General features: G+C 38.3%; 14 protein-coding genes across 21 annotated transcripts in view; 5 read left to right on the plus strand and 9 right to left on the minus strand.

The window, feature by feature from the left end:
* LOC117993217 (acyl-coenzyme A oxidase 1-like) overlaps positions 1-8,926 on the minus strand; it is a 21,705-nt gene extending 12,779 nt beyond the window's left edge. The window contains exons 1-10 of one of the 2 annotated variants that reach the window (XM_034980972.2): positions 8,684-8,926; positions 7,936-8,101; positions 7,156-7,324; positions 6,442-6,565; positions 5,692-5,936; positions 4,583-4,743; positions 2,890-3,052; positions 917-1,107; positions 145-291; positions 1-65 (exon numbers count right to left, since the gene is read on the minus strand). The exon at positions 1-65 is cut by the window's left edge and continues 41 nt beyond it. In XM_034980972.2, coding sequence (XP_034836863.1) covers positions 1-65; positions 145-291; positions 917-1,107; positions 2,890-3,052; positions 4,583-4,743; positions 5,692-5,936; positions 6,442-6,565; positions 7,156-7,324; positions 7,936-8,101; positions 8,684-8,807 — 1,555 coding nt within the window. In that variant the 5' untranslated portion in view covers positions 8,808-8,926. The remainder of the gene's footprint in view (positions 66-144; positions 292-916; positions 1,108-2,889; positions 3,053-4,582; positions 4,744-5,691; positions 5,937-6,441; positions 6,566-7,155; positions 7,325-7,935; positions 8,102-8,683) is intronic. The other variant, XM_069507133.1, reaches the window with a different exon arrangement.
* A 742-nt stretch (positions 8,927-9,668) lies between these two features.
* On the minus strand, positions 9,669-22,869 carry LOC117993204 (acyl-coenzyme A oxidase 1-like). Of its 2 annotated transcripts, none has more exons than XM_034980958.2 (13): positions 22,622-22,869; positions 18,315-18,471; positions 17,806-17,974; positions 16,962-17,085; positions 15,679-15,923; positions 14,836-14,999; positions 14,073-14,235; positions 13,466-13,656; positions 12,881-13,030; positions 12,461-12,566; positions 11,560-11,712; positions 10,819-10,935; positions 9,669-10,485 (listed from the first exon to the last, which is right to left on the minus strand). In XM_034980958.2, exons 1-13 carry the CDS (start codon positions 22,755-22,757, stop codon positions 10,342-10,344), a joined length of 2,019 nt encoding a protein of 672 aa, XP_034836849.1. In that variant the 5' UTR covers positions 22,758-22,869; the 3' UTR covers positions 9,669-10,341. The 2 variants fall into 2 exon arrangements, with proteins under 2 accessions (XP_034836849.1, XP_069363219.1); XM_069507118.1 differs by lacking the exon at positions 22,622-22,869 and adding an exon at positions 21,814-21,820.
* A 2,024-nt stretch (positions 22,870-24,893) lies between these two features.
* On the minus strand, positions 24,894-35,140 carry LOC117993258 (acyl-coenzyme A oxidase 1-like). Of its 2 annotated transcripts, XM_069507160.1 has the most exons (14): positions 34,950-35,140; positions 34,490-34,649; positions 33,869-34,031; positions 33,140-33,263; positions 32,331-32,575; positions 31,435-31,595; positions 30,637-30,799; positions 29,757-29,947; positions 29,120-29,269; positions 28,488-28,593; positions 27,969-28,121; positions 26,494-26,610; positions 25,033-25,198; positions 24,945-24,979 (listed from the first exon to the last, which is right to left on the minus strand). In XM_069507160.1, exons 1-13 carry the CDS (start codon positions 35,068-35,070, stop codon positions 25,052-25,054), a joined length of 2,001 nt encoding a protein of 666 aa, XP_069363261.1. In that variant the 5' UTR covers positions 35,071-35,140; the 3' UTR covers positions 24,945-24,979; positions 25,033-25,051. The 2 variants fall into 2 exon arrangements, with proteins under 2 accessions (XP_034836907.1, XP_069363261.1); XM_034981016.2 differs by having other exon boundaries at positions 24,894-25,198.
* A 1,203-nt stretch (positions 35,141-36,343) lies between these two features.
* Positions 36,344-46,592, minus strand: LOC117993227 (acyl-coenzyme A oxidase 1-like). Its single transcript, XM_034980982.2, has 13 exons — positions 46,402-46,592; positions 44,402-44,561; positions 43,786-43,954; positions 43,218-43,341; positions 42,583-42,827; positions 41,987-42,147; positions 41,086-41,248; positions 40,289-40,479; positions 39,196-39,351; positions 38,578-38,683; positions 37,910-38,062; positions 37,449-37,565; positions 36,344-36,539 (listed from the first exon to the last, which is right to left on the minus strand). The coding sequence occupies exons 1-13, from the start codon at positions 46,517-46,519 to the stop codon at positions 36,396-36,398; spliced, it is 2,007 nt and encodes a 668-aa protein (XP_034836873.1). The 5' UTR covers positions 46,520-46,592; the 3' UTR covers positions 36,344-36,395.
* Positions 46,593-47,451: 859 nt separating this feature from the next.
* RpL19 (ribosomal protein L19) lies at positions 47,452-50,784 on the minus strand. The gene is made up of 5 exons (XM_034981248.2): positions 50,641-50,784; positions 50,338-50,444; positions 49,404-49,567; positions 48,705-48,895; positions 47,452-47,626 (listed from the first exon to the last, which is right to left on the minus strand). Exons 1-5 carry the CDS (start codon positions 50,643-50,645, stop codon positions 47,491-47,493), a joined length of 603 nt encoding a protein of 200 aa, XP_034837139.1. The 5' UTR covers positions 50,646-50,784; the 3' UTR covers positions 47,452-47,490.
* Positions 50,785-51,644: 860 nt separating this feature from the next.
* On the plus strand, positions 51,645-77,845 carry LOC117993236 (acyl-coenzyme A oxidase 1-like). Its single transcript, XM_069507924.1, has 13 exons — positions 51,645-51,796; positions 54,292-54,451; positions 56,284-56,452; positions 58,281-58,404; positions 62,588-62,832; positions 63,661-63,821; positions 66,076-66,238; positions 68,102-68,292; positions 69,119-69,271; positions 69,842-69,947; positions 71,507-71,659; positions 73,091-73,207; positions 73,457-77,845. Exons 1-13 carry the CDS (start codon positions 51,679-51,681, stop codon positions 73,598-73,600), a joined length of 2,004 nt encoding a protein of 667 aa, XP_069364025.1. The 5' UTR covers positions 51,645-51,678; the 3' UTR covers positions 73,601-77,845.
* A 545-nt stretch (positions 77,846-78,390) lies between these two features.
* On the plus strand, positions 78,391-85,245 carry LOC117990392 (oocyte zinc finger protein XlCOF6-like). Its single transcript, XM_069507453.1, has 6 exons — positions 78,391-78,571; positions 78,767-79,031; positions 79,600-79,666; positions 80,312-80,423; positions 83,468-83,701; positions 84,613-85,245. Exons 1-6 carry the CDS (start codon positions 78,458-78,460, stop codon positions 85,081-85,083), a joined length of 1,263 nt encoding a protein of 420 aa, XP_069363554.1. The 5' UTR covers positions 78,391-78,457; the 3' UTR covers positions 85,084-85,245.
* A 3,318-nt stretch (positions 85,246-88,563) lies between these two features.
* LOC117993311 (zinc finger protein 32-like) lies at positions 88,564-101,758 on the minus strand. Of its 3 annotated transcripts, none has more exons than XM_034981098.2 (8): positions 101,346-101,758; positions 99,578-99,706; positions 98,703-98,875; positions 97,945-98,107; positions 96,411-96,635; positions 94,768-94,923; positions 90,055-90,172; positions 88,564-89,562 (listed from the first exon to the last, which is right to left on the minus strand). In XM_034981098.2, the coding sequence occupies exons 1-8, from the start codon at positions 101,463-101,465 to the stop codon at positions 89,288-89,290; spliced, it is 1,359 nt and encodes a 452-aa protein (XP_034836989.1). In that variant the 5' UTR covers positions 101,466-101,758; the 3' UTR covers positions 88,564-89,287. The 3 variants fall into 3 exon arrangements, with proteins under 3 accessions (XP_034836989.1, XP_034836997.1, XP_034837002.1); XM_034981106.2 differs by having other exon boundaries at positions 96,555-96,635; positions 101,346-101,757; XM_034981111.2 differs by lacking the exon at positions 96,411-96,635 and having other exon boundaries at positions 101,346-101,754.
* Positions 91,179-93,611, minus strand: LOC117993338 (uncharacterized). Of its 2 annotated transcripts, XM_034981145.2 has the most exons (3): positions 93,091-93,611; positions 91,898-92,112; positions 91,179-91,777 (listed from the first exon to the last, which is right to left on the minus strand). In XM_034981145.2, the coding sequence occupies exons 1-3, from the start codon at positions 93,393-93,395 to the stop codon at positions 91,224-91,226; spliced, it is 1,074 nt and encodes a 357-aa protein (XP_034837036.1). In that variant the 5' UTR covers positions 93,396-93,611; the 3' UTR covers positions 91,179-91,223. The 2 variants fall into 2 exon arrangements, with proteins under 2 accessions (XP_034837036.1, XP_034837027.1); XM_034981136.2 differs by having other exon boundaries at positions 91,179-92,112.
* Positions 101,759-101,793: 35 nt separating the features above from the next.
* Galk (N-acetylgalactosamine kinase) lies at positions 101,794-107,386 on the plus strand. Of its 2 annotated transcripts, none has more exons than XM_069507339.1 (2): positions 101,794-101,851; positions 104,962-107,386. In XM_069507339.1, the coding sequence occupies exon 2, from the start codon at positions 105,029-105,031 to the stop codon at positions 106,484-106,486; it is 1,458 nt and encodes a 485-aa protein (XP_069363440.1). In that variant the 5' UTR covers positions 101,794-101,851; positions 104,962-105,028; the 3' UTR covers positions 106,487-107,386. The 2 variants fall into 2 exon arrangements, with proteins under 2 accessions (XP_069363440.1, XP_034836957.1); XM_034981066.2 differs by lacking the exon at positions 101,794-101,851 and adding an exon at positions 104,525-104,851.
* Positions 107,387-108,695: 1,309 nt separating this feature from the next.
* eIF2Bdelta (eukaryotic translation initiation factor 2B subunit delta) lies at positions 108,696-117,267 on the plus strand. Its single transcript, XM_069507024.1, has 12 exons — positions 108,696-108,847; positions 108,946-108,980; positions 109,337-110,419; positions 110,953-111,099; positions 111,600-111,733; positions 112,252-112,351; positions 112,909-113,088; positions 113,604-113,731; positions 114,551-114,728; positions 115,309-115,489; positions 116,259-116,551; positions 116,616-117,267. The coding sequence occupies exons 2-11, from the start codon at positions 108,966-108,968 to the stop codon at positions 116,462-116,464; spliced, it is 2,352 nt and encodes a 783-aa protein (XP_069363125.1). The 5' UTR covers positions 108,696-108,847; positions 108,946-108,965; the 3' UTR covers positions 116,465-116,551; positions 116,616-117,267.
* A 15-nt stretch (positions 117,268-117,282) lies between these two features.
* On the minus strand, positions 117,283-119,302 carry LOC117993303 (dolichyl-diphosphooligosaccharide--protein glycosyltransferase subunit 1). Its single transcript, XM_034981085.2, has one exon. It carries the CDS (start codon positions 119,288-119,290, stop codon positions 117,857-117,859), a length of 1,434 nt encoding a protein of 477 aa, XP_034836976.1. The 5' UTR covers positions 119,291-119,302; the 3' UTR covers positions 117,283-117,856.
* A 6,169-nt stretch (positions 119,303-125,471) lies between these two features.
* CaBP1 (Protein disulfide-isomerase A6 homolog CaBP1) lies at positions 125,472-133,548 on the minus strand. Its single transcript, XM_034981125.2, has 8 exons — positions 133,386-133,548; positions 133,099-133,292; positions 132,391-132,615; positions 129,865-130,017; positions 127,913-128,122; positions 127,450-127,604; positions 126,342-126,500; positions 125,472-125,771 (listed from the first exon to the last, which is right to left on the minus strand). The coding sequence occupies exons 1-8, from the start codon at positions 133,405-133,407 to the stop codon at positions 125,615-125,617; spliced, it is 1,275 nt and encodes a 424-aa protein (XP_034837016.1). The 5' UTR covers positions 133,408-133,548; the 3' UTR covers positions 125,472-125,614.
* A 332-nt stretch (positions 133,549-133,880) lies between these two features.
* dnk (deoxynucleoside kinase) overlaps positions 133,881-136,906 on the plus strand; it is a 5,843-nt gene continuing 2,817 nt past the window's right edge. The window contains exons 1-4 of the mRNA XM_034981193.2: positions 133,881-134,047; positions 134,177-134,355; positions 135,187-135,320; positions 135,944-136,062. Of these exons, the coding sequence (XP_034837084.1) occupies positions 134,011-134,047; positions 134,177-134,355; positions 135,187-135,320; positions 135,944-136,062 (469 nt within the window). The 5' untranslated portion in view covers positions 133,881-134,010. The remainder of the gene's footprint in view (positions 134,048-134,176; positions 134,356-135,186; positions 135,321-135,943; positions 136,063-136,906) is intronic.

The following is a 136,906-nucleotide window of genomic DNA, read 5'->3' on the forward strand; positions in this document are numbered from 1 at the left end:
CATCTTCTGGAGACAACCCTGACTCTCTGTATTTGTCGAGGCTAGAGATGCTTGTAGACACTTTCCTACGTATTTAAAAGGGCATTATAATAAATCTGCGATAAAAATGTATACAGACTAAAAGATGTAAGTAAAATAACTAACCCTTTAGCAACTCTTTCAAAACTTTTAAGCATTCCCTGAAGAGAAGTATCCCACTCTGGCAACGGTGTTCTGTTCCCGAGGTACATCATCGATGGGCTTACAGAGATGTGGCCTTTGTAGATTTGGTCCCAAGTTTTCACTAAGGATCTGTAAGATAAATACAGCGTTATAGAATAAAAATTGTTTTATAGTGCCCATAGAGAAACCAGAAGGTAAAAAAGCACGGTGGAGGAGAAATTACTAAAACGACAAAAAAATGTGGAGTTCAAGCAATTATAGGAAATGCGTGAAATAAGGTAAACGAGAGAACGATTAGGAAGTAGGTAACAAAATATAAACACTACATAAATGAAAACGAAAATTGTATCAATGAGATGGACAATTTTATGGAATTAAATCAATCTGAAGCTGTGATAGCCTAGTGGTTAGGACGTCCACCTTCTACTCGGAGGTCGGGGGTTCAATGATCAATCCCGGGCACGCACTCCTTAACTTTTCGGAGTTATGTACGTTTTAAGTAATTGAATATCACTTGCTTTAAAAGTGAAGGAAAACATCGTGTGGAAACCTGCATGCCTGAGAGTTCTTCATAATGTTCTCAAAGGTTTGTGAAATCTACCAATCCGCACATGACCAGCGTGGTAGACTATTGCCCAAACCCTTCTCACTAATGAGAGGAGACCCGTGGTATGTAGTGAGCCGGCGATGGGTCGATCATGATGATGATGATGAAATCAATCAATCAAATTACATTTTGAAGAAGAATGCTTACCTAGCAATTTGCAGAAGCAGAACTGTGTTCTCTCCCTCATAAGTAACAGTGGCGATGGATACTCCATACAGGACTGGTAGATTTGATGACATCATGTACCCATGGCCTCCGCAAGCTAAGCGACACTTTTCAATCAGTGCCGTACAGTCTGCAGAACTGGTGACTTTCATGGAGCAAGCTAGGACGTGGAGCTGGAAGACAAGGCTGACTAATTAGAAGATTTATAATTTTCTATAGGTATATACCGTTTCACTGAAACGGCTGGTCAGGTAGGGCGTGGGTTTTAGCTGTAGGAGGGTGACAGTTGACGTAAAATTTAAGGGATTCAACATCTCCCGCAAAGCGCAACCTACACCTGGGTGGAGTTAGAAGCTATAAAATAAGCATTGGTTAGAAACCTACTTACTGGAAGGTCTTTTTTTTCGGTAAACCCCCTGATATTTATATTTTAGAACCCTTGAGTGTCGGTAAATTTGATATTTCTTTAATCTTTGACAGTTTATTTATGTATTATTTTATAAGATAGCAGGTATAATTACTAGAAAATCTCAATGAAAAAATAAGTACTGATTTAACTATTACAACTAGGGTAAGCTTTGCTAATGCTTGTATGATCTGCACGCCTACGGCCTAGGGATCTTTTCTCATCCAGAAACGTCTCAGTCAAGCAGGACACTAATTGTAATTGACCAGCCTCAGCTTTGTACGAGTGAAATTTCTGAAAATCTTTTTTGATTCTGCAATATTGAGAAAACCTATAATACATATTAAATCTCAAGTTTCTAGATCCATTGGCCTAAAATTTACGGTCAATATTATGTCAGTTTGTTAATTTATCTTTTTATAATACTTTTAAATTAAAATGTTTTGCATAAATATGATGTATGTGTGTTAATATTGGCAGAATAGAATTAGCTTCGAAGGAATTCGTGATATTATTTATGATGTGTGTCTATTAAGCAGTACATTATGTTTTGTATCCTGTTGGAACGGGTTCGATTAATATAGGTACCTAACTAGCATTATAATATCTAAATTTATGATAACTGTTTGGCTTATCATCATCTATATAATATTTACGACATATTTCCGAAATAAGATGCTCTTGATCTTCATAGATAGATTGAAGTATTACTTCCACAAACGGATGTTTTAATGTTCATTCTTCAATTAACACCTACTTGTATGATTGGAAAGTTTCTGCTTTATTAGAGGATCAAATTTATTGCAAAGCGCTCAAGCGGATGCACATTGACGTTTGATAATAATATGTTCAGTCTTGACTTTTGCTTTATTTATGAATAACTAGCTGCCCCGGCGAACTTCGTACCGCAATTTTTCTCTCCGCAAGAACCATCCTCGTACTTCAAGGAATATTATAAAAATAGAATTAGCGAAATCGGTTCAGCTGTTCTTGAGATTTGCGATCAGCAACACATCTAGCGTTTCATTTTTATATATAGAGATGCTCTAGGTAGGACGTACATGGCATTATTTAGCACGATTTTGTTTTAATTTGTGTTAAGTTAGCCCTTGATTGAACTCATCTGATAGTAAGTAAGTGATAATGTAGTCTAAGATAAAAATGGGCTAATGTGTTAAGGCAGTTCAAACAAACCCACACTTCTGATTGGTTTATACACAGCATATAAGTTTGTTACTCAATATTTCCATCCATCTGTAATTTTGGAAGAAATCACCTTGACCGATTACTAAATATCTTGTTTTATATTGTACAAAAACGTCTGTTTTCAATATTTAATATCTCCGTAATCTGGAGATAAGTTACTAAGCATTGATTATTTATTTGTCAAAAATCGTATAGTGTTTTTGACAAATAACAACATTGCTAAAATTAAAAATAAATTTGCCTTCCGTCGGTCGGTCGGCTAGACACTTCCAATAACTTATCTGCAGATAACAGATAAATTGACTCTTCAAAACGGTCGTTAAAATATTCACTCTATCTTCACCTCTGGTAAGTTCTTGAATTCTCCCCGTTTGAGCTCTTGGCTGATTTTGGTAAAGCAATCCCAAAGCCAGCGGACAGTGAAGTGGTACGCGTGGCTCGTTGCTATTGCTATTAACAATTTGTGCTGCTGCGTCACGTAGTCAATGATTTGGGGTTCAGGTGCACTGCAAGAAAATATTAACAAAACTTTAATCAGTGAATAATAATTACTTAGTCTGAATATATAAAAGGAAAAGGTGACTGACTGACTGACTGACTGACTATTATGACGTAGGCGTCCGCTAAGAAAGGATTTTTGAAAATTCAATCCCTAAGGGGGTTAAAATAAATCAAATCAAATATCAAAATAAAAATAAAAATCAAATATCCTTAAGGGGGGGGGGGGGGGGGGGGGGGGGGGGGGGGGGGGGGGGGGGGGGGGGGGGGGGGGGGGGTAATAGGGGTTTGAAATTTGTGTAGTCCACGCGGACGAAATCGCGAGCAAAAGCTAGTCTTTAATAAAACAGAAAATGATGAAATATAGGAAAGAATTTACAACGTCAATCGTTAATGGTTTAGTTTAGTTTAAAATCTGGAAATACGTGAACCTTTCTTTTTGAAGTGAAAACTTTTTTATAGTTGGGCTTTTTTGGGATGCGTAAAACTTCCGTTTACTATGTCCCGCAAATTGCTAATGCGCGTGGCCGCCATTTTAGTGACGTGAATTTTGTTTCGGCTGACGTCAAAATGACGTCATTTCGATGTTAATAAGACATGGTTCCAGCGCAATAGCAATTTGTAGGACTTATAATACTTACTACTAGTTTATAACTAATTTGTAATCGGAGTACCGATAGATGTAAAAACTAAACTAGTGTTAATGGTTTTAATTTACAAGTTATGAACTTTTGATACTAGACACAATTAATTTCATAATCCAAGGAAAACTATTATTTTATAGTGTTAAGTTTTCACTTCTGACAGCAGTCCCCATTGACTGCTTAAGTCGCGGCAGCAATGTAGCGGAACATTGCTGCCTAGCTCGCGACAGCACTGTGACAGCTGGTGACAGCACTGTTGCGGCAGCGCTGCTTTTTTTTTTTTTTTTTTTTTTTCTTCGGGGGAGGAAAAAATCCCTACGGACTTCTGCCTGCTGGCAGGGTGTGTCCGACTCGCACGGACTAAAGTAACCTCCCCATGCCTACCAAGGTGAGCACGGAACTGCGTAGGCATTACTTCGTGCTGACCTCCTAAATTTCTATCATGCTCTTTTCTTCTTTTTCCCTCTCTTCCCTTCTTATCATTATAGCCCTCAGCATTTTGCTATATCGTTGCCAGGCTTCTTCGCTCGACAGCATGCGCGATATAAGGTTACGGGCGTTCACACCCTCCGCGTCGGTCAATCCTACCGCTTCTGTCCTTAGGTCGGCACAACCCGGACATTCAAAGATTGCGTGTCTCGGGGTGTCTTCCTCTCCGCAGAAGTAGCAGTCTTCGCTCGGCGCTTTTCCAATTGCGAAGAGGTAGGTGTTAAACACCCCGTGACCGCTGAGGGCCTGCGTTAGCCACCGGTCTACCTCTCCATACTTCCTCTTGTGCCACTTTTTTAGGTCTGTAACCAGTTCCCTCGTCCAGGTCCCCTTCCCTAATCCTGCGGCAGCGCTGCTGCGTGCAGCGTGGTTCGGAATCATACCTTTAGTTTCACTAATAGTTACCCGGGCTTTGGCTGCGACTGTCGTCTGATGGCGGAGTAACGCACAGCAATGGTTGTAGCTTTGGCGAGGTTTTTGCTCACTTCGTTCACGATGATCACTCTGATGTACACCATAGTTCCGTACAGCAACTTGCTATTCGGGGAGGCTTTGAATGTACCATCCTAAAATATAACTGGCAGATATATTATTGCCTTGTCAATCTATGCAAAAAACAGATTCGGCGGTGTTCCCTTTAGATTACAACATGGGGTTATTAGAGGGGCGGACAACAAATTCCTAAAAGGCCGGCAACGCATCGGCGGTTCCTCTGGTGCTGCAAATGTTCATGGATGGCGGTAATCACTTAACATCAGGTGACCCGCCTGCTCGTTTGCTCGCTATGTCTATTAAAAAAAAGATTCCAGGGATATTTTTTAGTCACGGAGCTATTCCTTGACTAAAAACGCTTGAATTTGGCACTTTTCGATTAAGAGCACTATAGTTTGTGCCCTTGGTTTAATCGCATGACATTCAGATCAAGTTGTTTCCCTGGTGTCAGTGGATAAATTTTTAGCAAAGTTTGAGTCAGATAATCTTTCAAACTGAAGAAGTTTCATGACAATCGTTTCAGTGGTTTTGTATGAAGTGCGTTCAAATTAATACACGGAAACCACTAAACCAAAAAAGGCAACATGGCTCATCGATCTTAAGTTGACCTAAGCTTTTTCTGCCAAGAGTCAAGAAAGAAAGATAATCTTTTAATCCGTATGAAGATGCTCGTTTTTAGATCAGTACGCTTAGTAGGTATAAGATTTTACGTTTCACCAACGTTGCTAGAATTCGAGATTCGAAAGTCGAAGCACAATAACGTCAAAGTAAGATGGACCTAAAGGGGCTTGAATCGAAGTCAAAAATTCAATGCCACTGATTTTAATTTCGCAACATGCCCGCTTGGAGCGCTGGCTGTAGATGTGTAGACAAACTTGAGCTTTAGAACAAGGCAGTTAAGGGCCATTTTAATTTAACGCGGAAGGGTTTCGACACTCTAATAATATCAACGTTGGTGAGACATAAAATCTCGTACTAAGCGTACAGGCATTTTAGTAAAGGCTTTTAAAAGAAATGCAAACCTTTAAGACTTGAGCATTTTTCATCAACATCCAATCCCTAGGTATCCGAACATTGTCAAAACCAAGGAATCCATTGTTAACTGTATTAAAGCCCATTTTTGGTCCAACCTCGCCCACTTTAACTCCGGGTAGAGGCATGTGGGTTTCCCCGTCTCTTATTTGCACCATGAACGGCTGGATGCCATAGTTCTTGCCTTTTATGTTGAGCTGGGCCATGACCACGCAGTGGTTTGCTGTGTGTCCCACTAAATGAACAGAACAATCCTCCTTAATTGCATCAAAACATTAGACCTGAAAAATATTAGTGGTAGTGGAAAGGGCATATTGACATCACTACCCATATTATAAGTGTGAAAGTGTGTTTGTTTGTTGGTTTATTGAATTGTTGGTTTGTTTGTTTGTGCTCCAATCACGTCGCAACGGAGCAATGGATTGACGTAATTTTATGCATGGGTAGCTGGAGATCGACGGAAATCCCGGAAAAAAAATATCCCGGAGAATCAAAGAGTTCCCACGGGATTTTTAAATACCTAAATCCACGCGTACAAAGTCACGGGCATCAGCTAGCGGCTCATATTCTTTAAAAAAATACCTACCTACTAAATCAAATTCTTTTCGGCTATAACATGCTCCAGGGATCCTCTTAAAAACTAACGGTAAACAGATGATTGATGCCTACCAAAAATGACATTGCTTTTGAATATTTGGAGTAGATCTTTTATTTTCGTGAAAGTTTTGGGTTATACTCACTTCCTCCAGGCCACCATTTGTAAGCAGTAAGAGTTGGGCTGTGCAGAACAAATTCTTCTGTGTCCTCGTCATAAGTTGCTTGTGTTTCCAAACCACGGATAAAGGTGCCGTGACCAAGTTCTGTCTGAGAATAAAAAGTAGAGAGATTAAGTATATGTCGTGAATAAACACGATCAACAACTTACTATGAAGTTAGTCTCAAAAAATAAAGTGTTTTGGATCAGAAGAAAAAAAAACACGCTGAAATTTTAGTGGTTGTCTTCCCGCGGCAGAACGATTTGCCTTCAGCAATACTATCGAAACATCGAGTTAAACTTAAATAAATAAAAATGTTTTTGTTTTGAAATAATTGAAATAAAATCATCAACTCGAAAGTGCGAGAAACAATAGTAATTCGCCAGACATACTGTGAATAGTAGGTACCTTCACTCGACCAGCACCTTGGGACCCCAACGTCTATCGGTTGTACGAACTATGTGTCCTGCCCATTGCCACTTCAGCTTCGCAACCCGTTGAGCTAGGTATGTCGGTTACTCTAGTTCTCCTACGGATCTCCTCATTTCAGATTTGATCACGTAGAGAAACTCCAAGCATAGCTCTCTCCATCGCCCGCTGAGTGACTCTGATGAGCTTTCTTATGGGGCCCATAGTTAGCGACTCGCTAACTCGCGAATCGCTTTATATCCCTTGATATTTTTGCTGGCGTGTACTTACCTGAGCATACGTGCCAATAATTTCAAAATTGGCAGCTCTTTTCGCCCAATACTCCCTTTGCTCGTCGTTTCCCTGCTCTATAATCGCGACCATAAACATTTGTAGATGTAGTAAAATCGGCGAAATGTCTTTCATAACGGCAGACCACAAAGAGTTGCGAAAATTGAACCTAAAAAAAAATTAAAAGACTACTTATTTCGACCTGCTATCTAATGTTGAGGAACAACAACAACAACAATGTTGACTTGAAATTAGGCAATTGGGTAGGTCTTATAGTAAAAATAAAGGACAAATCAGAAAACTATGAATTAGTGGTTACATCACATAAAAAAATTAAAAACTTTCAAAGTAAGATTACTATACCAAGTGGGGTATGATAATTATGAAAGGGCTTTACCTGTAGATTCTAAAACCGATTTTTATTTATTTTTATGCATAATAGTTTTTGACTTATCGTGCAAAATGTCCAAAAAATACGACTTTAGTACGGAACCCTCGGTGCGCGAGTCTGACTCGCACTTGGCCAGTTTTTTAACAGAAGGTTCATCCATCCTTGAAATGCTTTGAATATGTAGGACATTTCCAATTTTTTCATTCCTTTATTTACGTTGGAAAGCCATGAAAACTGGAAATATTCTCTGGAACTACCTATACTACTTAGAACTGTTTAAGGAACGTGCAAAGTTCGTCCACTTGACGTAAAAGATAGTGGTTCAATTCAGTAGGTACTCCATAGAAAACTCCATCCTTACAGAAGTTTAAGCTAGAAACCAAAAATACCTTATGTTCTCTTCAAAGGATCTGCCAGCGCTCTCTTTATCATACAATTTAAGCGCTTGGCGCATCATCAAACTCTTTCGTATACCATTTTCATATTTCTCCTTATGGCTTAAATACTCTTCTGGTATTACGTCTAATAATCCTTTTACGTTTAGAATGTTATGTTCTGAAACATAATTTATTTTAAGTTAATGTAGGTACAGTTCGCGGCAGAAAGTAAGATAGCAGATTTATAGAGCGTTGTCCCTGTTATTGAGACCGACAAAACGTCATATAGGTATGAGTGACAGAGACAACGCCCTACAAAGCCGAAATGTCATTCTAACGGCCGATGTACATTTTACTTTCGGCCACGTACTGTAGGTCATTAGATTTAAAATAAATTAGATCTATTATCTACTTTTTCAAAACTATTTACAGTCTCTTTACCGGTACCTAATTGCATAGACATTCAATTGCAAAAGCAACACTCGAACGCTTATTATCTACATAGTTTCATCAAAAACTCATGAGGAAATTTGAATATCAATATTATCTTTAGTAGATATTATACAATATATGTATAGATAAAAATTAAATATCTAAATTTTAATTCAATAGGTACAGTTATTTTTTTCTCTAAAATCGACACCACGGACCACGGTTTCCTTGATTAAACTAATTTTCTTGTAGTTCAGTTTTCACCTCATACCGTCCTCCAAAATCTTTTTGACCTCGAAATCTCGCACATCGACTTCATAATACGTACCCAAGGTTCTTCTCCATTTCGTATAATCCGCTCCATCGTCCAACAAATTAGTCAACTCTTCCACATCAAAATTGCACTTAGCCCTCTCTTTTAGCAAATCCTCGTTCACTTTCTTGTTCGCCATCACTTTCACTGCTCAAGAGTTCATTCAATACTATTCGTACCTTAGTATTTTGTATGATATAACAAATCGAGATACGTAATACGTTTATTTGTGTGTATTGTGATAATGCGGTAACTTCTTGATAAGGAACACTTACAGTGTTTACAACATAGGTAGGTATATAGAATTAGCACTATCTCGTCGTATCGTATCTATAATATGCAAGTCATTGTAGTGTTCATTTTGTACTGATATAATCCCACTAGGTTACATTTGAAGAAAAGTAATGCTGATCTATGTTCGCCTAAAGGACGCCTGTATGATATGACTTTAAATTTAATTTCCCTAACTTTGCTATTTTGCAATAATTGCCATAGTGCACCGCAGTTTGACGCTCTTTATAATCTCTTTACAACGTCAAGGTTGCAATCACGTGTTATACCAATGCCGTCAATGGAGCCTAGGAAGCAAAATTTTAAGATATTTCCCTGAGTTGAATAAACTTAATGTTACCAAGTCGGAGTTTTTTTGCGGTGTTTCATCATTGTCGTCTCCACCGATCAAAGTCCAATGCTGGATGCAAGTTTATTGTTGGGATTTCCACACTCCACAATTTTATGCCACTTGTGACCAGCTACTTCCTATGGCATGTTCGATATCGTCTATCCTAGTGTAGGTTAGTGCTTAGTAAGTAGAGGTTCCAACAACACTGTAGTATTTAACATTGAAAAGTATTTCAAAAGTAGTTTTTTTTATCTGTAGTTTTAAAACAATCTAATTTATAACTTAATTACGATGTTTTGCGGCATTTATAATCAATAGGTATTATATAAGTAGTTTAGCTATTAAATAAAATACCACCTACAGTTTTTTAATCACTCAATTTATTTATCATGTCAAACAATCACCATACCAAAAATATAATTTATCTTATCACAGATATAAAATTTATTTACAATAGCACTTTAAATTACGTCTAAAATATATAACTACTCAATTATCTACTAGCTGATAATAAGTCCATGGATCTACTTTCTTTACTAGGAGCAGGAGCTCACCAGTCGAGTTTTGAGTCATGTTCTTAACGTTCTTTGGTATTCGTTACAAGTATTGAAACCACATTCCACCTTACACAATCTGTTAGAATGTACTATCGACTCGTGTACACTGTACCCTTATTACAAAATCTAGAAAATGGTGCTTAATAAGTTAGAAACCTTAAGTAAGAATGTCTTTTTCGGCAAAGACCATCGTGAATTCCTTGGCCCTGTCAAAAAATTCAAAAAATTCTTACGAGATTATTAATTACGATTAATCGCATCTTTCGGTCTGGCAAATGTTTTGCGCGAGGAATTTGCCTAACTATTCGTTGCAGAAATGCAATCAGTATTTTTTGCACCATTGCAAGCGGGCATAGCACCAATAATACCAGTTTCTTTATTCAAACTGTCTAACTTACCTACATTAACTTCGATTATTTCTGTTATACAAAATTCCCCAACAACAAAGTCTACAAAGTTCTAGAATTTACATATTATGGACTAGATCATTAAAATCATAACTTTCCAAGCATGAGTGGCTTGATGTATTTATGGAAGCTTGGGTTGACTGGCTCAGCGTTCAACGGGCTTTTCTGGGCTTCTTCCATCAGACGCTCATAGACACGGCCGTCGTAGGAGCCCAGAGAGGAATGTAGGATCTGCAACAAATATAAATTATCTATACCTATGCTTAAAATCTGTACAGTGTTGAAAAAACAAAGAGATTTACAAAAAATTTGATTCTACAGAGACCAATGAAAATTTTAATTGAAGAAATGTAAGAAAATTTACTACAACCTCTTTTGGGTATCTACTTAATTGTGCCCATCTAACAAAACGAAATCTAATCTCATACTATAGATACCATCGATCATACGTTCAGGATACAATTAGTATTATAATTCCTGATTATATGAATTATTTTTTAAATACAAATGTTATAATGATGGAACTATTGTAATGTATAGCAATATTGGCTCTGAGTCTCTGACCTCATCTCTTAGGTCGAAGGAATCAACGAGTCCCACGGCATTTGGTCGTAATTCTGCTAGAAGTTCTTCGTATCGCCTTTGCAGTTCATCGAGATCTTTTTTAGACACCGAAGAATACTGTAACATGAAACAAAAATCTTTGAGTAGACACTCTATTTACTTATCTAAAATTACACTCGTATTCGTCCGAAGAGATTAGCAGTTATACACTGTAGTACCGTGCACGCACCGCCATCCACTTTCACACGTCAGTTGAGGGTAGCTGAAAAAATAAAAACAAGCTCCCCTCCTCTCGGCCGAGAGCCGGCCCACCCCACTCATAGTCTTATCGCCATGACGGACTAATGAAGGTTCCTATATTATAAAACAGTAAGTTTAGTACATTTTCAAAAATCAAATCTATATTTGCCAGGTTTTTCGGATTCATAATGCACTATCGATATCATGGACCAAAACGAATTATTAAAACAATGGTTGACAGGCACCCAGTGGATGAACAAATCTCGGTTTTATTTATTAGAATTAATTAATTTTTAAGAATTACATATTCACTAACTACGGCGTTTGGTATATTAACATGAGCGTATGCTCATTTCAATATTACTTAACAGGAGGTTGATAAACTACCTAGTCAGTCAACCTGTTGAACCTCAATGAGTGCACTTAAGTCGAACTTTGAGTTTTTGTATGAAGCAGGAGCTAAGGTGAGTCAATCACTTTCGTAAGCTTGTACCTCTATACCTTTAACAGATCACCCGTCTTCTCGAGTGCCCAGTACATGAGATACAACACTGCCAGTTGATGCAACACCTTCCTCACGTTCTCACTCGATGTTTTAGTTATCCTTTTCATTTCGTTCCAGTATGTATCAATTAAGACGGCTCGACAATGTGCCTGTGAAAGTTGTAAATGATTTTAAAATCCTTTTTCTGCAATTAAAGTATTTGAATTTAAACATCGGGTTTGTTATTAAACAACGGTCGGTATTGTACCAGATCCTTTTTTCCACGCACATGCAAATTGTGGAATCAACTCCCTTCGACGGTGTCCCTATTAGATTACAACATGGAGTTATTCAAGGGGCGGAGCAAGAAATTCCTTAAAGGCCGGCAACGCATTGGCACTTCCTCTGGTACTGCAAATGTTCATGGGCGGTGGTAATCACTTAACATCAGGTGACCCGCCTGCTCTCTTGCTCGCTATTTTTATTTAAAAAAATCTAGAAACATTACGAAAATGTACTTAAACGATCAAAAGAAGAGAAGCGAGATTATAATGTACTTAACTTTTATAGTTAACGTAACATTAAAGTTGGCGTAAATCATTTTATATGGACGGGCGAACATTACATTATTGAGGCAAACATATTTTCAAAACTCTATCTAGGTAACGGCATACGAGTATTACGTAACTTTAATGTAATTTTTTATCTTGAAAGCATCCCTTTCTGTAGGCAAACTCGGTACTGAATTAACATCTTTATCATTATCAACCGATAGACGTCCACTGCTGGACGTAGGTCTCTTGCAGGGACTTCCACACTCCACGGTCTTGCGCGCCTCCTGAATCCAGTGGCTCCTTGGGACTTGTCATTGGTATGGTATTGTTGCTTTATAATTTTTGTATTTAATAGTGTTCTTACCTCTGCTGCTCCAACTAACTGAACAGTCGTCATGAGCCACGCACCTTCATAATCCATCCCTGATTTTATTCGATCTTGTATACTTTTTACACATTGAGCTATTTTACTGAAATAAAAAAAATGTTCATCTCCATTAGATAAAGATCCCAATATTTTTAGGAGGTACCTAAACTCCGTTTAGTTGTCTTGATATCTGCCACTTATTTTTTTCTGTATAAACATCGTTAAATCATCGTCATTATAATCATCGTTTCTCTATTAATATCTCAGCGTTAAGTATTTTTTTTATTTTCCATTAATGTTCCGCAGCGTCAAAATTGTCATCCATCGCTAACAACTATCCTTACTCATCCAGGTAATGTAATAGCAACTATTCCTCGCATAACGATAGATCCAAAAAAAAATCAAAAAGCAACATACCCTGCAGCAATCGCCTGAAATGATTTAATGATGCCCTCGTGAGTATTGTCCCATTTCACTCTTTTGCTATTTGCGGACCTATTCAAGTAAGATACAGTTTGCGTCACACCTTTGCCAGCTTCCGCTTGCTCCCAGGCTTTTACTAAAAACCTGAAAATTACGGCAAGTAATAGGTCAGAAAACTTGTTTAAAGAATGGTAAGAATCGACATTTAACCCTCGGTAAGTTTGGTTGTTTTAGATGAATCCAACTCATCGGAACTTAGTTGAACCATTGTTGATAAAACTTTAGTCACGTGGGAGGCTTCAGCCGTTGCGTTGCTAGACTAACGCAAAGACCCGCCAAGGGATTTAGCGTTTCGGTACGATTCCGGTTTCTACACGGGATCGTACCGAAACCAACTGGGTTTGGGTTGATATGGGTTTGATTTCTTCCAAGCTAACTCGCTTTCATCATAGACTGCATCGTCAGATACTACAAGGTATGGATGTGCTCGTGTGATGTTAAAAAGTACCCAATGCCCAAGAGGTAACGCGTATAGAGCAGATAGAGTAGATAATTGAAATGACATATTTGTCAGATTACCTCGCAGTCTGCAGAAGCAGAACAGTATAATCGCCTTCATAGGTCCTGGTAGCTGCGACGAAGGAGTAGAGGAAGGGCAGGTTTGAAGACAACATGTACCCGTGGCCGCCGCACGCAAATCTGCATTGCTCTATATGTGACAGTGCATCTGATGTGCTCACAGCTTTTAGACAACTTGATAATGCGTGAAGCTGAAATTATGAAAAACTATATGTTATAGTGTATCTATCGCATAACCTTCAACCGTATTCGCGAATAGAGACCGCTCACCAGTATGACAGGTTATGTAAGATGACTGCCAGCCAGCCGGACTTGAACCGTTAATACCACCGACCAGAGATTACATGAGGTTAGACCAGACGTGATTTTGGCACGGTTCTCAGTAGACAGATCTTTCGAAATATTTCTTCATCTATTCAAATTTTCTAGCAAATTAGTTAGTGTACACTAATTTTGATATTTCTTCAAAAATAATATAATCAATAAAATATCCAGATTTTCAAAGACTATTTACAACGAGGTTTTACCAGTTTAAGTAAAAGCGATGTCAAGATAGTAAGAAGAATCAAAAAAGCTAGTAAAAATGAAAATAAGTAAGTAGAAATACCTCAGGCAATGCATCAACGTTTCCTTTTTTCATGTCAGCCATAACCACTTCGTAGGTGTTCCAAAGCCAGCTAGCGGTAAGCTGGAAGGCGTGTGCGGTTGCTATGCATATGAATAGCTTGTGCTGCTGGGTCGGGTAGTCCAAGATTTGAGGTTCCGGCTCACTGGAATGTAAAAATTTATAATTAAGACTAATAAGATAATATGTTGGATATGATATTCGATGGAAACCGTGAACAAGTAAGTGTAGTGTGGGACACCCTGCAGCAAGATGGACCGACAATATGAATGAACCGGAAAGTGGCTGGATGAGAAAGGTTGAAGACCAGGTGTGGTATAATAGCGCTCTTTAGAAAAGTTAAGCAATGGACGTCCGCATGCTGAGATGATGATGATAAATAAAAATAAAAGACAAATAAATTATCCAATTTAGTGGTTTTACAACAAAGTAGTTCTTCCTAGCGATTTATTGGGCCTAAGTAGGACATCCTAAAAGAGAAATATTCCCGTTTCAAAGGATCTTCTAAAAGATAACCCCTATGCGGTATGCCTTGTGCCTATTTGTGAGTTAGGATTTACTGCCACTATGAGCAGTACCTCGCCGGTCTTTATCACTAAAACCTGACGATAATGACTTCGCTGCCAAAGTTACTTTTAAGTGATTGTTTAATAAATTTGCGCGACCTTTGCGCTGGTTTTAAACATATTGGGTAAAGAAGAAGAGGTGTAAGTACTAAGTCATTATGTTAGACACAAATACATACTTAGGTCTAAGTTCAGATTGTCTCCTTACAGCAGAGTACCGAATAGCTATAGTCGCAGCCTTTGAGATGTTGAAAGACATTTCGCTTACGAGGGTCACTCTGACGAATACCATTGTCCCGTATGTTAGTTTGCCATGCCGTGCTGATTTCACGTAAGTGCCATCCTGAAATAGTAACAATTTTGGTGAATTTGACTTGATAGGCAACAACGGAAGGAGGAAGAAACGTGCGTGGGTAGAAGATAAAGATGGGTTAACAACTTTAGGTTGTTAGCGACCAATTATTAGTAATCAAAGATTCGGTGATTCGGCTACAAAAAAGTGAATGCTTAAAAATGATTTCGCATAATTACTAACTAAAATATTATTTTGGATTTCCTTGCTAAATAATTTGTGAATAAAGCAGCAATTCAATATAGCTATTAAAAGAAAATACAACCGCTTGACTGTAATGGTTCCTAGGGTTGAGTGTAAGTTGTGGGAGTTTTACCCGACTGCAATTCGCTGCTTGTTCGTTTGGGCTTCGGCTCTAAAGGAAGGTTATGTTTTTGACCTGTATGTATGTATGTCCGTTCCAATGTCCGCTCGTAATTACTACTCAACGACTCACTCGATTTTGATGAATGATACGTCATTAGATTCGTCTTGATGAAGCGATATGATACCTACTATTCTATATCAATGACTGGGTACCTAAAATTCTTAAAATAATAAAGTGGCGGCTTTTCTGCATTAAATAATTTGCGGGCTTAAAAAGATGCAGTACGAACCGCAATCAGGGCTTTTTTGAAAAGTCTCACGCGCCGTTTCAGTAAAACGGTATACCTAATTACGAAAAATTTACCTTTTCAACTTTAGCATGTTTCATCAGCATATTCTCTCTAGGTATCCTAAACTGATTAAAACCCAGGAAGCCGTTATCTGCACTGCTGAATCCCATTCTAGGTCCTATTTCGCCAACTTTTATACCAGCGAGGGGTATATGCGTTTCCAGATCTCGAATTTGAACGATGAATAAATGGGTTCCGTGGCATTCCCCTTTGGTGTATAGTTGTGCCACCACTACGCAGTGATTTGCTGTTGTACCAACTGAAATAAATTAGTTAAGATGTTTGAGTGTTTATTGATTGTGTTGTTACCAAAAAAAATTATGTATTACTGTATTCCTATGTCGATGGATGTTTCTTTGGCTGGCAAATCTGAGATGTCAATTATGGCATCTCAGATAATCAGAAATCTGAGATGTATATTATGGCATCTCAGATAATCAGAAATCTGAGATGTATATTATGGCATCTCAGATAATCAGAAATCTGAGATGTATATTATGGCATCTCAGATAATCAGAAATCTGAGTTGTATATTATGGCATCTCAGATAATCAGAAATCTGAGATGTATATTATGGCATCTCAGATAATCAGAAATCTAAGATGTATATTACGGCAGGTTGGCACTAAACTTAGGTACTTTTATTGTTATCAAATGGCCAAATGTAAAACCATTGATGTTGGAATCTCCCTCTACTTATCTTCTAAATATATAAAAGGAAAAGGTGACTGACTGACTGACTGACTGACTGACTGACTGACTGACTGACTGACTGACTGATCTATCAACGCACAGCTCAAACAACTGGACGGATTGGGCTGAAATTTGGCATGCAGATAGCTATTATGACGTAGGCGTCCGCTAAGAAAGGATTTTGGAAAATTCAACCCCTAAGGGAGTGAAATAGGGGTTTGAAATTTGTGTAGTCCACGTGGACGCAGTCGCCAGCATAAGCTAGTCTAGAATAAGAATAAAAAATCTAGGATTTATTATGCTAGGGTTAAAACTGTGCATTGGTAGATCTCAATTATCAGCACTTAGTTTCGGACAATTAGTAACTACATGAACCTGCACAGTAAAACAACTTCTGTTCCAACTTTCGTGATGCATACAAGAGTACACCTATTTTAGGGTTACACCCATGTTTAGGGTAGGAAAAAGGAACCCTTATAGGATCACTTTGTTGTCTGTCTGTCAAGAAAAAGTCTTCAAAAGTGAAGCAAAGTGATCCTATAAGAAGAGTTTCCTTTTTACTTTTGAGGCACGGCACTTCCTAAAACTTAAGGAATATACTTACGCCCTCCTGCCCACCACTTGTAGGAAGTCAGTGTGGGGCTGTGAAGTACAAACTCTTCCTTCGCGGGGTCATACGTTGCTGTGGTCTCCAGACCCCTTATGAATGTTCCATGCCCGAGTTCTGTCTGTGGCAAAATATGGTACGAGTAAGTACTTATGTACGTAAGCTGTGATAGCCTAGTGGTTAGGACGTCTACCTTCTAATCGGAGGTCGGGGCTTCGATCCCGGGCACGCACCTCAGTGCACCACCGCACCAGTTATGTGCGTTTTAGTTCATTAAATATCACTTGCTTTAACGGTGAAGGAAAACACCGTGAGGAAACTTAAATGCCTGAGAGTTCTCCATAATGTTCTCAAAGGAGTGTGAAGTCTACCAATCAGCACATGCTGGCCATGGTAGACTATGGCCAAAAACCCTTCTCACTCTGAGAGGAGACCCGTGCTCTGTAGTGAGCCGGTGATGGGTTGATCATGATGATGATGATGATGAAGTACTTATAACTTACTAGCATACTAGCTGATGCCCGCGACTTAGTCCGCGTGAATTTACATTTTTCAAAATTCCGCAGGAACTCTTTGATTTTCCGGGATAAAAAGTTTCCAAATTTCATCCAAATCCGTTCAGCCGTTTTTGCGTGAATAAGTAACAAACATCCAAACATCCACACTTTCACATTTATAATATTATTAGGATTACGTGAAATCTAGTAAAATATAATCTGCAAACGCACCAGCAGCGATGGTCTTTTTTTGGAAAAATATTATTTCTATTAAATACTTCTTAATCTATATGTTTCTTTATCTGAACCTGTCGCGTACTATAGCATGTGCTATATGTATATACCTGTGCATAGGCCCCGATGATCTGCATGTCCAGGGCTTTGGGCAACCATTCGGCTAGCTGGTCCGGGGTGCTCTGCCCCATGAGCGTCGGCACGAACATGCCCAGGTGCAGCATGAACGGCGAGATGTCCTTGAAGAATGCATCCGCGGTGCGCCTAAGGACTGGGGACCTTAAATTCAATAATTGAAACCATTAACTTACTTTTGCTTTAATTATACTTTCCACTTGAATTTTAGAAAAATCATAAAAAAATTATTTCAGTTCATCTCTGCAATGTATTGAATAATGATAAAATATTGAATTGACGTACCTAGATGAAAATTTTGATCGACCCGAAAAAATTGGACCTGAGCCAAAATCTAAAAATGACTTTGTTTGAGCTTGGGCTTTTCCGAATAACACACTAGACAAAAATGAGTATATGTAATTTTTCAACAAACATTTTTAACTTTTAATGTAGATATAAAAAAAATTCTTTGTTGGCTTCCTATTAAATATTTCGTACTTACGCAAAATTTTCGATTCCCGTAATTTCCAGCATCTCGTGTCGGACTTTGTTGGAGTAGACGCAGGACTTCCTCACGGCGTTCTCGTAACGCTCCTTGATACTGAGGCACTCGTCGGGGACTTCGTCCAGTGAGTCTCCATTGTTTAGGGCGATGTCCTCTACCATAATAAAGAGTCATTTGCATTACTATAGGTTTCAGAGTCACTTTTAAGGGTTCCGTACCTGAAGGGTGTGTGACGGGGACCGGACCCTATTAGGTACTAAGCCTCCGCTGTCGGTGCGTCTGTCCATCCGCATTCGTCCGCCCGTCCGTCTGTCTGTCTCAGCGGGAACCTTAATAAGTAGTAGAGAGTTTAAATTTTCACAGAACGTGTTCTATTGCCGCTATAATAAAAAATAATAAAAATTAAAGATGGCTGCCATGAAAACGGAAAACAATATTAAAAGCTTAGATGAATGATAAAAGTGTTATTTCTTCCACAATGCCCTTTCCCTTAGAGTCATGACATTTGGTAGGTCTTATAGCACAAGTAAAGGAAAAAATCCGAAAACCGTAAATTTTTGGTTAGGTACATTACATCACAAAAAACTAATTGAAATGTGTTCATGAACAAATAATAATTAATATTTTCAACTTTCAAAGTAAGAATAATATAAGTACCAAGTTGGGTATCATATGAAAGTACTTTCTTTGCCCGTACATTCTAAAACAGATTTCTATTTATTTTTATGCTAAATAGTTTTTGATTTTTGTACAAAATTTGGACGAAAACAACTGTAGGAACCCTCGGTGCGCGAGTCTGACTCGCACTTGGCCGGTTATTTTCCACAAGGGCTGGGCATGTAAAAAAAAAAAAACCGACTTCGTTACACAAACACTAAAAATTGAAAAATAATTTAATTTATTACCGAATATAATATTATGTATACAAGAGTTAATATAGTTCCATAATAATATTTTTTGGTTCCGGTGCCAATTAGCTTTAGCTGCGCGAATCGTCTAGACTTCATATTTTTATAGAACTCCACAATGGCACCTCATTGGCACCGACCCCAAAAAATATTATTATGGAACTATATTAACTCTTGTATACATAATATATTCGGTAATAAATTAAATTATTTTTCAATTTTTAGTGTTTGTGTAACGAAGTCGGTTTTTATTTTTTTTGAGAAAAAAATTTATTTCACAATTTTTAGTGGCTCCATGGAATTATGCTATGACTGGTTAAAAATCTACTGTTTACTAAGCTATTACACTGATCGCGAGCAATTTACTCTTATCCGTTGAGGAGTTCCAGTATCTATCTTCGAAGATGTTCATCAGATCTTCACCAAATTGAAATGGGACCAACTTTGAAGTATACCCTTTCAAACAAAAAAGAATTTTCAAAATCGGTCCAGGCGTTTTCGAGTAATCGGGGAACGTACATAAAAAAAAAATATATAAAAAAAAAAGATTCCGACGAATTGAGAACCTCCTCCTTTTTTTGAAGTCGGTTAAAAATGGAGGAATAATAAATTGATACGTACTATGTCACGAAGTATCTACCTACCTATTAATATTGATTACGTATAGGTACAACAATGCTTAAATATTAGGTAAGTAGTAGCTGTCTCATTGAATTGAATGGACATTATTCCATTTCTTGACCACTCAGAGTTCAAGTGAGTTCAGTTAAAGTGTTCTTTCGCGCCGATTCTCTTATCTTTTCTCTAAAATAAATCTTGAGTATCTGCATCTTTTCTTTTTAATATTGCTAAAAAAGGACGGAGCATGAATAGGCTAGTTGACACTTTTTTTAAGTAGGTCTTAAATGGTTGATATTTGTCCTATTAGATCAAAAAAATTAACACTATATTTTTTTGCGCCCTAAAAACCGTAAAACTTTAATTTAAAAATATATTTTTCTTAGACAGGTGAAAACACTGTCGGCCATGTTTGGCCCATAGATTATCTGTGCTCTGACGTCATGCATTTGTAAACAACAGCATAACTTCCCAAAGTTTAATAAACATGACTTCTATACTAGTTTACATAGGGATGACATTTCTTTGTTTACATATTTAATGACGTCACATTATGGCTGACAGCGTTTTCTGCGTTACAAATAAAAATAAAAACTGTATTTTTTTAAATTGGATTTATATATCCATCCTGCGTTTTTAATAATTGTTATTGATATATTTCGTTGTCTTACGCAAAATACTATAATAAATAATCATTTATTGGACGAAATTAGATATGAGTCAATTAGCCTATTTTACATTTAAAGACTGTAAATTTTATATATTTAAAGACTGTAAGCTACGAATTTAAACCATAGGCTCGCGACTGGCAGCTAGAGGTTTGACGGCTTTAAATTAAATTAAAAACTGTCAAACTGTGTCTGTCCTTTTCATGATTATATAAGTAAGAAAAGGATGCAAATACTCTAAATTTTAGGTGTGTTCAGAATCAGCACCAGTTTCAGACTATACCTACTTACTACCTACTTTAGTAATTGAGCACAATTACTAAAGTAAATGGAATTTGCTGGATTTTTACTGACCTACAAAAAACTAGCAAAGAATTTTTACCTAAATTTATATTTAACATATTCATATAAGGCAACTAATTAGCGTGCTAATCAAGACAAACATACCTCTATTTTTGAATCTGTTTTTATCATTCTTACAATAATTTTGCGTTATTCCTCCTACCTTGAGGTACCTACCTACAGTAAGAATTTAGAATTAGAATATATTTATGTATGCGGCCGAAAGCGATGTACATCGACCTTTAGAAGGAGATAGCAGATTTGTAGAACGTTGTCCCTGTCGTTGAGACCCACTAAACGCTCTACAAAGCAGAAATGTCATTCTAAAGGCCGATGTAAATTACTTTCGGCCGCGTACTGTACTTTCTGAAACAGGTAAATATATAGGTATGTATTTTTTGTTTGTTTAAGTATGTACAAATTATTTAATACCCACAATTATGCTATCTTCCTTACGTAGTCTTTACCAACGCCACTCGATCTATCTGATAGTGAGTGATAATGCAGTCGAAATTGCACGAAATCATAATATTATATGTAACTTATCATATAACTGCATCGTGCTACCAAAGTCTCAAACTTCGAAGCCAAACAGAAAGCAGGAACTGTAGTCCGCGACAGGTTGAGATGGCTATCGGGGTATGATGCATGAGGATTCCCCGCACACCCGCACGTCACATGCGCTCGCCCGCACCGGGTCAGCACGGGGGCTATGCGGGTAAACGGGGCGTCCCCACCCCGATTGCTATCTCGATCTGTAGCGTACAATACCTAGGTAGATTATACTATTTATATTATTAGATGGTATAGAGATGGTAGATATAGCTCTTCTATATATTTTCTTCTAGTTATTATTCCAATACCTAATTCGTACCTGTTTGACTTCGTTATAGAGATCAACGCGGTCATAGCAAATTTTCCATTTATGTATTAAGCGCGAAATATTTACATAATAACTACCTTTACAGCTCTTTGTTAGTTACTTGTTTACTACTCGGTGCTTAGATAGGTATTATTGACCGAGTGTCAGAGCCTTATAACTTCTGAATTATTTATTGAACGTAATTATTTAAAATTTAAATATAATATGTAAAATGATGGCCTTCAGTCGAATATTGCATAAAAATTATAAAAAGCTTTATTTCAGTGGGGCTCCCATACGAAATTTAAAAACTAAACTATCCTATGGGAATTATGGGGCCATCTTAGTTCAGAGTTCAGACGAACCACTAGTTATAATAATTATTCCATTTACTGGTATGACGGTATAAAAAGTAGCCTCCTAGTTGGGAGGTCAAGGGTTCGATGCCGGGCACGCACCTCTAACTTTCCGGATTTAATAATGTGCGTTTTAATCAATTGGATAGCAATTGATTTAACGGTGAAGGAAAACATCGTGAGGCAAACGGCATGTCTGAGAGTTCTCCATAATGTTCACAAAGATGTGTAGTCTGGAGTCTCAAAAACTTTCTAATGCACTCTATCTTTACCTAGGGATAGTATTTATTTATCAGATTAGAATTTCCTACAAGTACATTAGTACTATTATATTATTCTGTGCTACGAGTAGGTATCTATAGTACGAGCGTAAGGTGTGTAAAAATACGAGACGTTAAGGTTCGTATGATAAGTATTAGTGTTTAGTAATTTGAAAAGATGTAGAGACGAAACGAGAAGTAGGTAGGTAGTCTAGTACTTAGGCATTAGAGTTCTTTATAAATCTTACCTAGCAACTTTTTCTAAACACGCCACACAGATTAAAACATACCAATTTTTTTTCTCTGCAAAGTTTTTTCCTTCCCTCCATCAATTATGTAGGTAACTTCCTCAATGTTAAAATTGCATTTTAGCCGCTCTTTAGCTAGATCCGGGTTAACATCGTATTTGGCTTTATTCGTCTTCATGGCCACAGTTTAAAAGAAACAAGACAATATGAACAGGTGTAGGTATTGTGCGCGAAAATGCACAGTCACACCGCCCGGTGGAGCTGTTTGTACTGAGATCGCGCGAACATTTTGTGTGCTCACCACTTGACAATTATTATAAGAGCTGATGAAGATACGTTACCTGTTATTAAACACTATAATATCCTAGTCTATATTAATATTATAAAGAAGTAAAGTTTGTAAGTTTGTTTGTAGGAAGCAGGTAGGAAATAATCTCTGGAACTACAGAACCGATTTTGAAAATTCTTTCACCAATAGAAAGTGCATTATTCCCGAGTTACATAAGCTAGAAACAAGTAATCTGTGGAACAGTAGTTCATCGGTACAGTAGCTAACCGATTTTGAAAATTCTTTCACCAGTTAGTAGATAACTACACTATTCCTGAGTAACATTCACTATATTTTCCCTAAAATTCGAGATTAGAAAATTTTAATAAGCTACCCTTGCGAAGCCGGGGCGGGTCCCTAGTTAGTAATAAAGAAAAATGTTTATTCAAGGCGTAGTATATAGGGAGGTATAGTGCATTCAAAATAAACTGGCGTGTTTCCACTTAAAACCGTCATTAACAATAACAATAGGATTAAGTCGTGGCGGGTGAATTCAAAAGTATCAACACTATGAGGTTGGACCGGCTCCTTTAAAAATGAATGGGCTCTATGAGTGTTTTTTTTTTGGTTTGTAACCCCTATTTTTTACGTGGTCTCAAGTGGAAACATGCAAGTTTATTTTGTATGCATTATACCAGATGCCCCAACGATGATTTTCAGTGGCCAGAACGAAACGAAACGAAAAGCGGTTCGATCCCAGGCACGCACCTCTAACTTTTCAGAGTTACGTAAAACGTATAGGTAAGTATGCGTTTTAAGCAATTAGGTAAATAGCACTTGCTTTAACGGTGAAGGAAAACATCGTGAGGAATTGCCATGCCATTGCCATGCCTGAAGTTCTCCATAATGTTCTCAAAGATTTGAAATCTGGCAATCTGCATTTGGCCAGCGTAGTGAACTGTGGCCAAACCCTTGTCATTCTGAGACCAATACCTAAATTAAGAGTGGAAGTCAAGGTTGTCGATAATCTATTGTTTGTGTCGTGGACTGGTGTTCATATAAGTAACCATACCAGCCAGCTAGTCAGGTCTTAGACTACTTATTCAATCAAGCGAGTTGATCTTTTGGACAGCTTGTATAATGCAGTGACGTGCGGAACGGAATTGTTATATATATCTACATAATAGATAGCATATTATTAGTAGTACGCGACAGGTTGAGATGGCATTCGGTGTATGTGGCGGAGGGACGCCCCGCACACCCGTACGTCACCCGCGCTCGCCTGTACCGGGTTAGCGCGGGGATGTATGGGTGTGCGGTTGTTGATTGCCATCTTGACCTGTCGTGTACTGTACATACAGGGTGTAAACGGAACGCTGGCAAAACGAAGACAGGTGATAGTAATAATGATGATATGATACCTACCACAAAAAAAAACGCGAAAAAAATATAAAAAAATCGATAATTTTTAAAAGTGTACGATATATTGCAAATAAAACATCTGACTGACGCTGTAGGTCAACGAACGTTGCATAAGTAGGCCACTCGGAGTCACAGCCGCGTCGTAGGTGGGGCATTGACCCGAGTTTTGCGCGCTAAACATTGCGGGTTTAAAAAATATTAAAACACTAAAACTACAAAACGAGGCAAATGGTTATTGGTATTGGATTGTGTTTAGGTAGTATAACAAATAACGTGTTTGTTATTATTACTTATTCACGCCACATTGACTGAACTGATTTGGCTGTTAAGTATCTGATCACAAATTTTTGGCTTTCGAATTTTTCCTTTTCCTTATGGTATAAGACACTGCTACATGATTCTAGGTCAACGGGAAGTAGCCTATAAGTTTTGGTTCCCTTGATGGGTCTTAACAGACCGACAGACAGTCAACAAAGTGATCCTATAAAGGTTCCTTTTTTCTCTAAAGATACGGAACCATAAAAATGATAACTCAGTTATATAAATACCAGTTTATTACATTATTCAAATATTTTTTTCTTTTTTTTCTTTTAAAAGAATATTAGCCATGTTAAATGACTAATACTCCCCTTTCCTCTCCAACTAAGCGTCAAGCTTGTGCTAGGAGTAGGTACGACAATAGTGCAACGGGCGGGGTTTGAACCGTCGACCTTTCGGTTTTCAGTCCACTCCTTTACCGGTTGAGCTATTGAGGCTCTAGTAAATTATTTATAACATAGTAATTACAGTTTATTTTTCATTAACACAGGCCGCATATATTTGTGGAAGCTATCGTTGACGACTTCAGCATTGAGCGGACTCTTGGCGGCTTCCTCCATCATTCTCTCGTACACTCTGCCGTCATAGGCTCCTAACGTTGAACATAAAATCTGTAACAATTGGGTATTTCCTACTTTTGAATTTGATAAATATTATTACTTTATTATAAACTAGGATAAAAATAATGACGTACGCTGAAAAAACTATTAAAATCCAACAAAGATTTACAAAGTTACAGGCATTTTAATTTTGGAGTGGGAGAGTCTTCTATCCCTTTCTCGCAAAACGAAAATTTGTATGAAACCGCACGAAGCTACTATGGCATTAGTAAGGTGTGACGTCAAAATGCTATATCACTATCTCTGTCTAATCAGAAATATTTGAATGCTTATAACTTTTTTCTTATAGAATCACTTCGTTGTCTGTCTGTCGGTCTGTCAAGAAACCTACAGGGAACTTCCCGTTGACCTAGAATCATGAAATTTGGCAGGTAGATAGGTCTTATAGCAGACATAAGGAGGAAAATCTAAAATCCGTGAATTTGTGGTTACATCACAAGAAAAAAATTAAAATGTGTTCATGAACAAATATTGCTATTTTCAACTTTCAAAGTAAGATTACTATGCCAAGTGGGGTATCATACGAAAGGGCTTTACTTGTACATTCTAAAAATCTAAAAACCGTGAATTTGTGGTTACATCACAAAAAAATTAAAATGTGTTCATAAATAAATAATTTATATTTTTAATTTTCAAAGTAAGATAACTGTACCAAGTGGGGTATCATATGAAAGGCCTTTACCCCAAAATTCTAAAACAGATTTTTATTTATTTTTATGCATAATATTTTTTGGTTTATCGTGCAAAATGTCGACTGTAGTACGGAACCCTCGGTGCGCGAGTCTGACTCGTACTTGGCCGGCCGCCACTAATATTATAACACTAAAATGCTAAGTAACAAGGATCAATCCATAATATTACGAAGACGATAATTTTATATCAGGCATTAATAAATCTTATCATTAACATGTATTTAGATAAATAAATGAACCAGGATATTTCAAAAATTGCAATCAGTCTTTGTACAATGCAGTATGCACTATAATTACCTAAGTAGGTACCTATTCAGACAAAAACCGACTCCCAAAACCACTACAAAGGAAAACAATTATTTTGTTTCTACACGTGTGTTTTACATAATTAATTATTTTAACGTCAACAAAATATATAATAATTAATAATATATAATTAATTAAATTAAAATAATTAAAAATCATGATATTTTTTTTAATTATTATACTTTACCGCTATACAAAAAATCATCATTCACAATCATTTTATTACTACAGTCCAAGACCATATTGACCTATAAAACCCTGCTAAATTAAACTTAGTTGCATTATTACCTCATCTCTAATATCGAAAGCATCCACAAGTCCGACTGCATTGGGCCTGATCAACGCGAGCAGCTCCTCGTAGCGCTCCTGAAGTGTGTTTATATTGTTCCTCGATATTGTTGAATACTGAAACCAACTTTAATTTAAAGTACGCGTAGGTACTTACTAAATACCTATTTGGTAAGGTTACTTGGCTTGGTTGGTTTTGCCTCAGATATTGAAAAAGGTGCTTTTTAGTATTCGGAACTTCGACGTTTCAAACTGATTACCTGAACTATGCCTATATGACAAACTTAATGCCACGACTGCAAATGCGACTTTTTTTTTCTTAAAATAGAAGATTTTTACTATTAAATGGCACATATATTATTTCTATACATTTATTAAATGGCATATGTATGTATTATCATCTCTGTATATTCTGAGCACATGTCCATACAATTTTTGTCCATCTCCTTTGAAACGTCGAAGTAAGTAGTTATTTTTACTGGCCAAAGATCACTTGTAATGATCTCTACAAAACACAGTCTTGAATCGCTTGTATCCAGACTGCAGCGGCTTCCAGCCCTTCTTTTTATATTGTGAGACTAGCTTATGCTCGCGACTTTGTCCGCGTGGACTACAAAATTTCAAACCCCTATTTCACCCCCTTAGGAGTTGAATTTTCATAAATCCTTTCTTAGCGGATGCCTACGTCATAATACCTATCTGCATGCCAAATTTCAGCCCGATCCGTCCAGTAGTTTGAGCTGTGCGTTGATAGATCAGTCAGTCAGTCAGTCAGTCAGTCAGTCAGTAACCTTTTCCTTTTATATATATAGATAGGTTTGCACTTGATATTAATCATGCCTGAGAAACTGAGCTGGCGCCCTCCCTGGCGCTGTATTCTTATTAGTGGGAGGTCTCGGGTTCGATTCCTGTCGGAAGGCATCGGCCGTCGCTAGTTACCACCCTACCGGCAAAGACGTGCCGCCAAGCATTCCGTTACTATGCCGTGTAGAAACCAACCAAAGGGGCATGGGTTTATTAAAAACTGCCATACTCCTTCCCTAGTCCGCTTCTATCTTAGACTGCATCGTCACTTACCACCAGGTGAAATTGCAGTCAAGGGCTAACTTTTAATAAAAAAAAGCAATGATGAGGTGTAGGTTGGAGCACGCTTGCCTAGAACATTCCTACTTACTAATGCCATCTTGGGACCCTATACGTCTTACTGCATCGTGTGTATCTGCAACGTGTGTCGGATCTTCGAGCCAAGTCCTTATAGCTCGAACTATTCGGACAATAGCTTTGAAAAATATTTTCGAAATTAAGACATTTTATTCAGCCCTCAACGATTAAAATTCCAAAAATATTAAACTGCTATACTCCCTAAAACGTCTGTCGGTTGCTGATGATGATGATGACTCCCTAAAACACTCACCATCATCATCATCATCAACCGATAGACGTCCACTGCTGGACATAGATTCTAAAACACTCACCAATAATAAATCGCCATGTTTCTCCAACGCCCAATAAACCAAATACAGCTCAGCCAGCTGTTCTAACACCGTAGCTAAGTTAATAGATACAGTTGTGGACAATTGTTTGGTTTCTCTCCAAAATACATCGCATAAGAGTGAACGAGCGTAAGCCTGGAACAAAAAATATAGGGTAAAATGATGCTCCAAGTGTTTGACCACAAGAAAGAAAAAGAAGAGACAAAGTGAGTGTAGTGCATGCTGCATCTTCTGCTTCGACTTAGCATTTTCCTACTAGGCGGGGTCAACCAAGGGTGGCCTCTTTAGTCTTTAGCCATTGTGGAGGCTCTGGGCGCTAGATCTTTGTGAGGCTCTTATTCTATAATACGGCCTCGTGACTTTTCTAAAGGTGTTGCAGCACGAGGGAGCTATACCCCTGCAAGAGCCAGGCCTCGGGCGGTTGCCCTGCTTGCCACACCCTAAGGGCGCCATTGATGTCAACTTCAATAAAATTTGACATCAATGGCTATTTAATAATACCTCGCTAGCAATAATTAACTGCACAGACGTCAAGTTCCAGGCTTCCTCAAGTTCTCTGCCGTTTCTCAAATAACGTTGAAGAGTATCGTAGGCTGTTTTCGTTTTCCTGAATAATTAGAAAGTACTTATTATAAATTACCTTACTGGAAAGTAATAATTCAAATTAGGTTTGTTTTGGAGTTGGACAGTGAAGTAGGTGCGCTGAATAAAGTTCTAAAATGCATAATATCAAGGTTTAAATCCAACAAAAGCTGGTACTATCATATTGTCATCATCATCATCGAGTGCCTTCTTCAAAACGAAGTTTGGAGGTCATCATGCGAAAAGCTTCTCTATTTAAAGCCGACTCTTTCAACTTTGGGTAACTAAGCCCTGTCCACCCCCTTATATCGTCCAACCATTTGCGTCTTTGGCGACCTGGAGCCCTTTTGCCCTCAATCCTTCCTTCCAAAACTAATCTCGGAAATGAGAATTTTGTATTATATTGTACCTACAGTATACATAGTATGTAGTTGCAAAAGAATTAGGAGCTGGCAAAGTGAATCGTATCGTATGGTTCTCTTACATTGTTATGGCCGAAGCTACAGCTAATAATAATATGACGCATGTAATTAATAGTTCTTAGTTCTTACCCAGCAGCAACAGCTTTGAATCCATCAATGATTCCTTCCGGTGAATTTTTCCACTGTCCATATCTCCTCTCAATAAAATCGGCTAAATAAGCGACATTGGGTGGCAAAGGCTTATGTTCCGTTGCACTTTTCCAAGACTTTATCAAATACCTAAAATAAATATACTCAAATATTAAAAAAAACTATTTGACTGAAATGATATTTAAAGATGCTAGTACTGCTATCGGTATTCTACAGATGTATTTAGGAGAATGTGCCCAAGAACTTTTTGATCTGGTTCCTTCTTCAACTTTCTAGGTGCCTACTATCGTACCGCAAAGCATCGCTAAGGTCTGCACTCGTACGTACAGCAGTCGAAATTCTACGAACACGTCCGAAGCGATTTGCCTCCTCGTTTCTAATACAAACAGCAATGATATGGAACGCCCTTCCGGCATCAGTTTTCCCCTCCAAATTTAATATGGATAACTTCAAGTCAAAAAAAGTGAATAGGCATTTTCTAGGCAAGCGCCCTCTATCTTAGGCTGCATCTGGTCTGATTGCAGCCAAGCGCTAGTCTATAAATTAAAAAAAAACAGCACCATACACTCTTCCTCAGGTTTGAGGACAAGATAACTATACAAGAACAGTTAGTTACCTAGCAGTCTGCAATAGCAGCACCGTATACTCTCCCTCGTAAATGATAGCAGCTGTGGTGTTGGCATATATCTGGGGCAGGTTGGACGACATCAGATAGCCGTTCCCACCGCAAGCTAGCCTGCACTGCTCCACTAGACTAACGGCATCCCGACTGCAGATGGCTTTCAGACAGCAGGCAAGGGCGTGGAGCTGGTAAAAATTTCATATTCATGAAACCTACCCATATTATAAATGTGTTTGTTTGTTAGTTTGTCCTTCAATAACGACCAACGCGATTTTTTGCATGGAGAGTGACATGGGCTACATTTTATCCCGGGGAAAATCAAAGAGTTCCCAAGTGATTTTCAGAAACCTTTAGGATTTATCCACGCGGACGAAATAACGGGCATCATCTAGCAAATTATAATAATGATGAAAATGAACAAAAACAATCAACACCATATATTAAAAATTAGGTAAGTTAGTAATTTTATCTAAAAAAATATTACTGTTCTTATAAAATTATATGATTTTAAGTTTTTCTACCGTTTGACTTACTTATATAATATTACTTCGTATGGACAGGGTTATTGATCAAACAAAAAAAAAACATACAGTCGAATTGAGAACCTCCTCCTTTTTTTGAAGTCGGTTAAAAATGGCACCGACTCATTGGTGCGTAAATGTTAATTATGCACCAATGCAACCACAAGTGACGTCTGGATTTCAAGTGGGTAGTTCATTAGTATCTAAGAGGTGGCGCTAGTTTATTTGGTTTCTAAACCGTGAAAAATTTTGTTCGCTTGACCATATCTTGTCATTTATATCGATGACCGTTAGTATTGATTTCTACTTTCTTTACAATTTTCAGCAAAACGTATGTAGGTAACCAAACTTGCCTCAGGAAGTTCATCCATGTTTCCCTGATGGATTTGAGCGGTGACTTTCTTGTGTGTGTTCCACATCCACAGTCCGATCACCCGGAGCGCATGGCTCGACGCGATGGATATGAATAGCTTGTGTTGTTGAGTCACAAAGTCCAGTATTTGGCATTCGGCCTCACTGAAAAATAAAATATTTCCTACTGAGTACTGTACTGTAACAGCCCTTTCACATGGCGTCCAGTTTTTTGCAGGAATCCCGTTTTATGCAGGATCCCGTTTGAACTTTGATGGCGAATGTGTTTGTATGCTAGCGTTCAAACGAACACATTCTCCATCAAACGGGATCCTGCAAAAAACTGGACGCCGTGTGAAACGGCTGTTACAGTACAGTACCCAGCAGGAAATATTGTACATCAACTTTTAGAAAGAGACAGCGGTTTCGTAGAGCGTTGTCTCTGTCTTTGAGTCTGTTTAACAATGTTCTATAAGGTCGATGTACAATATTTCTTGCCGGCTACTGTACTGTAAAAAGTTGTGATAGCCTAGTGGTTAGGACGTCCGCCTTCTAATCGGAGGTCGGGGGTTCGATCCCGGGCACGCACCTATAACTTTTCGGAGTTATGTGCGTTTTAAGTAATTAAATATCACTTGCTTTAACGGTGAAGGAGTCGAGTGTGAGGTGTGTGAAGTCTACCAATCCGCACATGGCCAGCGTGGTAAACTATTTCCAAACCCCTTCTCACTCTGAGAGGAGACCCGTCCTCTGTAGTGAACCGGCGATAGGTTGATCGTGATGATGATGATGATACCTACTTGGATTTTATCTGAGACTGATGTCTAACAGCGGAGTAGCGGACTGCAATGGTGACTGCTCTGGACAACTGGAACCCCAGGTCCGTTATAAGCGTCACTCGTGTTAACACCATTGACTCATATGTGAGCTTGGAGTGCTTCGGTTTCACGTATGTGCCGTCCTGAAATTAAAATATTACCTAGCAGCTTACGCCCACGACTTCGTACGCGTGGACTACACAAATTACATACCCCTATTTTACCCCATTTTTACCCCTTTACGGCGGTTACGCACTCATCCGATCCGAGTTCGTGAAAACACGTTCCGTTATGTTTTGTGTAGGAGCTTATGACATATGTCGTAGATAATCGCTGGTATTCTCACGGATGACCGATAGAACTCGGATGACGGAAGTGCAGTGCGTAATCGCCGTTAGGGGTTGAATTTTCAAAAATCTTTTCTTAGCGGATGTCTATGTCAATAGCTAGGTATCTGCATGCCAAACAGTCGGATCCGCGTCCAGTAGTTTCAGCTGTGCGTTGATAGATTAATCAGTCGGTCAGCTTTTCCTTTTATATGTACTTACTCATAGATTTACCTTGGTAAATTTTCTGTCAATATGTTATCAAGTACCCTATCTTGCAGTACAAAATATATGTTTTGCAACCCTCAGAAGTCTAAATATATAAAAGGAAAAGGTGACTGACTGACTGATCTATCAACGCACAGCTCAAACTACTGGACGGATCGGGCTGAAATTTGGCATGCAGATAGCTTTTATGACGTAGGCATCCGCTAAGAAAAGATTTTTGAAAATTCGAGCCCTAAGGGGGTGAAATAGGGGTTTGAAATTTGTGTAGTCCACGCGGACGAAGTCGCGAGCATAAGCTAGTATGGGATAACAACGTCTGCTTACTCTTAAAACTTGCACATTTCTCATCAACAAATTCGTCCTGGGTATTCGGTAATTGTCAAAACCGAGGAATCCATTATCTGCAGTGTTAAAGCCCATTTTTGGTCCAATTTCACCCACCGTGATCCCGGGCAAAGGTTTGTGAGTGTCATAATCCCTAATCTGTACCAGGAATAAATGTAAACCATGACACGTTCCGCTTATATACAGCTGGGCCATCACCAGGCAGGAGTTCGCAGTTTTGCCCACTGAAAAATATGTAATGAATAATTTCAAGCTATTGCGAGGATATGTATAATAGTCTCATTGATATAATTTTATATATATAAAATTCAAAGTCCTGATTGACTGACTGACTTAGGTACCTATATAATTATATCAACGCACAACCTAAACCGCTGGTTCTAGAGACATGACATTTGGGTGTGTTCTTTGTAAAGAGTAGGTAGCCACTAAGAAATAATTTTTCGAAATTCTACCTCTAAGGGGAGTAAATAGGGGATGGAAGTTTGTATGAAAGTCTATCATTTTTAAAGTTACATCGATGAAAATTGATATTCAGGCTTTTTTCACGATTTTTGAAAATTCTACTACCAAGGGGGTCAAATAGGGGATGAAGGTTTGTATGAAAGTCCGTAATTTTTCAAGTTATTTCCATGAAAATTAATATTTGGGTTTTCGGTTACAAAAATAAATACGTATGTACCAATCTTACGATTTTTGAAAATTCCACCAAACCGAAGCCGGGGCGGGTCAGCTAGTTGAGCATAAATTAATGCGAAGTGATTACTTAAATAACAAATTGTACTTACAACCGCCAGGCCACCATTTATAAGAACTTATCTGAGGACTGTTCAGTATAAACTCATCTGTTTCCTGGTCGAACGTGGCTGTCGTTTCAATGCCTTTTAGATATGACCCATGGCCCAGCTCTGTCTACAATGGTATTACACAATTGTATAAAGAATCATCATCATCATTCATCAGGCGGATATAGATAAATGCTCGATCTATCCCACTGAGTTGATCAGTACCCTTATTATAAATGCGAAAGTGTGTTTGTTTGTTGGTTTCTCCTTCAATCACGTCGCAACGGAACAACGGAGTGACGTGATTTTTTGCATGGGTATAGTCAAAGACCTGGAGAGTGACATAGGCTACTTTTTATCCCGAAAAATCAAGGAGTTCCCACGGGATTTTTAAAAAACTAAATCCACGCGAACGAAGTCGCGGGCTTCAGCTAGTAACTAATAAATCCCCACTCTGTCAAAGTCTCTTTTGATAAACAGAGATAGCATATGCTCGATATTATAGCTAGCGGGAAAAACGAAAGCTGGAAGGGCATTCCATATTCCAGCAGTGCGTATTAGAAGCGAGGAAGCAAATCGCTTACGAGTCCGTGGGATTTCGACTATATCCCGTGCAGATCATGATGTCTCACGATTCGATAGTAAAATGGTGAGCGAGGAACTCGGTAGAAGGGGGGGGGGGGGGGGGGGGGGGGGGGTTACATGTCTTTGAAGGCTTTTATGTTTAAGTACCTGGGCATATGTGCCAATCATTTTGGAGTCAGGCCTCAACCACTCGGCCTGTTGCTCTGCGGAGGCCTGATTCTTGAGGGGAGTCCAAAACAGCCCGATATGTATGAGGAGCGGGTTGACATTGCGGAAAATTCCCTCCTGAATCGAGTAAATTTTCGAGGGGCTGTAGAGAAAAAAAATCGGTCAAGTGCGAGTTGGACTCACACACGAATGGTTTCGTACCATCGTGCAACGTATAACATTTTCATGTGCAACACCAACACTGCAAGTTAATGATGGACAGCGTCATCTTCATGTAATTTAAGTAAACTAATTTTATTTGTTCACCAGCGACCCACCCCGGCATCGCAAGGGTAGCTTATTACAATTTTCGCAGATATCTCTATTTTTTTGAAAATAGAATAAAGCCAATGTCACTCGGGGACAATGTAGCTCTCTACTGATGAAAGAATTTTCAAAATCGGTTCAGTAGGTAGTTCCAGAGATTACTTCCTACTAACAAACTTACAAACTTTACCTCATTATAATATTACTTAGTATAGAATTATAGATGAACAATTTTTTTTGTGATGTAACCACAAATTCATGGTTTTCGGTTTTTTTCTTAAATGTCTGACTTACGCTCTAAGATCGGAGTTTTCATTGTTGTTTCTATTGAACTCACGGAACCAATGTAAAATAAACGAGGCTTTTTTTATTGCGTTTTCATATCTCTTCTTGTGGCTCAAATATTCTTCAGGTACATCATCCCACAGTTCTTTTGTGTTTAAAACAAAATTTTCTGCAACCAAATACCTACACATATAAGTACCTACCTATAAGTACTTATTTATAAAAAACTATTATCTAAACCGGCCATTGCGTGGATTTAAATTTTAGAAAAATTCTGTGAAATCTCTTTGATTTTCTAGAATAAGTACAAAGTATCTTGTCATGTGCGTTTCCAGGATTCCAGGAAACTTTCCTGTGAGGAAACCACAACATAAGCTTAAAATAATTAGTTTGGAATCATCACAATACCCGCCTTTAATTGAATTAAAAGATCAGAAAGATGACGACGCAAAGAAAAAAAACCACTTACCGACTTGCTTTCTCTGTAAAGTATTTTCTTCACCACCATCAATAACGTGTATCAACTCTCGCACATCGAAAGTGCAATTTTTTCTTTCTTTTATCAAATCCTCATTAATTTTTGCACTCATTATTGAAAATACTTGTAAACGACACGAATAATAAAGTCATATTAAATAGGTTGCATGTTTATTTAACCTTTCTTACATGACAAACCGATGTAAGTTAATTAATTATTACTTCATTATGAATTTTATTGTTAAATAATTATTCACATTGTAATACAGGGTGCAATCAGAACGCTAGCAAAAACTTAGCGTTATAGTTATACTATCTAAACACAATCCAATACCAATTACTTTTGGCTCATTTTGTAGTTTTAGTGATTTAGTATTTTTCAAACCCGCAATGTATAGCGTGCAAAACTGGGGTCAATGCACCACCACCACACGGCATTGACTCCGATTGGCCTACTTACGCAACGTTCGTTGACCTCTAGCGTCAATCAGATGTTTTATTTGCAATATATCGTGAACTTTTAAAAAATATTGGATTTTTTTTGTGGTATCACAATATCAGTACCTACTATCACAGTGTCTTCGTTTTTGCTAGCGTTCTGGTTACACCCTGTATAAAAATTCGCTTGTCTGACTGTGCTGTGCATCTCGTTTACAGCCAAAATTAACCATCATAATAATCGTCAACTAATAGACATACCTAGGTATGTTGTAGGGACTTCCACAAGCGGCGGTCCGCCCAAATCCAGCGGCTCCCTGCTACTCGTTTGATGTCGTCTGTCCACCTATGGACTATATCCACCAGCTGCCAATGCAGCACTTTCCGGTCGGTTTTTGAACCTCCAACATTGCCATTTCAGTTTTGCAAATTGCAACCCGTTCCGTTCTGCTAACTTATAACTAACTTCGAATCTTTTTCCACGATATACTTTCCTATAAAGATGCATACTAAGATATTGACAATAAGTTTCATAATCACTAAACACGCAATTATTAATTGGTGTGTACGAGACATGATCAACCCATAGCCGGCTCACTACAGAGCACGGGTCTGCTCTCAATATGAGAACGATTTGGCCATAGTCCACCCCGCTGGCCTAGTGCGGATTGGCAGACTTCTTAAAGAACATCATGGAGAACTCTCATGCATGCAGGTTTTGCTCACGATGTTTTCCTTCACCGTTAAATCAAGTGACATTTAATTACTTGAAAAGTTAGAGGTGCGTGCCTGGGATCGATCTTCCGACCTCCGTCTAGGAGGCGGACCACTAGGCTATGACAGCTTTTTTACGAGACATACGAAACAATTTTATATTCGAATTAAACAATTGATTGATTTAGTTTTTTTATTACACTAAGTATTTATTTAATTATACCTTATGTCTACCTACAATAGCTTTACATTTTGTATTGTATTTATAAGCTATCTTAATCTTATATCACAGTTTCCCCCGCAGGAAGGGCTTCAGATACTTGTGGAAGGTGTGGTTGACTGGCTCAGCGTTGAGGGGACTCTTGAGAGCTTCTTCCATCAGCCTCTCGTAGGCCCGACCGTCATAGGAACCCAGCGTCGACTGTAGCATCTAAACAAACAACTAGTATAAGTATACTAGTTGATGACCGCGACTTCGTCTTCGCGGACTACACAGGTTTCAGATTCCTATTTTACCCCTAGGGCATAGATTAATTATTGGTCTCGCTTCGATGCCCTAGGGGTTGAATTTTCAAAAATACGTTTTTAGCGGATGCCTACGTCATAATAGCTCAGCCCGATCCGTCCTCAGTGGTTTGAGCTGTGCGTTGTTAGATCAGTCAGTCAGTCAGTCAGTTAGCTTTTCCTTATTATTTTTAACTAGCTTATGCTCGCGACGTCGTCCGCGTGGACTACACAAATTTCAAGCCGCTATTTCACCCCCTTAGGGGTTGAATTTTGAAAAATCCTTTCTTAACGGATGCATACGTTATAATAGCTATCTGCATGCCAAATTTCAGCCTTATCCGTCTAGTGGTTTGAGCTGTGCGTTGATAGAGTAGTCAGTCAGTCAGTCACCTTTTCGTTTTATATAATACTAGCTTATGCTCGCGACTTCATCCGCGTGGACTATACAAATTTCAAACCGCTATTTCACCCCCTTAGGAGTTGAATTTTGAAAAATCCTTTCTTAACGGATGCATACGTTATAATAGCTATCTGCATGCCAAATTTCAGCCTGATCCATCTAGTGGTTTGAGCTGTGCGTTGATAGAGTAGTCAGTCAGTCAGTCAGTCACCTTTTCGTTTTATATATTTAAATATTGATCGCATTAATTCCTTGTGTTACAAGACAGTGTTACCTACCTGCCAAATTTGAGGATTTTAGGTCAGTGCCCTATATAGGTTTTGATTCCATTGGCGGATCTTGACAGACAGACAGACAAAAAGTGATCCTATAAGGGTTCCTTTTTATCTCTGGAGATACGGAATTCCAAAAAAAAGCTTCTCAAACGCTCACCTCATCTTTGAGATCAAACGCATCAACCAAACCCACAGCGCTCGGCCGCAGCTGCGTCAGTAACTCTTCATACCGCACACGCAAACTATCTACGTCTTCTTGATTTATTGTCGTGTACTGAAAAAAAAATTAGACATTGGTACTGATTCTGTATCTGTATATATCTCAGTAAGCATTTTTGTTTTAGTGGGTAGGTACCTACTCTACCGCACCGCACTGTAGCGCACGACACCGCAGCGCACCGCACCACATCACACTGCACTGTACCGCAGCGCTGCGCGCCGCATCACACCGCAACCTACTGCACCGCACCACACCGCAGCACCCCGCAGCGCACCCCACCGCAGCACACCACACCGCACCGCATTGCACCACACCGCATCGCACGGCACCGCACCGCAGTGCACCGTACCGCATCGCACCCTACCGCACCGCAGCACACGTCTATAAGTCTTGCTTACCTGTAGTAAATCGCTGAGTTTCTCCAATGCCCAGTACACTGAATACAATTCCACGACTTGATTTAATACTTGTTTTAGCCCTGGTGATGTTGTTTTCGTCATTTCTTTGATTTCACTGCTGAACGTAGACAGTATTATTACTCTACAATGTGCCTAGAAAAGGAAAATTACGGTTTCAAAACTGACCAAAAATGTTGCCCGGATTCACTAAAAACTGTTTTTACCGTGGGAGATCCTGCTTGTTAGTGAAAGTCCGTCAATCAATCATTTAAAGAAGATTACAATTTTAGTATGATTTTGGAAAAGCCAGCAAAGCTTGGAATTTCAAAATCACAGTCTTCAATTCTTTACAGCTTGTTCCACTTGTCGGCTGTCGGTCCCGGATTTTAATCGGATGTTCCAGTAGCGGAACGCGTTTTATATGATTTCTTGTCGACGCTGACATAAAATCGGTTCCAGACAAGTGTGTATAGGTTCATATAAAATGTTCTGCCACTGGAGCATCCGATTTAAATCCGGCAGCCGACAAGTTGTTAACGGGCTCTTAGAAGCTTCAATTTTCAAAAATGAAAAAAACTAATTTTTTCTTGGATTATTACGGATATAATTATAGCAAACGACAAAATAAGCAAAATTAATCGAAACTGAAATATCCTGAAGTTGTTTACCTCCGCAGCAGCGACTAACTGGACAGACGATAAGTTCCATGCATCTTCGAATGTCATACCGGAGGCAACCCTCTTTTGCATGCTTTGTACGCATGTGGCAATTTTCCTGCAATTAAATGACAGTTGTTATTGAACTTGCCTCATCTCGCATTTGAAAGGTTATTTGGTTTCCAAGAATTCCACAAAATTCCTCCATATCAGAATTTGGCGTCAGGATCGTCTATAATTTTTTATCCGTAACTACAGTAACCGACATAACTCAACGGGTTGCGAAGCTGAAGTGGCAAGCAGGGCACATGGTTCGTACAACCGATAGACGTTGGGGTCCCAAGGTGCTGGAAGAGTGACCTCGCACCGGAAGACGCAGTGTTGGAATACGGGGCACTAGGTGGACGGACGACATCAGACGAGTCGCAGGGAGCCGCTGGATTCAGGCGGCGAAAGACCGTGGCATGTGGAAGTACCGTGGCATAATAAAATAAGAGTCCCGTCGCGCAGTGACCACGACTCATGCAACTGAGTCGAAATATCGGCAGATAAATATCACCATGGTAGGTGTATGTACCGTACCCGTTTCCTACAATACAATAATAGAATGAAATTGTGCAAAAAACAAACCTCATACAAACCACTTGGAATCCATAAACGATGTTTTCGACCGAGTTCACCCATTTATGAGAATAACCCTTAAGTTTAGCAGTTCTCAAGTATTCCACTGTTGGCGTTAATTTTACGCTGTCATTCTCTATTTCTTGCCACGTTTTTGCTAAGAACCTGAACGAATTGAAAAATTGGTTAAACAAGTATTTAACTATTTAGGATATGAATTACCAAATTCGAAACATAATCGAATAATTTTAACGTTTAAACTACCGTGAGTGATTTCCATTATAAATAGTATCTGTCCCGGCTGTACTCACGTGTTTAGTCGACGTTAGCCCGACTAGTTTCGAACCCATCCGGGGTCCCTTTTCAAGGGAGTCAGTTCGCGCACGCGCCACGGTTTGAGTCAAAACCGTGGCGTGTTCGAAACTAGTCGGACTAACGTCGACTAAACACGTGAGTACAGCCGGGACAGATATTATTTATAATCGAACAAGTTTCATCTTTTAGGTTACTTACTTCAATCATTATTGAAGTAAGTAACCTAAAAGATGGATTGGTCGAGCCACTAATACATGAAAATATTGAAAAACTATACAACTTTCATGCCTGGCCATGGCCAGGTTGAGTCCATTGCTATACGACATCAGTAGAACCGGATCCAAAGTGATCAGATTTGGGGCACTGGTTTTTACCGAGCGTGCGACCTTCAGAACATCCAAGATCCTTTCAAGAGGTTGGTTCAGAGGATTCTCCCTACGAACCAAAACAGGTATGTACCTGTACCGTTTGGTGACTCCAAATTGGCACTAAGAGTGGCCAGTGATAGGATTTGTGTGTAAAAACTCCCATCGGCGGTGTTCCCACTAGATTACAACATGGGGTTATTCAAGGGGCGAACCAATAAATTCCTAAAAGGCCGGTAACGCATCGGCAGTTGCTGAACATTTGTCATGTGCGGCGTTAATCACTTAACATCAGGTGACCCGCCTGCTCCCTTGCTCGCTATCTCTATTTTAAAAAACGAACCTAATCCGCTCCATGGGGTCGGGTATTTTTTAAACATTACCCTCCGAAAGCCAAGAAGGTGGTAAGTGTTTAGACGAACCTGGCAGTCTGAAGTAACAGCACAGTATTGTCTCCCTCGTAGGTGCTCGCAGCTACAGCGTTACCATACGTGGCAGGCAGGTTAGAGGAGTGCATGTACCCGTGGCCGCCACACGCCAGCCTACATGTCTCTATGAAGTTTGCTGTATCTGACGTGCTTATGGCTTTCAGACAGCAGGCCAGGGCATGGATCTGGAAAAACAAAATGGTAAGAGTATATTTAACAAACGCCAATAGTGGTTCTATTGATGCTGAAGACTAATATCCAATCGTTAATATCGTAATCGAGCACTCTGCTCCACAACTTCTAAAAAATAATCCTAAACAAGTGCAAAGACTATGTCCGAGTCTTTTATGCTATTAGCCAATGACTTATTATAAGTCATTGCTATTAGCTATCTATCTGGAAAAAGTTGCTATGTAAGTAGAATTTGAGTGTGCGTTACGCTGTGTGTGTGTGTGTGGGTATGATTTATGAATGAGTGTGATTGTGTGGAGAGAGAAGTGTGTATCATCTGTGTGGGTTCTGCTGCCTGTTCCATTTCATCCTAGAACTTCTTCCATGAAATTCATTTGCACACTTTATTTCTTTATCAAAAACTGTGGGCAAAAAACACTACGCTATACAAATTGCTATTTGAAAGAAAAGAACACTAAGGTGATCCAAAGTTCCGCTAAGAATCCCCTATTTCTGACCAATTAGTTCTTTAAATGTGATTGTGTAATAATTTTACTTCTTGGCCGTTTGTCTTGTGCATTTTCTAAAAAAAACTTTTCGAATCTTTAACTACTTTTTACCTCGGGTAGCCTCTGTAAATTCCCAGCGAGCAGTTCTTCGTTCACAGTATTGAAGGTGTCCCACAGCTTGCTCGCAGTTATCTTCATCGCGTAACAAGCAGCTAAAGCAGGGAACAGCTTGTGTTGCTGAGTTAGATAATCTAGGATTTGGCTTTCTGATTCACTGGAATAAAACAAAGAGAAGATTATTAATACTCTTTCATCTTCGTCTTAGTATTTGCTAAATCCAAGTAAAAGAAATTACAAACAAATTAAGAATGGCAGCGCCCTGCTGATACGAGTACTTGCCAATGCAATCAAATTTAGAAATGCGCTAACTGTGAAAGGTACGAATATTTCACAGAACTTTCCGTAACGGAAATCCGTCGGAGAACCAAAGTGACTGACATAGCTCAACGAATTAGCCAGCTGAAGTGGCAGTGGGCAGGCCACGTCTGCCGCAGAACCGATGGCCACTGGGGCAGACGTGTTCTGGAGTCGAGATCGCGTATCGGCAAGCGCAGGGTGGGATGATCTCCATCCCGCTGGACTAACGAACTTAAGAAGGTAGCAAGAAGTGGGTGGATGAGGAAGGCAGAGGATCGTGTGTGGTGGCGCGCTCTTGGGAAGGCCTATGTCCAGCAGTGGACGCAAACAGGCTGATTGGTTGATTGATTGAAATTTCAATAGAATTATACATACTTATTTTACATACCTACTTACCACGGGACATTGTACACGAAATTGCTTGGCGGTACGGCTTTCCTTGCATTTGTTGAAGAACAATAGTTGGTACCTAGCTAATGTTTAGTAGGTAATTTAGTTAGCTTATTGGCATAACTCTCTAAGATTCGACAGATTAGACTTTCAGTTCTAGTCTTTTAGAAAAAGTGATATTTTCTTAGCTTTAATTAAAACTCACCCAGCTTTTCTCTGGCATTGTCTGCGAACCGCAGAATATCTTACGGCTATTGTGACCGCTTTACTCAAATAATTCACCATGTCAAAAGCTATGACCACTCTGACGAACACCATAGCGCCATAGTTCAGTTTGCTATTACGTGATTTTACGTATGTGCCATCCTGAAAAAAGACGAATGAATAAAGTAGCTAACCACTTTTTGTCCTACTTACTAGGACAGAGATCATTGCTCTTAGGAATTATGATCTAGTATTTCGGTACGACGACGCCGTGTTGAAAGTTGAAACTGATATCAGATATGGTTTGAATGATAACTGCCACTTCTGGTTCTGATACCACTGCAGATTTCTTAATGAAGCGCAAAATTGTTGACGAATAAAATAACCTTGCACGAGTTGAAATAGAAGTGCAGTCGTCGTTAACCTAATTCCACTGCAGGACATACTTAGTTCTCGTGTAAGGACTTCCACGTGCCGTGGGTGTTGATGTCATCGGTTCACCTAGTGGAGGGACTATCCCGGTACGCTGCGAGCCATTCCAGCTCCATGGTACCACAATGTATAAGATAGGTATCTATTTCTTTAAGAATATCGTACCTCTAAAACCTGAGAGTGTTTCATCAGCATCTGATTCCGGGGTATCCTGTAGTGATCGAATCCTAAAAACCCGTTGTTTATTCCGTTCAGAGCGAACTTGGAGCCAATGTCACCAATCTTAATACCAGGGAGAGGCATATGGCTTTCTTCATCTCGAACTTGAACTATGAACGAGTGGATTCCGTGGCATTCCCCTTTGGTGTACAGTTGTGCCACTACAATGGTATAGTTCGCTGTTTGGCCCACTGAAAATTCATTAAGTATGTAAACAGATTCTGTTGCTGCTTCCTCGGACTCTGGACAATTATTAGTGAAGGTGTTTTCTTGCGCCAGATTGCGTCAAAGCCATCTGTCCGCGCCTTAGTAAACATAGTATAATGCACTACAGAACTGAGGTTGCCGCAACGAAATCCTGAACGCATTATTATATTGGACTCGTAGCGCATTGTAAGTAATGAAACCACAAGCTTGCCGAGTATAAGGATGTACAGTATTCTTTGAACAGCGTGACTTTCACAGCATCTGTACATCGGGCAAACCTGCGGGCCAGCATATTCGCTCGGACTGACAATTATGCCTGGGGTGTGCCCATCTGCAATACCATTTACACGTTGGTGATAAAATATAAGACTTACATCCGCCTCCCCACCACTTGTAAGAAGTGAGCGTAGGGCTGTTGAGCACGAACTCCTTGCTGGTTGGGTCGTAAGTTGCAGTCGTCTCCAAGCCGCGGATAAATGTGCCGTGACCCAACTCTGTCTGGAAAAGTGAAAAAATTTATATGGTCAGAAATGAAAGGGAGATTTTGTATTTTTTTTATTGGCAGTGGAATAGGAGTCTGGACGTTGTCATTTTCGTCGTCCATTGCTGTGCATGTAGTCTATGTGAAAGTGAGCAAATCTAGGCTGAAACTTAACACCAGACCAGGCCTGAGGCCAATTTATAATTTATAGCTAATTGCTTGCGACTTCGCGCTTGGATTTAGATTTATTTGTAAAAAAATTACTGGTCTTCGATTGTGTTTAGAATTTTAGATAGTATATTTCGCTAGCATACTAATTGCACCCTGTATATAGAGAAGCCTGTATTCCGTGACTTCGCATGGATTTAGGTTTTGCGTTGTCTGTCACGATACTATTTTCTGTATATATCGATAAATATGAAGATATTATATAGCCCGAAGCGCTTGTCTTTGGTACATACTTGAGCATAGCTGCCGATGATGTTACAGGCCCACGCCCTCGGCAGCCACTGCGCTTGCTGCTCCTCCGTGCCCTGGTTGATAATTGCTGGCATGAACATGATGTAATGCAACGCCAGCGGAAACCCGGTGGACACATCGGATGCACGGAGGAGATTTGCCAACACGTCCCTTTAACAAAAGAAGAAATTCCCATTAAAAATTACGAGCTCGCTTCGCTCACGCGTGCTAATGCTATGACGTAGCTTACTACCTAATAAAAGTACCTACTAAATACGTAGACAAAATATGAGATTTTTTATACGTATGGATGTAATGCAAAGCCAGCGGGAATCCGCTGTACACATCGTATGCACGGAAGAGATTTCACAACACGTTCCTTTAACAAAAGAGGAAATTATTGTCAAAAATTACGACCTCGCTTCGCTCGTGCGTCCTGCTATGACGTAACTACTAAATAATTGAAAGTACCTACTTCCATACTTAATTCAAGTATAAGATAAGATTTTTATGTGCGTGCCATAACACCACCACAGACTACATATCGGTCCACTGCTGGACATAGGTTTATATTTTATTTATATTTATATTTAGATTTGTTCATAGCCCAGTTATTACCTGTAATTGTGGATAGTGGTTTTGCCCTCCTCCTGCAGTCGTCGCACCAGGCCAAATACAATAACTGACTTTTTAACAGCTTGCTCATATTTTTCCTTATAGCTCAGATACTCTTCCGGGATACCCTCATATGATTTTCGTTTGCTAATCATTATATCCTCTGAAAAAAAAAAAAATTATAAGGTTAGGTAGGTAGGTTGAAGCGGCGATAGCCTAGTTAGTAGATAGTAGTAGTTAGTAGATAGTAGATTAGCCTAGATAGTTTGATGACCTCCCTGGCGCAGTGGTAAGCGCTGTGGTCTTATTAGTGGGAGGTCCCGGGTTCGATTCCTGGCAGTCATTTGGAATTTTATAATTTCTCTGGTCTGGTCTGGTGGGATGCCTCGGCCGTGGCTGCTTACCATACTACCGGCAAAGCCGTGCCGCCAAGCGATTTAGCGTTCCGGTACGATGCCGTGTAGAAACCAAAGCCTTCCAGGTTAGCCCGCTCCCACCTTAGACTGCATCGTCACTTACTATCAGGTGAGATTGCAGTCAAGGGCTAACTTGTATAAGTGGTTAAGACTTCGGCATTGTATTCGGGAGCTCAGTGGTTCGATCCCGGACACGCATATCGCACCTTTGACTTCCTCGTTTAGTTATATTGTGCGCAAATATTATAAAATGGCGGCAGTTCATTGTACTTACTTGTAAATTAATTTAATAAGCAAATAAAGTATGTTAAAGTAATTATATCAAAAACCTTTTCTATTTAATACTATTTATTATACATAATACATTTAACATATTAATAATATTATTAGTGATATTACATAATGGGCAGAACTCTAGGTACCTACTTAATTCAAGTTTCGAGCTACTTGCTACATGGTATAGGTATAGTAAGCGTCAGGTCGAGATGACAATCGGGGCATGAAGCGGGGGGACGCCCCCCGCACACGCACGTCACCCGCGCTCGCCCGCACCGGGTTAGCTCGGGGGATATGCGAGTGTGCGGGGCGTCCCCACCCCGATTGCCATCTCGACCTGTCGCGTACATGCTGGTAATAAATAGTACAGAATATAGATATGAATGTTCATGAATTTTTCATTGTTGGTAGGTTGGTAGGTCGGCAAGTTCTTTGACCTGTGTGATCTTAGCTTCCGTTTTGAATATCATCGTAGGTATTACGTAGGAACGTACCTCTACCAATAGGAATAAAAACCAGTTTTGTAATGATAATAAACGAATAATCTTAACAGTACTATTATATCTTCTGTGCTGTCGCCTAATATAGGTACCTACTTATTTTCAAATTTTCAATCGGAGGAAGCATTATTAACGATACACCAAACAGAACATTATTTTTTTATTTTTGCTTGTCTGTCTGTATGTCTTACCTAGTGTAAAAAATAATATTACTTGCGATACTTAAAGAATTCGTAAAACAGTAATTAAATTAATTGATGTTTTTTAATGTGTCATCACTCATCACAGGCTCACTACTGAGCACGGGTCTCCTCTCAGAATGAGTTGTTTGGCCAGAGTCCACCACGCTGGCTAAGTGCGGTGTTAAAGTTAGACTGTATATTTAACCTTAGGTTGGTTAAAACTTAAGTAGGCAAAATAAAATTATACTTAAGGTAAGTAATACTTAAATACCTACTTTCTCAAAATAATCGATGTGTAAAATAATAAATTCCACTTACTAAACCAATTTTGATGAATATAAATAAGCTTTACAAAATAATATCCACCTTTCAACGATTTGGCGACAATATTTATAGCGGTTATTTTAAATTTTTAAACATGAAAAAACCTTTTAGGACAGCCCCAATATAAATAAAACAGAAAGTTAATGGAAAGTTACTTTTAAATTGCCGCGGAGTCAGAGCAGACAACCTCAAAATAAGTTGTTGACACCACTGACTTCTAACACAGATAAACATCTTGAGGTTCACACAGCACAGCATCAATAATAATAGTAAAAATTAAAAATCCTAAAATGATTCCCACTTACCGCGTTCTCTCCTTTCTCTCGTCTTTTGTGGACCACCGTCCATCAGAATGGTCAGCTCTTTGATGTTGAAGCTGCATCTCTCACGTTCCCTAGTAAGATCTTCGTTTATTTTAGCCATTTATTAAAGTTTATTAGTACAAATCGCAGCGTTCACTTGACTACGCGGTTTCTTTCGCCGACCGAGATTAGATTACTACTGATTACTACCGTGACCACAACACGCGCAGACCCACTACGACTACCATCCCACTACGTAGCAACTAGCGACATCTCTTTGTACTATTGCCCCTCTCAGTGGTAATCAACATAGGTAAATAATTACAGTAGCCGGCAGGAAATATCCTTCGACCTAGAAACGTTTTAGAAGATTTCAGCTTCGTAAAGCGTTCTTTGTCGCTCATACCTACCTGTAATGTTTCGTCGCCCTCAACGGCAAAAACAACGCTCTACAAAACCGCTATCTCTTTCTAAAGGTCGATGTACAATATTTCCTGCTGTCAACAGACTATCGCATAGAGGTAGATGCATCCGACTATTCGTAAGAATTGTAAAAGTTTATACGAATAAAAAAGATTTTTATTTATTTATTTATTTATCATTATTATGATTATTGTTACTTACCCACAGATTATAGATAGACTATTGAAAAGTAAGCTATCGACAGCGGTAGTGATTTGATTATAATATACTCTTTGATCGGCAGATTAAAGATAGGATGGAGCCGATTCTGTTGTCTTTCTCTTAAACTCAATTTAGAGTATCCGCATCTTTTTCTTTTTAAAATTACTAAAAAAAGGACAGAACATGAATTTCACATTATGATTCTAATTTTGGTGCGCTCTACAAAACAATAGGCTCGCGACTGGCAGCTAAAGTCACGAGGTTTGATAGCTCTAAATTAAATTTAAAACTGTCAAACTGTCTGTCCTTTACATATTACATCAGTAGTAAAAGATGTGAATACTCAAATATTTTGTTGTGCCGTACTATTGACTAATACTATTCATTTCGTCCGGGGACCGTAAAAACTACAAAATTAAAATCAGGCGGTTGTATATAGTGTATATTTATTAGTATAATCTACGGCGATCACTTCTTGGCGGTGACGGCGGCCTCGTCCTCGCGCGCGAAGGTCTGCAGCAGCTCCTCCTTCTTGGCGGCGATGCGCTCCTCGCGCCGCTTGCGCGCCTCCTTCACGCGGTTGCGCCGCGCCTCCGCCTGGTCGCTGCACACACAGAATTAAAAATCATTAATGGATTCATAAAGACCCATTCATTCCGCACGATTGACTAGTCGCCCCGCGATTCAGTCGACATTGTGGGCCGGTTCTTTTTGCGGAATGAGCGTTTTTAATCTTTAAGTGTTACATATAATATACACACACATATATATATATAACCACATTTATGCAAATATAAAGAACATTCGTACAAGATATAGGTACGTCTAACACTTTAATGTAAAAGACTGAAAGTTAATGACGGACAGCGCCATCTATGTGATTTAGTAAACTAATTATTTGTTCATGAACACTTTTTAATTTATTTTTTGTGATATAACTACAAATTAACGGTTTTCCTTTACTTTTCCTTTAGTAGACTCGCGACTGTGCGCTAAAATCACGGGTTTTACCATCTAAAAATTAAATTTAAAACTGTCAAACTTCGTGATTTTAGCAGCCAGTCCGCAAGCCTGTTGTTTGAATTTATAGTGTGCACTAAAAATGTGAAATTCACGTTCTGTCCTTTTTAAGCAATATTAAAGAGATGTAGATACTCTAAATTTTGTTTAGAGAAAGACAAGAGAATTGGCACCAATAGACAAAGTTAAAATGGTGCTGGAGAAGTAATTTTGTACACATAATGGGGCTAATTCTGAGCACAACCTAATTTTAGGGTATTCGCATGCTCTTCTTACTAATGTAATATGAAAAGGACAGACACAGTTTGACAGTTTTAAATTTAATTTTTAGATGGTAAAACCCGTGATTTTAGCACGCACTCGCGAACCTACTGTTTAAATTTGTATTGTGCACAAAAATTTAGAGTCTTTAAATGTGAAAGTCATGTTCTGTTCCTTTTTTAGCATTAGTAAAAAGAAAAGGATGCAGATACTCTAAATTTAGTTTAGAAAGAAACTAGAGAATCGGGGCCATTATCCTAGGTTTTCTTGACAGACACGACAGACAACCAAATGATCTCATAAGTTTCTTTTTCATTTTGAGGTATGAAACCCAAAAAAGGAGAGGCCTAGCCCCAGTTATGTTGACGAAGAAAGTACTTAGATATTGTAGTACAGCTTACCTTAACATCTTAGTCCTAGCCTTCTCCGCCTTCTTCCGGTGGATGTACTCCATGAGCACGCGCTTGTTCTTGAACACATTACCCTTTGCCTTCATGTACAGGGCGTGGTAAAGATGCCGGTCTATCTTCTTGGCTGTGCGGTACTTCAGAAGCAGCTTACGGAGCACCCTTTGCCTTTGTACCCATAGTTCCTGGAAAGATACTCAAAGATTATAGATACTAGCCTGCCTTTTCACTAGCAACTTTGTTTGCGTAGATGTTGGTTTTTGAAAATCTTGTGGGAACCCCTTGATTTTCCAGGATAAAATGTAGTGTATGTCACTCTCCAAGTCTTTAACTATACCCAGACAAAAATCACGTGGATCCGTTGCTCCGTTGCGACGTGATCGAAGGACAAACCAACACACCAATAAACCAACAAACAAACACACTTTTGCATTTATAATAAGGGTAGTGATACAGTACCCAGCAGGAGAGATTACACATGGAACTTTAGAAAGAGATAATAATTGTCTGCTTTAGTTTCATAGTGTTGTCTCTGTTGTTAAAACTGACAAAACATCACACGAAGTAGTATCCCTCCAGCACAATGGTTTTCGTGACAGACACAACAGACAGAAAGACACAAAAAATGATCCAATAAGGGTTCCTTTTCTCTTTTGTGGCACAGAACCCTAAAAAGTGTGCAATTCAACTCACTTTTTGCGGCATCCGGGCATTGGCTGTACCTCTTCTTTTACCGAAGCCACAGTGACGCCCCTTTCTTCTGGCCTCAGTGTTCTTGCGCACGCGGGCGCGCGAGTGCACGGCTACTGGCTTCTTGATGACAAGACCATCCTTTATCATCTTACGGATGTTCTGTCCTAGAAAGTCATTGCAATATTTAAGGTGTGATGAAGAGAATGGTACTGATTCTGAGCACAACCTAATTTTAGAGTATTCGCATACTCTTCTTACTAATGTAATATGAAAAGGACAGACGCAGTTTGACAGTTTTAAATTTAATTTTTAGATGGTAAAACCCGTGATTTTAGTGCACAGTCGATAAACATTGAAGTCAGGCACACTGGAAAGCGCAGCATTGGAAAACCGTTCACTAGGTGGACAGGTGAAACCAAACAAGTCACAGGGAGTCACTGGATTCAGATGGCATAAGACTGTGTCATGTGGAAGTCACTACAAGAGAACTATGTCCAGCAGTGAACATCTATTGGTTGATAATGATGCGTCAAGCTGTATAGTTAATTTAACAATAACACAAATATGCAGAATGATGACAAAGGTGCAAGGTTTAAACCACACCCATTGCACTTATTATCTCTCAACTCGTAGCCGGCCCATTACAAGATAGTCTCCTCTCAGAATTGGGCTTAGGCTACAGTCCACCACGCTGGTCAAGTGCAGATTGGCAGACTGAGAACATTATGGAGAACTCTCAGGCATACAAGTTTCCTCACGTTCTCCTTCACCGTTTAAACAGGTGGCATAGCTTACAAACGCGTATACCTATGCCTGCGAAAAGTACAGGTCCAGACTCCCTTAATAGCTATCGCCTATCACTGCTTTTTTATTGCTTTATTGGCAGGCGAGTTAGCTAGTAGAAACTAGTATGAAATAGCAGGAGTATACTTACTGGAGTTGGTGTTGGCGATTTCATTGATTTCATTTGGATCTAACCACACTTTCTTTTTACCACATCGCATAACAGAGGCTGCAAGCCTCTTCTGCAGCTTTAACGAACTGAAAATCAACAATAACTTTAGAAAACCACATGGTTTACCACTATCGAATGTGTTGACCAAATTGTCGAGGATAATATACAACTTGTAGAACACAAACATATATTTATTTTAAAGCTTAACATTTGTTTAAATTAATTAAACGATATTTTATTGTTAAATCATGGTTTAAACTATTTTTATTTTAGAAAACTAACCTCATCGTGACACGGTGAGTCCAACGCACACAAGAAAGAAATATGGCGGTCTTTTGACAGAATAAAGTAACCTAAAATGACCATAGAGCAAAGATCATAAAAACACAGATAAGTAACCTGTATAGGTACTGTACGACAAGGCTCTTTTAGCGTGTAGCGAAAATTGGAACTAACGTTGCTGTCAAGTGTCCACTTTGTTCTTGTTTGATATTCCGTGAAATTTAGGAGATTTTATTTGCTGGCAGCCTTTGCTCTACAACTACGCCCTTAACCCAGAGCCGTAAAAAAAACTACGCCCTTCTGTCAGTGTCATTCAAATGCCAACCTATATGTTATTGGTCTGTGATGCCAACGCCAACTGCCAAAAAGAGCCTTGGGGAGTCTTCTTTAGATTGTTATTGTTGTAAAAAAATCTTGAAAATTATGAAATTATGATTGAAAGTGGTACTAAAATTATTATATAAAATTGTATTGAATTAATGAATAATTGTGATATAATTTTAAGTGTAATCTGTCCTAAATTAGAGAACATAAATCTCAGAAGTCTTTGTTCTTCATGACAAATTATAATATTCACTTTCTAAGGCCTAATTAAGGTATTTTTTACATAAAATAAATAGAATTAAAGTCTTTAATGTGATAAGCAAAACTACAATCGTCATAAGTTATCAAGAATTTCAATATCCATTGTGATAAAATCTTAATTAATTTGATAATCCCATAAAACTAATAGGTAAGTTTGATAAATAATTGATTTGTATTTAAGCGGCAGTCGCCGGCCTAAAATGTTCTGTGGCAATACGTAATATATACACGTCATAAAGCCTGTTTTGTTTTGAGGTAAACTTCTACTTGTATAGCAAGTTTTCTCAATCATCTTCCAAACCAGTGAATGCTTGAACACAGTGTTGTATAGTTGTGTTTTAAGTGTACTTAAAATCATATAATTCGTGTTAAATTAACGAATAATATAACTTTAATAACATTATCTATAAATATTATAGGTTTGCTTATAAAGGTCCCAATAATCTAGTAAAAATGACAAAAGTAAATGTGGATTTGCAAAGAGAAAGGGATTCGTGCAGTTTCAACATAACAGAGTTAACACATTGGATTGATGGAGGCACTGACAAAACTGAAGAGAGGAAGAAAAGAGGTAACTTATCATTATGCTAACCTATATTCAAATTGAAATTATAACTAAAGGAAACATTGGAGTTTTTGTTGGTTACTGATGTAATTTTAGCACATTGTTCTCAATTTTACATAGTTAAAAGTTTAGCGTCCAAAATAAAACTAAGAAAGTAGGTACTACAAACTTGAAATAATATTTAATGAATATTTCATAAACATTAAGAATAAGTCAATGTTCAGAGTATACATATACATTATACATAATATATAAGTACCTACTTTAATGGTTGTGTAATTCTACCTCTATTATTATTAACCTACTTTTTTACGTAATTATTTTTCCATTGCTGTAATCATGTACCTACTGATTTCTATGGACATATTATATAGGATGATTAAGTACTTTAATTATTATCTGCTTCAGAGGTTTTATATTTTTTATGTACCTACACTTATATTAAAAAGAGGTAAGGTTGAATTTAGAAGTTAATCTCTGAAACTACTCATCCAATTTAAAAAAAAAATCTCTTATAGATAGCTACATTATCCCCAAGACTGTAAAATATCATGGACAAAGTCACAGACAAATGCTTGTATTTCATAAACCAGTTTTACCACTCAACTTTTACCATGGGTTTAAAAAGATTTTTGTTTTTAAAATCTCATGGAAACCCTTTGTTCCTCAAGAAGAAAAGTAGCTTAGAACACTTCTTGCACAGTTCTCTATCTGCCTGTTGAAAGTGTTGTCTAAATCAGTTTAGTAATTTCAAAGATTAGCCTGAATAAACAGACTTAGGCCAGAAAATCTTAAATTTGGTATTTTAGGTATTTAATAAAGTCAGCTCTCTAAATCTCTATTTTGCGGATTATCTGTATATATATAAAATTTAATGTCCTGACTGACTCACTGACTTATATATCAACAGCCTAAACTGCTGGTCCTAGAGATATTAAATTTGGAGGGTGTGTTCTATGTAAAGAGAAGGTATCCACTAAGAAAGGATTTTTTGAAATTCCACCTCCAAATGGGTTAATTGGGGTTTTTAATTTATTTAGTCCACTCGGATAAATTCGCAAGCATAAGCGAGTCACAAATAAAATCCAAGATTAAATTAAGAATAGCCAACATCCTATATTTGAGTGGTTATGTACTTTCATACATAATCACGCAAAGTTCAGTTTTTATCGTGTCCTAAACTTAACATATATTTTATCAGACAATTATATTAATTGGCACAATGAAGTTGCATCACTTGCAGGTCATCTAAAACAAAATAAAATATAACTATAATATTACTTATATAACAATAAGCTATAAATGTGCAATACCTGTGAATCAGCTTGCAATAAAGTGCATTTAACTGTTTTACAGGAACAGTAGATTTCATGCATATTTTCCTCTGTAATGCATTTTCTTATTGTGCTATAAAATATCCCTGCAACAAAAACAAAGGAAAATCTACCAATACCTAATGGTACATAATATTATTATTCTCCATTGTAGACTCATACTGAGCATGTGGAGAAAGGTTTGCCCATAGTCTACCACGCTGGCCAAGTGCAGATTGGCAAATATCACACACCTTTGAGAACATTGTGAAGAACTCTCAGGCATCCAGGTTTCCTCACGATGTTTTCCTTTTTCGTTAAAGCAAATGATATTTAACTACTTAAAACGCACATAACTCCAAAAAGTTAGAGATGCATGCTCAGGATCGCACTCCAGACCCTCCAACTAGGAGCCTTTACCACTGGGCTATCACCGCTTTTGTTTTTAATATTAAGTAATAAGTTCTGGTGATTAAAGCGACCGGTAACAACAATTAAAGGAATTGATTAGGGTTATGTCATGGGATTGGGAATATGGCCTTATTAATTAATCCATATCCATTCTAAAACCAGAGTTCCCATGGGAATTTTAAAAACATAAATCCACACGGTCATAATCGCGGTTGTCAGCTAGTAGGTACAAAGGCGGGTGTAACCAGAACGCTAACAAAAACGAAAACAGGTGATGACAGTACTGATGATTACTGATATGACACCACAAAACAACGCGAAAAAATATATACAAAAAAATCCTTTAATTTTGTAAAGGTTTCCGATATATTGCAAGTAAAACAACTGACTGACGCTAGTGGTCAACGAACGTTGCGTAAGTAGGCCACTCCGAGTCAATGCCGCGTCGTAGGTAGGGCATTGACCCGAGTTTTGCGCGCTATACATTGCTGGTTTGAAAAATACTAAATCACAAATCTACAAAATGAAGCAAATAGTTATTGGTATTGGATTGTGTTTAGGTAGAATAACATGATGATGGGGATGGCCGTCTCTGCATAGGAAGCCGGTTTGCGGTCTTACCGGTCTAAGTGACCGCTCATTCAGATGACTGTATGTTTAGCTGAATAACTGACATCAGTAATAAGAGGATAAACTGCATAAAACAATAACGCTAAGTTTTTGCTAGCGTTCTGGTATACACCCTGCACTGCATATATTTTTTTCTCATTGTTCCAGAGGAAATGGCTCTCAACGAAGGCATACACTTAGAACCTGTACCGTCAGTGTATTTAAGCCACAAGGAGAAGTACGAGTTAGCCGTCAAAAAAGCATGCCTGCTGTTCAAAATGATACGTAAACTGCAGGAGGAAGAAAACGCTGGCATGGAAAATTACTTGTAAGCCTTTGCTGAATTGTTTATTACACCAACTTTTTTCAACGCTGCATCTCGATCGATCTCTAGGATCTCTTTAGAAACCAGGCTACAATCTTCTTATATGTATAAGAAAAGGAAAAGCTGACTGACTGACTGACTGATCTATCAACGCACAGCTCAAACTACTAGACTGATCTGGCTGAAATTTGGCATGCTGATAGCAATTATGACGTAGACATCCACTATAAGAAAGGAGTTTTGAAAATTCAATTCCTAAAGGGGTAAAACATGGGTTTCAAATTTGTATAGGCTACGCAGACGAAGTCGCGGGCATAAGCTAGTAGGTATATTAAAGGAAAAGTTGACTGACTGACTGACTAACTGATTGATCTGTCAATGCACAGCTCAAACTACTGGAGGGATCGGGCTGTTGGCGTGCAGATAGCTATTACGACGTAGGCATCTACTAAGAAAATTCAATCCCTAAAGGGGTCAAACAGGGGTTTGAAATTTGTGTAGTCCACGGACAAAGTCACGGGAATAAGGTAATTTTATTTAAAAAAATATCATCACTACAATAACTACATTTATATTCCATACTAATATTATCCTTATTATCTATCAAAGTGTGTCTGTCAGTCTGTTATCTTTTCACAGTCCATCCGCTTTACCAATTACGACGTTTGGCATACATCCCAGGCTGGGTATTTTGTCCCTGGAAAATCAAAGAGTTCGATGTTCTTTTTTAAATTTAAGGGGCGGACCAACAAATTCCTAAAAGGCCGGCAACGCATCGGCGGTTCCTCTGGTGCTGCAAATGTCCATGGGCGGCGGTAATCACTTAACATCAGGTGACTCGCCTGCTCGTTTGCTCGCTATCTCTATTTTTAAAAAAAGTAGGTAACCCACAGTATGACGTTATTTAAACTCATGGGTATTCAACAGCTACTACAAGGTTTTTTTTTATTTCATTGTTAAGTAGGTAGGTACTTATTAGTTTAACTAGCTTATGCTCGCGACTTCGTCCGCGTGGACTACACAAATTTCAAACCCCTATTTCACCCCCTTAGGGGTTGAATTTTCCAAAATCCTTTCTTAGCGGACGCCTACGTCATAATAGCTATCTGCATGCCAAATTTCAGCCCGATCCGTCCAGTAGTTTGAGCTGTGCGTTGATAGATCATTCAGTCAGTCAGTCAGTCACCTTTTCCTTTTATATATATAGATTAATTATTTATTCACTATTTAGTTTTGGTAACAATTGGCATTGTTCTATTACTATTTAAATAAAAAACCGAAAACGGTCAATCTAATGAGCCTGTAAGACGTAAGTAGGTCGCGTAGAGATTTTATGATACTTTTAAAGTAAGTCTGCGGCCCAGGTGGGAGCGGGTGTCCTGAGGAGCGGCCCACGTGTAGACATATTTACAGGAATTACGACGGACGGATGCGTCGTAATCGAGAGTGGGTGCCGAGCGGCATGGAGAGTATGGCATCGCGCCCACTGGCCGCCCCGTAGGATGCACCTGCTCCTAGCTGGGGCGCAGACAGAGCCGTGTCACGTACAAGGCACGGATTCAAAGCATCATGAACGTTTTATGTATATGAAGCCGTATTTGTGCACGGACGCCACACGGTGAAGTCATGATGTTTTGCCTCGTCAAGCAGATTTAATGTAGTAGGAACTGCCGATGACGTCATATCCGCTGCAACTAGGTACATCCGTAAAATAAGATGTTTAATAAAATTACCTCCATGCTATATAGTCTTTCCCATAAAAGAGCACACAAAAAACGTAATACATACACACACACGCAACATACACAATCAAAATAACATAATTTTTCCCACAGAGCTGTCCTGGGTGGTAACTTAGGAGCAGCCATCCTCGGCGATGGCAACCCTCTAACGCTGCACTATGTGATGTTCATACCCACCATCATGGGCCAGGGGGCTGTTGAGCAACAGGCGTACTGGATTGGAAGAGCGTTCAACCTTGACATTATTGGCACTTATGCTCAGGTAAGATTGCTCGTAGAATTTGCAGGATGGTAATTTAGGAGCGGCGATCCTAGCCGATGGCAAGCCACTAACACTGCACAAGTATGTGTGGACCAGGGGACTGTTGAGCAACAGGTATACTGGATTGGAAGGGCGTTCAACCTTCACATTATTGGCACTTATGCAGAGGTAAGGTTGCTCGTAGAATTTGCAGGATGGTAATTTAGGAGCGGCGATCCTAGCCGATGGCAAGCCACTAACACTGCACAAGTATGTGTGGACCAGGGGACTGTTGAGCAACAGGTATACTGGATTGGAAGGGCGTTCAACCTTCACATTATTGGCACTTATGCAGAGGTAAGGTTGCTCGTAGAATTTGCAGGATGGTAATTTAGGAGCGGCGATCCTAGCCGATGGCAAGCCACTAACACTGCACAAGTATGTGTGGACCAGGGGACTGTTGAGCAACAGGTATACTGGATTGGAAGGGCGTTCAACCTTCACATTATTGGCACTTATGCAGAGGTAAGGTTGCTCGTAGAATTTGCAGGATGGTAATTTAGGAGCGGCGATCCTAGCCGATGGCAAGCCACTAACACTGCACAAGTATGTGTGGACCAGGGGACTGTTGAGCAACAGGTATACTGGATTGGAAGGGTGTTCAACCTTGACATTATTGGCACTTATGCTCAGGTGAGATTGCGAGTAGAGTGTGAAGGGTGGTAACTTGGGAGCGGCGATCCTCGACGATGGCAACTCTCTAACACTGCACTATGTATGTTCATAGTTTCATACCCACCATCATGGGCCAGGGGACTGTTGAGCAACAGGCGTACTGGATCGGAAGGGTGTTTAACCTTGACATTATTGGCACTTATGCTCAGGTAAGATTGTATTATTTATTAATACTCGCACTTGACTGTTTTTAAGGTTCCGTACCTCAAAAGGAAAAGTGGAACCCTTATAGGATCACTTTGTTGTCTGTCTGTCTGTCTGTCTGTCTGTCTGTCGTCCGTCTATCTATCAAGAAACCTACAGGGTACTTTCCGTTGACCTAGAATCATGAAATTTGGCAGGAAGGTGGGTCTTATAGCTGGCATTAGGGGAAAAATCTGAAAACCGTGAATTTCTGGTTACATCACACAAAAAAAATTGTGTTCATAAACTAAAAATTAGTATTTTCAATTTTCGAAGTAAAGTAACTATATCAAGTGGGGTATCATATGAAAGGTCTTCACCTGTGCGTTCTAAAACTGATTATTTTTTATTTTTATGCACCATAGTTTTTGAGCTATCATGCAAAATGTCGAAAAATACGACTGAATTACGGAACCCTCGTTGCGCGAGCCTGACTCGCACTTGGTCGGGTTTTTTAACTTATTCCAGCTACTTTGCTAATTAACAAAGTTTCTGTTTCATCACTTTCGTCATTGCATATTGCATAATAATTATAAGTCATATCATTTATTGAAAGGAGATGTTTCAAATTGTGCCACATACTACATGTACGCTTTAGTTGTGATAGCCTAGCGGTTAGGACGTCCGCCTTCTAATCGGAGGTCGGGGGTTCGATCCCGGGCACGCACCTCTAACTTTTTGGAGCTGTGTGTGTTTTAAGAAATTAAATAGCAGTCGCTTTAACGGTGAAGGAAACCTGCATACCTAAGAGTTCTCCTTAATGTTCTCAAAGGTGCTTGAAGTCTGCCAATCCGCACTTGGCCAGCGTGGTGGACTATGGCCAAACCCTTCTCATACTGAGAAGACACCCGTGCTCTGTAGTGAGCCGGCGATGGGTTGTTCATAATCATGATGATGTGAGTGATAATTTATTCGTATTTATGTATACTAGACGGAGTTGGGCCACGGCACGTTCATCCGAGGGCTGGAAACCACGGCAACCTACGACCCTACTACTAAAGAGTTCGTGCTGCACAGCCCTACGCTCACGTCGTACAAGTGGTGGCCTGGAGGACGTAAGTACAATCCATACTAATATTATAAATATGAAAGTGTGTCTGTCTGTCTGTCTGTCTGTCTGCTAGCTTTTCACGGCTCAACCGTTCAATCGATTTTGACGAAATTTGGTACAGAGGTAGCTTGCAACCCGGGGAAGGACATAGGCTCCTTTTTATCCCGGAAAATTTGAGAGTTCCCACAGGATTTTTAAAAACCTGAATCCACGCAAACGAAGTCGCGGGCATCAGCTAGTTATAAATAACATTCATACATACAATCTTTGGCAACACCAATTTTCTGACTTCAAAAATCTAAATACATATATAAAACGAAAAGGTGACTGACTGACCTATCAACACACAGCTCAAACTACTGGACGAATCGGACTGAAATTTGGCATGCTGATAGTTATTATGACATAGGCATCCACTAAGAAAGATTTTTTTAAATTCAACCCCTAAGGGGGTGAAATTGGGGTTGAAATTTGTGTAGTCCACGCGGACGAAGTCGCGAACAAATAACACTCATACCTACCATCGTTGGCAACACCAATCACGATATAAATACAGCTATTAGATTAACATCCTTGTATGTTTTTAGTTATATGTTTACTTTGTGTTGTGTGCAATAAAGTATGAATAAATAAATCTATTCATTGTAAGTTACTAACAGGTCTACATAACGGCCGGTTCAAGTATGACATGACAAACAAATACATTGTTTGCAAAGTACGGCCTTTTATGTATTCGTAAATGTCCTGACTAAAAATAAATAAAAATCGTGATTTTTTCAAAATATTCTCTTTAAATAATGAATTCTAGCCACATAAGCTACTGCTATACAAAACATTACGTCATTTTATTACTACAGTCCAAGACCCTATTAAAGAAAACTTTATTTTACGACAGGCGAGATTCTCATTATTTTATAGAGGTAATTATGGTATGTATAACTATGTATTAGGTAATATGTTACTGTTATATTTAAGTACATCCATACTTGATGATGTCCGCGACTTGGTCTGCGTGCAGTTAGATTTTTAACGAAGAAATCTTTGAATCATATGGGATCAAAATGAGCCTATGTCACACTCCAGGTTTTAACTACGAGTAGAACCAAGTAAAAATCACGTGGATCCGTTTGCTCCTTGTGGCGTGATTGAAAGGCAAACTAGGGTATTTTTTCCAAATCGCATTGTTCGTGTGATTCTTCTAGCGTCAAATTTTTGTCGCTTTTGACTATGAACACGATCCCATGAAATAAGGGGTAACAAGAAACATCAAGCTTAGAGAGTTGAGTTGAGAGCACTCGATTGTATAAATCCTACCTAAAATTATACGGTACGGTATAGTTACGGCTCTTCTCAGACCTGGGCGCGCTTGGAACCCTCGTAGCTCTAGTTTTAAGTTTGCGTAATAATTATCACCACTATATCTTAGATATCCAACATCTGACCATCAAAAAGAGAAATTTATTACCTACTAGCTGATCCCCGCGGCTTCGCCCGCGTAAATTTAGGTTTTTGAAGATCCCGTATAGCCTATGTCACTCAGGAATAATGTAGCTATCTACTAGTGAAAGAATTTTTAAAATCGGTTCAGTAGTTCCAAAGATTACCCCCTACAAACAAACTTAACGACATTACCTCTTTATATAATAGTATAGATATAGATATAGATTTTGAATAAATCATTTGACTATATATATTTTAATCTTCTCCATTCTAAGAGGTTGAGCAGGTTCTTATATCAAGGTAAATAAAACTAATTTTGAGTTGTCATCAAGAAATACGCCGCGTCTCGTCTCTGTTGTCTCTTCAAGCGTTAAATATTTCACGTATATTCTATTTACTTAGTACATATACTGCCGTATAATCAATAACTAATTATAATCATTAATCAAAATAATCCTATTCGTTTAGATTACAATAATCAAAGTATAGGTAATTTAATTATCTTAGTCTCACGATAAATATACTAGGTTTAGTAACTTTAGTATAACTATACTAACATTTTGTCTAAATAATAATTATGTATCACTAGATGATGTTATCAACTTTGTCCGCATGGATTTAGGTTTTTAAAATCGCGTGGAAACTATTTGCTTTTTCGGGATGCAAGCTACCTCTGTACCAAATTTCGTAAAAATCTGTTAAACGGAAGGGTCTTTAAGAATCCCGTGGGAACTCTTTGATTTTCTGGGATAAAATGTAGCCTATGACCGTCCCCGAGATGCAAGCTATCTCTGTATCAAATTTCATCAAAATCGGTTTAACAGATGGGCCGCTATCAGATATACAGACACACTTTCGCATTTATAATATTAGTTTATGAATGGGACGCGGATATAACAAGGTCCAAGTACAATGTATTTTGCTTGCTTTGCCATTTGCACCTCACCTCATAATTATTATAAGAGAAAAAAAAACCGGCCAAGTGCGAGTCAGACTCGCGCACCGAGGCTTCCGTACTACTGTCGTATTTATCGACATTTTGCACGATAATTCAAAAACTATGATGCATAAAAATAAATAAAAATCTGTTTTAGAATGTACAGGTGAAGACCTTTCATATGATACCCCACTTGATATAGTCTCTCACTTCGAAAGTTGAAAATACTAATTATTAGTTAGACTCGCACTTGGCCGGTTTTGTTAATGACCTCATTTTAAATTTTTTGTGATGTAACCACAAATTCACGGTTTTCGGATTTTTCTCCTTACGTGTGTTATAAATCTACGTACCTGCCAAATTTCATGATTCTAGGTCAACGGGAAGTACCCTATAGGTTTCTTGAGGTTCCTTTTTCCTTTTGAGGTACGAAACGTAATAATTATTATTAAGAAACAGTTTTGTAACTTGATCTTACCTACTGCAGAAACCTTTGTTCTGAAGTAGGTCTTTGACTGATATTACCCTGAGGGACCTTTGATCTTACATATCTATGTTATTATCTCAGTCCGATTTGTAAAATGAGCACAAATATGATTAAAAACCGGCCTATGCATATTATGCTCGCGATTTCGTCCGCGTGGACTACACAAATTTTAAACCCCTTAGGACTTGAATTTTTAAAAATCCTTTCTTAGCGGATGCCTACGTCATAATAGCTATCTGCATGCCAAATTTCAGCCCGATCCGTCCAGTAGTTTGAGCTGTGCGTTGATAGATCAGTCAGTCAGTCACCTTTTCCTTTGGTGATAAAAACATGACGGTTGATAAAAACAACAATTATCTACTTAGGATTGTTATTTAGCTTTGCATATTTTTTGTGGAAAATACCTACTTCATTATCATATTTTTATATAGACGACTGTGGTTTTGTATACCTACGTTGGTTTTGTAGTGTGGAACGTAATAGGTTAGTATTATCTTACAATTAGTATTTAATTATTGTTTACCAATCCGCACTGGGCTAGCGTGGCAGACTACGGCCTAGAGATCTGTGCTCAGTAGTGGGTCGGCTATGGGGTGATGGCGATGATGATTTAGTTACTTCTAAAGAGATTTATATCACAATCGTCAGCCAATATGCACACGAAGTTGGACATAGGTAGCCCTCTTTTAAGAAAAAAAAAACCGGCCAAATGCGAGTCAGACTCACGTATCGAGGGTTCCGTACTCGGGTATTTTTTACTGTCAGCCACCTCATACCCTGGACCTTTAAATTTCGTCTTCGCAGATGCTTGGCACCTACGATTATTCTGGCTGCTTACAAAAACTAATAAAATTGTTCTCCGAGTATCATATTATTATAAAAATTAAGAATCAGACTTTAAGTAAGATTAAGATATTTTTGCGTGCTTTAAAGCGTCTGGCGGGAATAACGACCCACGGAAGATGTCTGGCAGTATTAATTATTTATTAACTATTAACACTATTCTGTAAAACATACATAAAAATCAGCACTCAGACTTTAAGAAAAGTGACTAATGTATTTACGTACCTTTAGCAACTGTTGTCCCTTGGCTCAAGCTAGCAAATATACGAACGTTAAAGGTACAAACACTACTCTATCGCACACATTTTGTTACTCAGAAGACAGGTCTGGCAATATCGGAATCTTGCTCTATAAGGGAAACACCGTCTTGCGCCTCTGGATTCAGACGGCGCAAGACAGTGCCTATAAGAGACCTATGTCCAGCAGTGTTTCAGTTGTAGCTAATGATGATGAATAAGGGAAAACTATTTTGTTTCGCAGTGGCACACACAGCCAACTATTGCATCGTCATGGCCCAACTACACACCAAGGGCAAATGCCACGGCATCCACGCCTTCATCGTCCAACTGCGCGAAGAGGAAACTCACATGCCGCTCCGTGGCATCAAGGTTGGCGAGATTGGCGCCAAGCTTGGCATGAACGGCACCAACAACGGGTTCCTAGGCTTTGACCATGTGAGAATACCTAGGGATCACATGCTGATGAAGAATTCTAAAGTTTTAGAGGTGAGCATTTTTTGAAAAGATATCGCAAACTTATGCCTAAACCCTTCTCATTCTGAGAGGAGAGCCGTGCTCAATAGTGGACCGGCAATGGGTTGACATGATGATGATGATGATCGCAAACTTTGTCCTTGCAAACTTTTAACGTCAAATTTTTCAAGTCATTTGAGAGAAATTATTTGGTCCCTTTTTTGGAGATTCTTAATAATTATGTAGGACATAATAGATGATTCCCGCGACTTCGTCCGCGTGGATTTAGGTTTTTGAAAATCCCGTGGGAACTGTTTAATTTTCCGGGATAAAAAGTAGCCTATGTCCTTCCTCGGGATGCAAGCTATCTCTGTACAAAATTTCGTCAAAATCGGTTGAACGGTTGAGCCGTGAAAAGCTAGCAGACAGACAGACACACTTTCGCATTTATAATATTAGTATGGATGTCATTGTCTTTTCTTGTAAGCAATGAAGTACTTAAATAAATACCTAATATGTAAGTACCTTTAAGGGTGTCTAGCAGGGGGTTGCCATCACTGTCTGGCAATGCATGACGTGATTTCTAATACTATTCTGAAGAAAATATAAAAGAATTAGACTTTATACTTTGACGTAAGATTTTTTACACGTTTATTACCTGTTATCTCCCAAAGCCACCATGATCCAAACAAACATCCAAACAAACGTTCCTCCCAGTGTTAGGGACAATACGCAGAGAAACTTTCACCTTTTATAAAATGTCGGAGGTCTGGCACCCGCTGACTCTTAGTCCAACACAGTGCAAATATGGCAAGCTCTTTTTCAAAAACGCACTGTACGCACGATGTCCTTTGTCCACAGGACGGCACGTACGTAAACGCGCCGAGCTCGAAGCTGGCGTACGGCACGATGATGTTCGTGCGAGTGATGCTGGTCAACGACGTGTGCAAGTACATGGCCAAGGCCGTCACCATCGCCGTGCGTTACTCCGCCGTGCGCAGGCAGTCGCAGCCCAAACCCAAGTGAGACACTACCCCCGCCCACAGGACGGCACGTATGTGGTCAACGACGTGTGCAAGTACATGGCCAAGGCCGTCACCATCGCCGTGCGTTACTCCGCCGTGCGCAGGCAGTCGCAGCCCAAACCCAAGTGAGACACTACCCCCGCCCACAGGACGGCACGTATGTGGTCAACGACGTGTGCAAGTACATGGCCAAGGCCGTCACCATCGCCGTGCGTTACTCCGCCGTGCGCAGACAGTCGCAGCCCAAACCCAAGTGAGACACTACCCCCGCCCACAGGACGGCACGTATGTGGTCAACGACGTGTGCAAGTACATGGCCAAGGCCGTCACCATCGCCGTGCGTTACTCCGCCGTGCGCAGGCAGTCGCAGCCCAAACCCAAGTGAGACACTACCCCCGCCCACAGGACGGCACGTATGTGGTCAACGACGTGTGCAAGTACATGGCCAAGGCCGTCACCATCGCCGTGCGTTACTCCGCCGTGCGCAGACAGTCGCAGCCCAAACCCAAGTGAGATACTACCCCCGCCCACAGGACGGCACGTATGTGGTCAACGACGTGTGCAAGTACATGGCCAAGGCCGTCACCATCGCCGTGCGTTACTCCGCCGTGCGCAGGCAGTCGCAGCCCAAACCCAAGTGAGACACTACCCCCGCCCACAGGACGGCACGTATGTGGTCAACGACGTGTGCAAGTACATGGCCAAGGCCGTCACCATCGCCGTGCGTTACTCCGCCGTGCGCAGACAGTCGCAGCCCAAACCCAAGTGAGACACTACCCCCGCCCACAGGACGGCACGTATGTGGTCAACGACGTGTGCAAGTACATGGCCAAGGCCGTCACCATCGCCGTGCGTTACTCCGCCGTGCGCAGACAGTCGCAGCCCAAACCCAAGTGAGACACTACCCCCGCCCACAGGACGGCACGTATGTGGTCAACGACGTGTGCAAGTACATGGCCAAGGCCGTCACCATCGCCGTGCGTTACTCCGCCGTGCGCAGACAGTCGCAGCCCAAACCCAAGTGAGACACTACCCCCGCCCACAGGACGGCACGTATGTGGTCAACGACGTGTGCAAGTACATGGCCAAGGCCGTCACCATCGCCGTGCGTTACTCCGCCGTGCGCAGACAGTCGCAGCCCAAACCCAAGTGAGACACTACCCCAGCCCACAGGACGGCACGTATGTGGTCAACGACGTGTGCAAGTACATGGCCAAGGCCGTCACCATCGCCGTGCGTTACTCCGCCGTGCGCAGGCAGTCGCAGCCCAAACCCAAGTGAGACACTACCCCCGCCCACAGGACGGCACGTATGTGGTCAACGACGTGTGCAAGTACATGGCCAAGGCCGTCACCATCGCCGTGCGTTACTCCGCCGTGCGCAGACAGTCGCAGCCCAAACCCAAGTGAGACACTACCCCCGCCCACAGGACGGCACGTATGTGGTCAACGACGTGTGCAAGTACATGGCCAAGGCCGTCACCATCGCCGTGCGTTACTCCGCCGTGCGCAGACAGTCGCAGCCCAAACCCAAGTGAGACACTACCCCCGCCCACAGGACGGCACGTATGTGGTCAACGACGTGTGCAAGTACATGGCCAAGGCCGTCACCATCGCCGTGCGTTACTCCGCCGTGCGCAGGCAGTCGCAGCCCAAACCCAAGTGAGACACTACCCCCGCCCACAGGACGGCACGTATGTGGTCAACGACGTGTGCAAGTACATGGCCAAGGCCGTCACCATCGCCGTGCGTTACTCCGCCGTGCGCAGACAGTCGCAGCCCAAACCCAAGTGAGACACTACCCCCGCCCACAGGACGGCACGTATGTGGTCAACGACGTGTGCAAGTACATGGCCAAGGCCGTCACCATCGCCGTGCGTTACTCCGCCGTGCGCAGGCAGTCGCAGCCCAAACCCAAGTGAGACACTACCCCCGCCCACAGGACGGCACGTATGTGGTCCACGACGTGGGCAAGTACATGGCCAAGGCCGTCACCATCGCCGTGCGCTACACAGAAAAGCACCCATGCTAAACTTATACTAGTTCTACTAATCTGCACTTGTTCTGAGGCTGAGATTTGAATAGTGTACTTTGATTTTCCTTACACTTAGAGTTTAAACAAGACATAGACATGTCGGAAGCATAAATCTGTCCCTATTTAACTCTGTCTTAAGTCTGAGTAAAGATAAATAAGCCCTATGGTTCCTTCCATAATAAGTAATGTACTACTTTTATGTTTTTTCTATTACCAGTGAGCCTGAACCACAAATCATCGACTACCTCACACAACAACACAAGCTCCTAGTGGGCATAGCGACGGTGCACGCGTTCCGCATGAGCGCGGACTGGCTGTGGCTCATGTACAACAACGTCACTGCGGAGTTAGAAGCCGGGGACATGGAGAGATTGCCTGAGGTAACCTTCTTCATTCTTATAAGCTCCTGGTACATTTTGGAGGTCTCCACATACAAACACCAATTAGGTCCTAAACCTCTAATTAGGCTACGTGACTAATGTAACAACTAAGTCACTTTTGGGCGACACCTCAGATTTTTACAAAAAAAATTTCGTCATTTTGAATTTAAAAATAGATGCTATTTTCATTATCAGAACCCCGAAATTACACGCTTATCTATTCTTTAAAAAGTAAGTCGGCCATCTTGGATTTTAAAATGGATGTCATTTTTTTAATAAGCATTCCAAAATACATTGCCCGGCCAATTGGCCCCGATTCTCTAGTCTCTCTCTAAACTAAATTTAGAGTATCTGCATCCTTTTCTTTTTACTAATGCTAAAAAAGGAACGGAACATGACTTTCACATTTAAAGACTCTAAATTTTAGTGCACAATACAAATTTAAACAGTAGGTTCGCGAGTGCGTGCTAAAATCATGGGTTTTACCATCTAAAAATTAAACTTAGAAATGTCAAACTGCTTCTGTCCTTTTCATATTACAACAGTAAGAAGAGGGTGCGAATACTCTAAAATTAGGTTGTGCTTAGAATCGGTGCCAATTACACTCTAATCTATTTTTCAAAAGGAAGTTGGCCATTGAAAATAGATTTCATTTTCATAATCAGCATCTCGATAAATCCTGAAAATACCATCCATATCAATTCACCTAACATAACAACACAAGCTGCTAGTAGGCATAACGACAGTACACGCGTTCCGTATGAGTGCGGACTGACTGCGACTCGTAGAACAACGGTGATTACACGTTCTTCATTCTTATGGGTTCCTGGTACTTTTTGGGGGTCTTTTCATACAAATATGTACGTTTTGCCAAAAAGTTTTTCGATATTGGATTTGAAGATGGATCTCATCATCATCATCATCATGATCAACCCATCGCCGGCTCACTACAGAGCACGGGTCGGATCTCATTTTCTTAATAAGCATTCCGAGATACAATGGCCCCAATTCTCTAGTCTCTCTCTAAACTAAATTTAGAGTATCTGCATCCTTTTCTTTTTACTAATGCTAAAAAGGAACGGAACATGACTTTCACATTTAAAGACTCTAAATTTTAGTGCACAATACAAATTTAAACAGTAGGTTCGCGAGTGCGTGCTAAAATCACGGGTTTTACCATCTAAAAATTAAATTTAGAAATGTCAAACTGCTTCTGTCCTTTTCATATTACAACAGTAAGAAGAGGGTGCGAATACTCTAAAATTAGGTTGTGCTTAGAATCGGTGCCATTACACTCTAATCTATTTTTCAAAAGGAAGTTGGCCATTGAAAATAGATTTCATTTTCATAATCAGCATCTCGATAAATCCTGAAAATACCATCCATATCAATTCACCTAACATAACAACACAAGCTGCTAGTAGGCATAGCGACAATACACGCGTTCCGTATTAGTGCGGACTGACTGTGACTCGTAGAACAACGGTGACTACACGTTCTTCATTCTTATGGGTTCCTGGTACTTTTTGGGGGTCTTTTCATACAAATATGTACGTTTTGCCAAAAAGTTTTTCGATATTGGATTAATTGAAGATGGATCTCATCATCATCATCATCATCATGATCAACCCATCGCCGGCTCACTACAGAGCACGGGTCGGATCTCATTTTCTTAATAAGCATTCCGAGATACATTGCCTCATAATCTATTTTACAAATTGTTGTCGGCCATTTTGGATTTGAAATTGGTGTTCATTTCCGTAATCCAGCATCTCGAGAAATCGCTCGAGGCGCTTACTATATATCAAAACATAAGGAATAGGTAAATAGCAACCTAACTAACACGACTGTTTCCATTGTCAGTTGCACGCGCTCTCGTGTTGCCTGAAAGCAGTGAGCACGGATGACGCGGCGCAGTGCGTGGAAAGGTGCCGGCTGGCTTGTGGGGGCCACGGCTACATGCTGTCTTCAAACCTTCCGCTCACTTACGGGCTAGTGACGGCCGCGTGCACGTACGAGGGCGAGAACACTGTCATGTTGCTGCAGACTGCCAGGTAAATGTTTTTAGGGTTCCATACCTTTTCCACGCACATGCAAACTGTGGAATCAACTCCCTTCGGCGGTGTTCCCATTAGATTACAATGCTGGAACGTCGTTCCACTACCCATATTATAAATGAGAAACCATTATAAATACTATCTGTCCCGGCTTACTCACGTGTGTAGTCGACGTTAGCCCGACTAGTTTCGAACCCATCCGGGGTCCTTTTTCAAGGGAGTCCGTCCGCGCACGCGCCGCGGTTTTGACTGCGGGACGCACGTGCCGCTGCCCGTAGAGCCCGTTGTGAGGGTGGCTGGGGTGGGGGGGGGGGGGGGGGGGGGGAGACAGCTGCCGATCCACCATGAGATGAGAAACCATGTTTGTTGGTTGGTTTGTCCTTTGAAGCAACGGAATCTCGTCGCAACGGATCGACGTGATTTTTTACGTGATTATAGATAAAAACCTGGAGAATGATATAGGCTACTTTCTATCCCGGAACATTCCGGAAGTTCCCACGGGATTTTTAAAACCGTAAATCCACGCAGACGAAGTCGAGGGCATCAGCTAGTTAAAGTACGCTCCCTATTATTATTCCGTTTCCATTCGGGTATACGGAACTGTAGAGAACCTACGTAGTCCCATACATTTCACATGTTGGGGTGATTTTACTATTTTTAAACTCTTATTTACATTAGCTATGAGTTCGGGCCTTTTTCACGTGCCACAACATATTTTAGGCACTGTTGTTATGTTAGATTTTAAGGCGCTACTTTTGTAAAAGTTTATTAGTGTTTAAATATGTGTTGGATCAGCAAATTAATCTAATTTTATTCTGACTAGGTACCTGGTAAAGGCGTGGCAGCAAGCGGCGGCGGGCAACAGCCTGCCGCCCACGGTGGCGTATCTAGGGGAGCTGCGCGCCGGGAGACGCTCCCCGCCCTGGGACAACACCATCGAGGGCATTGTTAAGGGATTCCACATGGTCGCTTCAGGGTAAGTACTCTCTTTAAAACTGATGGAAGCCAGAGCCTAAAGTGAACGCACCTTGTCTACGACAAGTGATTAAAAAGACTATTGTCTATTGTAGATCTGTCAATGTCAATGTATTGTGTCAAGTGTCATCTTAAAAAATTGTATTTTCAATACACTCCAAGTTTATTTTTAATCTAAAGTCTCTTTTATTTACTAAATCACAAAATAATAAGTAAATTTAATTCCTACAAAAACATTTAAAGCTCCCAGGATTTGACTATTAGGCCCTTTCATACATAGCGATACTCGCAAGAGACGATACCGCAGTCGCATGCCAGTAGAATACATGTTCGCTATTCGAGTTTCGTACATTATGCTACTAAAATCAAAGAATTCTTCTTGAATTTTAATGTCAAACTGCTGTTCTTTCTCAGATCTTTCAAAAATCTTTCAATTCAAACTTGTTGGAAAATTACCAATTTCAATTTTGGATTAAGAAAAACGCTTTGAGCTGAATTCTGAAGGATATATATTTTTATATTGAAGTAAACCGTGAAAAGCTTTTGGTGATTAACTTTTTTTTTTGTACAGAAAAATCGGTTTATGCGTTGCACAGATTGAGAAGCGCCAGAACAACGGCATGTCATACGAGGACGCGTGGAACATGACATCCATTCAACTCGCCTCGGCGTCTGAGGTATGCTTATTATTTGATCCATTTATTTTTGTACACGTGGAAAGTAAAAAAGACCTATAGCTGCTCCAAAATAACGACCTATTCCATCCAACATTTTTATTTTTTAAAAGAATATTAAATAAAATAAAATAAATAAATAAATAAATAGCCATTTATTTCCAAAATACATAATTACAATTGTTATCTAAGTAGGTACATTATTAGATTATTTGTTATCTGTTTAGTTTGTAAGATCTATATAAATTTCTTATGTCATTGCTTCAATTAAATTATTATACAAAGTTGGTAAATTATTTATTAAAAATTAAATTAAGTTATTTCATTGTTATTATTATTACTTTCCATTAATAGTTATTAAAAAAAATTAAAAGATATAACATATTATTTAAAACAAAGGATGCACCTATTATTTAGTTTGGTTGTATTAGTTAATATTTTGGGTACCCATCTTTGGGTGTAGGCCTCCTCCATATTGCTCCACTGTGATCTCACCGTGGCGAGTCTCGTCCATGTCGGTCCTGCTACATCCTCGATGTCGTCCCTCCAGCGAGCGCGCGGTCGCCCACGCGGCCGGGTGTGGTCGCGCGGCCACCAGTGTAGTACCATCTCACTCCACCGACCGTCTCTTGCCCGAGCCACATGGCCCGCCCATCTCCATTTAAGTTTACATGCGAGCTCCACAGCGTCAGTAACCTGTGTTCTTTTTCGAATATCCAGGTTTCTCTGGCGGTCACTTAGTTTTATGCCCAACATGCTTCTTTCGGTCGCCCGTTGAAATATTTGTATTTTCCCTATTATTCATTTATTTTTGTACATGTGGAAAGTAAAAAAGACCTCTAGCTGCTCCAAAATAACGACCTATTCCATCCAACATTTTTATTTTTTAAAAGAATATTAGCCATGTTAAATGACTAATATTCCCCTTTCCTCTCCAACTAAGCGTAAAGTTTGTGCTAGGAGTAGGTACGACAATAGTGCAACGGGCGGGGTTTGAACCGTCGACCTTTCGGTTTTCAGTCCACTCCTTTACCGGTTGAGCTAATAAGGCTCTATCTATAATTAATATTAGTCTATTTTATTAGTATATTGGTATTATACATATTATTTAATACATGTATTAGTGGTTTATGTATTAGTATGTATCAGTTATTTGAATGTTTGTTTATTAGTATATTACACACCACCTGCAGTCTAATTTTCCTTTTACTTTCCAATCTTTAAGGTTGCCTGGTAGAGATCGCTAATTAGCGATAAGGCCGCCTTTTGTATCTTCCTTCTGTCTGTGTTTTTTATTCTTTAATGTAATCCTTCTTGTGGTTGTGCAAATAAAGTGTATTTATTATTATTATTATTATTAATTAAAATTAAATTGAAGTGGATGGATCTCGCGATAGACGCGCGTAACGCAGTTATTTCTTGGGCCTTTTTCAGCTGTGATGTTTTTGCAGTATTTTTAACAGACTTCATTAGTATTTTTAACTGATTTTATGGAACTTTCACGAAATGGGGAGTAAAACTGCCATATCTCTTCCAAGTTGTAGTTGTATTTTAATTTTCAGGCCCATTGCCGCGCAATGCTCTTATCGACTTACTATAAGGAGAATGAAAAGCAAGTGAAATCAGTGTCGCCGGCCTTGCGGCAAGTGTTGCTGCAACTCTGCGATCTGTACGTCGTGTACTGGGCCCTGCAACGCATCGGAGACTTGCTGAGGGTGTGTATTGTGATTTGTGGCTAGTTACCACCCTACTGGCAAAGCCGTGCCGCCAAGCGATTCAGCGTTCCGGTACGATGCCGTGTAGAAACCAAAGGGGCATGGGTTTATTAAAAACTGCCATACCCCTTCCAGGTTAGCCCGCTTCCATCTTAATATGATTTAATATGATTTATTTATTCATTTGCTTTCATGGTTACATGAAGCCCCGTTAGGGCATTGCAAAGTTAGGTACATTAACAATACATACATGCTAAATATATAATTATTATACAATTACATGCAAACTACGTGTTACATTATTTTATAATAGATTTTATCATGTAATTATATAGGGCATTCATTTGAATCGAAATTATTTTTATTTATTGATCGCACTAATTAATTAAGTTTGTTATAATGTCAATTAGTTTCTTCTTTGTTAATAATTTAGTAATATTAAGTAGGTACAAGTATGTTAATATAAAATAGTTTCGATTGTCAGTAAGAATGTCATATTAAACTTAAATTAACAGGTTATAGTAAGTACAACATAGTCTGAAGCATGGATTTAGAAGTAATAATTCTTATAACTTACATAAGTATTAGTAGGTATTTAAAAATTCTTTGGTCTAAAGTCTAAACATACAAATAGGATATGCAAATATAGTGTCGGTCGTGCAATTGAGGTCATGTATTAAATAGGTAGGTATGATTAGTTTTGCAGTAATTCGTCTATCTCATAGAAACTATTCTGTATGACTTAGACTGCATTCTGCATTCTGTATGACTTAGACTTAGACTGCATCGTCACTTACCACCAGGTGGGATTTCAGTCAAGGGCTAACTTGTATCTGAATAAAACAATTAAATAAATAATTATACCTCTTCACACAGGTACACACAAAACATATTCACACTCAAACCTATACGCATGCACGCACACACACTCTGAAGGTTGCACTTAAATCCCGTGGGAACTCTTTAATTTTCCGGGATAAAAAGTAGCCTATGTCCGTCCCCGGAATGTAGGCTAACTCTGTACCGTTCATCAAGATCGGTTGAATGCTTAGGCCGTGAAACGCTAGCAGACTGACAGACACACACATTTTTTCATTTATAATATTGTATGGATTACACGAAGTAAACAATTACAGATTACAGATGAATAGAAAAGTTATAGACACGCCTAATTCGGCAAGTTTTTACGGTTTAACCCAGATATGAGCACACACACACACCCGCACACTCCCGCGGTAATACGGTGCGGGATAGCGCGGGTGATGTGTGGGTGTGGGGCGTTCCCCCGCGTCATAACCCGATTGCCATCCCGACCTGTCGCGAACTATAGCTATCGTATAGTTCTTCGAGGTTTTATCAAAATTGGATACATACTACATACACACTATTTTTCCTGAATGCTGGTGTAAAATGTGACGTCATATTCCTCAGTTCACATCGATATCGGAGCGCGATATCGAGCAGCTGCAGAACTGGTACGAAGACCTGCTGGTCAAGGTGCGGCCCAACGCTGTGGGACTCGTCGATGCCTTCGACATCAGAGATGAGGTAAGATATAAAGTCACTATCTATGAACTGCTAGAAGATGCCCGCGACTTCGTCCGCGTGGATGTAGGTTTTCATCATCTTCTTCATTCATCAGCATTCATTCTTTTTCATTCATCAGTATTCATTCTTCTTAATTCATCAGCATTCATTCTTTCCTCTTCATTCATCAGCATTCATTCTTCTTAATTCATCAACATTCATTCTTCATTCATCAGAAAATTCTATAGAATTTTGGAATAATTTGAACAGATCCTGAACTCGGCGCTAGGCGCATACGACGGACGCGCGTACGAGCGACTGATGGAGGAAGCGATGAAGAGCCCCCTCAACGCGGAGCCCGTCAACCAGAGCTTCCACAAGTACCTCAAGCCCTTGATGCAGGGCAAGCTGTGATCTAGCTATAGTACTTCACCTCTACACTTTTTTTAAATATTCAGATACAAGTAAGCCCTTGACTGCAATCTCACTGGTGGTATAAGTCCCGCAAAATGCTATTGCGCTGGAACCGGTAGCGTTTCTTTCATAGAACCCAGAAAGCCGGGCATGCTAGTCGGAATATCAATAATATCACACTATATAAATTAATAAATATTCCATGAAGTTTGAATTCCGCGCGTCTTGGAATTTGTCAGTTTTGCCGAAGGTCATTGCGCCCACCGGCAGGCGAACGCAGCGCTCGGCCGGGTCCGGCGTCGCCCGTCGCCGCTAGCCTGCCTGCGAGTTGCGAGTTTCCATCTCGCTCTAATCGAATAAATTTGTCCCTCGGTTTTTTTGTGCTCTTCTAACCTATTAGAAATGTCTGCTGTTCACGCTATATCTAAAAATAGTAGTATAGCGTTTTGTTCCCGTAAAAAAGCCAGGCTTACAAGAATTTGCGCATGCGTGAATTTTGAGAGTGCGCGGCTATTGGTTGATTTCTCCGAGTAAATAATTACTTGTTAGTTGTTCATGTTTGTTTTTGTGGTGGTCCGCGGTCAGGCTAATAATTTGAAAAATAATCGTAAATTTTGTACAAAATTAGTGTTGATTTAGTCAGTGTTGTTCCTTGTGACAATTTAAAGTGTGTGCAAAGATTATTGGCCGAAAACAAGGTAAAGCTTTCAACTTTTGAAGAGAAAAAACAGCTTATAACTTCATCAAAACCTAATCCTGACTTGTGTATTTCTCAAATTAGTAAAACTCATAAAAGACAATTTAACAGGTCGGTGTATAAAACGCAATGGATAGTTCGGTGTTCTCATACGAATAAGTTATATTGTTGGTGTTGCATTTTTTTTCTAACGAAAAGAACGTATGGAATACGTCGGGTTACAACGATTTAAATAATTATCTACTGCTATAAAAAGGCATCAAAGTTCCCAAAAACATATGAGTTCTGTAATTTCTTTTCATAATTTCGGTAAACAACGCATAGAAACTTCATTGTCTCAGCAATTAGCAAATGAGATTTCAAACCATAATTCGCGTGACGACCACAACCGTAGTGTTTTTCAGAGGTTAATTGATATTGTTTGTCATTTAGCACAACAAGAACTGCCTTTTAGAGGTCACGATGAGTCTAAAAAATCATTAAATAAAGGCAATTTCTTGGAACTTGTATCGTTACTTTCGAGATACGATTTCGTTTTAGAAAAACATATGCAAAATCAACAAAGCGACAAATCAGGGCCTAGTTATTTATCAAACAAAATTCAAAATGACATAATTCATTCTGTAGCCGATGTTATTAAATCTCGAATCGAGTTCGAGATCAATACGACACAATTAGTTTCAGTTATAATTGACAAAACACCCGATGTGAGCAATAGAGAGCAGTTGTGCGCAATTCTCAGATATTACTCTGATAACGATATTAATGATCGCTTCTTGGGTTTTTTTAATTTGTCACTTTCTTAAGCAGCATACTTTTCGATGTTACACCACCACTCAAACAAACGGCTTTTTTCAAAGCCACAGTAGGTATGCCATTGGTGACATGCTGTTAATTCTGTCTAGTAGTAGAATGCCTTCTGTGTGGTTTGTAGAGCTCACCAAGACAACATAATATTAAAAAGAAGACAGAAGAATATAATGGATGGGTCATGGGGCTCACGCTGGCATTGCATGCGGTACTTTGGTACTCAAGTACCGCCACTGGCTGGAACCATGTCTCATTAACATCGAATGACGTCATTTTGACGTCAGCCGAAATAAAAATATACCATCATCTCGAAACTTCAGTCTAGTGCTGACGTCACTAAAATGGCGGTCACGCGCATTAGCAATTTGCGGGACTTACAAGTGATGATGCAAGTCTAAGATGAAAGCGGGCTGACCTGGAAAGGGTATGGCAGTTTTTTTTTTGTTAAACCCACATGCCTTTGGTTTCTACACGGCATCGTATCGGAACGCTAAATCGCTTGGCGGCACAGCTTTGCCGGTACGGTGGTAACTAGCCACGGCCAAAGCCGTTACATACAATACATACAACCAACAGCCTCAATAGCTCAACCGGTAAAGGAGTGGACTGAAAACCGAAAGGTCGACGGTTCAAACCCCGCCCGTTGCACTATTGTCGTACCTACTCCTAGCACAAGCCTGACGCTTAGTTGGAGAGGAAAGGGGAATATTAGTCATGTAACATGGCTAATATTCTTTAAAAAAAAAAATAAAAAAAAAAAAAAACAGACGAAATGAACTAGAGTGAAAGAACTCTCGGTTTGATCCTGAATCAAAAATATCTACACTAATATTATAAAGAGGTAAAGTTTGTAAGTTTCTAAATAATTTTATAAGTTTGTTTGTAGGGTGTAATCTCTGGAACTACGGAATTGATTCTGAAAATTCTTTCACGAGTAGAAAGCTACATTCTTCCTAAGTGATATAGGCTTTGTCTTATTTTCAAAAAATTAGAGATCCCTACGAAAATTGTAATAAACTACCCGTCGGGGCGGGTCACTGGTGTCAAATATTAGGCTATGGTGACGTAAAATCAAATAAAAATAGGGCTACTTTAGGGCTACCTGTGTCCAATGTACTAGCATTTTTTTTATAATTGTCACTAGCTGACGCCCTCGACTTCGTCCGCGTGGAATTAGGTTTTTAAAAATCCCGTGGGAACTCTTTGATTTTCCGGGATAAAAAGTAGCCTATGTCACTCTCCAGGTCTTTATCTACACCCATGCAAAAAGTCACGTCAATCCGTTGCACCGTTGCGACGTGATTGAAGGACAAACCAACAAGCAAACACGCTATCGCATTTATAATAATATGATTTATAAGAAGATGCAATATCGTCTAATGGATTCCGCTAACAAACGCAAACACAAATTTAAACAAAAAAGCATTGTGCCAAACTGAAAATGCAGAATGTGTGAAAAATACAATATTTTTTATCGTATGTAATAGTGTACTACCTACTTAAATTAAATATTACACTAAACCTGTGCACTAAACCTAAAATCGTGAATAAAAAGATGGCGTGACCAAGATCAGGATATAAAAATATTAGAAAACTTTTTCAAATATCATAGACAACTTTTTAATGTTTTTTTTTGTTAATATTTATTATAATTAATAATTATTATAATTACATTTATTTTTTCCTGTGGTACTTTGGGTAGAAATAAGTGATGGCCACAATACATTATTATGTACTTAAGTAAACTTTTACATGACAAAATGACTTATATTATGGATGAACTGAAAATGTATATAATAAGCGTGATAACATCATGCAGTTTATTGCTGACATCATCATTTTATCTCACCAAATATGTGATACTAAGGTGTAAAGTGTTGATTCTTGCCTTTTACTTTGTAGCTTTGTTATAATGGTAGAGATTCTATTTCAAAGTAAAGGGCTTATTCCACCTTCCTAAATAAGACGTCCTAAATGGTACAGTTACCGTCAAACTAGCTAACTATGCCACTTAATGGTACTTTGCCCCAAAAACAATTTATAAGCAAATTCGTTATGTAATTTTTTTTTGACAAATTAACATTTAAACCAAAATTTGTTCGATTTTAATGGTGAGCAAAGTAATCCGGACTTTAAGCTAACATTGCCCACATCGGTTTTTATAAATTGCTTTTTGGGCAAAGTATCATTGAGTGGCAAAGTTGGCTAGTTTGACGGTAACTATACCATTTAGGACGTCTTATTTAGGAAGGTGGAATAAGCCCTTAAGACCAACTTTAAGGTCATTAAATATAAAACTGTTATAAGTCTATGGAAAACATTTATTATGTACCTACAATGTTTTTTTAATATGTGCAATAAAATAACATAAGATGGCCCATAAACTTATTATTAGGTTACCTACTCCTTTGATCATAAGTTTGTGAGATTGTCAAGCGTAATATTAATTTTTATATCGATTTACATTTGTATGACTAGGCATTTAATTTCTAAGTTAAATATAATTTGATTCACTAAAGATTAAATGAAATACCATATTATTAAGATCTCGTAATGTGTAATCATATTTATGTATACATATTGAGTATCAATATTGTAGGTGGTGGTTGTAATACATTCCATTACACATGTAGAATGAGATTGCACAGTATTAGTTTATATTGATTACTATTATCGGGATTTACGAGATTTTGTGAAAATATATAATGAATAAATATATATTGTTATTTACTATGTTATTTTGTGTTTCATTTAATGAATCTAGACTTGATTGGAATCTTTACTTGGAAATGATAAACCTTACGTTCTCTACTCTGCCCACGTAATTGAAAACACAGTATCTGAACACAGTAACTTCGGTTACTGTGTTTATACTTGTTTTAGTTTTTTTCTAATCACGAGACAGCTCTTTTTGGGAAAATTTTCGATTTATTTTTAGGCAGTATATTCACCGAGATATGATAGTTAAAATGTCCGAGATCCTAGTCTATTTTTCAAGATATGGGTACGATTTGCCGCCATTGGAGTGATCACGAGCCAACATAGACAAACATGTACGAACTACACGTGGAAGATTCGACGAACGGTTGGAGTGTTGGCCGACTGTCTGGAGTCGGCATAATATTTTCTATTAAAAAAAAGCTAAAAGAAAAACAACACTTGTCTATGAATCCTGCCAAATTGGCATTTGACAGTGACTTTAACCATTAACGGTCATTGACCTTGTCTGACGTGCTGTATTGCAAAACAAAAATTGTGTTGTAATAAACTACGGTAATAAATAAATAAGTATTTTGATTTTGAGAATATGCATATGATGTCGTTATATTACTATTTTTTAATTTAATAAAATGCCCGATTTTAGTAAACTATGTCGTGCTTGCCTTACTGCTATAGATTCTAATAAATATAATTTATTTGAGGATGTTTCGCCCGACGTTTATTGGTTTTGTACTAATATTGAGGTAATTCTTTCCAAATTTAAGTAGTTTTTAGTGTGCCTACAGCTGTGTAATTATTAGATTAAAACATAAAAGCTCTTAATCATACTCCTCTTTTGGCTGGCAGGCTGCAATTCAACCACTGTGCACTAATCCTGACAGATAATAAGTCCTTGTAAAGGCAAAATAAGAAAATTAATTAAACACAAGTTCTTTCAGGTTGTTAAAGACGAGAATCTGCCAAGATCAATATGCAAAACCTGTTATGACTTAATTAAGAAGTTTTCGGAATTCAAAAAGACATGTTTGCAATCCCAGAATACTCTGCTAAACTATTATTCTGTTGCACCAAAAAATAAAAAGCTTGACTGGCTAAACAATGACCCTAGAGAAAAAGATACACAAAAAGTTGTTTCACAAAAGTTTGAAGTAAAACTTGAAGATGTTACAGTGAAAGATGAGGACATTGATGCAAATTATGATGGTAAAAGAGCTACATTCATTATAGATTTCATCCTAACATTAAGCTGCTAATCTACTAGCTACCCGGCTGAGTTTGTTATGGGCTCTTCTCTGACCTGGGCGCGTTCGGAACCCTCGTAGCTTTAGTTTTAAGTTCGCGTAAAAATTATCACCACTATATCTTACAAATCCAACAACTGACAGTCAAAAAGTGTAATTTATTACCCACTAGCTGATGCCTGTGACCTCGTCGCGTGGATTTACACTTTTCAAAATCTCTTTGATTTTCCGGGATAAAAAGTAGCCTATGTGTTAATCCATGGTATAATTTATCTCTATTCCGAATTTCATCCAAATCCGTTCAGCCGTTTTTGCGTGATTGAGTAACAAACATCCAAACACTCACACACACATTCACTCACATTTATAATATTATTAGGATTAGGGTTTTGAATAAATTATTTGATTTTGATTTTGTTTTTAATCTAAAATAAATTTAATCTAATTAATAATGAATATGTGACAGTTAACTCTGTTACTTTTCTGAATATGTAGATATTATATTTACAATAAAATATTGTACTTTTCAGATTTTGACTCAACAGAGCTTCACGTCGAGGTAGATGTTAAAGTTAAGAAAAATAAATCACATAAAAAGTAAGCTCTAAAATTCATACAAATATAGTAAAATATGCAAAAGTGTGTATGTTTATCTGTCTGCTAGCATTTGACGGCCAATCTATTTAACCGATTTTGACCTAATTTTGTACAGGGAAGCTTGCATCTCGGGGAAGGACATAGGGCACTTTAGCCCCCAGAAAATTCTCAGAGTTCCCACAGGATTGTTAAGAATTCTAAATATAAATAGAAGATGTAATTATGGGCATCATCCACTTAGTAAAAATATGATAGCTTGTAACCTGGAGATAGACTACTTTTTTCCCAGAAAATCAGAGTTCCCATGGGGCTTTTAAGAACCTAAATCCACATGATCAAAGTCGGAAGCATCACTTAGTGTTTGAATATATCTTTAAATATATAAAAGGAAAAGGTAACTGACTGACTGATCTATCAACGCACAGCTGATGAAACTACTGGACAGGTTGATCTGAAATTTGGTATGCAGATAGCTATTATGACGTAGGCATCCGCTAAGAGATTTTTGAAAATTCAACCCCTAAGGGAGTAAAATAGGGGGTTGAAATTTTCGAAGTCCGCGCGGACGAAGTCGCAAGCATAAGCTAGTTGGATATAAATTCAATTTTATGGAGCACCCACATTTATTGTAGCATTTATTTTCAGTGTAACAATAAAAACAGCAAGAGGAAGGAAAAAGATAAAATGTGAATTGTGTACCAAATGTTTTGTTTCTCAGGAAAGATTCCAAGTTCACAAATTGGCACATGAAACTAAAGTAAGTTTGTATACAAGTCCCGCAAATTGCTAATGTGCGTGGCCACCATTTTAGTGACGTCAGCACTAGACTGAAGTTTCGAGCTGATGGTATATTTTTATTTCGGCTGACGTCAAAATGACATTTCGATGTTAATGAGACATGGTTCCAGCGCAATAGCAATTTGCGGGACTTATATTTTACTATACTCTATCCATGGAGAGAAGTTAATAAAGGGCTCTCTCTGTTACGTAATCCCATACTAATGACAAAGACAAAAAAACAGTAGGCGTTTAAATTTTGGGTGACCAATCAATCACAAACAAGCCTATGTTTTCCATACATATGGGTAAGATTTTTTTTTATTTAGATACAAGTTCCCTTATAAGATCACTTTGTTGTCTGTCTGTCTGTCAAGAAACCTACAGGGTACTTCCCGTTGACCTAGAATCATGAAATTTGGCAGGTAGATAGGTCTTATAGCAGACATTCGGGGAAAAATCTAAAAACCGTGAATTTGTGGTTACATCACACAAAAAAAATGTAATTGTGGTCATGAACCAATAATTAGTATTTTCAATTTTCGAAGTAAGATAAATATATCAAGTGGGGTATCATATGAAAGGTTGCTTTACTTGTGCATTCTAAAACAGATTTTTATTTATTTTTATGCATCATAGTTTTTGAATAAAAATAAAAATAAAAATAAAAATAAAAAATATGCAATTAAGTGGAAAACCGAAATGGATAACTAAAGGTATTCGAATAAGCTGTAAAACAAAAAGAGTATTAAGATATACAATATATAAAAAAAAAGACTATGGCAATAAGACTAACTATTTGAAATATGCAAGAACATTAAAATATTGTATTGCCACAGCAAGAAAATTGACTAATACCCATTATATAGCAAACAGTAAAAATATGTGTTATGCCACGTGGAAAATTATAAAAAATGAAACGAAAAATGACATTAGTAATACCTGCATAGAATCAGTTATAGTAAATAATAATGAAATCACTAACACTAAAGATATAGCAAATAGTTTTAATGACTATTGGATAAACTTGACTAGTGACAGTGATAAATGCTTGATTAAACAAAAAATAAAATCAAATATAAATCAAAATAAAACTGGAAGTAGTTTCTTTCTCAATCCAGTAACTGAAAACGAAATATTAAAAATAATACAATTCTTGCGGAATACTAAAGCAGTAGGCTATGATGAAATACTCACACGAATTATTAAAACATGCAAAGATGAATTAGTACCAGTTATAACATACTTAGTCAATATGTCGTTTGAAAATGGTGAATTTCCAGATGCCCTAAAGTTATCTGTGGTCAAGCCACTACATAAAAAAGACGACAAAAAAAACCTGACTAACTACCGCCCAATCACACTTGTATCTATTTTTTCAAAAATCTTTGAGAAAGCAATGTATGGCCGTCTAACTAAATTTTTTACAAAAAATGATATAATAAATAAGCAACAATATGGCTTTCAAAAAAATAAGTCGACCACACTAGCTGCATTCAAACTGGTAAACAAAATAGCAAAAAATATAGATTCTAAAAAACCAACATGCGTAATATTCTTTGATATGAGCAAGGCCTTTGATTTTGTATCACACAGCATTTTGTTGGACAAACTAGAACAAAATGGCATCAGAGGACCGGCTCTTAAATGGATGGAGTCTTATTTAAAAGATCGTAAGCAACGTGTAGAGATAAATTCTATCGACGAGAAGGCTACCATAATTCCCCAAAAATCAAACTTTAAAATAAATAAATACGGAGTGCCGCAAGGAAGCGTCCTCGGACCGTTATTATTCTTAATTTATATTAATGACCTACCTAGTGTAACTAAAAATGACTGTTATTTATTCGCTGACGACATATCTATAATCATGACATGTAGCAATAAAAATAATATTGGTAATTATGAAAATGACATTAACAATGAAATTAATACTGTGGTAAATTGGTTGCAGGATAATAACCTTCAAGTTAATATTAAAAAAACCTCCTTTATACAATTTAGCGTAGGTAACCGTTCTAATAACTACAACCTTAAGATAAACTATACAGATACCCAAATAGAAGAAGCTCAGCAGGTTAAATTTTTAGGAGTACTATTAGATAAAAATCTAAAGTGGAAAGAGCACGTCGACATAGTATGCAAAAAAATTCATAAATATGTTTATGTGTTATATAGATTACGCAAAACAGCATTGCCAAGTACGGTATTGGCAGCTTATCACGGCTATGTCGCATCAGTTCTTCGATATGGACTCATACTGTGGGGAAACTCTAGTGAGGCTTACAGAGCTTTCATAGCTCAAAAGAGATGCTTGAGAGCTATGACAGGAGCTTTTTACTTAGATTCATGTCAACCATTATTTAAAAAATTACGTATTCTCCCACTTCCGTGTATGTATATATATGAAATCTGTATCTTTGTGAAACAACATGATGATCTATTTACAAAAGCAAAAGATATTTATCCAAGGAATACAAGAAACGGTGATAGACTGGTGATTGAACATAGGTTTTACAGTGCATCTTACGGAAAATGTAGTTATGTCATGTGTATAAAAATATTTAATAAACTACCTCCAGGATTACGGGTATTACCCCTCCAACGATTTAAGAAGGATCTTTTTAAGTGGCTTATAGATAAATGTTTTTATTCAATCAATGAAATGTTGGCACAGTAGGTTAAGTTGACTATTATAATATATAATATATAGAATTAAACTTGACTTAGATTGTAAAAATAATTAAAATTTAATGAATTTAACTATGCTAATAATTATTAGAATTTTATTAATTGTGTTATAATAGAAAAAATTTTGCATGCCAGAAATGGCCGATTACATTGATTCTTACTTACCTTAAAAACTAACTACCATTGTGACATGTATTCTAGCAAAATAAAGGATTTATGATTTATGATTTATGATTTATGAATTATCGTGCAAAATGTCGAAAAGATACGACTGTAGTACGGAACTCTCGTTGCGCGAGCCTGACTCGCACTTGGCCGGTTTTATCCTTTCAGAAGTCTCTAAAGTGTACGCCTTGTAAGAAAACCTTCATAACACGGAGCGGTCTGAGGCGACACCACGCGAGCTGCCACGAACGCGTCAGTCTGAACAGTCTGAAATGTCGAACGTGCGGCAAAATCGCGAAGAGTCGCGAAACTTTGCGCATGCACGAGAAATTACACGGAAACAGGAATTTATTTATATGCAATGTGTGCGGCAAAGGGTGCACTACTAGTGGCGTTTTGAAGGTAATTATATAAGTGACTCGCAGTTTTGTCGGTCTACGCCCGACATGCTTCGGACCCATCCGTGCTGCATGCATGCACGAGAAATTACACGGAAACAGGAATTTATTTATATGCAATGTGTGCGGCAAGGGGTGCACTACTAGTGGCGTTTTGAAGGTAATTATATAAGTGACTCGCAGTTTTGTCGGTCTACGCCCGACATGCTTCGGACCCATCCGTGCTGCATGCATGCACGAGAAATTACACGGAAACAGGAATTTATTTATATGCAATGTGTGCGGCAAGGGGTGCACTACTAGTGGCGTGTTGAAGGTAATTACATAATTGGCTCGCAGTTTTGTCGGTGCATGCCCGACAAGCTTCGGACCCCTCCGTCCACTTTTGTCCCGCGTCGTGACTAGTTCATGACTAAGGGTCTCGAGCGGTTTGAAACTAGTTGGGCATACACCAACCAAAAGTTCGCTTGCGTTTAGATGTTAATTCTTGTATCTTCAATAATACAAGTGTCAAGTGTTACACCGTTACACGTGCGGTAAAATCGCGAAGAGTCGCAAACTTTGCGCATGCCGCACATTCTCGAAAAAGCTATGTCCAGCATAGCCAGTCCACAGTCCAACCAGTCTCCTCTCAGAGGAAAGGGTTTAGATTTTAGGCCAGTCAGCCACGCTGGCCCAATGCAGGTTGGCAGACTTCATACACCTTTGCGAACATGAAGAACTCTCAGGCATGCAGGTTTCCTCACGATGTTGTTCTTCAGCGTTAAAGCAAATGATATTTGTTTTAGAAACGCACATAACTCCGAAAAGTTAGATGTGCGTGCCTAGGATCGAACCGCCGACCTCCCGAAGAGAAGGCAGTCGCCTTAACCACTAGGCCATCACCATTTTTTACTTAGAAAAATTTATTTTTAGGCACATCTGGAAACGCACAAAGAAAATCGGGAACGTCACTACACGTGCGAACATTGTGGGAAAAAGTTCTACACAAACAAGATCCTAGTTTCGCACGTACAAAGGTGTCACACGGGCAAACGGTACATCTGCCAAGTATGCAGCTACCCGTTCACTGACAAATACAACTTGGCCAAACATTTGTTGAACCACGACGGCAAAGGCACAACTTTCAAGTGTGAAGTTTGCGACAAGTCGTACACCTCGAGAACTTCATATATAGAACATCAGAGAACACATTCTGGGGAACGTCCGTTTGTGTGTAGTTATTGTTCGAAGAGCTTCACGTCTAAGAAGAGGTTGACGGAGCATCATCGCACTCACACTGGCGAGAAACCTCATAAGTGTTCTGTGTGCGAGCATAGTTTTGCGCAGCGAGGAACTTTGAATCGACATATGAAAGTTCATTATAGAATTGTTCCTGTAAACTGAGAAACATTTGTTGAACCACGACGGCAAAGGCACAACTTTCAAGTGTGAAGTTTGCAACAAGTGATACACCTCGAGAACTTCATATATGGAACATCAGAGAACACATTCTGGGGAGCGTCCGTTGTTGTAGTTATTGTTCGAAGAGTTTCACGTCTAAGAGGTTGACGGAGCATCATCGCACTCACACTGGCGAGAAACCTTATAAGTGTTCTGTGTGCGAGCATAGTTTTGCGCAGCGAGGAACTTTGAATCGACATATGAAAGTTCATTATAGAATTGTTCCTGTAAACTGAGAAACATTTGTTGAACCACGACGGCAAAGGCACAACTTTCAAGTGTGAAGTTTGCAACAAGTGATACACCTCGAGAACTTCATATATGGAACATCAGAGAACACATTCTGGGGAGCGTCCGTTGTTGTAGTTATTGTTCGAAGAGTTTCACGTCTAAGAGGTTGACGGAGCATCATCGCACTCACACTGGCGATAAACCTCATAAGTGTTCTGTGTGCGAGCATAGTTTTGCGCAGCGAGGAACTTTGAATCGACATATGAAAGTTCATTATAGAATCGTTCCTGTAAACTGAGTAACATGAATGAACAAGAACAGGAGATGTTGCTCCTGGCTCAAATAGAAACAGTGCCTTAAGGTAGCTCAGTTCGGTGCTTTCTCCATACAAACGTAGGAGGGAAAATACAACAATATTCGATATTGTACGCCCAAAACTAAGAATTATATCGATTTATCTCGTCATTATCTAGGTTTATTGATATATAAAATATTGAAAAAAATATTGATTTAAAAGTTACGAGGCTCAAAAGATTCCTATTTTAACACTAAATTAATGACAACTTTGGGCGTAAATAAATAAGATTACGGATATGAAAATTCTAAAACAATTTATCATTAGACGTTGTTTATTTATTCATTAGTTGAAATAACTTTACTTTGCAAACATAAATACAGCAATTTTTTCTCAAAAATACTTTTCCTAAACCCTTTTCGCGCGCTTGATTTCAGTGAAAATCATCGTGCCTCTCAACTTTCTCATACAATGTCAAGTGAAAAGCAAACATGTTACCCACGTGCGCTGCCAATTTCGGTCGAGCGTCCTGCGTCACCTTAATAGTCAACCTGAGGAGTGAGGCACTCCGCAGTATGAGGCTTTCACCAGACACTATTTTGTCGCGCTCAAAGCAGCCTGGCAGTTTTCCTCAAGTCGAAGCTGCTCAAATGGATATATGTAAATAGTATAATGCATTATACTATAACTAGCTTATGCTCGCGACTTCCTCCGCGTGTACTATATAAATTTCAAACCCCCATTTACCCGCCTTAGGGGGTGGATATTCAAAAAATCCTTTCTTAGTGGATACCTACTCTTTGCAAAGAACACCCTCCTTTCATGTCTCTAGGACCAGGCTGTGCGTTGATATATAATTCAGTCAGTCAGGACTTTGAATTTTATATATATAGATGAAGATGACTAGTAGTATAGTATAGACTATAGTATACGATCACGGCTGCGTCCGTATAGTATTAATTATACATAGAATTTTATAAATAAAAATCCAGTATTGAATCTGGAATAAAATTGTTTTATTTATTCAGCGAACTTAATATATCACAAGCATTGATCAATAACATTTTGTGAAACTATTTTTTTAGAAATTGGTTAAAACATTTGACATGTAGATATTTGTAAATAAGTTTAGATTGCTTTTACACATAAAATTTGCTTATTTTAGGAATAGATAGAGATCTGTAACACTAGGAGCTCTAAAATGACGGATTGATAAACCTTAAAGATAAACATACATGATACACATACATACTGGGCCTGATTTTCTTGTACACAATCTCTAAATCAACAGGTCTAAATCTAGTGCTATCCTTTTCCGCAAGCAGCATTATGAAAGGGGTAACAATAGATTTACACGCCATTTTAGTTTAGTTTAGAGATTGTGTACAACGGAATTAGCCACACTTATAACTTAAACCTAAGATTTGATTTGATTTGACTCAATGTAAATTGTACGTTTTTACCCTAATATTTATTTATGTTTTGTTTGTTTATTTTACACGATTCCTTAACCTACTTTGTACAATATCTTTTTACAAATTTTAAAACATAATTCAGGATTTCTTTCCATATTTAATAGACTTACATAATAAAAAAATTGTTGACTCGAAATAATAATTATACAATACTGAAAAAAAAACCAGCTAAATGCGAAATAGACTCATGCACCGAGATTTGTGTACCTTAGAAGGATATGTATAATTATTATTATGTGGATAAATTATTCGATCACTTCACAAACCAATTAATGGCCCTACATATTACCAATTAAGTTAAAAATAATTAAATCATTGTATATCAAGCTACAATTTATAGCGTCTGTTTACCGGTTACATTGTTTATTGTTAATGCGAATCAGGTACCCACGACACAGGATTACCTAGTGTGGGTACCATTAGACAATGTTACAAAAAAAATAAAAACAGACTTCGTTACACAAACACTAAAAATTGAAAAATAATTTAATTTATTACCGAATATATTATGTATACAAGAGTTAATATAGTTCCATAATAATACTTTTTGGTGCCGGTGCCAATTAGCTTTAGCTGCGCGAATCGTCTAGACTTCATATTTTTATGGGACTCCACAATGGCACCTCATTGGCACCGACCCCAAAAATTATTATTATGGAACTATATTAACTCTTGTATACATAATATATTCGGTAATAAATTAAATTATTTTTCAATTTTTAGTGTTTGTGTAACGAAGTCGGTTTTTATTTTTTTTGTAAAAAATTTTTATTTCACAATTTTTAGTGGCCCCATGGAATTATGCTATGACTGGTTAAAAATCTACTGTTTACTAAGCTATTACACTGATCGCGAGCAATTTACTCTTATCCGTTGAGGAGTTCCAGTATCTATCTTCGAAGATGTTCATCAGATCTTCACCAAATTGAAATGGGACCAACTTTGAAGTATACCCTTTCAAACAAAAAAAGAATTTTCAAAATCGGTCCAGGCGTTTTCGAGTAATCGGGGAACATACATAAAAAAAAAAAAATAAAAAAAAAAAAAAGATTCCGACGAATTGAGAACCTCCTCCTTTTTTTGAAGTCGGTTAAAAATTGACAAGTGAGCGTCGATTGCAGGCGTGGCGTCGGGTGTTGTAAATATGCTGTACAAGTGAAATGTCGCCAAGCAAATTACAAACTAGTGTTTTAAATGTGCATGGTAAACGAAGCGTGTCGATACGACGATTGCAGACGCGGCATCGCGTGTTGTAAATGCGCACAGTACAAGTAGAGATACGACATCGCGTCGATCGCGTGGGATATTTCTTTCAGATGTGTTTCTACCACACTTCAATATAAAATCGTACGTTTTTTTTTATTTTAATATATATATATATATATATATATATATATATATATATATATATATATATCCCGTATGAGAGCATTCTTGTTGTTTTTCCCATGACTTCATAATATTGTCTGTTTAGCGCGCACTTCTGTATAAAACTAAGACCAGAATTAGTAGAAGTAGTAACACGCGAAGCGTCTTTCATTCGCTTTTGCGTCGAGTGTTGTAAAATGTAGATGTGCTGTACAAGTGACCGGCGATTGCAGGCGTGGCGTCGGGTGTTGTAAATATGCTGTACAAGTGGAATGTCGATACGGAAATTACAGAAGTAGTGTCGATACGGAAATTACAGACGTAGTGTCGTGAGTTTTAAATGCGCACGGTACAAGTAGAGTTTCAATACGATATCACGTCGGATGGGGTATTGATTTCAGATGGGTTTCTGCCACACTGATTGTGATAGTTTTTTTATCTAGATTCTCAACAATACACGAATTAATTGGTATGCCACTGCGCATACGCCATAGCCGGAGTGTTGTTGACATTGACGGGCGGCAACGGCGCGCGTATGAGAGTCTGAGCGTACTCGTTGTTCTTCCCGTGCCCCTTCATGTGCCTGTTCAGCGCGCACTTCTGGATGAAGACCTGGTTGCACAGCTGGCACTTGTGAGGTATCTCTCCCGTGTGTGGAGTGTCGATTCGGAAATTTCAAGTGGTGTCGAGTGTTATAAATGTGTATGGTACACGAAGAGTGTCATTACAGCGATTGCGAGCGTGGCGTTTCGTGTTGTAAATGCACACGTTACAAGAATTAATTAGTATGCCACTGCGCATATGCCATAGCCAGCGGTGGAGTGTTGTTGACATTGACGGGCGGCAACGGCGCTCGTATGAGGGTCTGAGCGTCCTCGTTGTTCTTCCCGTGCCCCTTCATGTGCCTGTTGAGCGCGCACTTCTGGATAAAGGCCTGGTTGCACAGCTGGCACTTGTGAGGTTTCTCTCCCGTGTGGATCATTCTGTGGTTGCGGAGGTCTTTTCTTGCCATGAATTTTTTCGGGCATAAGTCGCAGGCGTATGGTCGTTCACCTTTAAAAAAGCAAAAACGTCGGTTTTATAAAAATCCTAAATGAACCTAAAAAGGACCTATCATTTTTTTTTGCAAGATTTTGCATTTTACGAAAATCAAGCATCTTCCATACTAATATTATATGTAAATGTGAAAGTGTGTCTGTCTGTCTGTCTGTCAGCTTTTCACGGCCCAACAGGTTAACCGATTTTGATGCAATTTGGCACAGGGTTTGTTTACATCCCGGGGAAGGACATAGGCTACTTTTTATCCCGGAAAATCAGAGTTCCCACAGGATTTTTAAAAAACTTAAATCCATGCGGATGAAGTTGCGGGCATCCTCTAGTGCCCAATAAAAACCTTTTTCAAAATATTCTCTGTGAGAAAAGATAGTGTTTTTTGTCTGTTTTGAGTTTTGATTAATAATATCTTCACAACTCATCGACAGAGATAAAACAATGAGTGCTATCTCTTTCACGATATTTCCATAAGAGAAAGCTAGCACGACTTACCAGTGTGCGTCCGCATGTGTATGGCTTGGAAACTCCTGCTCTTGAAGGTCTTGTCGCACATCTGACACGAGAATGGCTTCTCCGCAGAGTGCGAGCGCATGTGCTTCACCAGGTCCGCCTGTAGAGTATGTTACAGGGTGAATAGAATAGAATAGAAAAATGTTTTTTTATTTTATTTTATTTTATTTTATTTTATTTTATTTTATTTTATTTTATTTTATTTTATTTTATTTTATTGGTTTGCCAACAGATAGTACACATATTATAAAATAACAATTACAATTCACAGAGAAAAAATTTAGAGTGTACACCCAATTACTGGCAAACCGGCATGCATTTTAAAAGCTTGCAAGTGCGGGATTACCAGTTAACTTAAAGCTAAAAATACAAATATGAAAAAATAAAAAATAAAAACACTGCAATTTACAATAGTACTAAATATTAAATACTAAATCTATATATATAAAAGGAGAAGGTGACTGACTGACTGACTGACTGACTGACTGACTGACTGACTGACTGACTGACTGACTGACTGACTGATCTATCAACGCACAGCTCAAACTACTGGACGGATCGGGCTGAAATTTGGCATGCAGATAGCTATTATGACGTAGGCATCCGCTAAAGGCCTACGCAGACCGGGACGGCAAGGCAAGGGATTTTAATTTTTACTAATGGACATTCAACCGTACTGGTACAGAAATACGACATAAATTGCTATGCTTTAAAATGATGCCGTGGCATTGAAAGGGATTTTATCGCAACACGCGCCACAGGCTCCCGTGGCGGGATGCCGTGGCATACTGCGGTAGGCAACGGCATGCCACGGACTCCGGCGCTCGTAGTGATATACTGCGGGGTGCGGCGGCGGGAGTAGAGAAGCGGGGAATGCACACCAATATTGACCATCCATTTGCGCCCGCGTCTTTGACGACTGTGCTACGTGATTTTTTCGGAGACCAGTTTTTTACGTTTTTTATTCCAACATGGAGGAAAAATTAATAACTTTAGTTCAAGACTATGATTATTTATATAATATGTCATCAAAACATTATATGAACACTCAAATGAAGAACAATGCGTGGAAAAGAATTGGAATAGAAATGAATAAAACAGGTAAGTAAATATTTTTGCACTATAATTATATTTTAAGATTTAACACAGTATTAATGTCTATTTACAATATCGTTTTGCCATGGAATAGAGCCCTCATCAGACCTAAAGTAATCTTTAAACATCTCCCGTACTGTCATACCATCTAATGCATTGTTCATATTATTATCGTTTTCTAAATTAATGCTTACACTTGCTATATTTTGGCTTTCTGTGCTTGTACCACCTATGATGAAATTGTGTAAGCAAGTACATGCTAAAATGATATTATCAACATATTTTGGTTGAACCTGAATTCCTTTTTGACATAATTCGAAACGTTCTTGAAGTATACCAAATGCATTTTCGACGATACGCCTGGCTCTACTCAAACGATAATTGTATATTTTCATTGCTTCATCTGTCAATCGATCGCCACTAAATGGTCTCATAATGTTTGTGGTTAACGGAAAAGCCTCGTCTGCTACAAAAACATACGGCAACTCAAGATCAGTCCTCGGTAAACGTTTTTTTGGGGGAATATCGAGGGCATTAGAAGTCAATTTTTTTCCAAATATTGAGTTTTGCATTATACCTCCATCACTATTTCGTCCATATGATCCTACATCTGCAATCACAAATTTATAATTTGCATCCACAACCGCTAGTAGTACGATACTGAAAAACTTTTTATAGTTTATGTAGAGACTTCCACTATTGCGAGGTGCTTTTATCCTGAAATGTTTACCATCTATTGCACCGATGCAGTTCGGGAAATTCCATTTTTCATCAAATTCCATCGCGATTCGCGTCCATTTTTCCCTTGTTGGTTTTGGCATAACACTAGGTCTTAGGACATTCCAAATGACTCGGCAAGTTTCATGTACGATAGAGCGCACTGTACTAAACCCCATGCGATAGCTGTAACCTAGAGACTTGAAGCTACTTCCCGTGATCAAAAATCTGAAAGATAATATACCATTTTACCTGCTTATGTTTTGTTTTAGGTGAAGAATGCCAGAAAATATGGGGTAATATACGTAATAATTTTAGGAAAGCTCTGAATAACAGAAAAACAAAGAGTGGTGACCCGTACACAAAGCGACGCCCTATCAAGTTTGAAAAAGAGCTGGAGTTTTTGAAAAAATTCATTCAGCACAGAAAACAAACCTCGAATCTGGACTCCTCTTCAGAGGATACGCAGACTTCTTTCGCAGAATCCGCTGTCAATGATAATGATGAACGTTCAGTTTCGCGAATGACCAATGATTCACACCATTCCTTAATAAGACCAGAACCTACAACAACTGCTGAAATACTAAATAAATACATTGAATCGAAAAAGGAGGTGGACCCCATTGATTCGTTCTTTCAAACAATGGCTGCCACAGTAAAAAAACTACCAGAAAGAGTGCAGGTCCAAATAAAGAGACAAATATTTAATGTGGTAACTGACGCCGAATTAAAATACATAGAGGGAACTCCAGCTCCAACATCTGAAGATGTCTCTAGCTATGAAACCACCTCAGGCTCTGGTTATGAAGCTGCTTCGGGGTCTGGCTATGGAACCGCCTCAGGCTCTGGTTATGAAGCTGCTTCGGGGTCTGGCTATGGAACTGCCTCAGGCTCTGGTTATGAAGCTGTTTCACGGTCTGTTTATGGTACCGCCTCTGGCCCTGGCTATGAAGCTGCTTCAGGGTCTGGCTACAAAACTGCAGTTTCTGAATACGAAACTAATCTAAACTAGTAGGTACTCTAAATTAAGTAAAAACAAATAAAGATCCAGGGATTATCAGTGAGAAGGTTTATCAGTGCAAAAACTTGAAAATCGTTATTATGTGTCTACAATACATGATTGTACTTGGCAAAAAATATTGTTTTTTTTTTTTAATTTAATAAAAGAAGAAAAAATAAAACTTATACAATCATTTAACTACCCACCTCAAACACAAGGATAATCTCTGATCGGCTTCAATGGGGTTGCGAAAATTGGTCCTCTGTTTTTCGATATATGGTCGACATATATTCAACAGTGCTTGAAATTTCTCATAATCCATTCTATGATAGTCATAAAATTTTTGCACGTCGTATTTTAAATCATTAAATAAATTATTGAATTCACCCTTTGATTCCCTTTCTTTCCATAAATTATCAACCCAAAATCTTCTTCTATCCCTATTATTAGCCTGTGCACCTTCTTCTTCATCTGCAATAATCGATATCAACACCAAATCCCAATCTACCATTTTAAAACTGAGGCACACCAACACTCGATCAAACGCAACTGAAGACTAAAAGTGTATCAGGCAGCAGGAGTCGCTGAGGCGTGCTTTGTCGTGCCGCGGCACGCCGTGGCATGCCGTGGCAAAGTGCTGGAATGCCGCGGTATCTAAGCGGCCAGTGTGCGCTGACTCACGGCAAAATCCCTTGCCTTGCCGTCCCGGTCTGCGTAGGCCTTAAGAAAGGATTTTTGAAAATTCAAGTCCTAAGGGGGTTAAATAGGGGTTTGAAATTTTGTAGTCCACGCGGACGAAGTCGCGAGCATAAGCTAGTATTACATAAAACAAGAAAAATAAGAAAAATTACGAAGAAGCATACGAGTTTATAATGCTGCATCAATATACTGATGCAGCATATTTTTTTTATTCATGTAAACTTTTTAAAAGTGCTTATGAATAGTCAGATAGTTTTAATTTACCACTGGTTCGGAATGCCGTGCCTACCGAGGTGTAATTAGAAAGCTAGGGTGATGTACTGATGATTACTGATATGATAAAGTTCCCAAAAATAAAAACCAAAAAATAAATAAAACCCTTAGTGGAGCCAAGTGCCCTGCACGTATTGTTGAGGGATATCTCGGCGTCCAATAAAATAGTGAACTGTATTACACGTTATATTTTTATTATTTAAGAGAACAATTAATAAAATGAGTAAAGACACAGAATCGTCTGACATGGTCACTTTTCGTTGTCGTGTATTATGAATGTGTGTGCCCGCTAGTTGTACGCGGTCGCGTAACACGCGAGCCGTTGCCGACGCGCGACCTTCTCAACGCGGCCGGATAACCGCGGCTATCCTGAACAACCCTGCATTTTTTAAAAGTAGGTACGCAATGTATTGCAAATAAAACATCTGACTGACGCTAGAGGTCAACGAAAGTTGCGTAGATAGGTACCCCAGGGTCAATGCCACGTCGTAGATGGGGCATTGACGCCGAGTTATACATTGCGGGTTTGAAAAATACAAAATCACTAAAGAACAGAAAACACCGAAAGAAGTAGGCCTTTTGTATAGTCCGCGACAAGTTGAGATGGCAATCGGGGTCGCACCGCACGTCACCCCGCCCGCACCGGGTTAGCGCGGGGGGTGTGAGAGGCGTTCTCTCCCCGCTTGCTATTTCAACCTCTCGCGTACTTATCGCTTATTAGCTATCTGTACCACGCAACCTTAGGAATAGGAAAATATGCGAAAAAATAGTCTGCATGGTGTCTAATAATTAAGATAAGATAAGATTTATTTATTTGCTTTCATGTACATTTACATTAATTGATGGTGGTTAGTTAAAGAAACGCGTGTAATTCAGGTTGTTGCTCCCCTTTGTCGCCAGTCTGCACTAACCTTGATATAGAACCTCATCTCGCACATGGTACACGCATAGTTCTTGATGCCGGTGTGCCGTATGAGGTGTATCTTGAGGTTGCCGGGCTGCGCGAACTTCTTGCCGCACTGCGAGCAGCTGTAGTTCTTCTGGTCGTTGTGAGTCTCCAGGTGCACCTGCGGACAACCACAGGTACAGTGGGGGACACCTCCCGGGTAGGTGGGTACCCAGGTTTAAGCGCATTTGTTATTATCTTTTAATTGTTGCAAGATAGGCTTGCACTGGACGACTATCATGCTTAATAAAAAGCAATGATGAAGTTTACGTGGCACGAAACACGGATGCCGGTAGGGCCTTCCAAACCTTAGCGATTTGTATCAGAAACGTATTAAAGTCGGTTTTTTCCCTCTGCTTAGTCTCACCTAGGTGAAGCCCGCTTCCTGCATGGTCTCTGCTCTCTGCATAAGCTCTGTTAGGCCGTGTGCAGCAGGGACGTCACGCGGTGTCGCGCGACACAAACCTTGAGGTTGTACGCCTGCACGAACTTGACGTCACACAGGCGACACTGGTGCTTGCGCTCGCCCACGTGGATGAGTGTTGCAGGCTGCGCGAAGCATGGACGTCACGCGGCGTCGCGCGACACAAACCTTAAAGTTGTACGCCTGCACGAACTTGGCGTCACACAGGCGACACTGGTGCTTGCGCTCGCCCACGTGGATGAGTGTTGCAGGCTGCGCGAAGCATGGACGTCACGCGGCGTCGCGCGACACAAACCTTAAGGTTGTACGCCTGCACGAACTTGACGTCACACAGGCGACACTGGTGCTTGCGCTCGCCCACGTGGATGAGTGTTGCAGGCTGCGCGAAGCATGGACGTCACGCGGCGTCGCGCGACACAAACCTTAAGGTTGTACGCCTGCACGAACTTGACGTCACACAGGCGACACTGGTGCTTGCGCTCGCCCACGTGGATGAGTGTTGCAGGCTGCGCGAAGCATGGACGTCACGCGGCGTCGCGCGACACAAACCTTAAGGTTGTACGCCTGCACGAACTTGACGTCACACAGGCGACACTGGTGCTTGCGCTCGCCCACGTGGATGAGTGTTGCAGGCTGCGCGAAGCATGGACGTCACGCGGCGTCGCGCGACACAAACGTTAAGGTTGTACGCCTGCACGAACTTGACGTCACACAGGCGACACTGGTGCTTGCGCTCGCCCACGTGGATGAGTGTTGCAGGCTGCGCGAAGCATGGACGTCACGCGGCGTCGCGCGACACAAACCTTAAGGTTGTACGCCTGCACGAACTTGACGTCACACAGGCGACACTGGTGCTTGCGCTCGCCCACGTGGATGAGTGTTGCAGGCTGCGCGAAGCATGGACGTCACGCGGCGTCGCGCGACACAAACGTTAAGGTTGTACGCCTGCACGAACTTGACGTCACACAGGCGACACTGGTGCTTGCGCTCGCCCACGTGGATGAGTGTTGCAGGCTGCGCGAAGCATGGACGTCACGCGGCGTCGCGCGACACAAACGTTAAGGTTGTACGCCTGCACGAACTTGACGTCACACAGGCAACACTGGTGCTTGCGCTCGCCCACGTGGATGAGTGTTGCAGGCTGCGCGAAGCATGGACGTCACGCGGCGTCGCGCGACACAAACCTTAAGGTTGTACGCCTGCACGAACTTGGCGTCACACAGGTGACACTGGTGCTTGCGCACGCCTGCGTGGATGAGCTCGTGGTTCTTGAGCACGTTGAGGTAGGCGAAGCTCTTGCCGCACGCGAGGCATTGGTATTTGCGTACCGCGGAGTGGATGCGCGCGTGCGAGCTGAGGCTGCGAAGCGACATGAACGTCTTGTCGCAGTGCCCGCACTGGATGTCCGGCTGCAAGGGAGCTACGCTGTAGGCCGCGCGAGCGACAAACGTGTGGCCAGCCGCCGAAACCCCCCAGAGACAAACTGCGCTCGCATGCTCGACCATCCTCTCTCGGGGATTGTGCCATATAAATATCGCTGTCATTACCCTGGTCAATTACTAAAGAGGATACCCATGACAGTTACCTACTGCTAACTTTACTGGCAAAAATGTTCTTATAACAGACCTTAGGTAAATGATACCTAAGACAGGTCTTGGGAAAGCTGCGCAGTGTTGGAGGATGACAACGACTGCCACCGCCCGTTTATTATCATTATTTAATTTGCGAGTTAAATTAACAGCTCAGCTTTCAAGATCGCCCTCTTAGCATTTAGGTAATGTGCAATTAAATGAAGTTGTAAATAGCTGAAGACGGAATATGACATAACTGTGATTTGCACACAATCGATGCGAGCATGCCCGCGTTCTTCTATCTTGCAACTTTAGAACTGTATAAGACCATTTTAAAGGGTCTTTAAAGTAAACAATCCAAATTATTATCCGAACTAATTTGCATGCGAGTGTAGTTGTCACTTGGTCTGTGCCGACCTATAGCAGAAGAGCTGAGGTGGGATTTACGTGCTAGAAATTAAAAAAAGAGATAAAAATCAACGGCGGCTGACAATACGTTTCATCTGTACGAAGCACGAGTTCGAAAAATTTCGAGCATTGAACTTTTACTGAGTAAAATAGGTTTATTTTGTGTCTTAAGATTCTAAAGTGATAATAAAGTACCAAAAAAATTTATTCGATCGATAAGTGCAATAAAAATGCATTTAAATTTTGCATGTCAAATTTCACCACAAAAACGCTACTCGCCATAGGTTCATGAGCTGTCATGACGTCACACGGATTGGTAAGCAACAGTGTTTTCTTAGTGAGATACATTACAATTTCAATCCATGTGACGTCACAGTCGGAATTAATATGTCAAAATATTACGTTAAATGCTCGAAGTTTTTCAAGTGGTTACCTTACAGACGACAATCCTCAGGAGCAAGGATAAATAGACACTAACGTGGGTCCATACTTATACGCAACATTGGCACAAGTTATAAGCAATAATAAAGTGGTTCTACAGCAGATGAATATCCGATTGCTGGAGGCGCAAGGTCAGCTTTGAAGGTGCAATATTTAAAGTATGAAAAACAGTATTTCTAAATAATAACTATGAAATGTTAAGCAAAAACGTTTCGTGCGATATGATTTGATGTCGCTCACACAAGTTCAATTTTACATCTGCTCTAGAAACTTACTGCAAGTTTATTCAATTCCTTACCTTCTTCCCAAAGTGTCCGCGCATGTGCGCTTCAAAGTTTTCATACTTCTGGAAGCTCTTGCCACATTTCATGCACTTCATGCGCTCACGTCTTCTCTTAGGGCCGTCCGGGTCCTTGGGCGGACGCCCGGGCCCGCGCCGTCTTCGCCTTTGAAGAATCTGACTGTAACAAAAACAGATTGCTTTTGTGATACTAGCAGGTCCTTAGTTAGACTCCTGTGTCATGTCAAATATTATCGTTACATTGTGATCGCTACTTTACCACCCACACCCAGTATTCTTTTTACTACCGCAAATTAGCTTGGCCCTACATGAAAAATAATATTATCATCATTATCATTTAAAAATAAATTAGTTAGGAACCTTTCAAGTCTGGGGGTAGATTTGATCCACACAAGACATGACGTCACCCGTCCCCGCCATAGAATGCAGGCATGCAAGTGAGATAGTGAGATGTTTCTAGGAGGTGGATGGAGCAAGTAAACAATATCTCTGCATTGTGTCAACGCTTCTTATTAAGTTGACAGTGCGTTCGCGGCCTATCGGAACTATTATGTAGATTATGCCTAAATATTATCTATGGTCAGAAATTGTACTTACTTTAAGAAATGTCAAAAATAAACCGTCAGACACACACACTCTAAATAACTAACACATTGTATAAAATAAAGTCGCTTCCCGCTGTCTGTTGTAGTGTTCAGGTTACTAAACACAACAGAAGTTGCAGCTCAAATTTAAATTATCTTTTTAACGCTTACCTAATGAGTATAGCATCAGCTGAAGGTTTCTCAGCTTTATCCGAGCTCTCTATACAATCGCCAGAGGTGTTATTCTCATGCATTTTGAGCTCATCAGTCAGTTCCGTAAGGTTCACCTCTACCATATTATCGTTACCTTCACTTGTGGGTTGATCATTTTTTGTTTGTAAATTCTGTAACAAATCAGGATAAAGCTGATCAGTGATGTCACACAAAACAATGTGGGCAAAAACTTAATCTGATTTACGATTAAAAAATTATCGCGATTAACGATTTAAATTAATTAATCGTTATCAAAATTTTCATGATTACGATTCATCAGTTTTAATCGCTAATCACGATGAAAAATATATGATTAATTTATAGTACAAGTACAGCAATCATTTTTAACTGACTTCTAAAAAAGAAGTTTCTCAGTTCGGCGCGCATTTGTCGTAATCTATAGAAGTTTGCGAGAAGGTCCTATAAAAAATTCGGGTTCCAACTTTTCAACCCTAATGCTACAGGCGTGCTGTGCTGCCCACCTAAATTGTGGACATTTTGGAAATTTTGATTGTGAATGCCAAACATTGTTCAAATCTCAGCCTTGTAATTTTTTTTTTAAATATTAAACAAATTAATGATTTATGATTAATTTTATTAATCGCGATTACGATTACTATATTAACTAATCGATTTAAAAATTAATCAATTAATGCCAACACTGACATAAAATGTGTAGGCTTTTACTTTATTTTTTATTTATCACTGGCAACATGCTGTGTTGACAGTGATGACATATGGATCTGACACATTACATAGCTCAGCGAGTGGTGAAGCTGATGTGGCAATGGGCAGAACGGGATGAGGTGCAACCTAGGGTAATAGAAAGTTACCTGTAATCTGCATTGCTGCTTCAATATGACATTGGATCTCACAACCACTTGCTTGAAGTAATATAACTTGTTCAACAAATCCAGGCATGTCTGGCAGATCAGCTTCGGGAGAGCATCTGTGGCTGCAATCTTAATTAAAATTTTAGATTACATACAAATACAATTTTTCTTTAGCCGAGTTAATAGGTACAGTACAATTCAAACTTAAATGCGTCTGCGTGAAGCTAGCTTTGCAATCTTGCACATGGTACACCCGAGAACTTAATCACTTAACGGGCGGCGGTAGGTTACTACCTCAGCTTAAGCAAGCTGAGGTAGTAACTAAACAAAGTAACTTCTCAACTCGACTGTACAAACAAACAAGACACGTATCGCGAGAGAGAGACACATCAAGGAACTGGCAGGAATGTAGGAGCGAGATGTGCGATGTTACCCACCCCGCTACCGGCTCGGACACCCAAAATGTGTGTTCTGCGCAACGTCATGCGCGTCAAACTTCAGGGGCGCATTTATGTTCGATACGTACTATAAGTAATGTGGCCGATTCTCTTGTACACAATCTCTAAACTAAACTAAAATGACACATTAAATCTATAGCTATCCTTTTCATAAGGTTGCTTGTGGAAAAGGATAGCACTAGATTTAGACCTGTTAATTTAGTTTAGAGATTGTGTGCAAGAGAATCGGCCTCAATGTGCTTCTTGCAGAAACTCATAAGTGACAATTAGGGTTCATGATTTCTCGAGCTTATCAATTTCTCAGGTCTCGAGAATTCTCGAGGCTAATTTCTCGGGTCTTCTCGGGTTGTCGAGAAATTTACATTTACGTACGGATTTGCATATTCTTCGGTTCCAATAATGCGATTAATCAACAAATTCAGTGGTTTCCTCTCAAATAAAAGTACCAAAATAATTATAAGACTTTTATTGACAGTCTTCAACATAATTAGCTTCTTTTTCTTAAAGAAAACTAAAAAAATAAGCTATTCTGACATTTGTGACTTATACATATATACAATTACAGCACAGCATTAAAAAGAAAAAAAATCAACTTAAAACTTCTAGCTTCTTTCTTTTAAACAAAACAAACAATAAACAAAAATTTCAACATGAAAACGTTAACCTTATCCTAACTTATAATTAAATTACAATCACAGCACCATTTTTGGCATGTTATTTAGAAAAAAAAATCAAATTAAATTTTTGCATTTAAAACAAACGGCAAACGCAAATCGTTTTATTTTATAATTTCATAGACTCAAATATGATTTCTCGAGTTCTCGAGTTTTCTCGAGCTTGATTTCCCGGGAACAAAGCCCAACGATTTCCCGGGAATTCTCCAAAAATAGCATAACTGCAAGACTGTTTAATACAACTTTGTGGTTGAATTATAAATAATAAATTTACAGTTTAACAGGTGCATGTTAAGCACAATGATAAGAGATTTTATACATTGAATTCTCATTAAAATCCAATTTTAGAATGTATTTTTGTAGCTTAAATGATTGTATGTAATATGCTTCATATCCATTACTCTTTAGAAAGGAGTATAAAGCTAAACAATGTATTTCAGCGGCGAAAAACACTTATACAAGAGGTCCAAAGTTGGACCAATAAAAACGTAAGCAAAACAATTCGTAGGTATCTATATATATTCACAAGGCTACCAAGCCAAGAGGCTCTTGAATGAAGTACATACATAAGTACATGTAAAATACAAGAAAATACTATACATAGTTATTACTGTAGTACCTTAGCATCTTTCTTACCTCGACAGAAGTACAATACTTGAAAACGCCTGAAGAACAGGCGGTAAACAAATCCTTGAGAGGTCCTGTGTCGGACAAACAAGCGCGACATATTTTGTTAAAGTCTAAAATGTGCGCCATTTTTATATATTTTCTTTGCACTATTTCACATAAACATTAGTTTTTAGGGCTTGCTATGAATACCAATAGTCACAAATTAACAATAAATAATAATTATTATTCCCAGCAAAATGCCAATGCAAATTCCAAATTATTCCACAAATTCTTTTTTGGCTTTTGTTTTGATTGAGATTTGACATTCATTTTTAAATTGATTGATTTGACAGTTTGATTTTCTCTTTCTTAGTTTATGGTTACAGCCAAATGCAAAGGCCAAACCACTATGGCCAACCCATATCTACGGGGAGTCTACGGGCCAACCCTATGGGCCACGTGTGTTCAGACATCTAAAGGATAATTTAAATAATATAAGAAAGGCAGCTGTACATTTGCTCACAATAATTTAAGTAAGATTAATATAGCGTTAATTTAAGAAAATAATCATAAATTTTTTCGCCTGACTGCATTTTCTAGATAGCTTTAACAAAATGTTTTCTCTGCTGGTCTGCTTAAATATTCATTTCAACGATATAAGCCTGAGTAGAGTCAAAACATTGGTTTCTATGAGGTGCCCCTATACCTATTTTCTTTAGAATATCTTTCTTTACCTATCATTTTCCGCCTTTACATTTATTTTTCGCTATAGATTTACGTCTACAACTAGTTATATACCTTAGTTACCTATAAATGTTTTCTGAATTTGAACAAGATTTGAACAAATTCACCAATACAGACTTAGACAATAGAGTATATTTTGTAGCTAACTATACAACTTTTTCACCTGCACCATATTTCATTATTTACTTACTTTTTTATTTTTTATTTGCATTCATGTCTTACTTACATCATAAACTAAAACTGTTATAGGTACCTACCTACTTACATTTTGACTACTGACTAACCACTTAAAAGTTTGCGGATTAACTAAGTACCTACTTCTCATTAAAATAGGTTATCACTAAACAATAACTGTTTACCTTCAAATCGTTGACAAACCGAACGTTCGTAACCACTTGATAATATGTACTTAGTTGGTACATACCTACTTGGTACCTATAACCTACCTAAGTAGTTAAATGTTTCGAAATCGCACACTTAAATAAATGATAAGGAAACGCTTATCAACATTCTATTTTCTAATATATAGTACAATATTTTGTAACTATCTAGTTACCTACTTAACAACCTAAACAAAATTAAGTAGGTAACAAGCTGATAAAGTCCTTAAACTTACATTTTCTTTCATAAATTAATTATTATTAGTCTTGCTACGATGTTTTCTTTCATAAAAATATAGGTAACAACCAATGACATTCTAATAAGCAAGGACATCGCACTGGCGCGCATAACAAGGGACCAAGTAAGTGTGCTTATACTCGGTGTAAGCACACTTTCTTCATTAGTCGCATGTTGACTGCAAAGCTGTCAACATGCCTAAATGCGCGATCAAAAAGTGCCGAAATAATACGTTAACGACGCAGAAAAGAGATGGTGTGACTTACCACAGGTAAGTTAATTTTTTTACGTAAGATAACATGCGAAAAAGTGTAAAATACTTAGTAAAACCATTGAAAACACTAGAAATATCTAAAATTATTTACAATGTTCCCATTCCTTTCTCTCACGCACATCGGAAAGACACAGATGGAAGGGCGCGTCACGAATGTCGGAAAAACAAAACTGTGGAGTAGCTTTTTTTTGTTCAATGTAAAATATATTGGCCATTATTGTAACACATTTATTTTATTATCTTTTGACGACCTCCGGTGCGCAGTGGTAGCGCGGTGGATTTGTATGACGAGGTGATTGTATGCATAGTTCCCAACTTTTAGTCTCTTCAATATTCGCCATATATTTTATATCAAAAAAAAAATCCACCATCTTGAATTTTTTTCTGTTCACCAAGTAGACTTTCGGGTCCTGATCATCTTTCGCCAAAGAAGCATTCTTGTATCTTTTATATTCTCCGAGATAGACACCATGAAATTTGTATGGCCGCCATCTTGAATCCGCCATTTTGGTTTTATTTTTCAGCTCCCTGTCAATTGGATGAAGTTCTGAGTGACATTTGTTCGAGCACCCCCCACCTATCTTCAATACCTTGGCCGTGCTCCTCACCGAAATCCTCAATCATCAGCTCTATCCATATTTTTCCTCCGAATCATTTTTTGTCCTCTATACGAAACCATCGGTAAAAAAACATACAAAATTTTACAGAAGAGGTGATCAAATGAGTCAGTCAGTCAGTCAGTCAGTCAGTGAATCAGCACGAGCAGATATAGTATAATAGTTATATTGTATAGATATACCTAGTATAATAGTTTCATATTTACAAAAACGAAAAATCTCTCAAAGAAATAACAAAAATTAATAGTGCTACACTACTCCATTCCATTTTTTGTTCAAGTTTGCTTCTAAAATCACCTTATTCAGCTTCGAGTGCTTAATTGATTTACATTGCGGCTTAATCACTGAGGTTAGCTTACAGGACTTGAATGTTAGCGGGAATGTATAAATGGAGCAGTTGAAGATAAATAGGGTGAATTTAGAAACGAGTGCCATGTTTAGGCTCTTGTGTTGTATGCCACGATGTGTCCATGCTTATTAGAATGTCATTGGTAACAACTTATAATCACACGGCACCTTTTAAGTATAACTCCCTGGTCGGGTGCGAATAAATTTTTGTGACACATGCCAATATTTTATCTAATAAGAAATTACATTAATTTCATCGTAGGTATTTGCTCTCGCAGACTGCGCGTGATTTGAACCCATAAACCATTGCTAAAGACATTTTATCTACTTAGCCATCACGGCTCATAAAAGGTATACGGTTAATATGGCTACCTACTTATATTTACAGTATAATAAATTAAAATGTAAAAATATACATTCAAGAACTATTTAGTTACCTACCTAGTTGCTTGAGTATAAATTATTATTGTAAGAACATCGAAATAGCGTTATATTTCGATGTGTAAGAATAAGGAAATATTTCGATCATCAACCGATTGGAATAATAATAAAACTAGTTATTGAGCATATTAATAAAGTGTATTAGCACTATTAGCTGATCTAACTGTACGTCGACACAAATGCAAACAACGGCAAACTTCGCAGCGCAGCCAGGCGGATGCCTGAAGCGACGTGGAAGAACAACGTCACCTTTGGCGTTTTAATTTTTTCTGAATCGTCGAGAACGGAGCACTGAGCAGTGGTCGATTATCGACTTTATTAGCATTAAGTGTTAACTTTAAGGTTATATTTAAGTAACTTAATTCAAGTTCAATAAATTATTTAAGTGTTTTGCGATACATATACAAAGATTATTGAAACTATTACGGGTGAACAGCATTTACCAAAATCTTAAACGTATTTAAATATTGGAAACATCATTGTTCATGATTGTGAGTAAACAAACACTGGGTTTTGCATTGTTGCTTTCGTTTCATAAAGCGTAACGAAACCTCGTTTATTGTAATCACCACACTGATAATAACAATTGAATAATTTTCAGTCACAACTTTGCAGCCGCGCAGCGCAGTTTTGCCTTTGTTTGTTTACAATATTGTGAGAATTGAAACATGAACGGAAATAACAGCGACCAAGTGCCGATAAGAAAAGTCCCTTCTAGTGAAAGAATACAAAGGATTATTAAAGAATTCTACAATGAATTTGGTTGCCAACCAGCATTTGTAGCTCGAGTTCCCGGCCGTGTAAATTTAATCGGTGAACATATTGATTATTGTGGCTATCCGGTGTTACCAATGGCTCTGGAACAAGATATATTAGTGGCGGGAAGTTTAACTGAGGAACATAAAGTGTGCATCAGGAACGCAAATCCAAAATACGTGACCTTTGAATTAGAAATCAAAGCATATGACGACATTACAATCACAGCTGATAAAGATGGAAAGCCATTTTGGTATAATTACGTATTGTGTGGACTAAAGGGAGCGTTGGAACATTTAAATAATGAATTTTCTAGCGGTCTCAGACTTTATATAGATGGAAATATTCCGCCAGCTTCAGGTTTGTCCAGTTCTTCAGCATTAGTAAGCGCAGCGTGTCTTGCATTTTTATATGCTCAAAATGCTACATTGAATAGAACAGAAATAGCGTCTTTATGTGCACGATGTGAACGGTACATCGGAACACAGGGAGGCGGAATGGACCAGGCTATTGCGTTTTTAGCAGAAAAATATTGCGCTCAATATATTACGTGGAATCCTCTGAAAGCCACAAAAGTTGTTTTACCAGAAGATGCATCATTTGTTGTTGCTCACAGCTTGGCTGAGATCAATAAAGCTGCAACGAACGATTACAATAGAAGAGTAATAGAATGTCGGCTAGCCAGTAAATTATTAGCTTTATCTCCGGAGACCAATAAAGATCAAAGCATAATCACATTAAGTCAAGTACAAAAATTATTAGATAAAACATTGGAAGAAATGGTAACTTTAGTTTATGAACGGTTGCCGAAATCAATTTATACAAAAGATGAACTTTGTAAAATGTTAGAGATTTCTGAAGAAGAAATGGATAAGTTGTACCTGACTCCAAATACGAGGCATTTAACCGAGTTTAAACTTAAACAAAGAGCTCTGCATGTATATGAAGAGGCTTTGAGAGTTGAGGAATTTCGGGAAATATGTGTGCAATCCAATATGAATGGCAAGAGCAATGGTTCTATTCGTGATAAAACTCGTTCGTCTGGTGACGAAAACGAGATACTTACTAGTTTGGGAAAACTCATGTCAAACAGCCATGAAAGTTTGAAATCTTTATATGAATGTTCTCACGGAAAATTAGATCTATTGGTAGATATATCGAGCAAACTAAACGTGCACTCCAGGCTGACGGGAGCAGGCTGGGGAGGCTGCATCGTCGCATTATGCCCTAATGAAAATGTTAAAAATTACATAGAAAAACTGGAAAATGAATATTACGTCGAACACTGTAATATTGACAAGAACAAGGCAAAGTCGTATATATTTGCCACTACTCCTAATTACGGCGCCGTTATTTACAATAACCAATAACAAATTTAGAATTTCTTGTCATCATCAATTTAATCATCATTAAAATACAAATCCATAGGTACATGTTTTTTAATACAATTTTTATCGATACTGAGTATATGTAATTAAAGTCCGAGAATATGAATAATATTTTACTATCTACAACTGGTAGATAAGCATTTTATAGTCACCAATATATGTATATAGCGCTAAAAACTGCCTACGCTGCATGATAAAAGTAGGCACTAGTTAACTACTTAATTAAGTATATTGTAGGTATTGTTTAAAATTAAGTATTTAAGTTTACTATAAAATGTACATAGTTAGGTACAGTACGCGGCCGAAAGTAACGTACATCGACCTTTAGAAGGAGACTGACAAAACGTCATATAGGTATGAGTGACAGAGACAACGCTCTACAAAGCCGGATTGTCATTCTAAAGGCCGATGTAGGTACATTACTTTCGGCCGCCTACTATATATACCTAGATATGTATTTTTACTAACGTTAGTTTTGTAAGATAACAGGATTATTATCAGTTAGGTATAATATGTAGTCTCACAATACATAATAGTGTATAATTCGCGACGGGCGAGATGGTAATTTGTGGGTGTGTGAGGGGGACTCCCCACCCCGATTGCCATCTCGACCTGCCTACTACGCCTGCCTAGATACGCAATGTTTCTTGAATTCTTGAATAACAGAATCTAAATTCAGAAACACGAATGATTGTAAAAACTGAGTTAGCAAAATGATCGCTACATAAGTCGCATTCAACTTATTTACTTATTTATTAGTTTAGGCGCATACATCGACGTGATATATTGCATTTAAATTACTCCTAGTTATTTATTTATTGTTAAATTCAACTTTATTTTGCCATGCCTACCTGTTTATTAATTAAATCGAAGAACTGTCCTGTCTTGTGTTTTCATTTGATAAGTATTGAAGTATAGTTATCTATTTACCTGACAATTAAGAAAGTTGATATTTTATTTATTTTTTGAATCATAGGTAGTATTATGTATACTTACCTACCTACTTAAATTGAAACAAACCAAAAAAAAATCTAAGCAAAGCTACTCTGTGGTGACATGAACGATTTTTGAATTTCTCAAGTTTTTGATATTTTTGGTAATATGTAATTACCTACCTAGTTATTATGTAACTAATTATTCTAAATAATATTATTAAATCCTTTAGGTCTTAATTTAGGGTCTCGACTCATCGCAAAAAACTTGCGCAGGTGCACGCTCGCGTGTCTGGGTGTCTGTATTGAAAAATAGTAGCTTTAGGACAAGAATTAAACCTAAGTACTAAGTAGGTAGGTACTACCTACTACTACTCTATGGCGAAAACTGTACCAGCATTCAGCACTGTGGGTACCGTACCGTACCGTGTTAGATGTGGGTACCGTATTGGAAATGATTCCATTGCGGCAGTCTACTCGGCTTAACCAAAGAACACTATTACCTACTCCTACCGGGGCTTAACTGTACGTACACGCTCGAGGCCAAAATTCATCAGCGGCGCCACCGACCAGAAATGAGGCGTGCATAAGGCGGCTGCACGTGGCGGGTCCGGAGTCCGGACTCCACTACCGGACTCACTCACACTCCGCCGGACTGTGGAGTGTGGGTGGAATTCCGGCGTAGATAGAGTAATAAAGGTAGATGCAGGAACGTTTGCTTTCTCATTCGCACTAAAAAGAGAGCACAGATAAAGTTACTAATGGGATAAACAGAGACGCAGCTAACCTATTTTTTGTCCCTTATCGTGTAACTGGTTTTTTTCAAGAATACATACAAGAAATTGCAAAACAAACTTTGAGAATTCGTGGCGTAATTGTATGTCTCATGAGTTATTTACTTGTTTTCACAAAAAAAAGGTTAAATCCAAATATTGTTGATCGGTTAATACAAATATTGACTACTAAACAATGGTAATAATTATCGTGTTATTCATCGTTACGTCGTGCTATCACTATCTAATACGCTGTTACACAGTACTTAAATCTACCTATTATTCTATCTACGAATTCCGGGCATAGATTATATTACAGGGCCCATAGGGCCGGGTGCCCGCGTCGGACATACCACAGAATAGGTACAAAAGAGCACTACAGTCAAGTCTTTGGTCAAATTGGCGCCGAATAACCATAGAGTAAAGTAATACACTGGAAACGAATAACTTAAAGTCTGTGGTCAATATTCATTTCACAGAGTACATTGAATATAGGGGTTGTTGATTCATTTTCTGATTTCCATCAATTTTACAATCTTTATTGATTAAGTTTCTGCAAAGTAGAATTAAATAAAAATATTAAAACAATACCTTTACTTAGGGACCCATTTGTCATTTTAAGTAAGTTTATTTGGTAGGTAAGTGTTTACCATTTATCTTAAATTCCCATTTTAAACCAAAACATTATGTATTTGGCAAATTTTATTTAAAACTTCTCCTTCCACCTATTTTATAGCTTGCAAAGGACAAGCAGCTATGGGTTTATCAAAGGTATTTTAGAGTATTAGTGTTATGATGTGTCACAATTTTAGGTTATGTTGCACTTTGATGATAACTATTGTAAGGGGCAATACTGTATGAAGTCTGCATCTGAAATTCATTGTATTAGCTTTTTTGTTTCCGTTATAACTAGCTAGTAGGCTTAGGTTTTTAAAAATCTCATGGGACCTCTGACGTCCGCCTGCAAGATGCAAATGCTATTAGACTAGCTGCCGTTATTCAGTCAGTTGTATTGCACAAGTTGTAAAAGTATCATGCATGTTATTTTATATTACATCACAATTATGTGTAATGCTTTTTTTTATTTTAATTAAATGTGGTTAATTCAAATCTTGTAAATCTTATAGGAACATATTCAGCTCAGGCAAGAAGTTAAGCCTACAGGAATCACCGTCGCTCAAAAAAGGAGATTAAGACGTAAGAAGTTAAAAGCTGTAAGAAATCTGACTCAAGTTGAAAACAAAAGAGATTACAAAAATACACCCAGTCAAAATATATTGAATATTTTAGAAATTGTGCCAAAAAATATCAGTCCAAGGCTGTGCCCATTTGCACAGTCAAATGAAGACAAAATAACCACAGATAAAACATCACATAACTTTATTTGTAGTGCTAAGGTAAAGGAAGATAATAATATGTCTTCCAAAGGAGACACAGATAAATCGAAAGAAGAAGTTATGGCAGCAAGGCAAGCTAAAAAATCGACGAAGCAAAAGGCAAATAAAAAACCAACAGAGAGTAATGCTACTCCACAAATAAATGTCAATTCCCCTACCACTAAAGCGTCTAAATCAGAAAGTAATGATGTGAAGAATAATACAAATCCTGGAAGAGAAAAAACAGAAACTTCACAAAACAAAACAGTTGCATCTAGTAAAGATCAAAGTATAGTTAAAAGTAGAGATGAAGTTGACAAAGCGGTTAAAATTGAACTCGAACTAAACACAGAGGCATCTAAAGATCATATTAAAGCTGAAAGGGCTGCTAAAAAGGCAGCAAAACAAGCTAAGAAAAAGGGAGCAGTAGACAGTGGCGATTCACACAATATTGAAGCAAAACCTAAAGAACTTAATAAACCTAGCACTGAGGCAAGTAAAACAACTAAAACTGTTGATAAATCTAAAATCGAAAATATAGAAGCAACTAAAATTAGTTGTGAGCCTAAAACTGTCCCTAAAAATGTTGATATCACTAAAACTCAAATTGATATAGCTGTCAAAACTGTCCCTCTCAGTGAAGCAACTGCAAAGGAAATGGTGGAAACTGTCTCTCTCAGTGAAGCAACTGTAAAGGAAATGGTGGAAACTGTCTCTCTCAGTGAAGCAACTGTAAAGGAAATGGTGGAAACATTAAAAGACATTGCTAACGTAGCTAAAGATGTTCAGGCGGTCACTGATAAAGTGAAAGCTATTAGTACAGGACCTACAAAGGTAATAAATAGTAAAAATATTACTGTTATTGTACTTTATAAAGCTTAGAGTAATTTTATTTGAAAAATACTTGAAAAAAAAAACTGGTTCTTAGTGGGAAGAGCATTCCAAACCAGTGATAGATTCACTTGATGATTCGAAAGCCCTTGTGAAAGTTTATTTGAAAAAATCTTCCTATTTCTATAGTAACATACAAGATGAAATATAAGGTTCTTGAACCACAATTAATGAATGAAAACACCTGCTTAATATCCTTTTTACATCTATATTACATATTTTGTCAGATATCAAAACTTTATAATAATAGTCACAGTAAGAAGAATACATATAATTATTTTAAAAATTTAGAATATAAAGTAAAGGCCAATTCTGAGTGTTTGAAGTAATAATTGATTTAGTTATGTCATTTTTTCATAAAAATTAAAAAAAATACATTTTTATAAATCAAATTTGTTATTACAAAATATATTTTCTTTTAATCCTACATCAACATCATTTATGTACGATATCTAACCATTATTATGTGATTCAAGGAAGAAGACTCAACAAAAAGCAAGGCAGATCTAAAAGCAGAAAGACGCGCGAAGCAGGAAGCGCAGCGTGCTGCCAAACAAGCAGCACAACAGCAAAAAGCTGTAGAAGTCAAAAAAGCAAGCAAAGAACCTTCCTTACCTAAAGAGGTACTAGTTTGATACTAGCTTTCCTCTTTTTTTTCACGTGGAATTTCTATTCCCGTGGGAATATTTTGAGTATTTTTGTGTACCATATTACTATCATTTTATAATATGTCCCAAGTGTGTAAAGTAGAATATTATAGTTGAGCTGTTTTTAATAGCAGAGCCTTAGGCGAAGATTTTTGCACCATGATATAATATTAGGTAAATATAGTACAATGGTACTCAATGCTATAACACAAAGTACTAAACTGCTGTTCTTTTTGGCGGCCATTTAGAAAAAGGTTAGGTAAGAAATATTTTTACATAAATTGTACTTAGGTACTAAAATATTTCTGTTAATATGTAGTGTGGTAAAATAATGGCTTTTAATATGAGCAATTTTTTATTGTGCTGTATCATTTTTATCGCGCATGTGCAGTAATAGTCTAATTTACAGTTGTAGTAGCAGTGAAATAAGAGGAACTTTATGAGTAAATGTATTAAAAAGTTTTATATGTTTCTAGGAAAAATCTGCCAAGCCAAAAGCAGTTGACAAAATAAAGCCAAAGGCGCAAGGTATGCAGAAAATGAACTGGTTCCAGCACTTGTATATGGAACACGACAAACAAGCGCTCAAGCAAATGCAAATCAATTCAAAGTATGAACTTAAGTACTGTCACTCCCAAGTATCTTACAGTTTTGCACATCTTTTTCCATGATATTGTGGTCAAAATTCGAAACAATGGTATATCTAGGGCTGCCTAGGTAATACTAGGAGAAATGAGCTCAATCAGTCAAATATTTTATTGGTATTGGTGTGTTTATTGCCTTACAATTAATTATTGGTTACTTTTATAATTACTGGATATTACTAAATGTGTAAAATATGATGTAAATTGATACTAAAGTGTCTAGGGAAACCTGTGTGCACCAGTATTTTGGCTTTTAAAAATGCACAAAACTTATGGTTTTAACACGAAAGTCTACTTTGTTGTTGGGCGAGGCTTAAACTGACGTTGATGCTTGATATGGGATATTTGCGAGTTTAACGTAATTGCATTTAACAGTTTTAAAATAGCCCTAAGAATTTATTAAATTTTCAAAATTCAGTAACTTTTTCATAATCTGTAATAAGTGAATACTCCAGATATGTACTCGTTAATTACATTTTTTTAGCTTGCATCCGGCCGTAATAAAGCTAGGCATTCAGCTGGCATCCCATGTAGTGACAGGCTCCAATGCAAGATGCATAGCTTTACTGGATGCATTGAAAAAGGTTAGTTGCATTTCTTACTATCTCAAAGTAGGTTCTCAATTTGATTGTTTATTATATGATGTTGTGTTTTTATTTACTGTAACTTATAGTGAATAGTCCTGTGGTGTATTCGATATTTCTCAGAAAAACAAATAGTTCCTGCAGGATTTTTACAAAATCCATATTAGCGCCAGCCAGGGTTACTGCAGAACGATTGACTACTAGTCAAATCAGTGACTTTTTATCAAACGTCAAAACGCTTGTTTAGTAAGGGAGCTTGCGGGAGTTTGTATGAAATTCATAGAGGTGATGTCGTAAACGTTTGACGTATTTTTTTAGTTAAATCGATAATTTAAAATGCTTAGCACACTAAAAATTAACAGTGGACGTAGATTTTACGTATTTTGCAAGACCCTCTATTTAATCGTTCCTAAGAAATAATTTATTTTTGACATAGGCATCATCCCAATTCGGATATCACGAATCATTTTCCGAATCCCGATATTGGAGCTGAACCATAAGGACATGCGTGGATCCGTAAGTACAATAAATTATGTAAATTGTTTCATTTTATTCAGATGGTGCGAGACTACAGCTTGCCGGCGCGTACAGAGTTCGCCCGAGGGTTGGAGTCGCAACTAGCGGCCAGTGTGGAGTTCCTGTGGAGCATGCGGCCACCTGCCGCCTCGCAGACCAACGCGCTCAAGTACTTCCGACACCATCTCACGCAGCTGCCCAACAATGTTGACGAGTTTGATGTAAGTTTAACAAAAATTTAGCGCACACTGCGCTCGCGTCCATATGTAGTATTTTTTATTCTTTAAGAACCCTATTAATGACCTGAATCGACTCCGATGTTTTTTTAAATTTTCTAAAAGAGTGCCCAACTTTATGTTAATACTTTTTTATTGCACTTGTGCGGCTATAGTCTTCTTTACAGTTACGATATCGTTTTATTAAGAACCACTTCACGAGCAAGTGTATTAAAAATAAATTGCGCTTGGTGCAAAAAATATATGTGAAAAAAATCATCTAACCTATGACAAATTCCAAAAAAAAAGATCTGTGACTGGTTTTTGGTAGTACTAGGTAAACTTATAAACAGAAAAAAAATCTACCAAAAATTGGACAGTGGAAAGTAGTTTATTTTCAAGATAAATAGATATAAAATTGGCAAAAATACCTTTGTAAATTTTTAATGTTCAAAAAACTTTTGTAAAATGTAAAATGTCAAATATAGGGACCGTCTAGTAAAGAAATATTTTGTTGTCAGGCAAAAAAGCGATTACAGGAGGAGATCGACCGCTACATCCGCGAGCAAATCGACATGGCGGGTGAGGCCATTAGCATCGCCGTCAGGAACAAGATCTCAACCGGCGACAACATCCTCACTTATGGATGGTTTGTAGTTATAATGCATACATACATAATATGTGTCAACTGTCATAAGGGCTAAAATCGTATTTTTGACATAACAGTTGACACACAAAATGTCGAGTGAGTTCTCAAAATATATGCACTATACAACTTTTGTTACAGCTATTTAGTTTTTTCCCATTAAAATCAGAGCTCAAAGCAAAAGATGCAGAATTCTAAAAATACCCATTTGGGATCATAAGGGTTCATTCAGATAGGCTTGGAGTTGATCGGAGTTTAACAGATCCTGGCAGCATGAGCGCGATAGTGCAGACAACGGTTGCTCTTAACGTTTCACACGCATTGGGAGCATCCTCGAGCACCCTCTTATCAACAAAGAATAAAAACAAATCTTAATTCAAAGTCCTGAAACTCAATTTTAAACACAATCAATATCAAATATTACGCGTACAATCTGAGAAAAGACTCGCCATATTTGCTCTATGTGTCAATCATGTCAAATATACGGTCTACCTGAACGAACCCAAACGAGATGGACAACATTTTCCCCAGGCTGAACTATGCCTATCATAAACTAAATACTACGACTGCAAAACATGCACAACATGCTACCTTTTTTTTTCTTAAAATAGAAGATTTTTACTATTAAATGGCAGATATATCATTTTTGAAATGAAATTAAATGAAATGATTTTTTTGAATCATCATCTCAGTACATTTATAAAATGGCACATAATATTATATTATCATCTCTGTACATTCTGGGGCACGCCTCCATACAATTGTTGTCCATCTCCTTTGGAACAAGGACTTGAAACCTATCAAATCGTCAATTGTCTGCAGTTCGTCTCTAATCGAGCGCATCCTGTGCGAAGCGCACGAGGCGGGCGTACAGTTCCGCGCGGTGGTGGTGGGCACGCGCGTACAGCGGGCTGCGAGGGAGATGCTGCGACGACTCGTGGCGCGCGGGGTGGTGTGCACTTACGCCGACATTGCCGCGCTCAGCTTCCTCATGCGGGACGTGAGTACTGTGCTCTACGCGGCTCTGCGCTTTACTGCGCGTTCATAGTTTTATTGTTTACTAGCTGCTGTCCGCGACTTCGGTCACGTGGATTTAAATTTTAAACTGTGGGAACTCTTTGTTATTCCGTCAATCAATTCAATGTCAATTTCCGGGATGCAAGCTACTTCTGTACGTATCATATAAATCTGTTAAACGGATGGGCTTTAAAGAATCTAGTGGGAATTCTTTGAATTTCCAGGATAAAGTTGGCTATGTCCATCCCGGAATCAAACTAACTCTGTATCAAATTTCATCAAAATTGCTTTAACTATTGGTCTGTGAAAAGCTAGCAAACAGACAGACAGACAGGCACACTTTCACATTTATAATATTGGTATGGATTGTGATATTGAAGAACATTATGTAATGCTATGTAAACAAAACTTTTGGCGCAGAAACCTCTACTCTAGTATTAAAAGTGAATTGACTCTATAATTTCCTGCTTTGCGCACTTGGAACATAATAACTAGTACCGGTGCACCTTTACTGTAATTTTCTACTTTACGGTCTTGCAACATAAATATTGCTTGTCATACAGACGTCTAAAGTGCTGATAGGAGCGGCATCCCTGCTCGCCAACGGCGCCGTACTAGCGCCCGTGGGCTCCCTGCAAGCCGCGCTAGTGGCGCGCGCGCACAACGTGCCGCTGCTAGTGGCGTGCGAGACGCACAAGTTCTCAGACAACGTGCAGACTGATGCCTTTGTGTATAACGAGATTGGTTAGTTTTAGACACTTAAGACTAATGCCTATTCCTAATATAATACAGTTCTTGCAATTCACGAAGGCGAGTGAACTTTACTTGTGGTTACGTCGTATACACGGACATTGCGTAAGTATGCGTGCATGTCGGACCAATCAGTCGCGAGCAAGCGCTCACAAACACACACATTTACTGTACCTTACTTATACCGATACGACTTAAACACAAGCATGAGCCACTCGCCCTCGTGAAATGCAAGAACTATACATATAAATCACGCAACAGACTCAAATAATAATTTGTTTGTTTGTAAAGAGCTGGTGAATAATTTGTTTGGTGTTTTTATACAGTCCAATTTTTGCCAAATTATTTTTTGTGTAATTATATAAAAAGTTATTTGGTGGGAGGCTTTGGCCATGGCTAGTTACCACCCTACAGGCAAAGCCGTGCCGCCAAGCGGTTTAGCGTTCTGGTAAATCGCAATGCCGTGTAGAAACCAAAAGGGTTCAATAAAAACTGCCATCCCCTTGGTTAGCCCGCTTCCATCTTAGACTGCATCATCACTTACCACCTGGTGAGATTGCAGTCAAGGGCTAACTTGTATCTGAATAAATAAAAAATAAAAAGTTATCCTAATATATAAAATAAAAATAATCCTTTTTCTTTTTGTAATACTTATTAAATTTTTTTTTTGTTATAATTTCAATCAAGTTTAAACTATTTTTTTGTGGTTGATTTGATGATAATTTTATTATTAAAAAAAATTCAAAATGCTTTTTTTCCACAGGCGATCCAGACGACATAATAGACAAAACTGACGACAACTCTCCACTGAAGGATTGGCGGTCCAACCCCAACCTGACGCTGTTGAACCTGACGTATGACGTCACTCCGCCCAGCCTGGTCACCGCCGTCGTTACCGAGCTCGCCATACTGCCGTGCACTAGCGCGCCTGTTGTCCTGAGATTCAAACTATCCGAGTATGGATTGTGAACTGATTTACACCTAATACATTCAGTATATGTATATGGTAAAGACATCCAATGATCTGTCATACTAACTTGTATGAATGTTAACATACTAGATTGCAAAAATAGTATCAGTCCCGCAAATTGCTTTTGCGCAGGGCCGCCATTTTAGTGACGTCAGCACTAGACTGAAGTTTCGAGTTGATGGTATATTTTTATTCCGGCTTACGTCATTTCGATGTTAATGAGACATGGTTCCAGCGCAATAGCAATTTGCGGGACTTATAACATTAAGTTTCCTACTCCTGGACTTATACCATTGTAAATTAAAGTTTAATTTGAAATCAGTACTTTATGTAAGAGACTTATTTATAGTCTTAATTGCATATTATCTACAGCTAATAAAATTTAGTTTGAATTATGTAATATAATTGAATTTTTTATTGGAGGAACACTTAAATGATTTTATGTTACCCATATTTATAAAATTGTTGTATGTATTTGTTGTTGATTACTTATAACGGATAAAAATGGAGCTCCCTATTATTGTAAAAATATGCTTTTTATTTATGTTACATACTTTTAAATTAAAGTGTAAGTATAATTTTGTAACTCGACTGTATTACAAAAATAGTTCTCATATTCTCATAACACACTGTTCTCAAAATATGTCATAAAATATCAGTAAATATGAACTTTTTAAATAAATTCAAAGTTTTATACCTATTTCAAATAATTGTATATAACTTTTTCTTAATAATACTTATTGGTCAACTATCTTTTTATTTTATAATACTACTTACATTTTGCTAGTATTAAGGAAGGATAAAATTAAAAAAACAGTTTAAATTATATGACAATTTTATTCTCAACATTTAAAAGATAATAAGTGCAATTTAGTTAAAAATCATAAATGCAAACCCACACTGAATCACACATAATTCTTGAATCTAAATCAAACATAGATAACTGACAAAGATTAAATTATATGATATTAATGAAATGCTAGTGAAATATCACATTTACATGCTTCAGAATGGATCTGAGGGCTGGTTCACATTATTCCAGTAAGTACTGGATCCAGCAAATGTTGGGTACTTTCCAGTGCTGGACTGGAATGGATGGAGAGGTATTGTGTCTAAAAACCGGCCAAATGCGAGACAGGCTCCGTTTTTCCTTTTGAGGTACAGAACTCTAATAAATGAGTGATTATTCCATGAATAGTACCTTGAATTGGAAACACAACCGGGCCAGATTCCAGTTTAAAAGTTAATACATGGTTTACCCCAAGTGTTAGAGTGAAGACAGAGTTTATAAAAGTTACTACTGGAATTACTCTATTCAATTTTAGTCATGATACATTGCTAAATAAATTTGGGCTGGAGTAATGTAAACCAGCCTTTACAATAAAATTAACTTAATCCTTGTGAGAGTGTTCAGACTTATGAATAGAGAAATCTAATCTAACATAAATAATAACACACAAGAACAGCATGTAAAGGAAACCAACAACCAATAGTGGCTCCTGCAACATCAAGATGCGAGGGAATGTATAACGAAGTTGGAAGTCTTGTATGTGATTCTCCACTATGTTTTTCTTACTGAACGTTATAACGGGACGACCTTTAGTATCTAGATATGTGTAGTGCAAACTGTCTGGAAACCTCGTGACTGCATATGGGAAGTTTACTTTAATATCTGTTGAGCCTTCAGGCAAAATAATCTTTGTGACCAGTTCATCAATTTGCATATCATCAAATACATGGTCAACTACTCGCATCTTCAATAAATATGAGTTCCCAGAGTAGTACAAGTATTCGTAACTTGGGACGTTGTATCCGAGAGTGTAGTGTGTTCTCCAACCTCCAAATAAGGGGTATCTTGGTCTTAAATCTAATTCGACCGAGTCTTTCTTAACTTTCATGTTAGAGGTAGAGATGTTGCCATTGGTATCTCTGTAGTAGACATCTGAGGCTGATGCTGGTAACAACGTTTTGTATGATCGTACACTGGCTGGTCCGCTGTGGTGGTCTTGTTGGTAGTCATATCTGGAGAATGGCCCTTTCAGCTTAGCACCAGTGTGTTCAACTTCTATAGTTTCCTCAATAGCTATGTTGCCCCAGTGTGAAACTTCGATCAGTCGCTCTAAACGTGTAACAGTCAGGAACGGAGAGTTATTCTTATAATGCACAAGCAGCTCTTTCTCAGTGAATGCAGCAGTATTGGAATAAGGTCCATAAGCAATTGTGCCGTCTAACTGCGAGAATGGTTTGACTTTAGTGAAGCTTTCTACCGATTTCGTGTTAAGAACCACATTGGTTTTCTGAGTTGCCACAGGGTAAGGAGAGTAGAAATATAAGTTTCCGCTGTATTTAACTAGCTGCTCTTCTTGCTGTGTTATCGAAGTTGGATACGGTTGTAGTGCTTTAGTGTACACAGTTTCGACGACTACCGACGCCGTGGCACCCGCATTGACGGAATCTTTGAACTCGAAACGCCAAAACTTGGCATCTTCATATCCTTTCACAGTAGTCTCCACCAGGCGAAGATCTTTGTTATTGCTATCCTTGGCACCGATAAAAGCTAAGTTCGCTTTGTTTGAGCTCTCTACTGCTAATAGGAAGGTTTTAACCGGTGACTTGCCTGTGTTCTCAAAGGTTACTTTTGATGTGATTTTAACGAGCTGAGATGAGATATCGATCGTTCGGTCAACATTCTTTATATTTATTGCACTAGAAACTGTGTCCACATTTACACTGCCGCATTGTGTAGCGACATAAACTAGAAATAAAACACAAAACTGTAATTTCGCCATTGCCGGCATCATTTTCCGTGACTTGACAAATGACATTTAGATGGATTTGACAAATTGACACATCAACGCACAAAACGGAAGTACACGCCAGCATTTAAACCGGATCTACCACGGATATCACATCTAGTGAATCATTTTGTGTTGCTAGCCTGCTGTCACGCCATCCCTAATTTACGACAATCCGGGCATATAATTGCTATAAATTATATAAAGTTAGAAAGAGATGGTCCTGTGGATTCTCATAGTAAAAACCAATAAAATGTGAGACAGACGATCACTACAACAATGACAATTTGTTATATAAATTCCTTGCCTCCCACTTCCCCTTACTACTGAAACAAACATCGTCTATGGAGTTGGTGGTCTGTATCCTATATGTTATTGGTCCGTGGGCCGCACCATTATAAAACACTACGAGGTTAATCGTCTGCACATCGTCTGTGTTGAGTACAGGATAATGATAGCGCAGAGCTCAGGCGCAGAGGCTCTCACAGGCTACCTTTGAAAGAGATTCCAAACCATGCACAATTTACGGAAGGTAATTTTGACAATTACCTACCTAACCATTTCATTTTGACTTTTGACAGTTGGTGCCAAGATGTAAAAAGTACTCTGTGGTGCCAAGTTGGTCTATGATTGTCTGGTCGGTGATGATTGACATGATCACAGACTACAGTGTATATAGGGAGGACATGATCATTGAGGTCGGAGTGGGAGTGTTCTTGGCTTTAAAAAAAATATTATTTTCTTTCAATTAATTTTTGTGTTCATTCTTTATTTTACATAAATTAGCTCAAAATAACAATTAAGAGAGTGATTGTTACATCGATTTTTATAACAGTATTGGATGGTTTCAAAATGTTAAAACTACTCGTTCGTTTGGGACTCGTCCTACTTGGTAAGCTTTTGCCTTTTTCCATTTCCCGTCTGAGTTAATTCCTAGAAAGGAAATACTTATGATTCATGGCCACATTTTAGTAAGTTACTCAATATATTGATAATGTCAGCACTCAATTGTGGCGTAATTCATTTATTAACACTAAAATTGTCTGTCAAAACTAATTTACATTTGATTTATTAAGACAACCATTTAATTAATTGAGTACATTTTTGTTACAGTACTCAATGCTTTCGTAATGTCGTGCGAAGGGTTTCGCAACAGAGGTGGCTATGGCAGTAAATATGAAAGTAGGGGGTATAAGGAATCAGCAAGACAGAAGTCGTCACTAACCGGCGCTTCGGCCCTTGCGTCGACATCAACTCGCCGAGGCCTAGGTCTTTCCGCCTGGGGTATTGTAACTGTTATTGTTTCAATAATCCTAGCCATAGCTGGCATGTACTATTTCTCTATATGCTACCCCATATTATGTAAGAAGACAAGAAAATATGATATGATGGGATTACCTCCCCCAGTTTAAACGATTTTTATTTAAGTATAATTTATCACATAATGTTGAATATCAAATGCATATCTTGTGTGTAAAAGGTATATTAGGTCTTATAGATTTTACGCTGTGTGCCTTTCTAATGTGATAGAAGATAGAAGAAGATCTAATGTGACCTAGCAGTCATAAGAGGCAACTTTGTTATTTTAAATTAAGCATTTACTTATTCTCTGTTAAAGGATGACTTGTTTATTAACAAGGGAATGATTTTTAATGATGAAATATTTTCCAATGTGAAGAAATAATAAGGAATGTCCAAAATACATATAATTCACAGTTTGACTAATATAAACTAACACTGCAATATACACAATTACAGTCATACATTCAATGTGTGTTTAAGATAAAGCAGTGTGTACAGTCACAACTGTTAGATTATTAATTATTATTAAGCAGACACTGATAAAGAAATAATGATAATAAGACGAGTGATGTTTATTCTTTAGTAAAAATCTGTAAATTTTACCTAAGTTACGGCTGTTTTGTTATTAAAAGAATGTATGAGTTATGACCTGATTAGGTTGTGAATATTTGTAAACGAGTTACTAATAAACACTTATGAAATGTATCTTAACAATTTTAAGCTCAAGGGAATACCTATTTTACCAATACGGCTAGCTCTTAGGCTCAGATCTTTAGAGGTACATAATTTTTGACTTTGTTTTTGTGTGTGTCAGCGATATAATGCTGTCTCTTTTTAATATTATCTTAAGTCTGAACAAAGTCAAAGTTTGCTCTATACATCTCAACATTAGTGCATAAAAAATACTATTTGGACCAAATGTTTTGTTAATATTATTCCTGTACATTAGAGCATACTGATTAGTTTATGTAAAAGCAGATATAGTACTGAATTTGAGTATTGTTAAATGTATAAAGTAAAAGGTGCCATAGCGATGGTATCATACAAATATAGTTTAGTGTATTTTGTAATATTATATTAAATAAATATTTATATTTTGTCAAAGAGATCAAAGTGTTTGTGGCAGCTTTTTGCAGGATATTGTAATTGATCTATATAGTGATTATTGTGTGAATTTAGCAATGAATGTTTTTTAATATTACAGAATAACTTAATCTCAGTGTAATTCAAAGTAATAGAATTACTAAGTATTTTGCAGCAGGTATTACTGGAATATTATGACTAGGTACCAATATATTTTTAGATGACCATCTACATTTTGAAGAATTCATGACTTGATGAGTCGATAAGTTTTTTATCAGATAACTAATTGATAAACTTTTTTCATGTGGTGCTGAATAAAATGATGGATGAGAATGACTAAAGTTACAGTATTTATAGTCCCTACTTATCTTTGTGCCAATTTTTCATGGACTGCTCCAGTTTATCTTAATTAAATGTAATTATCTTGTGGCGAATAGCAATGTTAAAGCAAAAACAGCCTTTTTGGCAACCACACTAGATTTGAGAATAAAGATAAGTAATTATTGTCTTACCGCCACACTCTAAGTCGTTTAATCGTTACTTAAGGCATTCCATAGTATAGATTTTAAAAAGTTCACTCTGAAAAAAATTAGCCTTGAATCAATCCTGCTATGACATGAGTCAGTAGGTATATGCTGGAGGTGGTAAGTGGAAATGTGGTTTTGTATTAAAATTATTACTATTCATAGATTTTATACTATGACATTGCCTTAATTGTAACTTATGAAGACTGTATTTACACAACATTCCTACAATATAAAAGGCATAAAAGTGCACAAATAATAATGATGTAGTACTTACCATAGTTTAAACTCTGATTATACTTAGTTCGCTATTTATTTTATAAATTGATTATACACAGCCCATTATTTTGTGGCATTAGGTAAAAACAGTAGGATTTATAAACATGGCTCGAAAATTTTAGTGTATACCTAACATTTTACATTTTTTAGAAAATAATGCTCAATTATACAATAAATATTTTGATGTCTAAAATTATTGTTTTCCTATTTTCGCACACTCTCTCTCGCTAGGGGATACTTTTGAAGCCATAAGAACTTTAAAAGGTATATGAATATCTAATCCAATCTTTGCCAGATTGTGTTCTTATACCTATGCAGTGATAAAATTATTTTGTTAAAAAATATTCTGATACCTAACTTGAATATTTTTTCAAAAATTTTTAGGGTTCCATACCTCAAAAGGAAAAACGGAATCCTTATAGGATCACTTTGTTGTCTGTCTGTCGGTCTGTCAAGAAACCTACAGGGTACTTCCTGTTGACCTACAATCATGAAATTTGGTAGATAACTATATCAAGTGGGGTATCATATTATGAAAGGTCTTCACCTGTGCATTGTAAAACAGATTTTAATGCATCATAGTCTTTGAATTATCGTGCAAAATGAAAAAAATACGACTGTTATACGGAATCTCGTTGCGCGAGCCTGACTCGCACTTGGCCGAGTTTTTTCACTGGAGGTGGATCTAAAGAAATTGAATATAAGTAAAAAACTTGCTTAGATATACTTAATATTAGACATTTATTTTATTAAAAAACATCAGTTTCACTTCACTGCAGTAAATGCTTCAAAATTTTAATTTTATGGAAGATATGCGGCCAAGATACTTATTACATACATAAAAAATCTTTATATTTCAGTTAGTAAGTATGGCTAAAAAGTGATGTACGTACGCTTCCATCATATTTACGAATTAAATTACACACTCAATTTTTACAGAAATATAAATATTATGAAAACCATTTTTATGTTTAATGCCTATTAAAAATGTTAACTTGGTAATAAGTATGTAACTAAATAAAGTGTGGGTACTACAGATTATTATAAATAGTATAACAAATATAAAGCATATCTAGGTAAATAAGAAATGAATTAGGGATATGTTAATTCAATACAGTATCATTTGTTTTTATAGCATAGAACAGCTGTAAACTAAATCTGGAATATCCATACTCACTAAATTCAAATAAAAATTAATGAAAACTTTTATAATATGTAAGTATATTATAGTAGATAATATTTATTTAATAATATATTCCGCATTTATGTACTGTTTTTTTTATATTTTAAATTTTATAGCTTGAATAGTTCGACAGTAATATTTCTATGAATCTGTTATATAAATACATTCAATATCATAATGCTTTCAAAAGTAAACTATGCTATAATCTTACCATATCAATTCAATAAGTACCACATGACACAAAATCTAGCTGAATCTGACTAAGTTAACACATCATCTACGACTAACAATATCTGAGGAAATCAAACTCAAAAATGCGCCACGGGCAATGTAGGTACCGCGGTAGTTGGAGCTTATTAAAAACCACTCAAAAATATACCACCTATGAAGCTACGAAAATCTCTCAATGTAATTGATATTGAGTGTGTTAAGTATTAATGATTTTAAGCTTATTTCGTGGTTTAACGACATTTTAATGTATAAAACGGGTACATACCACGATTAATTTTTGTTTTTATTTGTCGATATTTCAACCCAATTGGGTTGAAATATCGACACCCGTTTTATACATTAAATTGTGTTAAGTATTGCTGTATTTTGTATGCGTTATGGTTCCAAAAATTCGACATTGTATGAGAGAGAATTGGGTATTTGACGATATCAAAAATAAATTATATTTCTCAGTGATTATTAAATAGAGGATCGTCCAAAATAAGTAAAATCCACGTCCTTTGTTAGTTTTAAGTGTAATGAAATGACCATTTTAAATTATCGATTAAACTAAAAAAATACGTCATTATGAGGTGACGTCACATTCCAGTATTTAATAGAATCTCGCATACTAAGCGCGTGTTTTGACGTTTGATAAAAAGTTATGATTTGACTAGCTGTCAAATACCGTATTCTTTAGATATTGTTATTCGCAGCGTCATTTTTATTTATTTAACCTACACAGAAAAAGAATTTTATAATAAGATGAAATAGATATCACATAAAAGATAAAATGAAATAGCATAATAAAACATATTCAAGAAAAGAAAGAGGTTCATGCAATTGTATTTTTAGTAAAAGTACAGAAAACTTGTGCTTTTACTGAAGGAAAATAAATAATTACATGTACATTTTTTCTGGTTTGTGCCTAGATCAAAATTCCTCTTAAGTCTGATATCAGTTCACAAAACAGTATGAATTTCATCTTATTATAATACCACAGCCTTGATATTTCGTTAAACTGTGATAATACATACATACATACCTATATATATAATATATGATAATAATTTTCGAAAAATTGTGATTTTATTATCAACTTTTGACATGAATAGTTTTATGTCACATTCCTATGTATGTATATTCAATCTGTCGATCTGTTATGTATTAATGTTATTAATGCAATGATTTTAAGCTTAGTTCGTGGTTTAACGACATATTATAATGTAGATAATGGGTACATACCACGATTAAGTGAGTCCCATCGTAACCACGACCCCTGCAATTTGACTTCAATTTTTTTATTACTTTATTATAAACTAGGATAAAAATAATGACTTAAACTGAAAAAACTAATTAAATCGATCAAATAACAAAAAAGTTATAAGCATTTAAATAATTCTGATAAGACAGAGATAGCGATATAGCATTTTGACGTCACACCTTACTAATGCCATAGTAGCTAAAATGCCTGTAATTTTGTAAATCTTTGTTGGATTTTAATATTTTTTTCAGCGTACGTCATTATTTTTATCCTAGTTTATAATAAAGTAATAATATTTATCAAATTCAAAAGTAGGAAAATACCCGATTAGGTTGAAATATCGACAAATAATATCAAATTTATGGTATGTACCCGTTTTCTACATTAAAATATTAATTATTATTGTTATGTAACTTATTGACAGATTGAATACGGGAACATGGCATTAGTAAACTCTTCAAAACACTATCACTTGACTCTTTCACTTCCCTATTCTCACTTGTACAGTCTTACAGCTCATCCTTCTCCAGGTCAATGTCGGAGAGGTCGATGTCCTCCTCCGGAGGGAGCTCCCCGTCTTTGCCGTCCCAGGGTTCAGTGGTTTGGATGATCGGCATCTCTGCGCCTTTGACTGGGGCGGTCTGGCCTCGACCGAATGACAAATCCCTAAAAGGAAATTAATATGGACATTAGTTTTTGCCTACTAGGATTCATAAGGCTGCCTTGAAGGCAGTCTGAGTTTAAAGTATTGTACGCGCATCTTAAGTGCAAAAATCGCGCTTTAATTTGAAGATAAGCTTTAAAGCTTGGTACTTTGACTCCCCTATTGACAACTTTTAGAAAACAGCATATTTTTATTATGTAAAAATACCGGCAAGTACAATAATGAGCAATCAGCTGAGGAACTAGTAATAATAATAATTGATGCTGGTTTTGGAGAATGATCCTAGAAGAATGAAGAATTTGCTTAGTCTACTATTGTTTCTAAGATAGCAAAGACGTCTTCGCGATGTAACCTACTAGTGGCGCCATCTCTTATCACTAGTTTGCACTAGGTAGTCATACAATAGTTTACCTGATGAACTCGTTGATGCCAGTCTCAGAGAAGGAGTCCCGCAGCGTTAGAATAGTCAAAAACTATTGTTCCTAAGCTAGTAAAAATTCCACGCGAGGTAACATACTAGTGGCGCCATCTCTTATCACTAGTTTGTACTGGGTAGTCATACAATAGTTTACCTGAGGAACTCATTGATGCCAGTCTCTGAGAAGGATCCCCGAAGTGTGGAAAACTTGAGTTTCTTGGCGTTGACGACCGCCATCGCAGGGTAACCGAAACCGCCTAATTCCAGAGCTTCTTCTAACGCAGGCTGTGAGCCAGCTTCCGACCACACCCATCTGCAACAATAAAAAAAATTCAGGGCAATTCAGAGCCTAGGTAGGTTTAAAAACCAGCCAAGTGCGAGTCAGACTCGCGCACCGAGGGTTCCGTACTCGGGTATTTTTTTCGACACTGCACGATAAATCAAAAACTATTATGCATAAAAATACACAAAAATCTGTTTTAGAATGTACAGGTAAAGCCCTTTCATATGATATCCCACTTAGAAGCTTACTTTGAAAATTATTTATTCATGAACACATATTAATGTTTTTTTGTGATGTAACCACAAATTCTGGGTTTTCGGATTTATTCCTTTACTTGTGCTATAAGACCTACTTATCTACCAAATTTCATGATTCTACGTCAACGAGAAGTACCCTGTAGGCTTGATAGACTGACAGACAACAAAAAGATCCTATAAGGGTTCCTTTTTCCTTTTGAGGTTTGACGTTTCCTACTGAGAAAAGCTAGCAAGAAGCTTTGCGGTAACTCATTTATCTATGTAACTAATCTTAAGCTCCAGGGCTCGAACACCTGCAGACTGTGCCAGGCATATTATCTGCTTCTGCCCTGCTCTGATGCACAAACGTAGCGTCCACTTAGGGATACATATCATTTATCCTGAGGATGTTACTTCAATTTCAGTCAAGAAGGTGCTGCTCAGTGGCGTGCACGTCATAGAGGCATAAATGCACTGCTTACCCCAGTTGTAATAGCTCAATGCATATTTTTCATTATGACCTGCCAGTAAACAGGTTCCTACCTAACTAATGCCTACCCTGGCTTCAAACACTGTGCACGCCACTGGTGCTGCTGTATTTGGCGGCCACAGGATTTGACAAGGAAGTGTGAAGTGGAGGCAAACACAATAGATCGGAGACGGTCGCAGTGATACAGGGATATCAAGAACCTGCATAGCCCCAAAGAAGAAGATGTAACCTGTAAAGTACAAGTGCTACTCACCCCCACATCTTGGCTTTGTATTTCTCCCCGAGGCGGGCCAGTATGGAGATGTAGTCGTTGCGGCAAGCTGCATCACAATCCAGGATATGAGGCAGTACTGATACAACGCACAGCGGCTTCTCACTGCAGGCCTTCATTGTCTCTTCGTTTACCACCTGTAATTAAAGGACGAAAAGGGGGTTGAATATGAAGTATAGAACCTGGCCTGCCTATGTCTGTCTGTAAGCAGAACAAATGCAAAATGTGAATGTGAGATGTGAAAAAGAATGTGAGATAAATGCGAAAGTGTGTCCCATGCAAAAAATCACGTCGATCCGTTGCGACGTGATTGAAGGAAAAACCAACACACTTTCGTATTTATAATATGGGTAGTGATAACTATAACTTGGCAGCACGTCTCTGTCGGTAGGGTGGTAACTCAAACTACACGAAGCCGAAGCCTTAGTCTCATACTTTAGCTTACCTGAACAATCTCTGGTGCAGGCACATTCTCGGCGAGCTTGTCGAGAGCCCAAGCGACGATGTCGCTAGAGGTCCTGCCGCCGTTGTAGTCCTCCACACTATCGCTGGTCTTCTTGCCCGATGGGAACAGTTTGATGGTGGGGTAGCCTTGCACTTGGTAGCGTGAGGCCATCATTTGGTGTACGGTCGCGTCAACAGCGCCAAGTTTGACCTAAACATACAAGTGGTTAGGTATATGTTAATCCAAGTTGCTCATAGTATGTTGTCGCTTGCTAGAGTACGGAATTAGTGAATGTGAGCATTACCTAGATAATATGCAAATTTTCCATAAGGTTTTCTGAATTTCACTTAGTTATCCTGCACCGTTAAATAACAGAATGGTCTATTTGGGTATATGTATTTATAGCTACGTAAAAAATAAAGTAAGTATAGTAAATACACCCAAGCGGGAGGCGCAATTTTCAAAAATGGGCTACACTAGATTAAAGATCGTTCTTTCAAACAATAACGTGTTTTCAGCAGGAAAATGAAATTATATATAGTTTTGAATATGAGCCAAATTCTAAAATAGGAAATTCTAAAATCTCTACATAGTATAAAATAAAGTCGCTTCCCGCTGTCTGTATGTATGTATGAATGCGTAGATCTTTTAAACTACACAACGGATTTTAATGCGGTTTTCACCAATAGATAGAATGATTTAAGAGGAAGGTTTATAACTATAGTATAATTATCCGAAAATTAGAGGTCCCTAGAGAAATTGAAATAATATGAATTCGATCGGAAAAAAATCCTCTCATTTGAGAGTTTCAGAGGCAATGACATCTCAATGACATCACATTCTACATTGCACCCATGCGAAGCCGGGGGCGGGTCGCTAGTAGGAGATAAAAAAAAGCAATGACATTTATTACTTTGTTGTATTAAACAAAGACGTAGTTTTTAGTTTAAAATATTTACGATTCGAGTTGGCTATGCGCAAAGAGCAAAATTGTGAGTTGAAAATAAAATTATTTACACTTACTGCTACATATCAATATGCAAATTTATTTTATTACACTTTTATTGATTAGATTTGTGAAACGCAGTCGGGTATAACAACTTCTTATCATGACTTCTTTAGAAACTGGTAAAACTTGCACATGTGTATCTTAATAGTATCGAAATTTGAATTTTGAAAATGTTATTTGCACATAAAATTTGCCTTTTTTGCAGTGACACAACCAGGATACTGAAAAAATCCAAAACGTACCTACAGCTACTAAATTTTTTTACCCCAGCACTACAAACCCAAGTCAAAGTAAAACTACCACATTTGATCTCAAAATTAGAGATCCTTAATTTATGTTTGATTGATCTTGTTTTAGCTTAACAACAGGTCAACCTGCTTTTTAGGCACCTGAACAGGTCTCAGACCTGTTCAGATGCTGATTACGAAAATGGTATCCCTTTTCAAATTCGAAATAGTGGACACGCATTAAAAAAAATACACACAATATGGGTGTCATTTACAAAGTTTTTGGAAAACTGGTAGGGTTGACCTAGAATCAAGAAAGGCAGCTTAGTAGGTCTTATAGCACAAGTAAAGGAAAAAATCGAAAGCCTTGCACAAAAAAATGTCTTCACGAAAAAATGAATTTACTAAATCACATATAGATGGCATAGTCAGTGGCGTGCACAGGGATTGAAGCCAGGGTAGGCATTAGTTAGAGGAACCTGTATACTGGCAGGTCATAATGTAAAATTTGCATTGAGCTATTACAACTGGGGTAAGCAGTGCATTTATGCCTCTATGACCTGCACGCCACTGGGCATAGTCCATCATTATCTTGCAGTGTTCTACATAAAAGTATTAATTATACCTTTGTGAGCAAGTCCGACTCGCACTTGATCGGTTTTTTTTTTTTAACATTGGTAAATGGTATTGGCCCTACATATAGCCATGGAACCTACCTTGCCCTTCAGCTCGGAGGCGGCCTTGGCCCAGTGCGGCTCGAGGTTCTTGCAGTGTCCGCACCACGGCGCGAAGAACTCCACCAGCCACATGTCTTCGCTGTCTAGCACCAGTTCTTTGAAGTTGCTGTCCGTCAGCTCAACCACATCCGACTAGAACAAAATATCTAAATATATAAAAGGAAAAGGTGCCTGACTGACTGACTGATCTAACAACGCAAAAGCATAATGGAGCCTTTTACCACTCTTAGGGTCCCGAACCTCAAAAGGAAAATTGAACCCTTATAGGATCACTTCGTTGTCTGTCTCTTTTAAGAAACCTAGAGGGTACTTCCCGTTGACCTAGAATCATGAAATTTGGCGAATACGAATATCGCGAATTTGTGGTTACATTATGAAAAAATAATTAAAATGTGTTCATGAGTTCATTAGTATTTTTAACTATAAAAATAAGATTAGTATACCAACTGGGGTATCATAATATGAAAGGGCTTTACTTGCACATTCTAAAACAGATTTTATTTATTTTTATGCATCACAGTTTTTGAATTACCGTGCAAAATGTCGAAAAAATACAACTGTAGTACGGAACCTTTGGTGCACAAGTCTGACTCGCACTTGGCCGGTTTTTGTATAGAACTCTAACAAGGGAGTTTAGGTCTCGTTTACTATAACGTTATATAGGTTTCAGCACTCGAAATGAGTTAACGTTTTCGATGTACAAACTCAAACTAAACTAGTCAAATCAGTAAGTTTTCATCAAACGTCAAAACGCTCACTTAGTATGCGATAGGTATTCTATGAAATACTGGAATGTGACCTCACATCATAATGACATACTTCTTTAGTTTAATCGATAATTTGAAATGGATGTTACATTAAAAACTAACAAAGGGATGTTGATTTTGAGTATTTTGGAAGACCCTCTATTTAATAATCACTGAGAAATAATTTTTTTTTTGATGTAGTCAAATACCCAATTGTAAACAGTTTTATACATGAAATAAAACAACTTGTTGCGAGGCTACGACATGCCTTACCCGCATATTATACCCTAATTAGTAACTTAATGTGGGTAAACTGAAAACGTAGATAATTAATTACGTAAGTTTGTTCGTAAAGGTCAAACTAACGTGTACATAACTTATAAGTTCTCGAAATTCTAATGTGATAGTGTAGGTAGTTCGTAGGCGACATCGCATTATGACTATTAATTTTTTCACTGATACTTTTGAACACTCAAATTAACATGAGTAATATTAAACTTTCCCCTCCAACTAAGCGTAAAGCTTGTGCTAGGAGTATGAAGGTACAACAATAGTGCAACACAGGTGGGGGTTTAAACCACCAACCTTTCCGATTTCAGTCTGCTTCTTTGACTATTGAACTATTGTCTAAATTTACTTACTATAAAACCAAAAGATGACTGACTGGCTGATCTATCAACGCACAGCTCAAACTACTGGATGTCGCGCTGAAATTTGTTGTGCAGATAGCTATTATGACGTACGCATCTAAGAAAGGATTTTTAAAAATTCAACGATTTTTTATCCACTTGTCTAAATTAAATACTACGAATATTGGTTTTAACTAACATATAATTTAAAAAAAAAGATTCTGACAAATTAAGTACCTTATCCTTTTTTGAAGTCGATTAAAAAGTGCAAAAATGCACTTTTTATGTTCTATTCAAATATTTTCATCTAGTTTATTGACTAAATAAAACTATTTTGCATGCTGAAAATGCATATTTAATCAGTAGATATCAGCATAGTCTCTTTTCTTTAGGCGAGCATTGGGTCTTTCATCATCAGACATTCTTCTACGGAACAGGTGAGCTTGCAATGCTTTGAACCTGATTTTCTTAATGGGTAATGTGTTGTAAGGAGTATGGATTTGCTCTATTCCTTGTATTCTTTGAATTGGTTTCCATGGTATATAATGACCATATAGATTTCTCTTAGCTTTCTGTAGATTGAGGTTGTGTTATGGAATTATTGTATGGTACTTCATGGTTTTAAGGGACTTATTACATTAAACGCATTCTAGATGATACCCCATAATCATTTAAAAATATATATATTCAACTAGATGATGCCCGTGACTTTGTCAGCGTGGAATTAGGTTTTAAAAAATCCCATGGGAACTCTTCGATTTTCCAGGATAAAAAGTAGCCCATGAGTTCCAGGTCTTTATCTATACCCTTGCAAAAAATCACGTCAATCCGTTGCACCGTTGCGACGTGATTGAAGGACAAACCAACAAACCAATAAAGCTACAAACCAACAAACAAACACACTTTCGCATTTATAATAAGGGTACTGATTATTTTCCTAGTATATAAAATAAGTTTTGTACATAGACTACTTTTTATCCCGGAAAATCAAAGAGTTCCTACGGGAATTTTAAAAACCTAATTCCACGTGGTCGAAGTCGCGGGCATCAGCTAGTATTTACTTTTATTTTATATCAACTGGCAGTTTTAATGTTATGTAAAATTTTTAGCATTCGACTAATAAAGTTTACCTTATCAGACGATGATCCACCAGATTTCTTCCCGAGGTTCTCGTATGCCTTCTCCTTGGCTGCCTTGAGGGCTGCGTCAACAAATGCCTCAGCAGTTCGCTGGCCCTGGTAGGCATTGCTTTTGCTTCCCGTAAACACCTTGATTGTGGGGAAGCCTGTGACTCCATACTTCTGTGTGAAGTCTTTGTATTGGTCTGCATCTATTGCACCTACTTTTGCTATGCCCTGGAGAAAAAAAAAACCTGTTAAAGTTTGTCACTCCTTCACACCACAGTGACCGAACGGATTTGAAATTCGGAAGAGAGATAGCTTTCCCCTAAATAAACATAGGCTACATTTTATCCTAGAGAATCTGAAAGTTCCCACAGGATTTTTGAAAATCTAAATTCACGTGGACAAAGTCGCGGGCATCATTTAGTTATTAATTTAAGTTTGTTCATAATTTTGTTGGCCTATTTTTCATACTGGTCAACTACTTCGTCCATATCTTCAGTCTTCGTCCATATATTACGATTTTAAAGTGTGGTTATCCCTAATCCCTATTATAATCATCTAAAAATTATTTTCCATTATTAATCGGAATCTTAACTGCGGTTAGAAAGTGAGTATACCAAAAACACGAGGCTCAAAGTCATTAACCACCCACACCCGTAACACAATCTCTTAAGAAAGTTTGAAGTGAAAATGATTTTAGGTTTAAAAGAATACCTTTAACGCTCGGGCTGCTTTCTTGTACTCAGGAACGAGGCTTTTACAGTGTCCACACCAAGGGGCAAAGAACTCCACGATCCATACCTCGTCAGATTTTGTGACCAGCCTTTCGAAATTGCTAGGTGTTAGCTCAACTACATCTGAGGACGAGTCGTATAAAGCATACGAACTCGTTACTAATAAAATAACACCTGAAACAATACATAATATCGTAAAAAAATTAAAAACACCGGTTGTAAGCCGTGAAGGTAAATTTCACACAAATCACATGTTTTCAAACTTACCTAATAAGTGTAAATGCAACATTTCTATAGTTAATCAATTATCCTACGCTAGCACTAGTAAATTATCGTGTTTATCTCAATATAAACGTTTAGTTTGCAATAAAAAACCGTGAATAATGAAAATGAAAACAACACGTCAATTCTTTTGCCAAAATATCATGGACACAGATCATGGACAAGATACTAGAAATTGTCAATGGATTTCGTGGATTTCTGTCATTGGTTAATTCATTTTTCGCGCGTAAGGATGTGGGTGAGCGTAGGTGAGCGTTGACCTTTAAAAGCTTATTTAAAAGGGTTAATGAACTTCGGAATGCATCCGGGGCCCGGGCGAACACCGATTTGAAACCGGCCTGCATTCTCATGGTGTCGCCGGAAGCTTGCGACTTGTTTATGTGGTCTATGGTGTTACGCTGTCTATGAAAACACGAAAACTAGGTACTAAAACTAGAAGCCAGAGAGCCATACACCAGCAGCAAATAGAAAAGAAAAATCGATGGTTACATTAATTTTTTTTTTCAAATATTTCGCAATATTTCTAATATTGAAAAAGCAATGAAAAAATACTATGAAAAGATGAAAATAAAGGAATTCAATTAGCGTGAAATGTTCAATACTGTAAAGTATGCTAAGAAGTAAAATCTTGAATTTCTGTAATAAAGGTGCGTCTATTTACTATTTTATATGACAGGTTATGTTTTTATTATTTTTGGTCAAATTAGTCAATTTCGGCGGGAAACCTACCAAGCGAAACGCGTCAGACTTTCATCATTTTTCCAATTTAATTCCAGTGGAAAGACTATTTCATAAAATGAGTGCACTAAATTCAAAGCCGTTCACCGTCCTCGTGGAAGGCAACATTGGAAGCGGCAAAACGACATTTCTGGAACATTTTCGACAGTTTGAAGATATAACGCTGCTGACCGAGCCTGTGGAGGAGTGGCGCAATTTGAGGGGATGGAATCTTTTGGTAAGTAGTCATAAACGATAACTCACGTAAATAGACGTGCAAACGTGGGCAGAACTACGCATGTTTTAGGCTTCATGGGGCGAGGCAATTCACGCGGGATCGCCCCGCGCCACTCTTTAACTCCGTAAACTCTTCTGCAGGCCTAAAGCGATGTTTAGATTAGCAACAAAACTTGCAGAACTTAACTTCCGCAAGCTATTTCTACCGTGTAAACAAACACTTCCGCTAGTATTGTAACTTGCTGGACTTGCCGCAAGTCACAAATGTAATGCACATGTACAATATTGCTCGTAGTGTAAACAATTCTGCAAGTACTTGCGGAATAACTTGCAAGAAGTTCTTGCTAGTCTTAACATACATCTGGTTCCTTGAAAAATTATTTAGTTTCCTCTTGTTTAACAGAGGTCTAGCCCCTGCTTATTTTCTTGAAATCGCTATTGCTCTGTTAAAACAATGATCAGAACACAAACTCAAAATATTTGTGTTCATTTAAGTTTGAATGCGTATGGATTTGTTAGCAATAAAGAGTTACTTGGGATGTTGGGGATCTTAAGGTATTAGAATAGCAACCTCTAACCAGAAAGTGGAGTGCTGGAAGACTACCCACAGGTGGGCAGACAACATCAAACAAGTGGCAGGGAGCCATTGGATTCAGATGGTGCAAGACTGTCATGTGTCCCTACTAGAGACCTAAGTCCAGGAGTGGGATGTCTATAATGGTTGATGATGATGATGCAGCTGTATTTTGTAGTGTGTTACATACAGAACTGAACTTTTCAAAACTTGCCTTCCAGACTCTTTCTAATGCTTTAATATTAATCATTTTCTCAGGACCTAATGTACAAGGACCCATCAAAATGGGCAATGACATTCCAAGCGTATGTCTCAATGACAATGTTGGACATGCACCGACGGCCGACAACCACCCCTGTGAAACTGATGGAGAGGTCTTTATACAGTGCAAGGTATATCAATGTTCATTTATATTCATAACAGTCCATAGATCCTGGCCTCGATTGCGGTAGAATCAGCTACAATGTTACGTTCGCAATCATCTCTGTTTGGTTGACGCTCGCTCACTATTGGCTACAATGCATTGTTGCAACAAGAATCGCACAAATTCAGCCAATCGCAACAATTATTGAGATTGTAATAATTGCAGGTTTTACAAAATCGACCTACCTACCTGTTAGAGCACAGCAATAATTTCATAAACAATGTTAAATCATTGTTTTTCTATGGCACTAGAAATAAAGTGTTTAGAAGAAAGAAAAAGTGTCAATTTGGTGGCACAGAAAGTACACATCTAAATATATAAAAGGAAAAGGTGACTGGCTGACTGTCTGTTGTCTAGTACAAAATGTATGAGCAAAGTGTCTTCAAGCATGAATCAGAATTTTTCTGATGGGACAACTTCTGATATGTAACAGCTATAGTCGATGCATTTTAAACTGAGTCATCGAGTTATCTATCTGTTTCTCTCGCACTTACCTACAACCTGTAAGTGAGAGCGAAACAGACAGATAACTCGATGACTCAGTTTAGAATACGTCGACTATAGCTATATAAACATGATTATTTTCTGCAGGTATTGCTTTGTAGAACACATGATGCGACAGGGAACTTTACATCCCGCACAGTTTGCAGTGTTGGACGAATGGTTCAGGTTTATCCAGAGGGAAATACCCATTGATGCTGATTTGATTGGTAAGTTTACTTTGTCTATTAACTAGAAGATGCCTCTTGTAGTGCAGGGCAGGTGTAGGATACCAGAGGGCGAGAAAGTCACGCGGTTTCCTGCGTGAGCGACGAATACGATGCGACGCGACGCGACACGATGACGCGATGTAATGCGTATAATATGGCAGTCTGCGTCTCGCCGCAGACTGCCATATAGGCCGCAAGCACGGTATGCCGTTGAGTTGATCGCGTTCGTCGCGTCCGCAGCGTCGCGTCGCGTAGTATTCGTCGCTCACGCAGGACACCAAGTCACCTATACGATGGACCGACCAAATTAAATCTGCTGTGAGCGGTCCCGTGCTCGAATATACCAGACTATGGGCCAGCAAGGAGAAGTGGCGAGTGGCAAAAACGTCACTTCGTGATGACCACAACCAGTGATAATTCTGCCAAGAGTGTTACGACTAAGAAGTTTTTCTAGGTCTTTAAAATAAAACAAAATATTTGGATTGTAGATAAAAATAATTAAGTTAATGTGATGAGTTTACTTTCCTAGACCATGCAGTGTAGAAACCAACAATCTTTAGTACATACAATGTTTCTTGCAAATAAATAAATACAAATGCACTGGATTCGCCATTTTAAAAATGTGTAATAATTTTACAATAAGGTCAAAGTTGTACTTTGTTTGGGAATAGAGTGTTCACCCCAGCAACATGATTAGCTAATTCTATATCAATGGCTCACCCAGAGGTGGTGTCTCAAAGTCTATATCAACTGTGCTGGTTAGAGCGTACGCGATGACCAGTTGAGGTGAAGGAAACTATGAGAGATTGAGAGAATGCTTCTCAACCCAGCGGCGGGGACGGTG

Source organism: Maniola hyperantus, chromosome 2, assembly GCF_902806685.2.
Source record: "Maniola hyperantus chromosome 2, iAphHyp1.2, whole genome shotgun sequence".
Classification (NCBI taxonomy): Eukaryota; Metazoa; Arthropoda; class Insecta; order Lepidoptera; family Nymphalidae; genus Maniola; species Maniola hyperantus.

Bases quoted from the DNA above. Each gene is read 5' to 3' on its own strand.
- RpL19 (XM_034981248.2), bottom strand. The intron at 49,568-50,337 runs GTAAGTATACTC...ATGACTTTCTAG, and splicing joins AATCGCCAACACCAACTCCA to GACAGAACATCCGTAAGATG. The intron at 47,627-48,704 runs GTAAGCTGTACT...CTGTGTGTGCAG, and splicing joins GCTAGGACTAAGATGTTAAG to CGACCAGGCGGAGGCGCGGC.
- CaBP1 (XM_034981125.2), bottom strand. From the start codon at position 133,407: ATGTTGCATTTACACTTATTAG. The intron at 128,123-129,864 runs GTAGGTTCCATG...TTGTATGTTTAG, and splicing joins CCTCCGAGCTGAAGGGCAAG to GTCAAACTTGGCGCTGTTGA. The intron at 125,772-126,341 runs GTAAACTATTGT...ATTTCCTTTTAG, and splicing joins GGCATCAATGAGTTCCTCAG to GGATTTGTCATTCGGTCGAG.
- LOC117993303 (XM_034981085.2), bottom strand. From the start codon at position 119,290: ATGTCATTTGTCAAGTCACGGAAAATGATGCCGGCAATGGCGAAATTA.
- Galk (XM_069507339.1), top strand. From the start codon at position 105,029: ATGAACGGAAATAACAGCGACCAAGTGCCGATAAGAAAAGTCCCTTCT.
- LOC117990392 (XM_069507453.1), top strand. From the start codon at position 78,458: ATGCCCGATTTTAGTAAACTATGTCGTGCTTGCCTTACTGCTATAGAT. The intron at 78,572-78,766 runs GTAATTCTTTCC...AAGTTCTTTCAG, and splicing joins GGTTTTGTACTAATATTGAG to GTTGTTAAAGACGAGAATCT. The intron at 80,424-83,467 runs GTAAGTTTGTAT...TTATCCTTTCAG, and splicing joins AATTGGCACATGAAACTAAA to AAGTCTCTAAAGTGTACGCC.
- LOC117993236 (XM_069507924.1), top strand. From the start codon at position 51,679: ATGACAAAAGTAAATGTGGATTTGCAAAGAGAAAGGGATTCGTGCAGT. The intron at 62,833-63,660 runs GTGAGCATTTTT...CTTTGTCCACAG, and splicing joins AGAATTCTAAAGTTTTAGAG to GACGGCACGTACGTAAACGC. The intron at 63,822-66,075 runs GTGAGACACTAC...TTCTATTACCAG, and splicing joins CAGTCGCAGCCCAAACCCAA to TGAGCCTGAACCACAAATCA.
- eIF2Bdelta (XM_069507024.1), top strand. The intron at 111,100-111,599 runs GTACTAGTTTGA...ATATGTTTCTAG, and splicing joins AACCTTCCTTACCTAAAGAG to GAAAAATCTGCCAAGCCAAA. The intron at 112,352-112,908 runs GTTAGTTGCATT...CATTTTATTCAG, and splicing joins TACTGGATGCATTGAAAAAG to ATGGTGCGAGACTACAGCTT.
- LOC117993204 (XM_034980958.2), bottom strand. From the start codon at position 22,757: ATGAAGACGAATAAAGCCAAATACGATGTTAACCCGGATCTAGCTAAA. The intron at 13,031-13,465 runs GTAATCTGACAA...CGTAATTTTCAG, and splicing joins CTGCTTCTGCAGACTGCGAG to GTTTTTAGTAAAAGCCTGGG. The intron at 10,486-10,818 runs GTCAGAGACTCA...TATTTGTTGCAG, and splicing joins CCTTCGACCTAAGAGATGAG to ATCCTACATTCCTCTCTGGG.
- LOC117993227 (XM_034980982.2), bottom strand. From the start codon at position 46,519: ATGGCTAAAATAAACGAAGATCTTACTAGGGAACGTGAGAGATGCAGC. The intron at 40,480-41,085 runs GTAAAAAGTAGT...TTGTTTTTCCAG, and splicing joins ATTTACAGAGGCTACCCGAG to ATCCATGCCCTGGCCTGCTG. The intron at 37,566-37,909 runs GTAAGCAAGACT...TTTTTTTTTCAG, and splicing joins AACTCAGCGATTTACTACAG to TACACGACAATAAATCAAGA.
- LOC117993311 (XM_034981098.2), bottom strand. From the start codon at position 101,465: ATGGCGCACATTTTAGACTTTAACAAAATATGTCGCGCTTGTTTGTCC. The intron at 98,876-99,577 runs GTAACTTTCTAT...GATTTGTTACAG, and splicing joins AGCAGCAATGCAGATTACAG to AATTTACAAACAAAAAATGA. The intron at 96,636-97,944 runs GTAAGGAATTGA...GCTCCCTTGCAG, and splicing joins GCGGACACTTTGGGAAGAAG to CCGGACATCCAGTGCGGGCA.
- LOC117993338 (XM_034981136.2), bottom strand. From the start codon at position 93,395: ATGGTAGATTGGGATTTGGTGTTGATATCGATTATTGCAGATGAAGAA. The intron at 92,113-93,090 runs GTGGGTAGTTAA...ATTATCTTTCAG, and splicing joins AGATTATCCTTGTGTTTGAG to ATTTTTGATCACGGGAAGTA.
- LOC117993258 (XM_034981016.2), bottom strand. From the start codon at position 35,070: ATGAGTGCAAAAATTAATGAGGATTTGATAAAAGAAAGAAAAAATTGC. The intron at 33,264-33,868 runs GTACTTAAACAT...ATACCATTGTAG, and splicing joins TGATTGGCACATATGCCCAG to ACAGAGCTGGGCCATGGGTC. The intron at 32,576-33,139 runs GTAAGTACAATT...CATATTTTTCAG, and splicing joins TAAATGGTGGCCTGGCGGTT to TGGGCAAAACTGCGAACTCC.